This window comes from Ranitomeya variabilis, chromosome 1 (assembly GCF_051348905.1).
Source record: "Ranitomeya variabilis isolate aRanVar5 chromosome 1, aRanVar5.hap1, whole genome shotgun sequence".
In the NCBI taxonomy this organism is placed as follows: domain Eukaryota; kingdom Metazoa; phylum Chordata; class Amphibia; order Anura; family Dendrobatidae; genus Ranitomeya; species Ranitomeya variabilis.
Window position 1 is genome coordinate 912,803,896 of NC_135232.1, and position 144,179 is coordinate 912,948,074.

Genomic DNA, 144,179 nt, shown 5'->3' on the forward strand with positions numbered 1-144,179 from the left:
TGTGATATTGTCCTGTCCTCTGATGTGAACAGCGGATACGAAAGGATGTTTTCCTCTGCCAGGCTGAAAATCCTCTTGGCAACCTGCATTAGTGAACGAGAAAGTGTGCATCCCTGATGATTCAGGTATGCGATCGTGACCTGGTTGTCCGAAAGAATCTTTACATGGTGGCCTTGTAGAAAAGGTAGGAGACTGTGTAATGACTTGTCTACTGCCAGAAGCTCCCACATGTTTGAGAAGCCTTCCTTTGCCATCACTGACCATGTTCCCTGGCCCAGATGGTTGTCCAGATGAGCTCCCCACCTCCTGGGATTGGAATCTGTGATGACTAGCCTGGTGACGTTAGAAAACCAAGGAACCCCCTACCAAAAAGGGATTCTATTTTTAACCACCAGTGGTGTGACTATTACTTCCCGAGGCAGTGTCAATGTACCTTCCAGATAACCCTGTAAGAAACATTGGCTTTCCAACATGTACCACTGCAACCCCCTTGAGTGGACCTGAGCCCATTTTACCACCGGGATACAGGAGGCGAGGGACCCTAGTAGTGACATAGCATTTCTGAGGGACATTACCAGATCCTGTATAGATCTGGAGAGGTGACAGGATAACTTTTCATTCTTTTGATCGGGTAGGCGACACCCTTGCTGGCAAGAGTAGAGTAAGAGCCCCAGAAAGATCTGTGTCCTTTTTGGGTGTAACCTTGATTTTTCTAGGTTTCAAGACCAACCTAAGTCTTTCAAGATGGTGGCTAGCTCTCTCACTTGACTCTGGCAGTGACTGAACAACCGACCCACTATTAGGAAGTTGTCCAAGTATGGGATGACCACTCTCTTTCCTGAGGTGGGCCAAAACCTCCGCTATTAGCCTCTTGAACATGCGAGGAGCTACTGCCAGGCCAAAGGAGAGGTCCTTGCACTGGATGTGCCTTGTGGTACCCCTACTGGTACTGTTACCATGAGGAACCTCTGAAATGCTGTGTCTATTGGCACATAATACGTGTCCTTCAGGTCCAGGACGGCCATTCAGCAACCAGGAAAGAGCAGTTGTATTGCTGACATTATTGGCTCCATCTTGAACTTGGGAATCTTTAATAACTTGTTCAGGCCTTTCAGGCTTAAAATTATTCTGTATGAGACGTTTGGCTTTATCAGAAAAGGGGGAGAATAGAAGCCTTTCTCTTCCTCGCCCGCTGGAACATCCAGCAGAATGTTTTTCTCTAGAAGGCTTAGTACCTCTGATTCTAGTGCTACTTGCTCTGAGATAGATGCTCATGTGGCAGTCACAATAACCCTGTCTGGTGGATCTCAGGAACTCCAGCTTTAACCCTGATCTTACCAGGCTGAGAAACCAGGTACTGGAGGATATTTTCTCCCACTGGAAGGAAAAAGAAAAGTCTTCCTCCCACCTGGGGTAGGGAGTCATTTGGAGGGCTTCCTACCAGCTTGGGAAGGATTACCGAATAGGTACCCCTTGCCTTGCCGTGGTTGATCCTCCCATCTACCGTGTTCGGTGGTCGGTCTCTTTATGCTGAATTTCTTTCTCCGAAAGGACGAGCAAGGAGGCTTTGGGAACTTTTTTTTTTTTATACCTAATTTTTTTTTTTTTACATTTGAGAAATACAATAACATACCAGATTGTATAGAAAAAAATATATGCCCGTAAGCAGACAATGCAGACTTAAGCGAGTTAGGCTGGCATGAAATAAAACATAAATAGTTATTAGTTTAAGGTTTTCTAAGTAAGTGAATTAGCTGGCATTAAACTTATTTAGACACCATCATTAAAAGACTCTTACATTGTATTTAAATTCTACATCTATACCTGGACATATCCTCCCTAACTTCAAATCAGCCATGGTAACCCCAGGTTGTTTTTGAGATCCTCCAGTATGTACCAAAGAGCAACAATTCACAAATTGTTTCCATTTCATAAGAAACTTTCCTACTTGCGTTTCTTTATTACGCAAGTCATCTTTGTTCCACCTTCATAAAATGCTTCAGGCTTGTGCTATTAATTCTACAATTGGAGGGTGTAGTCTGGATCAAGCCAATATTTAAGTAGTAATTTTTTCGCCAATATAAGCACAGTATGCATTAGTATAGGAGAACCACCCATCTTCTTGCCAAGATTATCCGTGCCATTCCAGAAATGTAATAAGGCTAAAAAGGATACAGGGTGTACCCCAAACCCCATTAACCAAGTTTGAAACTAGTCCTCATAATGAAACGGATAAAGGGCAAGCCCAAAGGCCTTGCATGAGATCAGAATTAGTAAGGTGACATTTAGGACATGTTGTTAGTCTATTTGAAAGAGGATTTTTTTTGGATATATTGAAAGCATAGATGGCCCCATGCATAATTTTATATTGCGTTTTTCTCCACACCATTTATAATGTGCTTCCTGAAAACGCTCCACTTTGCCCCGATTTTACTATGAATCTCCACATCGTCCAAATGTTTCCAATACTTAAAAAAAAAAAAAGTCCAGGTGGACCCCCAATAAATTGGACCTCAATACAGAACCAATTCATCCAACTCATTCAGGGCAACTTCAAAAGGTAACGTCCCTCAAGCTGACCATAATGGAGAGCGATTTGTTCAAACTGAAAATAATGTTGGAGAGGTAGATTATATTTCTCCAGCTACTCTGTGCATGTCAGCCATGTCTGCTCAGCTGGGTGAAGAAGGTACAAAATGTTATCAACCCCGGCCTGCTGCCATTTCAAGAAAAATGTATTTTCCCTACCTTGAGGGAATTCATGATTATGCCACAGAGGAAGGCGTTTTGAGACTTAAAAGATAAAATAAAATTTTTATTTTCAAGTGGAGATAGTATCCCTAAGAATAACGGATCTTTTAATTCCTGGGAGTAACGAGGCAAACAGAGAATGGAGAAGGGCTATTAAATAAAATGGATAGGTATAGTCATATTCCAGCATGTAATCAGAGTATGTATGCATGTCTCTTGTGAAGACATACACAGTTTCTTGGGCCATGTACTAGCTAGACCCTGACAGGACAGAGCACAGGCACGGTACTTTGATTTCCCTGTGCTTATTCTAGAGGAAGCTTACCAGAAAAGCAAGAGGACAGAGAAGGTGAGAGACTCACATTATTAAAATGACATTCTCATAGCTCACTCACCCCTCAGAGGAAATTGAAGGGTACCAGAACAGGAGGCAGAATGTCATCCAAAAGGTCTCCTTTAGAGACCGCAGAATCTTCCAATTTGAGAGCTGTGCTACTTGTCCTAAAATTTCTGGACCTGCATGCCCCACTGGAGCAACCGATGCCCTTATCCTGGTGTGGTCGCTTCTGATGCCGGGGTCGTTGTGGCTGCTCAAGCTCCAAATGCTGCTGATGTGGAGAGGGCTGCTGTGTATCCATCGCTACACTGGTGCCCCTGACTGGCAGGCAATCCACCCTTAAGTACTGTGCTGTAGGGCATCTGCCAACCAGCGCGCTCCTGCAGCTTCAGGTACCCACCCCCGGAAGTGCTCCGGGTGAAAGGTCCCACACGTGTCAGAGCACGACTTTCGGTTTCCGGCAACACTCTGTGACGGCAGCGGGACGCAAGGCTGCTTGCTAACCATGCGGTGATGGCACCACACTCTCGCACGACAGATGAGACCCCATCGCACCCCCCAAGGCGCTTCCAGCACCAGCCGCAACAGAGACGTTGCCCTGAGCCAACAGACCAGCCCAGGTCTGGGAACTTGTCTTTCTTCCTTTCTTCTGCCGCTGTGCCAGCAGCTCCTGCTGCTGACGACTGAAGGTTCCTCCATCAAGGACAGGAAACCACTGATGTGGAGAGAGGAACCGCCTTGAAGGGCAGATCCCCTCTCTCATTGGTGCTGTGATGGGTGACTGGAAAAACATGCCACAAGGATCACAGTTATGGATAGATCCTAGGAACATGATCCCAGGAGGAGCAAGGAAAAAAAAACAACACCACAGTCTCCAGGTCTTAAATGGCTTGTCTACTTTTACAAATAACTAAGCCTGCCTGTTAAAAAATAAATAAGGCAAGCTAGATCTTACTCACCCTCCCTGCTTACAGCGCTGCCTCTCCGGTACAAGACCCCTTTGATCATGTTGACAGTGTTACAGCCAAATCACTAAACTCAGCTGGTGCAGACAGCACGAAGCACAATATGCCTTTAAAATTGCTGCAGATGGGATTGTCAAACAATGTGCTACTAGGTGGATGTCTACAATAAAATGGCTATTACTTTAAATGTGCAACTATTTTAGGCAGATATAGAACGAATGTAAAATATGAATGCTTTCAAAAGCATTAAGCTACTTACCGGTAGCAGCGTTTTTCGGAGGCCCATGACAGCACCACGATAGAGGGGATCCACCCTTCAGGAACAGGAAACCTACAGATACAAAAGGGCGGCACCTTTCCTACGTATCAGTTGTATTCCAGAGATTGAGAGGACCTACCGCGGTTAGTAGCGCGTGTGTGTGTGTGTGTGTGTGTGTGTGTGTGTGTGTGTGTGTGTGTGTGTGTATACACACACACACACACACATACATACATACATATACACACACATATACATATACACACACACATAATCATGTCAACTCATAATTAGCCCACCAGATATCACACGTGAAAAAAACTATATTAATATTATTTCTTATAATTATTTAAGGAAGTGCAACCCCCACGTGAGTAGGGAGGGAACTAAGGGTGCTGTCATGGGCCTCCGAAAAACGCTGCTACCAGTAAGTAGTTTAATGCTTTATTCGGACTCCCGTGACAGCACCATGAGAGATTTACAGAGATGTAAGCTACCTTAGGGAGGGACTATAGCCTGCAGCACCCTTAACCTGAAGGTGAGATCTGAGGAGCACCCAAACTCCAACCGATAGTGTTTGAAAAAGGTGGAAGGGGATGACCATGTGGCCGCCTTACATATCTGGTCGATTGATACTCCAGATCTCTCCGCCCAGGATGATGCCATGGCCCGGGTTGAATGCGCCCTCAAGATTCTGCGGAGCCGGACACCCACCTGCTGTATAAGCCAGAGAGATGGCCTCCCTAATCCATCCAGTGTGCATTTCGATACCCTATACCCTTTCCAAGGACCGTGAAAGGATAAGAATAGTGCATTATCTTTCTTCCAAGTATCAGTGACAGATATAATGCAGAAGACATCTTCTGACACCTAAGGTATGGAGACTCTCTTTAGAGTTAGAAGGATTAGGGAGAAATGATGGTAGAACTATTTCCTGAGCCCTGTGGAAATGTGATGCTACTTTTGGCAAGTAAGCCAGATCCGGCCTGAGGATTACCTTATCCTGCAAGAATTCAGTATAAGGGGGAAGCCTGGACAGTGCTTGGATATCTCCTACCCTACGTGCAGATGTTATCGCTACCAGAAAAGCTGTTTTGAGGGATAGTAGTTTTATTGAGGCTGATTGTAGGGGTTCGAAGGGCTCTTTTGTCAAAAGATGAAAGGACTAGATTAAGATCCCACGGAACCGACATACTCCTATGTATGGGCCTAGCTCTACCCACGGCCTTAATAAACCTCGAAACCCAATAATTGTTGGCAATATTACAAGAAAATAGGGCCCCCAGGGCTGAGATTTGTACTTTTAGTGTACTCGTGGAAAGATTTAATTCCAATCCCTTCTGGAAAAATTCTAGAATTTGGCGTATTGGCAAGCCCTTTTTTATATCGAAGTCTGATATGGTTAGGAACTTTTTCCAAGTTCTAGAGTAGCTTTTAGTTGTAACCTGCTTCCTACTCTTAAGAAGAGTATCTACTAAATTCAGGGAGAAGCCCCTGTCCTTTAACAACGACCGTCCTTTAACAACGACCGCTCAAACTCCATGCCGTTAAATGGAGTCCCTTCACTTGTGGATGGCTGATCGGACCTTGGCAAAGCAAGTCCGGAATGTCTGGAAGCACCCAAGGATCGTCCACCGACATTGTCCTGAGCCAGGTCCTCCTGAGCCAGAACGGGGCAATAAGTATAACTTTTGCCCCATCCTCCCTGATTTTCCTCACCACTAGAGGCAACAGGTTCAATGGTGGGAAAGCGTAGGGCAACTGAAAATCCCATTTTATCAGGAAGGTGTCCACTGCCAGAGGATTCTCCCTGGGATTCAAGGAACAAAATGTTCTCACTTTTCTGTTGCATTTGGTGGCAAAGAGGTCTACCTCTGGTTGACCCCATTTGCGGACAATCAGATTGAAGATGTCCCTGTTTAAAGACCATTCGCCTTGCCTTAGGGTATTGCGGCTGAGAAAGTCTGCCTTTATATTTTCGTTTCCTCTGATGTGGAGCGCAGTTAAAGATAGAAAATGTGTCTCTGCTGTCTGGAAAAGGCGATTTGCCACCTGCATCAGAGCCTCAGAACGTGTCCCACCTTGATGGTTTATATAGGCCACCGCCACCTGGTTGTCCGAAAGGATCCTGACGTGGTGACCCTGTAGGTATATGAGGAGTTTTTTAACCGATAATTCAATGGCCATTAACTCCCTTTTGTTGGATGAAGTCGTAAGGGAGTCCCATTGTCCCTGAACCACGATGTCACCCATGTGAGCCCCCCACCCCGAGGGGCTAGCATCAGTGGTTATCACTCGAGTTATATCTACTACCCAAGGAACACCTACAACTAATTTATCCTTGTCTAGCCACCATCTAAGCGACCTAAGGGTTAATGGGTTCAATGTTATTTTTTCATCTAAGGACCCTCCTACGGCCCTATCATTCCTCAAAACATCTTTTTGAAGAGGTCTAGTGTGAAGCTGAGCCCACATGACAGCCGGAACACAAGATGTCAGGGACCCTAAAAGGGACATGGCCTGTCTAAGGGTCATGGTGGGTTTATCAATTGCTTTTAACACCAGATGCTGAATCTGAATTGACATATCCGGGGGAAGACAGCACTGCTGGGTATCTGAATCCAACAGCAGACCTAGGAACTTTTGAACTTTTAGGGGCTGTAACCGGGATTTAGCATAATTTATTATCCAGCCTAGATGTTCTAGTTTTCTCCTAGCCACCTCCCATTGCGATAGGCAATGATCTGCTGAATTCCCCACTATGAGAAAGTCATCTAAGTATGGGACAATGAGAATATTGGATTCTCGTAAATGTGCCATAACCTCCGCAACTATTTTTGTAAATACTCTGGGGGCAGTCGATAACCCAAAGAGAAGTGCCGTATATTGAAAGTGGCGAACTATTCCCCCGATAAAAACCGCCACCCTTAAGAATTGTTGGAAATCCGTATGAATAGGTACATGATAGTAAGCATCTTTTAAATCCACTACTACCATGAAGCAGTCTTTAACCCCTTAATCCCATATGACGTACTATCCCGTCAAGGTGACCTGGGACTTAATTCCCAGTGACGGGATAGTACGTCATAGTGTTTAATGCGACATCGCGACTTAAGTCGCGGTGATCGCATTAAATTTCCGGCGCCATCTCACCTGCAGGATGATGGCGTCGGCATCCCAGGGCCTGGCTCCGCCCCCCCAGGCCTCAGGATTGCTGTGATTGGCTGTTTAATTCTGAAAAGCCAATCACAGCGTTTCTCATTGTTTCAGCCAATCGGAGCGGCTGAAACAATGAAGTCCCAGGCTAGGATCGAGTACCAATCGAATACCAGGCACCGGCAAAAGACCCCCGGATTGGCGCGATCGCCAATCGAATCGATTGCGCCAATCGCTGGGCCCGGCAGCGGTATTACCGCGCTGTGCCCTACTGTACTCGGCCCTCCCCAGCTCTCCCCTGCTGCATCGGCCTGGATCGGTGCTTCAATCGCACCGATCGCAGGCCAGAGACTAGTGCAGGCCCAGCAGGGCCTGCAGGAGGTGATTGGCACGATCGATGCTATCGACGATCGCGCCAATCACAGGGCACAGCGGTGGTCACGTTGTGACCGCTGTGTGCCCTGGTGACCTGCCTAGAATCCTAGGCAGTTGCCATGGTCACCAGGGCCTGCAGGGATTGGTGGGATCGATGTTATCATTCGATCCCACCAATGACAGCTCACAGCAGCGGTGTGACCGCTCTGTGACCTGTCTGTCACCTGCAGGTGACCTGTCTGACCGCTCTGCAGGGGTCCTCACTCTAGCTGAGGACTCCTGCAGAGCGGTCACACAGCCAGATTTTGTCTTGCTGGGCCTTGTGGTGCTACAGAAGCCTGTAACACCACAATCCCCTGCGTTTGAAAACAGCGAAAGAAAGAAGAAAGAAAAAACGAAGAAAGAAAACCGAAGAAAGAGAGTCTACAAGCGTAAGTGTTAACAGCCCCTACCCGATCTCTCTTCACCCCCCCATCCCCCTTCCCCCCCCCTTTTTTAACCCCCTCTGTCCCCCTTTGCGCCACCTCCGTGCGCACGTTCAGCAGCCGCCGAGGTTTGATTGGTGACGCAGTTCACCAATCAACACTCGTGCTCGCTTTTTTTTTTCATCAGCCCCCTTTGCCCAATTCCGTACACCCAGCCCGCAGCCGCCAAACTTTGATAAGTGACTCAGTTCACTTATCAGAGCTTGTGCCTGCCGTTTTCCTTTTTTTTTTTTTTTCACAACACCTGTGCGCACACCCAGCAGCCGCTGAACTTTGATTAGTGACGCGGTTCACTTATCAAAGCTCTCGTGCCTGCCGTTTTCTTTTTTTTCCCCCATTTCCGTGCGCTCACCCAGCCGCAGCGTCTAACCCGCGCCTTTCTTTTTTTTTTTTTTTACATCTCTGTGCGCTAACACAGCCGCCGCGTCTAACCCGTGCCTTCCTTTTCTTTTTTTTTCCCCCATTTCCGTGCGCTCACCCAGCCGCCGCGTCTAACCCGCGCTTTTTTTTTACATCTCCGTGCGCTAACACAGCCGCCGCGTCTAACCCGTGCCTTCCTTTTCTTTTTCCCCATTTCCGTGCGCTCACCCAGCCGCCGCGTCTAACCCGCGCCTTTCTTTTTTATTTTTACATCTCCGTGCGCTAACAGAGCCGCCGCGTCTAACCCGTGCCTTCCTTTTCTTTTTTTTTTCCCCATTTCCGTGCGCTCACCCAGCCGCCGCGTCTAACCCGTGCCTTTTTTTTTTTTAAATCTCCGTGCGCTCACAGCCGCCGCGTCTAACCCGTGCCTTCCTTTTCTTTCCCCATTTCCGTGCGCTCACCCAGCCGCCGCGTCTAACCCGCGCCTTTTTTTTTTTTACCATCTCCGTGCACTAACCCAGCCGCCGCGTCTAACCCGTGCCTTCCTTTTCTTTCTTTTTTTCACATCTCCGTTCACACACCCAGCAGCGGCAGAACTTTGATAAGTGACGTGGTTCACTTATCAGAGCTCTCGTGCCTGCCGGTTTTTTTTTTTCACATCCTTGTCGCACACCCAGCAGCCGCTGAACTTTGATAAGTGACGCGGTTCACTTAGAGCTAGGGCCTCACAGAACTAGACTTTTTCAAAGTCTTTTTCTCTGAGGCTTTCGTTAACCTAATGGTGGAGCAAACTAATCTGTATGCTCGGCAATTTTTGGACCAAAACTCTGGTTCATCATATTCTAACTGGTCTCCTGTAGACGCAGTTGAAATGATGCAGTTTTGGGGCCTGGTCCTCCACATGAGGATCCTAAAGAAGCCTGAACTTCGGAATACTGGAGTGTTATATAAAATATCTTTACTCCAGTATTGCCGAACGGTCATGAGCCGGACGCGTTTTGAGGCCATCCATAAGTTCCTGCATTACAACGATAATGCACGGTGTCCCGCACGAGATGACCCCAACTTTGACCGTCTGTTCAAAGTTCGGCCGGTCATCGAACACTTCAACCAAAAGTTTGCTGAAGTGTACGTGCCTCAAAGGGACATCTCCGTGGATGAGTCCTTAATTCATTTTAAGGGGCGGCTCAAATTCCGTCAATACCTGCCCAGCAAAAGGGCCAGGTACGGAATCAAACTCTACAAGCTGTGTGAGTGTACCTCAGGGTACACCCACAGCTTTAGAGTTTACGAAGGGAAGGACACCAGGATTGAGCCGCCTGAGTGTCCTTCTATCCTGGGAGTGAGTGGGAAAATTGTGTGGGATTTGGTGCACCCACTGCTGGATAAAGGTTATCACCTCTATACGGATAACTTTTACACCAGCATCCCACTCTACAAATCTCTCTCTGCGTGAGGTACCGCAGCCTGCGGTACTGTCCACAAAAATCAGAGAGGCCTCCCGAAGACGCTACTTGGGCAGACTCTCAGAAAAGGTGAGAGCAAAGCCCTATGTAGCGACCACCTGCTGGTGGTCAAGTACAAGGACAAAAGGGATGTCCTTCTACTGACCACCACACATGGTGATGGCAGCGCCCTCAGCACTGTAAGGGGTACCTCTACAGAGGTCAGCAAACCGACCTGTGTACTGGGGTACAACAAAAACATGGGGGGCGTTGATCTCTCTGATCTACTCCTCCAACCGTACAGTGCTTTGAGAAAGGCCAGGGTGTGGTACAAAAAGCTGTCCGTGCACATTGTACAAATGGCAATGCTCAACGCCTTCCTGCTGTCACGATGTGCACACAACACCGATACGTCGTACCTTCATTTCCAGGAGGTAGTGGTTAAGGCCCTGATGTTTGGCACGAGGGAAGGAGCGGGCCCCAGTACTTCTGGAACTGAAGGTACACGTATCGTACCAGGTCAGCATTTTCCAGGGGTGGTCCCGCCAACTGGAAGAAAAGGTAAGCCGCAAAAGAGGTGCAGAGTGTGCTACAAAAGAGGAATACGGAAGGACACCATCTATCAATGCGACACCTGCCCCGAAAATCCTGGCCTGTGTATGAAGGATTGCTTTAAATTGTACCACACCTCCATGCACTATTAATTTACAGGAAACAGATTTATTCCAAAGGAGGCACATCTACGTAAGTTCTTTGGGGACCTACTTTCCAAAATGTTGTCACTTGTGGGTTTTTTTTTCCTGTTTAGGCACATCAGGGGCTCTGCAAACGGAACATGACGCCCGCAGACGATTCCATCAAAGTCTGCATTTCAAAACTTCAGTACTTCCCTTTCGAGCCCCAACGTGTGCCTAAACAGTTTTTTCCCCACATGTGGGGTACCAGCGTACTCAGGACAAATTGGACAACAACTTTTGAGGTCCAATTTCTCCTGTTACCCTTGGGAAATTAAAAAATTGGGGACTAAAAGAATTTTGTGGGCAAAAAATAGGATTTTTTATTTTCACACCCGGGCGTTATAAACTTTAGTGAAACACTTGGGGGTTCAAAGTTCTCACCACACATCTAGACAAGTTCCTTAGGGGGTCTAGTTTCCAAATTGGGGTCACTTGTGGGGGGTTTCCACTGTTAAGGCACATCAAGGGCTCATCAAATGGAACGTGACGGCCGCAGACGATTCCATCAAAGCCTGCATTCCAAAACGTCACTACTTCTCTTCCAAGCCCTGACGTGTGCCCAAACAGTAGTTTTCTCCCACATGTAGGGTACCAGCCTACTCAGAACGAATTGGACAACAACTTTTGAGGTCCAATTTCTCCTGTTACCCTTGTGAAAATAAAAAATTGGGGACTAAATGATCATGTTTGTGGGAAAAATAGGATTTTTTATTTTCACACACGGGTGGTATAAACTTCTGTGAAGCACTTGGGGGATAAAAGTGCTCACCACATATCTAGATAAGTTCCTTAGGGGGTCTAGTTTCCAAAATGGGGTCACTTGTGGGGGGTTTCCACTGTTTAGGCACATCAGGGGCTCACCAAAGGCGACATGGCGTCCAATCTCAATTCCAGCTAATTTTAGCTTGAAAAAGTCTTATGGCGCTCCTTCCCTTCTGAGCCCTGCCATGCGCCTAAACAGTGGTTCTCCCCCACATATGGGGTATTGGCGTACTCAGGACAAATTGGACAACAACTTTTGCAGTCCAATTTCTCCTGTTACCTTTGGGAAAATAAAAAATTGTTGCTAAAATATCATTTTCATGACTAAAGTTAAATTTTCATTTTTTCCTTCAACATTGCTTTAGCTCTCATGAAGCACCAGAAGGGTTAATAAACTTCTTGAATGTGGTTTTGATCAGCTTCAGGGGTGCAGTTTTTAGAATGGTGTCACTTTTGGGTATTTTTTGCTATATAGACCCCTAAATGTGACTTAAAATTTACAAAACCTTTTTTTTTAGGGACCACCTCACATTTGGTTGTAAAAATGAGAAATTGCTGGTCAACTTAACCCTTATAACTCCCTAACAAAAAAAAAAAAATTTGTTTCCAAAATTGTGCTGATGTAAAGTAGACATGTGGGAAACGTTACTTATTAAGTATTTTGCGTGACATCTCTCTGTGATTTAAGGGCATAAAAATTCAAAGTTGGAAAATTTCCATTTTTTTTCACAAATAAACGCAGGTAATATCAAAGAAATGTTACCACTATCATGAAGTACAATATGTCACGAGAAAACAATGTCAGAATCACCAAGATCTGTTGAAGCGTTCCAGAGTTATAACCTCATAAAGGGACAGTGGTCAGAATTGTAAAAATTGGCCCGTCATTAACGTGCAAACCACCCCCGGGGCTTAAGGGGTTAAACAGCATCTTTATTGTTGAACTAAGATTCCATTTTAAAGGTATGTTTGACCAAAACACTATTAAGGGACCTAAGATTTATAATGGTCCTAAAAGTTTTATCGGGTTTCTGGATAAGAAACAGAGGAGAGTAAAATCCTCTACCTCTTTCAGAATCTGGGATTTCTATCAGTACATTTTTCAGACAAAGATGTGACTTCCGATTCTAACGCCGACTGTTCAATGGGAGAAGCACGCAGGGGAGTAAGTTTAAAGCTATAACCTGGGATATGATTAAACTCAAGTTTGAGTCCCTGAGATATAACGCATCGCACCCAGTTACTATTAGTGATTTCTGACCATACTGCAGAAAAGGCCAACAACCTCCCCCCTACTGGCAACGCTAGTCATTGGTCTGGCTTCCTCCTTTCCCTCGAGGAACGACAGAACATAAATCCCGTACCTCTTCTACGCCTTTCTTCCCCTCTAAATGTGGTTCCCAGTGGGTGAAAATGTACGTTTTCTTCCCCGACCAAATCTTTTCTTGTTGAAGGAAAGACGATAAGACGTGTATAGATTAGGGAACTTCTTATCATCGCTAGCATTCTCTAGTAATTCATCCAATGCTGGACCGAATAAATACTCTCCTTTGCATGGAATGGCGCAGAGCTTTGATCTCGCCTGAATGTCCCCTGACCAGCATTTCAACCATAGGGCTCTTCTTGCAGTATTAGATAGACCTGCCGCTCTAGCCGCCATCTTCACAGAGTCGACAGAATTATCTGATAAGAAGGCAGCGGCCTTCTGGATGACTGGTAGAGCATTTAACATAACATCTCTAGAAGCACCTACCTTTAACTGGGATTCCGACTGGTCCAGCCAGACCATCATTGATCTTGCTGTACAGTTTGATGCTACTGCAGGCCTTAAGGAACCAGCCGCCATTTCCCAGGCTCCCTTCAGGAAGGAATCTGCCTTCCTGTTAAGTGTACCCTAAGATCCCAAATCTTCAAAAGGCAGCGAAGATCGTTTTGAGACTTTGGCCACCGCTGCATCTAGCTTAGGGGTCTTGTCCCAAGTATTGACTGCCGGATTGTCAAAAGGATATCTACGCTTTAGAGCTGGTGGCAGGGAACCTTTCTTCTCAGGCTTCTTCCATTCTTTAACCCTAGAACGCGTACCTGGGGCCTCGCAGGCCTGCTAGGTTACTTGTTTTCTATTATCTGTAAAACTACATTAGTTAGAATTTTGAAACTCAAGGTAATCCTCAGGTATATAGTTGTTAGTAATATCCAGTTCATATATTTTTATGTTATAGGCATCTCGTATAGCAACGCTTTTTTTGTGACTACCCCAGATTCACGTACCTGGGGCCTTTGAGGCCTGCTTTGGTTTACATGTACTCCTCAGTCTTTTTGTCTGTACTGTTGTTGGGGAAAAACTTATGACTCAGTCTTTATGACTATTGGTCGATGGCTGTTGCTGGGAAGAGTGTGGATTCTGCCTGACATGGTAATGTGATCCTGGAAGGGAGTTTCCCCTCACAAAGTAACGTGATTATGATGTCAGTACAGGTCCTTTAGTCCTAAATCCTAGTTGCTGGAGAGACTTTGGAGGAAGAAGTCAGCTTTCTTTGGTCTGTAACAAAGAACCTTTCTGAGCTCCAAAACCAGAGGCTTCTACTGCACTTACAAGAAAGTGATCTGTTGAAGGTAAGAGTAGGGGGGCTGTACTTTACCCTAAGCACACAAACACTAACAAAGTCTTAGCACACACAGTGTATAGTGCACAAGCCTGATTGTAATCTTTATTTTTTACTTTTCATTTTAGTTTACTCACATCTAAGATTACAATGGCACAGTCTACATCAAGGGGATTGACTGTCCAAGAAATTGAGGTGATTATTTTCAATAGTGATGAAGACAGTGACATTTCTTTGTCGGATGAAGAGTATATTCCACCAGCTAATGTATCAACTTCATCGTCCAGCGATTCCTCAGATGATGAAGAAGTAATGGATCCAGCAGAATGTGCAAGTAGAACATCTAAAACAAATGTTTTTTGGAACAGTACTGCTGTGGCTCATGCACGCACCCCATCACATAACATTATTAGAGTTCCTCAAGGAGCTGTCGGAATTTCCCAATTCATGTCCAAAAAAGATGTTTTCGGAGCGTTTCTGTTCTACTTGCGGACAAAATGTATGCAGGGAACATTCTGAAGAAAAAATAATATGCAAGAATTGTCGGGGGAATATGTAAAGTGGAAAATAAATATTCCTGCACCAAGTTTGCTACAGACTTTATGTAAAAACTTTTTATAAGAAAAAATGTATCCATCATAAAAAATTGTACTGTGAATATATTGGGCGTGCCCGTTTAGTTACATTTTTGTTGTTTTATGTACATAATTTTTTTTTGGAATTATACACATCTTAGGCTATGTTCCAAGTAGCGCTGGGGTTCACCAGAATGGGATCCATAATGGATCTGACCTCCTGGTAACTCCAGCTAAGGCTGATGGAATGCCGGGATTCCACCAGCCTTAGCTGAGGTCACCAGGAGGTCAGATCCATTACGGATCCCCTCCTGGTGGACCCCAGCGCTAGTGGGAATGCATCCTTACTTTGCAAATTTAAAATAAACTTTGAAAAGTATTTTTATTTGAGTTATTCCATGTTATTTGCACACAGGCCTAAAAGGCCCCAGGTACGTGAATATGGGGTAGTCACAAAAAAAGCGTTGCTATACGAAATGCCTATAACATAAAAATATACGAACAACTGGAAATTACTAACAACTATATAGCTGAGGAATACCTAGAGTTTCAAAATTGTAACTAAAGTAGTTTTACAGAAAATAATAAAAAAGTAACCTGACAGGCCTGCGAGGCCCCAGGTATGCGTTCTACCAGCCTTAGCCGGGGTCACCAGGAGGTCAGATCCATTACGAAATCCCGTCCAGGCGGACCCCAGAGCTAGTGGGAATGCATGCTTACTTTCAAATAACTTTGAAATACTCAAGCTACTTACCAGGTAGCGGTGTTTTTCAGGAGTCCATGACAGCACTAACGAGAGAGGGGATCCGCCCTTCAGGGACAGGAAACCTACAGAGATAAAAGGGCGGCACCTCTCTCCCGCATCAGTTGGATTACAGAGCATGAGAGGACCTCCATTGATTAGTAACACATAAATATCTAACACAATTCACCTTGTGACTAATTTTTAGAAAATTAATATATATGAGAATATATTCATCGTGATAAAAGCCATACCAGTAGAAAGGGAGGGAATATAGGAGTGCTGTCATGGACTCCTGAAAAACACCGCTACCTGGTAAGTAGCTTGAGTATTTATTCAGTCGTCATGACAGCACTAACGAGAGAATTACAGAGAAAAGAGTATTAGGGCGGGACTACTGCTTCCAGAACCCTTCTACCAAATGTGAGATCGCTGGAGCCACCAAGATCTAATCTATAATGATTAAAGAAAGTAGACGGAGATGACCATGTGGCCGCCTTACATATATCCTCAATCGACACCTCCGACCTCTCCGCCCAGGAAGTCGCCATGGCACGGGTGGAATGAGCTCTTACGCCTTCCGGGACTTCTAGGCCACCTGCTGAATAAGCCAAAGAAATTGCCTCCCTAATCCATCTACCTAAGGTGTTCTTGGATACTCTAAACCCTTTCCTGACTCCCTGATAGGATATAAACAAGGAATTATCTTTTTTCCAGGGATCTGTTAAAGAAATATATTTAAGAAGGCATCTTTTGACATCTAATGTATGGAGCTTGAGTTCCTTTGGGTTTTTAGGATTAGGACAAAAAGTGGGGAGATCTCCTGAAGCCTGTGGAACTTTGACGCTACCTTCGGAAGATAGGGTAGTATTAAGAACCGATCCCCTCTATCTTCTCTAATCTGCATATATGGAGTCAGTCTAGAGAGGGCCTGTAAATCACTAACTCTCCTAGCCGACGTAAGAGCAACCAAGAGAGCTGTTTTTAAGGACAGGATCTTTATAGAAGCAGACTCTAAAGGCTCAAAGGGGGGTTCCGTTAACGCTGAGAGGACCAGGTTTAAGTCCCACGGGGCTAGTCTTTTCTTAACGATGGGTCTTGATCTAGCCGCCGCTTTAATAAAACGAGCAATCCAATACTTTTTAGCTAATCCACAATTATACAATGCGCCTAAGGCTGAAACTTGGACTCTAAGGGTGCTTGTAGCTAGCCCCATCTCTAAGCCTCTCTGCAGGAACTCCAAGATTTTTGGAATATTAGCTTTCTGAGTCAAAACTGATCCTGAAACTGACAGGAATTTTCTCCAGATTCTAACATAAATATTTGTCATGGAATCTTTTCTACTTTTTAATAGGGTATTAATAAGTCCATCTGAAAATCCCTTTTTCTTTAGCAATGACCCTTCAAATCCCACGCCGTCAGATGTAAACTGGCCACTCGTGGATGGAAGATCGGACCCTGTGAGAGGAGGTCTGGGAGTTCTGGGAGAATCCACGGTTGAGAAATGGACATTTTCCTCAGCCAAGGAAACCACGGCCTCCTGGGCCAGAACGGCGCTATCAGAATTACATGAGCTCTGTCCTCCCGAATCTTCCTGAGAACAACCGGGATCAAGTTCAATGGGGGAAAGGCGTAAGCTATATCGAAGTGCCATGGAATTAGGAGGGCATCTACTGCATCCGGATTGTCTCTGGGGTTTAGGGAACAAAACCGATGACATTTTTTGTTTTCTTTGTTGGCGAAGAGGTCTATCTGTGGGTACCCCCAACGCTGGGTGATCTGATCGAAGATGACCCGATTGAGCACCCAATCTCCTTGCCCGAGCCTCCTGCGACTTAGAAAGTCGGCTACGACGTTGTGTTTCCCTTTTATATGCAGTGAAGTGAGCGACCGTAGATGATTTTCGGCTATCTGTAAGATACGACCCGATACCTCCATTAAAGATCTCGATCGGGTTCCCCCTTGGTGGTTAATGTAAGCTACAGTTACCTGATTGTCTGAGAATAGCCTGACGTGATGGCCCTGCAAGGATATAAGGAAATGGCTCAGAGCTCGCTCTACGGCTAATAATTCTTTAAGGTTAGATGACATATTCTGTTCGGAGTGTGACCAGACCCCCTGGACCCACAATTCGCCCATATGCGCCCCCCATCCCGTGGGACTAGCATCTGTGGTTATTACTCGCGATATGTGGTTTATCCAGGGAACCCCATTACGTAGGTTCGGAGTGTGTAACCACCAACGTAAGGACTGAATAGTGGAATCAGACAAGGAAAAAACTATCCAAGCGACCCCCGAACAGATGAGTGTTGTACAAAACCTCCCACTGTAGGACTCTGGTGTGGTACTGGGCCCAAAGTACTGCCGGGATACAAGACGTGAGTGAGCCTAGCAGTGACATTGCTCCCCTCAATGTTATTAACGGATTATGAATCACTCTAAGTATCTGTCGTTGGATTTTTTCCAACTTAACAACAGGTAGACGGCATTCCTGTAACTTTGAGTCCAATATGAGACCCAGGAATTCTTGAACCTCTAGAGGCTGCAACCGCGATTTTTTAAAATTAATTATCCACCCCAACCTTTGCAAGGCTGCAATTACTTTGTGTAGTTGGGACGTGCAGTGTGATTCAGAATTTCCTATTATCAATAGGTCATCCAGATACGGAACTATGAGAATATCTTGCTCATGAAGATGTACCATAACCTCTACCATTATCTTCGTGAACACCCGAGGGGCCACTGCAACACCAAAGGGAAGTGCTCTGTATTGGAAGTGTTTGACTGATTCCCCCAAAAGGACTGCAACTCTTAAATAACGCTGGTGGTCTACGTGTATGGGGATATGATAATATGCATCTTTAAGATCTAAGACGACCATAAAACACCTGTCAAACAACAACTTTATTGCGGTTTTGACCGACTCCATTTTAAATGACGGGATCCACAAAAACCTACTTAGGCCCTTAAGGTTTATGATTGTGCGAAAGGTATTATCCGGTTTTTTAATCAAAAAGAGGGGAGAATAGAACCCTTTACCCCTTCGTACTTCAGGAACCTCCACCAAAACGCCTTTCTGTTGGAGATCCTGGACCTCGGTCTCTAACGCCAGCTGTTCTGCGGGAGAAGAATGTATTGGTGTTATAAGAAATCTGTCCTTAGGCATGATCTGAAAGTCAAATTTTAGTCCAACTTTAACAATATTCAGGACCCACGGGCTATTGGAGATATTGCGCCACTCCGGATGGAAGGCTAGAAGCCTGCCTCCTACCCGGTCCGCCAGTCATTGTGGCTTCCTGTTGTCTCGAAAGGAATTAAACATATAGCCTCTACCTTTCTTTTTATTGGCGTCATATCTGGGTTTATCTCTATTTGATCTTGTTCGGTCAAACCACCTCCTATTAGTGCCACGCCTGTAAGAGGGTCTACCAAGGTAGGGAAAACGTTTCTTACTATCCCCCGCTTTTTCCAATAATTCGTCTAACACTGGACCGAATAAGTGCGCCCCTTCACACGGAATGTTGCATAATTTAGATCTGGCCTGCATGTCTCCTTGCCAACATTTCAGCCAGATTGCTCTATGGGCTGAATTAGAAAGAGCGGCCGACCTGGCTGCCAACTTGACCGAGTCCGCTGAAGCATCAGCCAGATACGCCGCAGCGCCCTGAATCATAGAGAGGGAGGATAACATTTCGTCTCTCGGGGTTTTGTTTTTCAGCTGATCCTCCAGGCTATCCAACCACACCATCATAGAGCGTGCTGTGCAGGTGGCAGCAATTGATGGTCTAAGAGCCCCTGCTGAAGTTTCCCAGAAGTTTTCCCTTGAGAAACATCTGCCCTCCTGTCCAGTGGGTCTTTTAAAGTCCCCAGATCCTCAAACGGTAGAGAGGATTTTTTGGAAGCCTTGGCTACAGCTGCATCGAGCTTCGGGGCTTTATCCCACGTCGCCGATGCGGACTCTTCGAAAGGATACTTCCGTTTAAAGGATGGAGGAAGAGAACCTTTCCTTTCCGGTTTTTTCCCATTCTCTGGAAATTAGGGCGCTAACTTTCTCTACCACCGGAAAGCATCGGCGGGATTTTCGGTCCAGACCTTTGAACATGACATCTTGCATGGATTTTTCTGGCGGCGTCTGTTCAATTCCAATTGTGTTATTTACAGCTTTTACGAGGCGGTCAATCCGGTCAAAAGAAAAACAAGAATGTCCGTACTCAGTGTCCGAGGAGGATACCGATGTGTGAGAAGCTTCTGACTTTAGATCTCCTAAGTCACTGTCCTCACGTGAACTTGGGGATCCAGGGTCTATTATTTTAGACCCCCTACTCTGAGATTGAGATCTTGAAGAACTTCTAATCTCTTGTCTAACAATTTGTCTTAGACTAGTAGCGAAATCTGGTGTCTCCTCCGCTATTAGACGCTGGATACACGGACCACATAGTTTTTTAACGTATTCGTCTGGGAGAGGAATACCACATTCTGCACATTCCTTGTGCTTGGACTTAGAGGACCGCTTTTTTCCCTGATGTGAAAAAAGGGAAATAAGGGGAGACACAAATCACTAAGTGAACTTTCACGAGGATCACTTACCCCTATAGTGTCTGAGTGGTACCGAAGATTGCGGGGGGACCCTCTCCACCGAAGCAATATCCATCCGGTTTGAGGACTTTCCGGCTTTAGAAGATTGATCAGCTCTACCTCCAGGACGACTACTGCCACTAGAACGTCGCTGGGTGTTTGCTGCATTGGGCTTCTCCAGGGGTTGACACTGTTGCTCAGAAGGCAACGGATCCTGCTCCTGAGACTCCATTGTAACAATGGATATGAAGCATGAGGAAGCCACCACTGAATCATTAAGTAGCCGGCCCCCTAAAGGTACCTCCCCCAGATGGGGGACAGCCGGCCAATCCTGGTGAACTGCCTGGTACAACACGGCATGTGGGAGGCCCCTCCTCCCCCCGAGACCCCCGCCAATGGCACTCACACTGTCAGCCAGGAAGCACCACCGCAATTTTCCAAACGAAAAAAACCCACGCAGTCTATTCAGGGGAGACCGACGGGCGCCGCCATGTTTTTTTCACTGGTGAGACGCACTGCGCCTGCGCCGGGCGTCATCGCATGCTGCCGCACTAAGCCCCGCCCCTTTACACGCGTCACCTCCGGTGCGTCGCTTCCGGGACGCCGAACGCAGCGCCTGTGCCACTTAGAACGCCGGTGCCAGAGGGGAAACGCTAGCCGACCGCAAGGGCACCGTTCTCTCTCATGTCGCTGAAGCGATGTGCCCGCCAAGGGGACCACCACCAGAGGAGTACCTAAATTACCGACGGCGTTCGCAGTTCAGGAGGGCCTCCCACATAGTACTTACCTGTACCTGGCGATGGGACACCGCTCAAGACAGCACTCCCCCTGAAGGCTGCTCCTGCCGTGCTGCTGCCTACTCCCACAGCCCTCTGTGGTGCGGCACTTCCAGCGTCGCAATCAACACCGGGGAAGGGTCATCCCGCCTCCAGGATCGGTGAGTCGGACCTGGGTCAAAACTTCCTTCTTCGCCTTTCTTCTAAAGGCCTCTGTAGAGTCCTCTGTCAGGGACAGGAAACCAACTGATGCGGGAGAGAGGTGCCGCCCTTTTATCTCTGTAGGTTTCCTGTCCCTGAAGGGCGGATCCCCTCTCTCGTTAGTGCTGTCATGACGACTGAATAAAAAAAAATTTTTTTGAGTTATTCCATGTTATTTGAAAACAGGCCTCAAAGGCCCCAGGTACGTAATAGTGTAGATTTCTATGGTCATGCATTCTAGGGTTAAGAATAAGTTCCTGAATTTTCTCATTTAATGGAAAAGACCTCTGTCTTTTCTGATCCAGTCCACGGAACATCATCTCTTCCTTGGATAACTGCGGCTTGGGATCTGCAATGCCCATTGTTCCCCTGACTGACTTGACTAATTTGTCAACTCTATCAAGATGCAAACAAAAGCGGCCCGAATCTTCTCCCGACGAGGAACCTGAATCGTAGGAGCCTTCATCTCCATCATCATTCCCTGAAGAATCAGACCCGGGAACCTTTGGATTTTGAAGGTCCGGCTTGAGATAGGGACTTAAGACTCTGCTTAACTTCTGCCCTAATCATTTCCTTCAGGCTTGTCGCCATATTGGAAGATTCTTCCGCTACTTGAGGGAGTATAGTAAGGCAATGTAGTCTTCCTAGACTTGGTGTCACTCCACCCTTCTCCTTTCCCTGAGACCTCACCGTCTGCTGGATACAGGGGCCACAATTTCTTCGGGCATGAATCTGGTAAGGGGACTCCATAGAGGGCGCATTCCTTGTGTTTAGCCTTACCAATACACTTCTTCCCCTAAAATAAATGATATGAGGAGGACTGCATCACTGAGTGCACTTTCTCGTAGATCACTTACCAGTGGCTGCAGAGAAAAAAAAAAATGATACCGGAATGCGAGGGGGGTCCTTTCTGAATGATGCGTCTGATCCTTGCTTGGAGGAGCTTTTACGACCGGAATTGTCACTTCTCCTGGCATGGTCCTTGGCTTTGGGCTTCTGAAGGAGTCTCCACCGGCAGCAGGCCCTGCTGCTCATGGTCACTCTCCATCCTGACGCTTAAGGCCAGAAGCAAGGGTCCGACCTGGAGCCTGCTTATATCCCCCTCTTCCGGTTCAGCAGATTTGCCCGGCGCTGCCCCGATTCGCCGCCCCCCAGGTGCAGGTGACAGGCAGGACCTGCCTTGCGATTACTGGTGGGCGCCGCCATATTGGAGCCACCGCGCATGCGCGGCAACCCCGACCCCGGAAACACACGCCGACTCCGCGCCCCTAGACGTCACCGCAGCTCCCAGCGCTTCCTGTCGGCGCCGAGAGCAGCGCGGGACGTCCGGACAGACAGCGGTGTCCCGGACAGCCCCCCGGAATCGCATCCCCACACCCTGGGAACACAGCGAGGGGCACATACTTACCTGGCATTAGCTGGAGACAGAAAGACCGCTGGCCCACCGCTCCCTACATTAGCAAGGCATGTGACTAGTTTCTCAATACAGGACGAGTCTGGAAGCGGTCATCACCAACAAAAGTTGTTTTTTTACGAAGCATTACATTTCAGTAAGAATGTTCAATACTTTTTCCCGTGTTAATGTCTCATTATTACACAAATTAATTTTTGGACACCGATGGTTTAATTTTCTTTGCCTGTGTGGATTGGATGGGTTGTTACCGACATCTGGTGAGAATTTCATGTCACTAGAACCTTTATAAATATATTTACTTAGAAAATGTATGGTGTATGCATATATAAACACATACAGCAAAAAGTTTATAAATGTAAATAGTGTTATCTAAAAGGATATAAAAAACAAAAAAACATCTGATTTCACACTCCATAATCATCAAGGCTAATAAAATATTAAAATATTTTTCTGATCTGGTTTACACAAACTGGTTCAGTAAGAAGTGTTCCCTATATATATTTAAAAAAATAAAAACAAAAACAACAATCACACCGAATCTCACAATTATTTTAGGATATTTATTTCTCTTAATGGAAAAATACAAGTTTAGATGATTCCATGTGCATAAACGAGTCAGGCTGGGCTCGGGTTAGTGCAACATCTGTAACTATGTTCATGACCTAATACTGTGAAAAGCAGCAGAAAAGGTGAGATAACCAGAAAATCTACAGAACAGATTTTCATAGAGTGAAGTACATGTCTAATCTGAAATGGAAGGGTCTCAGGTGATGGGAAATGGCAGCTACTGGCTTCAATGCAACCGAGGACAAGACTAGAAGCCCAGTTACATTATATAAATATTAATGTCTGCTGTGACTGGAATGTATAAGCACCTCAACTATTACCCCAAACTGCAAATAATGCCGGGTTCACATAGTACAGGGCAGGCACATTTCAACATACATGTTACCCTCCATCCCCCATGACCCAGACACCCAACTGATCTACTGAAACACATCATGAAAGGATTTTACAGTAATCCTAGTTCAGGATAAAAGAAGGGTCTGGATGAAAGTGAACATGCAGCACTAGTCAAACCCAGAGACTATGGGACAATATGGTGGGCAACAATGACCTTAGCGATTAGATATAGTAAGTGTTCTCGTGTAATATACAGGCTTTACACATGGTTGCCTCTTGGGAACATTATTACTCATCGTCCCCACCACATACAAGAAGGAGAGTGTTCCTGTAGTCTCCAGATGTGTCACCCTGCAAGAAAGATATAATCCTCAATGAGTCACAGAAAAGAACATTTATCTTGCCTGCATCAAGTTCTTTGATGGGTATTGCACAACATTTTAGCAGTTAAAACATAGGAAAACGAGCATTATAGTTAATTTTTAAAACGGTACATTTCTCTTAAAATGTTTAAAATATCATGATCATATGTTGGGTCCAGAAATATTTTGAAAGTGACGCAAATTGACATTTTAGCCGTTTACCAAAACCTTCAAGATGTAGTTATTATTATGGGCTTAAAGTGCAGTCTCTCCCCTTTGATTCGAGGGTATTCACATCCTAGTTGGAATAAGGGTTTAGGAATTACAGCACTTTAATACTTCGCTACCTCAAAAAAAAAAAAAAAAAAAGGTAAATTGGACAATTCTCAAAAGCTCATTAATGAGTTTTATGGGCTGATGAGCCTGGACGTCCACAGTAAACAATTGGTGGAGGATTGCAGAATACTTTCCATGGTTAAAACACTCCTTCACAGAATCCACCCAAGTGAAGAATACCCTCTAGAAAGTAGGCGGTTTCAGTATCCAAGTCTACCATAAAGAGAAGACATCAAGGGAGCAGACACAGGGTTCACCAAAAGGTGCAAACCTTCAATCGGCCTTAAAATAGAAAGGTTAGATTAGACATTGGAAAAAAAAATAAAGAAAAACCAGCCCAGTTCTGGAAAAAACATTATTTGAACATATTAAGCTAAGATCAACCTGTACCAAAATGATGGGAAAAAGAAAGTAGGGAGGAAACTGGGAACTGCTCATGATCCACAGCACACCAAACCCTCTGTAAAACATGGTGGAGGCTTCCAATGGTACTGGGTCACTAGCATTTATTGATGATGTGACTGAAAACAGAAGTAGCCAGGTGAATTGTGAAGTGTACAGGGCGAGACTTTCTGCTCAGATTCGATCAAATGCAGCCCGTCTACACTTAAATTGCATCTCCGTTGTTTCATTTTTTTTAAAATATCGTGGTATGCAGAGCCCTGAACAAAAAGATTCGGTCACTGTCCACACATTTCTGGATCTAATAGTATAAGGTTGGATACACAGTCAAAGGGAATGTGTCATAAGAGCTTTGCTATGTAATTGACCCTACATTATGCTGCTCTTCAAAGACCCCGATTTCAGCGATGTGTCACTTACTGGGCTGCTTGTTGCAGTTTCAGTAAAATCACTGCTATCAGCAGAAGATTATCAGTACAGGACTAGTAAACCTGCTGCCATGTAGTCCTCCATATTCTTGAGCTGAGTAACTCTGCCCTTACCACTGATTGGCAGCTTTACGAGAACACTGTGTAGGCAGAAAGCTGCCAATCAGTGGTATGGGAGGTTACATAGAGTAATGGAGATCTAGCAGTCCTTTAAATGCTGAAGAAAACAGCAAGCAGACTAGAAAAGAATCAAGGTCTCAGACCCTACATCGTGATGCCCTCAGATTACATACCGAAAACCTGCTGACAGATTCCCTTTAATATACGATATCAATATTTTTTTTTATATATAACTTGTAGTTTTTAGTGACGGACAAAATGCAGGACAATTCTATTTAAGCTGGTAGCAGAGAGAATGAAAAGAAACTATCCAAGAATTGTGAATTATAATTGTTCTTTTAATGCTGTCTGTACTGCATCAAAATACAGAACGTTTGCAAATAATTGTAATATTATTTACCCTAATTGCCTGGTGCAGAGATTTCCCAAAATTCTTTCGGTACTCCTTCCTGATGTCAAGCAAATCTATTTCGCTCCTGGAAACCATAACTCTAACCAGAGTGGAATCGTCAGTGCCAGCTCCCTGCATAGGGAGAAATGGAGACCAACATGAATATTGTCATGAAAACATGGAGAGCACATTCATGCATTCATATCCACCTTTGAGCACCTCAATATTTATTAAAAAAAAAAAAAAAAAAAATGATCAGAATTTGTAATTTTGATCACCACCACTAGGGGGTGCTCAATGTACAGTTTGGAACTAAGGTCTGTAGTCTGTCTAATAAAAGAGGTCATTCATTCTTTCCTGTGCAGCTCCCTCCACATTTGGCTTTTGGGCCATTGACAGATCCTGTACGGAGATATAATTTGTATCCTTCCCCAATTCACCCGATATGTAACAATACAAAAGACCTTGTCCATCATACGGACAGCCTTTTCCAAGCAATGCTAAAGACAATTCAGGGTTTGGGCTCCGTTAACCGAAATGATGATACTTGATCCAATAATATAAAAAAGCACAATGCATTTCCCCGCTGGACTGGCGTCTTTCTCAAGGCGAAAAACCAACTGACCACTTGAGAATGATGCCAGTCCGGCGTGGAAACGCGTTGTGGCACGAGAACCACGACTTTATATCATTGGATTAAGGATCTTTATTTCGGTTAACGGATTAATTAGTTCCCCCCACCTTCAAGCTTCCTAGTGGAGGTCATCCCCAGCCTCGGGGCAGCAGCATGCGTTAGGGAGCGTTCCCAGGACTTGTGAATACACACAGGTGAGCATAGAACAAGATATTAGATCCAGGTTATAACAGTATCACCTTATCGTCTGGTGCGCTCGATCCCTACAGTGTTTGTCCATATGATGGACAAGACATTACACATTTGTGTATGAATATTGTGACTGTGTATAGAAAGCAGAGACATTAAATCTCAACATAAACCAATTTTACAAAATGCCACAACTTCACTCACTGCTCTGCAATTACACACTAGTTTGTCTTACATAGAAAAACTTGGCGCAATATTGAATTCACATTTACAAAGAAAAGAACATTACGAGTTCAGTTTGGTTTTCTTATACGGTACTTGGTTATGTCACCAGATCTGCAAAACACAGTTACATGCTGATATTTCTTGTGGCCACTAGAAGGCACACATCTAGGGCACCCAACATGCCAGCACATGGTGAGATCATACATGTGCCCTTATTTTATCTGAAGTCTGGCTCCGGTATAAGGCTATGTGCACACGATGCGGATTTAGTGCAGATCCGCAGCGGATTTTTCCGTGCAGAAACGCTGCAGATCCGCACTGTGATTTACAGTACAATGTAAATCAATGTGAAAAAAAAAAAAGCTGTGCTAATGGTGCGGAAAAATCCACGCGGAAACGCTGCAGATTTAAGAGAAGTGCATGTCACTTCTTTTGTGCGGATCTGCAGCATTTCTGCACCCTTCCATTATAGGAATCCGCAGTGGTAAAAACCGCAGAAAATCCGCACAAAATCTGCATCAATTCCGCACAAAATCCACGGCAAATCTGCACCTGCGGATTCTGCCAGGAGATGCGGATTTTGTGCAGAAAATTCTGCACCCCATTCCGCAACGTGTGCACATAGCCTAAGGCAGTCTGCAGCGTTACCTTGTATGTATAGGACAGCACAGTATACAGGGCCGTGCACACAGATAGGCAGACTATGGGGATGCTTTTCCTTCTACCCTGCATAGGTCTTATTAATCACCTCATTCCCCTTAGGGTATGTGCACACGTTGCGGATTTCTTGCAGAAATTTCCTGAAGAAAACCGGAAATTTTCTGCAAGAAATCCGCATTTTTTTTTTTGCGTTTTTTTTTCCGCTTTTTTCACGTTTTTTTAGCATTCTGCAAGCGTAATTAGCTTGCAGAATGCTAAAGTTTTCCAAGCGATCTGTAGCATCGCTTGGAAAACTGACTGACAGGTTGGTCACACTTGTCAAACATACTGTTTGACAAGTGTGACCAACTTTTTACTATAGATGCAGCTTATGCAGCATCTATAGTAGAAGATAGAATGTTTAAAAATAATACAAAAAATTAAAAAAGTGGTTATACTCACCCAGACATCTCCTCACCGGCGTCCGTTCCTCTTCCTATAGCTGGTGTGTGCGCACAGGACCTTCCGTGACGTCACGGTCACGTGAGCGGTCACATGACCGCTCACGACCAATCACAGGACAGTGACGTCATCGGCAGGTCCTTCACCGCACACCAGCTACAGGAACCGAAGCGACAGCGTGCAGTGGAGGCGGGAAGACATCGAGGGTGAGTATAGGACTGTTTTTTATTTTAATTCTTATTTTTTGACCACTTATATGGTGCCCAGTGCGTGGAGGAGAGTCTCCTCCACCCGTGCGGGAAGTAAGCAGATCAATGCACTCCTAGGTGTGCGGAATCCCCTGCAATTCCGCATTTTAATGAACATGTTGCTTTTTTTTCCGCGATGCGATTTTTTCGCGGAAAAAAAGGCTACATTGGCACAAAAAATGCGGAATACACTTAAAATAATAGGAGGCATATGTAAGCGTTTTTTTCGCGTTTTTATCAAGTTTTTATAGCGAAAAAAACGCGAAAAAAACGCGAAAAAAACGCGAAAAATACTTAACGTGTGCACATGGCCTTACTGTATATCAGGGTGGATAAAAATCAATGTTTTTTTAAAAAAATCAAAAAAATCGGATTTTTTTGATTTAAATCGGATTTTTTTCAATAAACTGCTTTTTGAGGAAAATATTTTACCATCCAAAGGTTCTTCCATCATGAGATAAAGCTGAGTTGTTTAACTCAGTAGAATAAAGGCTGTATATGTGTAACATTCACAATGCCATGCTCTTCCAGAGGTTTCTGTAGGATGCTGACTATCCAACAAGTTTGGGCATGTCAACTGAATGGAAAAAGAAACTAAACCAAAAGTGAAACCAAGCTAGAAGTGTGGAATTAAAGGGGCAGTATGAACAAAATGTGGAGGCTATTAATAGTTTATACAATTAAGACATGCTGCTTTTAAACACCTACCTATTGCCATATAGTAAAACAAAAAAGATTTTTACTTACTTTGGGGTCCCCCCCTCACCCTGGCGTTAGATCGTTGCCCCTAGTTTCGTCCGTGTAAATATGGGCGCACATGCGCACTGCTCTCACTTCTCATTTTAATCGTGATTTATATTAAAAAAAACCTTTTGATTTAAATCAGTGATTTAAATCATGATTAAAATCATGATTTAAATCGATCCGATTTAAATAGAAAAAAATCTTTTGATTTAAATCGTGATTTAAATCATGATTTAAATCGGCGTGATTTAAATCAATCCACCCTGCTGTATATAATAGCATATTATACACTAGTTAAAAAAAACAGTGGCTCAAAGAGGTGGTATAGAAAGTATCTAAGCTCCCTGTATATCCACTGACATTGAGATCCCAGAAGCATCACCCACACACAAAAAAAAGCGCACCTTGAAGCTGAAATAGACATCTACACAAGTACATGGCTGGAGCAGATTTAGTTCTCTGGCACATGGACAGCCCAAAAAAGGGGCACCAAATTTATTAAGAGACGTCAATAAAATTTGTCATGCTTTACTACCGCAAGCCATCAAGACTGGAGTTTCATACACCAGTCATTGTTCTATAAACTTAAAGGGGTGGTGCCACCATGTCTTTCTGCAGTGTAACAATATTGTATCTTACAGTTATTAGGTTCTTTAAAAGGACGTGATTCTGGGGATTTATTCTGATGGAATATAGGCTGAACTGGATGGACAAATGTCTTTTTTCGGCCTTGCTAACTATGTTACCATGCAACAAAGTAATGCTGTAGACCTGTACATTTGAAAAAAGTAAATACTTATTCAAAATTAAGCCCCATTTAAAAGCAATATACCTAGTACGGCGCCCCCTGGTGTTAGCACTACTGGCATCTGTGTCAGCCCATCAAACCCCCTCTTCTAGAGGCCAAGCATGCGCTGTTCCTTCTGCCTCAGGTAAGCAGGAGGATCCTCTGCCTCAGCCAGCCCATCTCTTCCGGCACAGCGTTGTCCTGCCGGCGATTCAGCGGCTTACACTGACATGCCGACAGCAGTGGCTTCTCTTCCGCACTGACAGTATTAATGCAGACATCATGCTGACTCACAGCCAGCTGCACACCGCCTAACCCCAGGAAGCCGGCTGGCAATCGGCATGACGCCAACAGTAGCATCTTATCAGCAGAACAACCCGGAAGAGGAAGAGCTGCTCTGACGTGGAGCAGATGAATCTGCAATGTGTAGACCCTGGCCTGGGAAAGGACTGACACATGGGAAAAGGAGTGTGAGGGATCCATATTTTAAGGGACTGTTGGGGGAGGCCACTATAAAGGCAGTGATTGGCAGCTGTGTTCCCATGGGCCTTCTTGTGATCACTCCCACAGTTTCTCCTATTCACTATGACATGAACAGAGCACAAGCAAACCAGAAAAACAGAAGGCATTTTTTATTCACGTTAATCAACTTTAAAACATTTTCTATTAACATTTATTCCTATTTAAAAGCTTTTAAAAACACCAAAATGTGTCATGGCACATCCCTTTTAGTTTAGGCAGCTTTAGTGTTGGCATCCATACCTAATGCCGATTCGGTCATTTATGAGTGCCATGCTGCGCAAATCATAATCGCTCCAATTCAGATACAGGGTTAAATACCGTGTAATAAGTTTTTTAGGTCGCGGTACCATACCTTCACAGCATTATGCAGAGTTTCTGCCAGATATGCAGGGACACTTCGGACACTCTTCACTGAAAACAAATACAAAGCAAAACATGTCATTGCCAAAAATTAATTTTTAAATATCACAAAGTTTATCATCTTCACTTAAGTGGAAATAGTGATCTTTTTCTGTTGTAAGTCATTTTTCTCTACACAGTGATCATTCACTCAAACTGCTCAAATCTGTCCACAGATCTGTCTTCATAGTCTTTTATAGGCACCATCAGTAATCTCAATGAAGGGGCCTAAAGTATACAAGCAAGGAAATTCCACCAGCTTCTGGTGCCTACAGCTTGCAAAGGGAAAAAAAAAAATCATGAAAAATGCATGATATCTATTGTCCAAAAGTGGTGTAATTACTCATTTATACACAACTTATTCTGAAAAGTCTCCTGAAACAGCTGCAGATATGTGTTCAAGCTAGTGTTCTAAAGAATTGTAATTTACTGAGATCATGACTTTTGGGTTTTCATTGGCTGTAAGCCATAATCATCAACATTAACAGAAATGAACACTTGAAGTAGATCACTCTGTGGGTAATGACTATATAATATAGGAGATTCACTTTTTGTAGTGAAGAAACTTTTTGATAATATTCTAGTTTTGGGAGAAGCACTTGTATCCTCATATACGATACAATGGACTTATGTCCACATGTCTGCACTATGGACCACAGATCCGGCTACTTAAACAACCTGAACTTATTAAAATAAAAAACATTTATTTCTATTAAGTACACCATTGGGAAAAAATAAATAAATAAATAAAAAATATGTAGACCTATATTTTATATTTCCCAGAAAGAAGAAAAACCATTTCCTAAGTTGATTTTACATTGGGACTTAAGAGTATTCCCCTCTCAAACATCCTAAGCTCCTCCAATGTTCTGCACATGGGGTAGGCGACATACCTCAACAGGAGAGCTATACTACATTTTTAATTAGAGACACTTGCAAATATTAGTATTATTACACCTACTACATATTGGGATAGGATCTAGGAGATGGAAATACCCCTTTAATGGCTTTACCTGTAGCTGCTGTATCATGTTAAGACAGCAGAAAGAGAAATTTAGAGACTAGATCCTTACCTATGGCAAGAAGAAGGTTTTCTAGGTTACCGCATGTCTCCCGGCAAATGCTCTCTTCAATCTGGTACCCAGAGATGGTCATGTACTTATCAAATGCTGAAACAGAAAAAAAAAACAAACAGTTAAATATTCTGACGTGACAGTTCTGTAGTCACAACATGTTGAGCCGGTTTCACACTTGCGTTTGGAGCAGCTGAGGTATCAGCGTACTCAGGACAAATTGGACAATAACTTTTGGGCTCCAATTTCATCTCTTACCCTTGGGAAAATAAAAAAATCGGGGGCGAAAAAAAATCATTTTTGTGAAAAAATATGATTTTTTATTTTTACGGCTCTGCATTATAAACTTCTGTGAATCACTTAATAGTTCAAAGTGCTCACCACACATCTAGATAAGTTCCTTAGGGGGGTCTACTTTCCAAAATGGTGTCACTTGTGGGGGGGGTTTCAATGTTTAGGCACATCAGGGGCTCTCCAAACGCAACATGGCGTCCCATCTCAATTCCAGTCAATTTTGCATTGAAAAGTCAAATGGCGCTCCTTCGCTTCCGAGCTCTGCCATGCGCCTAAACAGTGGTTTACCCCCACATATGGGGTATCGGCGTACTCAGGAGAAAATGGACCGCAAAAGTAGTTGTACAATTTGTCCTGTTACCCTTGGGAAAATAAAACAAATTGGAGCTGAAGTACATTTTGTGTGTAAAACAGTTAAATATTAATTTTTATTTAAACATTCCCAAAATTCCTGTGAAACACCTGAAGGGTTAATAAACTTCTTGAATGTGGTTTTGAGCACCTTGAGGGGTGCAGTTTTTAGAATGGTGTCACACTTGGGTATTTTCCATCATATAGACCCCTCAAAATGACTTCAAATGAGATGTGGTCCCTAAAAAAAAAAAGTGTTGTAAAAATGAGAAATTGCTGGTCAACTTTTCACCCTTATAACTCCCTAACAAAAAAAAATGTTGGTTCCAAAATTGTGCTGATGTAAAGTACACATGTGGGAAATGTTACTTATTAAGTATTCTGTGTGACATATCTATGAATTTTTATGCAATTAAACCACAAAGTTGGAAAATTGCGAAATTTTCAAAATGTTCACCAAATTTCCGTTTTTTTTCACAAATAAACGCAGGTAATATCAAAGAAATTTTACCACTAAAATGAAGTACAATATGTCACGAGAAAACAGTGTCAGAATCACCGGGATCCGTTGAAGCGTTTCAGAGTTATAACCTCAAAGGGACAGTGGTCAGAATTGTAAAAATTGGCCCGGTCATTAACGTGCAAACCACCCTTGGGGGTAAAGGGGTTAAATATCTCTCTATCCACTGATCATTGTGATTTGATCCTGATGAGGAGTCTTGAAAGTAAACCGCATTAGTGCTTCATCTTTGCGTGTGGTCATATCTTTGAACCACCGTATTCCTCATTTTAATAGCATCGCACCTCAGTTGTGGTCCGGAAGTAAAGGATTAGCTTATCAGAATAAAAAGTAATATACTGTATATACTCGAGTATAAGCCGAGAATTTCAGCCCGTTTTTAATTTTTTTTTTTTTTTTTTTTTTTAAGGCGGAAATTGCCCCTCTCGGCTTATACTCGAGTCATACCCAGGGGTCGGCAGGGGAGGGGGAGCGGAGCTGTGTAATCATACTCACCTGCTCCTGGCGCAGTCCCTGGTTCCCCGGCGCCAGCAGCTTCTTCCTGTAGTGAGCGGTCACATGGTACCGCTCATTACAGTAATGAATATGGACCCCACTCCATTCCCATAGGGGTGGAGCCGCATATTCATTACTGTAATGAGCGGTACCATGTGACCGCTCAATACAGGAAGAAGCTGCCGACGCCGGGGAACCAGGGATGTGCAGGGACCACGCCAGGAGCAGGTGAGTATAACGCAGTGCGAGATATTCACCTGCTCCCCATTCCACCGCCGCCGCATCTTCCCCGTCCTCTGCACTGACACTCAGGTCAGAGGGCGCGGTGCCGCGATTAGTGTGCACGCCGCCCTCTGCCTGAACAGTCAGTGTAGAGGAAGACGCAGCGGCGGCGGTGAAACAGGGAGCAGGTGAGTATAGCAAGTGCCGGGGGCCTGAGCGACGAGAGGTGAGTATTTGATTTTTTTTTTTTATCGCAGCAACAGCATATGGGGCAAATGTCTACATGGAGCATCTTATGGGGCCATAATCAGCATTTGTGCAGCATTATATGGGGCAAATGTCTGTATGGAGCATCTTATGGAGCCATAATCAGCATTTTATGGGGCATATTTTAATATGGAGCAACTTATGGGGCCCATCATAAACTTTATGGAGCATTATATGGGGCTCCTGATTCAATATGGATATTCAAAAACACTTAACCTACTGATGTCTCAATAATTTTACTTTTATTGGTATCTACTTGTATTTTTGACATTTACCGGTAGCTGCTGCATTTTCCACCCTAGGCTTATACTGGAGTCATTAAGTTTTCCCAGTTTGTGGCAAAATTAGTCTCTGCTTATACTCGAGTATATATGGTACTTTATTAAAAATCTTTTTAAAATTTCAAAACTAACTAAAGTGAATTAACTAAGTCACTACGGGACCCAGAGGATCATCAGTCCTCTATATCGTTAGTCACTGTGCTTTTTGGACACTAGCACAGTTACCCATCACTATTATGCCAGAACACCCCAGCTGTATTAATACCAAGGTGGGAAAGGAGATTTATTATTTATTTATTTATTTTATTTTTTTAAACACAGTTGTGTGTGAAATCAACCTAGGTACGGGTATAAGAACTATATAATCGCATACTCTTAATAAATTCACCAAATGTGGCTGTCGTTCATATCAAACCTTAGGCAATAAGTTCATATGTTCGTACCCCATTAGCAGAATGCAGAAGTTGCATAAGAAGTGGCTTACCACCGCAATCAAGACTCCATGCCTGTATGTAGACCCTGGATTAAGGCTGCAACCTACACCTTCATAGGTCACTGTGGTAAAAGTTATTTAAACCATTTTGTACTGTGACTTTTAGGGCGTAAAAATTTCCATGTCAAAACTTCATACACGAGTTATACCGGAGTAGATTTACCAATCATCATAAATTAGAATATGTCATGAACAAAAAAAACAAAAAAACCTCAAAGTCATTGGGATATGTAAAAGCATTCCAGAGTTATTACTACATAAAGTAACACCTCAGATTTAACCTTCGTCCGGCTGAGTAGGTACAATTGTAACTATTCCGTTTTAAAATTGCAATAACTTTTTTCAAAAAGCCGTAGAGGGCTAAAATTTCGTGACATCTCTGCAGTTTTGGTCCAGAATATATTGGCCAAATTTCAATAAGGAGGTATATATGAAGGTACAATTGTACCTCTGCAGCCTGTTAAAGTTGTAAAATTATGCAACCTGACGAAGGTTAAAAGAAATGGGGCCTGGCCAGGAAGGTGAAAATTTGCTTTGAAGGGAAGGGGTTAAACAAGTGACTGAATTAAGATACCGTATATACTCGAGTATAAGCCGAGATTTTCAGCCCAAATTTTTGGGCTGAAAGTGCCCCTCTCAGCTTATACTCGAGTCATGGTCGGCGGGTGAGGGGGAGAGGGCGCTGAGGCATACTTACCTGCTTCCGGCGCTCCCCCTGCCCGTTCCATGGTCTCCGGGTGCCGCAGCTCTTCCCCTGTTCAGCGGTCACGTGGGACCGCTCATTAGAGAAATGAATATGGACTCCACTCCCATAGGGGTGGAGCCGCATATTCATATCTCTAATGCGCGGTAACGGTGACCGCTGATAGAGGAAGAGACTGCGGCACCGAAGACCAGCTGTCCGGGGGAAGGAGCGGGACGCCGGGAGCAGGTAAGTATTACATATTCACCTGTCCGCGTTCCACATGCCGGGCGCCGCTGCATCTTCCCGGCGTCTCTCCGCACAGACTGTGCAGGTCAGAGGGCGCGATGACGCATATAGTGTGCGCGCCGCCGTCTGCCTGATCAGTCAGTGCAGAGAGACGGGACGCTGAGGAGCTGCAAGCAAGAGAGGCGAGTATGTGTTTTATTATTTTTATTGCAGCAGCAGCACAGCTTTCTATGGCACAGCTTTCTATGGCACATCTATGGGGCAATAATGAACGGTGCAGAGCACTATATGGCACAGCTATGGGGCAATTATGAACGGTGCAGAGCACTATATGGCACAGCTATGGGGCAATTATGAACGGTGCAGAGCACTATATGGCACAGCTATGGGGCAATAATGAACGGTGCAGAGCACTATATGGTACAGCTATGGGGCAATAATGAACGGTGCAGAGCACTATATGGCACAGCTATGGGGCAATAATGAACGGTGCAGAGCACTATATGGCACAGCTTTCTATGGTACAGCTATGGGGCAATAATGAACGGTGCAGAGCACTATATGGCACAGCTATGGGGCAATAATGAACGGTGCAGAGCACTATATGGTACAGCTATGGGGCAATAATGAACGGTGCAGAGCACTATATGGCACAGCTATGGGGCAATAATGAACGGTGCAGAGCACTATATGGCACAGCTATGGGGCAATAATGAACGGTGCAGAGCACTATATGGCACAGCTTTCTATGGTACAGCTATGGGGCAATAATGAATGGTGCAGAGCACTATATGGGACAGCTATGGGGCCATAATGAACGGTATGGAGCATCTATTTTTATTTTTGAAATTCACCGGTAGCTGCTGCATTTTCCAAGCTAGGCTTATACTCGAGTCAATAAGTTTTCCCAGTTTTTTGTGGCAAAATTAGGGGAGTCTGCTTATACTCAGGTCGGCTTATACTCGAGTATATACGGTATATATCTTTTTAAGAAAAAAATAAAATAAAATTAAAAAGACTCAGCCTCGCTGTGTAAAACTAGCATTTTTTATACATAGTCCAAACTTTTTTCTAACCACATGGAACAACTTGTTATACGGAAAACTAACGCCAGAGATATTTTAATCTTTTCCATCTGTGAAGCCACTAAGAATTTCCTAATACTGGAAACTTCCTGCTACGTTGGCTGGTCTCTGATAGTTCTGTGTTCATTTCTGGCATTAAATACCAAGTCAAGACTGAAATCCTGCACATTATACACAACCTCAGGGTTATAAGAGTTCAGTACAGAGTCACCAGTTATGTATGTATGTATGTATGTGTGTGTGTGTGTGTGTGTGTGTGTGTGTGTGTGTGTGTGTGTGTGTGTGTGTGTGTGTGTGTGTGTGTGTGTGTGTGTGTGTGTGTGTGTGTGTGTGTGTGTTCTAGGCAAATAAATTTGTAGCATAATAATCAAGATTTCAGCCAAAGGTTATCTCAATTGGTGCTTGCCATACCCAATGTTTTTCACATGCCAACACGCATGTTCACAATAGTTGCCTAGAAGCACTTGAACTCTCCACAAGTGAACACTTTAAAGGAAGTGTTCCCAACTCCAGTCCTCAAGAGCCACCAACAGATCTTGCTTTCAGGATTGGCTCTTGAAGACTGGAGTTGGAAACACTGCTTTAAATCAAGTGCAAGTTCACTTAAAGCTGGATATTTTACAAGTAAAATTAAATCTTTACATATATTTGAGAAGACAAGCTGGACCATACCAATTTGTAGTGGTAGACCTGATCATTTAATATCTCAGGGCCCCTCAGAAAATAAAAGGCCAGACTGATTTGGCTAAGATATTAAAACAAAGTTGAAAAAGAAAAAATTGAGTTACGGTATCTTGTAACAATCCGAGAGCTCTGTGACGGATGCGTCGTGTTTTGGCGGCTGCGACGCACAAAAAAAACGTTCAATGTAACTTTTTTGTCCGTCGGTTCTGCTTTTTCCGACGCATGCGTGGCCGAAATTCCGCCCCCTCCTCCCAGCTCATGACACTGGGCAGCGGATGCGTTGTAAAACTGCATATGCTGCCCACGTTGTGCTACATTTAGCACACTGTCCATCGGTACATCGGGCCGACGGTCCCATACCGACAGAAGTGTGAAAGTAGCCTTAGGCACACAAGTGCACCGGCGGCGTATTGGTGCACTTAGTCTTCTGTTTCCCATTTCCTTACTGACAGTGGAGACACAGGCTCTAATGCATGATGTCACCTCTCCACTGTAATTCAAGAAGTGGAGGGCGGCATTGATGAGAAGTGAAGAGGCGCCAAGGACACAGATATACAAAGCAGTAAACTTTATGTGATTGGCCTCTCATCACTTCTCACTCCGTGAAGCTCTCCACTTCTTGACTGAAACTGGGGAGAAAAGGTGACTTTCAACACAGCCTCTGTCTACTGTAAATCAACAACTGAAGGGTGAAGAAAAGCATAAAGGAGCTACAGACTGCAAGTGCAGAAATACACTCACCAGTACAGTGGAGTCTACTTTGCACGTTAAGAAAAAACACATTTTGGCATAAAGTGCCAGAGGGTGATGAAGGTATCCTTACAGAAGAAGTTTCATCCTGCACAACATTTGTTTGGGTAAAATCTTACTGACTGGTTCCTTTATAAAGAAGGCAATCAAAATTTAAGTACAATTAAACATGATAACACTTCCCAAGAACCAGTGGGGCAGTAATACAACACTGTTTAAACCGAATCACTTAACTTTTCATTAAGTGGCCTGCATAAGATAAACGTCTTTAAAAATAAAAAAAAATGCATTGAGATGCAAACCCCTACTGAAAGCACATCCAATGAAATATTATGAGATAATGAGATATAAATTATATATATATATATATATATATATATATATATATATATATATATATATATATATATATATATATATATATATATATATACACACACATACACGTGTGTGTATGTGTGTATGCGTGTGTGTATGTGTGTATGCGTGTGTGTATGTGTGTATGCGTGTGTGTATGTGTGTATGCGTGTGTGTATGCGTGTGTGTATGTGTATGCGTGTGTGTATGCGTGTGTGTATGTGTGTATGCGTGTGTATGTATGCGTGCGTGTGTGTATGTATGTATGTGTGTATGCGTGTGTGTATGCGTGTGTATGCGTGCGTGTATGCGTGTGTGCATGTGTGTGTGCATTTGTGTATGCGTGTGCGTATGCATGTGTGTATGTGTGTGCGTGAGTATATATTATATATATGTGCAGGGGCGTAACTACCGCGGTCGCAGCGGTCGCCATTGCGACCGGGCCCCGCAGGTCAGGGGCCCCGGGTTGGCAGGTCAGTGCAGGGCCGGACTGGCCATCGGGCACTTCTGGCAAATGCCAGAAGAGCCGGTGCCAGTAGTGGGCCGCTGCACTGTTCCCCCCCGCCCCCCGCCAGTGCCGCCGCCGCATTTAACTATACCGGCGTCTATGACACCGGTATAGTTCAATGCAGTGATGGAGGAGAGAGCGTCTGCTGACGCCCCCTCTCCCATCATTCCCCGCTCTGCCTCTGACAGTACACTGCGGGTGCGCGATGACGTCATATCGCGCACCTGCAGTGTCCTGGGCAGACTGCAGTCGCCGGGAGCAGCGCGGGCAAAAGGAAAGGTGAGGAGAGTTTGTTTTTTTTTTTTTCTTTTTAACTGGACTGTGGGGCCATTATCGGGGGGGGGAGGGGGGAGATGAGATGTGCGGGCTCTGCTGTATATATCCCTGTGCTGGATATACCACTGTGCGGGCTTGTGCTGGATATACCGCTGTGCTTGATATACCACTGTGCGGGCTGGAGGGCCCATTTGGAAGTTCGCACCGGGGCCCATAACTTTGTAGTTACGCCACTGTATATGTGTATCTATATATATATATCTATATATTTTACACACGTATATGTGTGTGTGTGCGCGCGCGCGTGTATATGTGTGCGCGTGTATGTATGTATGTATGTATGTATGTATGTATGTATGTATGTATGTATGTATGTATGTATGTATGTATGTATGTATATATATATATATATATATATATATATATATATATATATTATACACACACACACACAGTGTTAAGGCATTTGCTATAAATTTTTTATTTATTTAATAAAGACCTCAGTAGTTTACCTTTCTAGCTCCAATATCAGATAGTAAAAAATGATGTAGTGTGCTTCCAACATACGCACTGCAGTGTAGATTACAGGCATTTTATAAAGAATAATAGCAGTTCAGATTCGGCGCCCGCAGCTCTGCCGTTCTAAGCATTGAGAAACCCAACACTGCACAAAATATTACATTGTTCTTACTCAAGACACTGTCCCATCAGAAAGATGGTGCAGTCAATTAACGCGTACATTTTCAGATAGAGGCACATTGAATACTTAAACCGACCCTGAGGAAAGCCAAGTAGAATTCACAATGAAAGCACAAGGCTGCTGCATCTCAGCAGGAGAGCGATTATAACATGTGTATAAATACATCACACAGACACACAAGTAAAAACAGCACAAATGTCAATTTACTTTTCCTCAGGTGGGCAATGCTGCGTGTTCCCAGTATGGTGATGAACTTTTCTTCATCTGTACCCCATTTAAGTTCACCAGCTTGAAATAAATCCTGGCAGAAAGATGAAATTCATTGAGATATCAGATAGAAGCTCATGAACAAATATCTTCAGGGGACGAATGCAACACGTATTTTCATTCTCTCCTCAATAGAGAACTCACTGACCTGAGCGTCCTTCTCAACGAGAGCATCATTCACCTTGGAGTCAGGGTCCCTGTTTGCCTGAAGAGATACAGAACATTTATCTATGCTGATATGTAAGGATATACATAATGATGTCACTACAAAAACTTGTGAGAACACACTGCAAAGAAAAATTCAAGAAAGTAAATCAAAGAATTTGAATAAGGCTAGGTTCCCATTGCGTTAATGGGATAGCGCTAACGGACAGCGTTGCACGGCGAAAATGTCGCAATTAACGCCGTGCACCGCGTCCGTTAGCGCTCCCATTGCCGGCAATGATAGAGCGCATTGCTAGCGCGTGTCATTTTCGGCACGCGCTAGCGATGTGCCGGTCTTTTGTAGCGCGCCTCGGACGCTGCTTGCAGCGTCCGCGGCGCGCCAGAGGTCCGTTCCCCGCTCTCGCAGATCGGGGATCTGCGAGAGCGGGGACGTTAACGCGACCCCTGAACGCGGCCCCGAAAAAGACATTGCGTTAGCGCAATCCGCTAGCGCTCGCGCTAAACGGATTGCACTAACGCAATCTGAACCTAGCCTTAAACATTACACCTCCAAAAGAAGCCGTCATGGGACAATCTGAATGCATGAATAGATGAAACTTGGATGCCATAAAGCATTTCTTAGGTTTCTCCTCACTTGTAGTTCCCCACAGTAAGCCCGGACCGGATTTGTGTTCAGTAGCTAGTTACAGTATAGCAGCCTCCAAGATAATGATCTTACAGAGCATGGACCTCTTGTGGGCGTCCTGTGAGACAATGGCAGTGATCTAAAGACCTACATGGAATCTGCACGTCTCATCTCTCCATGCATTATACCTCAGGAAGGAGGTTCAGGGCCACAGATGCCATTTAATTATAGCTGGTATATTTTAATAATGTATGCTGTGTTCTGTTGCTTATTTGCAGAGGTGGGATTCAACCAGTTCTCACCGGTTCGGGGGAACTTGTTTTCAAATTGCAGCTGGTTTGTCATACCGGCAAGAAGCAGAGCCCCATTATTGAAGACAGGGGCCCACCAGTTTTAACTGAATGTGCGTCCGAGCAATGACGTCTGTGTCATCGACGTGCAGGAACAGAGCAGTGCTGGCAGTTAAGTTAATTTTTATCTATATATTTTAAGAGCGAGAGTCAGAAGAGCAAGCAATATGGGGGACATAGGGGCCCAAACTGAAGCATATAAAAGCCCTAGATGGGAGGGACAATTACAGTAAGGGCCAGAATGAGGAACATACACCGTATATTATTGGTTTATGGTGGCAAGTGGGGAACAATTACTGTAGGAACCAATCAGGAGACATTATTACTGCTATAATATTTTACTTTTGAGAATACGGTTTGCCATAAGGGACCAAAAGGAGTTCCTGTTACTGTGGAGGGCGGCATGGTCACTAATTCATCTGACGTAGTGTAGAGGTTGGGGAATAAAGTGGGGCATGTCCTCTAGAAGTGATCAGATATTAATAACTGTCTTATTTTCTGCAGAGACGAGTCCTGGCTGGAAGAAGTGATAGCATCCTGCACTGGATAAAGAAAAGTGTAGATGAATGACTTCACCTAGAGAAGTCATTGTATTACATGTATACCTCCACACATACATAAATATCTCTTGTGCGCGCTTCTCTCTAAATTCTTAGCAGCCACATGCCAAATTTAATGCACACCACTGCCAAACCACATATTACCACCACATAGTGGCCCAATAAAATCACATACAAGGGATAAACACTGCCACACTGATCATAACACATACTACCACCTTATAGTGACCGACTAGTACCTTTCTGATAATTAATAAAAACCACAATACTAATATTACCACTGGTGACCTTATACATAGTATATTATAGTAAACAGGAAATACAATGATCACCGATGACATATACAGTGCTGGTGAATCTCACGGTGATCTCACCGAGGTCAGCACAGTTCAGGGGCCCGCTCTCGCTGCAGCGAGTCATTTTCTCCTGCTCCTCAGCATTAGTGGTCGCCTCAGGCCACTGCTCACGCTGAAAAGCAAGTGTTGCACAGATGGATTATGGCGTGGGACACTTTGGATTCTTTCAGCTTCAAGCAGGTGAGAAATATTTTTTTTTTTACTGTTTATTTACAGGGGACAATGGCTTCAGGGGAGTAAGTTAGGGAGAGTATGTGTTATTTTATTCTTTATTTTACACTCGATAGAAAGTGGGGGCTGAATACAACTCAACATTATCCCATTCCCTGCTCATGCTGAACTCCGGGGACAATGATAAGTGCTGCCTCCAGCACTCAGTATCAGTGCAAATAGTACCGCTGAATCTCAGACGCCGGTAAGTGTCACACTGATGACATCCATGTGAACGTGTGCGGGACGTTTTAGATGGGAACAACAACTTGTCTAATCCCAACAGATTAGACCCACCACTATCTGCAAAGGAATCTCCTGAATGCTTCCCCTCGAATAGCTACATTCCCACAATGAGTATTTCCTGTTGCAGATTTTCTGTACCCATCAGCTAAATTAGGTCATTTACCTTTTGGTCACTGCAAATTTTATTTTATTTTTTCGCCCCATGCTCGTTTATCAGTTTCGTTTTTGCAGACACACACACACACACACACACACACACACACACCACCTTATAGTCATGTGCATTTTACACGCATTTAGTGCATTTCTGCAACAGAAATGCACTAAAACCCGCATCTGCATTTTTTTACCTGCAGATTTCCCACAGCAATTCTAATCAGTTTACTCACAAAAGGAGTTGTGGATTTCAAAACAAAATCACAGGGTTAGTTTATAAAGGGGAAAAAAAAAAAAAAAGCAGTGGGGCATGAGAGTTCCATAAACCCCATCCACTTTGGTGGAACTGTAACGCTATGTTCCCATGAACAGGAGGTAGCAGCATCAATAGTGTCCAAAGCGGTGCGTTCTAATCACACAGGTTCAGTGAACAATGTGGAGTTACCACATCCAATACATTATTGTGGAAATTTCTGTTGCCGAGACTATTGTCTCCACAACAGAAGTTGACATGCTACAGCTCGAGTTTACGCAGCACCAAATAGAAGCACCGTGGGCATAAGATTTCTATAAATCCCATCCACTATTCTTGTACTGTACAACATAGCGTATTAAACGCTTAGACGACGTGCTTTTTTGCATAGAAAAAGAAAAAAACAAAAAAAAAAAGTCAAAAAAAAAAAAAGCAAAGAATAAAAAAGCACAACACCTCACTAATTTAAATTAAGTCATTATCCGATGCAGGATACAGGCAAAAAGGATGTAGAGGGGAGTTACAGAAACATCACTCGTGGAAGTGAAGAGTTTCACATGCATTTGTCTTGCATCTCCAAGACATTACTGGCTTGTCAGAAATTCCCCCAAGATGGGCAGAAACTTGACAACCTCGTAATCCTGAGTTAGAAGAGTCCACCACAATAAAAGTCTTAAAGTCTAAAAATTAGGAAGCAATATATGACATTTAACATGACAAATTTTAAATTACTGTCAAAAGAAGAAAAGTTTTGTTGATGGAAGACTTTCCTATGTCAGAGCGGAAGTTTGACTTTTTTTTTTGCATAAAAAACAGGAAAATTAAGCTGTATAATAAAATGAAAAAAATATAAGTCTTAAAAAGACTAACCTGGACAAGGACAACCAGCATTCTCTGAAAGTAACCAGATGTATCTCCAGTGATGCTGTCCTCCAGTTCACGCTCATACTCTACAGCAATTAAAAAAATAAAAAATAAAATTATATACATTACTTAATATATTTTCCTGTAAGTGCTTTATGTAACAGCTATTCACTATATTACATGAATTAGATGCACTGTCCAGGCATAGGACAGCATATTCAAATAAAGCTACCTCAAAATGGATATTCATATGCAAATGAGGCCAAAAAAATTGTAGAGATTTTCATGCACTGTAATGTAATCACTGTATTCTAACTTTACTTGCCTTTCATAGTTACATAGTTATTAAGGTTGAAGGAAGACTTTAAGTCCATCTAGTTCAACCCATAGCCTAACATGCCCTAACATGTTGATCCAGGGGAAGGCAAAAAAAACCCATGTGGTAAGAGTAAGCTCCACCATGGGGAAAAAAATTCCTTCCCGACCCCACATACAGCAATCAGACTAGTTCCCTGGATCAACGCCTTATCAAGGAATCTAATATATATACCCTGTAACATTATACTTTTCCAGAAAGGTATCCAGTCCCCTCTTAAATTTAAGTAATGAATCACTCATTACATCATACGGCAGAGAGTTCTATAGTCTCACTGCTCTTACTGTAAAGAATCCGCCTCTGTTATTATGCTTAAACCTTTTTTCCCTCCAGACGTAGAGGATGCCCCCTTGTCCCTGTCACCGGTCTATAATTAAAAAGATAATCAGAAAGGTCTTTGTACTGTCCCCTCATATTTATACATTAACATAAGATCACCCCTTAGCCTTCGTTTTTCCAAACTAAATAGCCCCAAGTGTAATAACCTATCTTGGTATTGCAGACCCCCCAGTCCTCTAATAACCTTGGTCGCTCTTCTCTGCACCCGCTCTAGTTCAGCTATGTCTTTCTTATACACCAGAGACCAGAACTGTGCACAGTATTCTAAGTGTGGTCGAACTAGTGACTTGTATAGAGGTAAAATTATGTTCTCCTCATGAGCATCTCTATGCCTCTTTTAATGCATCCCATTATTTTAATTTGCCTTTGTAGCAGCTGCCTGACACTGGCCACTGAATATGAGTTTGTCATCCACCCACACACCCAGGTCTTTTTCATTGACGGTTTTGCCCAGAGTTTTAGAATTAAGCACATAGTTATACATCTTATTACTTCTACCCAAGTGCATGACCTTACATTTATCCCCATTAAAGCTCATTTGCCATTTATGAGCCCAAGCTTCTAGTTTACATAAATCATCCTGTAATATAAAATTGTCCTCCTCTGTATTGATTACCCTGCAGAGTTTAGTGTCATCTGCAAATATTGAAATTCTACTCTGAATGCCCCCTACAAGGTCATTAATAAATATGTTAAAAAGAAGAGGGCCCAATACTGACCCCTGTGGTACCCCACTATTAACCGAGACCCAGTCCGAGTGTGCTCCATTAATAACCACCCTTTGTTTCCTATCCCTGAGCCAGCTCTCAACCCACTTGCACATATTTTCCCCTATCCCCATTATTCTCATTTTATGTATCAACCTTTTGTGTGGCACCGTATCAAAAGCTTTTGAAAAGTCCATATACACTACATCTACTGGGTTCCCTTGGTCCAGTCCGGAACTTACCTCTTCATAGAAGCTGATGAAATTAGTCTGACATGATCGGTCCCTAGTAAACCCATGCTGATACTGGGTCATGAGGTTATTCCTCTTCAGATACTCCAGTATAGCATCCCTTAGAATGCCCTCCAGGATTTTACCCACAGTAGAGGTTAAGCTTACTGGCCTATAATTTCCGAGTTCAGTTTTTGTCCCCTTTTTGAATATTGGCACCACATTTGCTATACGCCAGTCCTGTGGTACAGACCATGTTAATTATGGACTCTTTAAAGATTAAAAATAATGGTCTATCAATGACTGTACTTAATTCCTGCAGTAATCGGGGGTGTATCCCATCCGGGCCCAGAGATTTGTCAATTTTTGTGATTTTTAGACGCCGCCGTACTTCCTGCTGTGTTAAGCAGGTAACATTTAATTGGGAATTTTTATCACTAGTCATATTGGCTGCCATGGGATTTTCTTTTGTAAATACTGATTAAAAAAAGTCATTTAGCATATTGGCTTTTTCCTCATCCACCATTTCACCCAGACTATTTTTAAGGGGGCCAACACTATCATTTTTTAGTTTCTTACTATTTATGTAGTTAAAGAATATTTTGGGATTATTTTTACTCTCTCTGGCAATGAGTCTCTCGGTCTCAATCTTTGCTGCCTTGATTTGCTTTTTACAGAATTTATTTAATTTTTTGTATTTATTTAATGCCTCCTCACTACCTACTTCCTTTAATTCTCTAAATGCTTTCTTTTTGTCACTTATTGCACCCCTTACAGCTTTATTTAGCCATATTGGTTTCCTCTTATTTCTAGTATGTTTATTCCCATACGGTATATACTGTGCACAGGTCCTATCCAGGATACTAATAAACGTCTCCCATTTTCTTTGTGTACTTTTATGTCTCAGGATATCGTCCCAGTTAATTGCACCAAGATCCGCTCATCCGTTGGAAATTTGCCCTCCTGAAGTTTAGTGTCATTGTCACCCCTCTACTACACATCTTATTAAAGGAGACATGAAAACTTATTTTGTGATCACTATTCCCCAAGTGACCCCCAACCCTTATATTTGATATGCGGTCTGGCCTGTTGGTTAATATTAGGTCTAGCAGTGCCCCCCTTCTTGTTGGGTCCTGAACCAGTTGTGAAAGGTAATTGTCTCTCATAGTACTGTTCAACACATTTAACTCCCTCCTCCGCCCACCACTGCCACCTCCAACTCCCCTCCGATGACTTTGCCACCTACTTCAAAAACAAGATCAACCAAACAAGGCAAACCCCAACTGTTCCACCACCCCAACCACTCCATATACCAGACCTCTGCCCTTCCCTAATAACCTCCCTCTCCAACATCACTGAAGGAGAGCTTACTCGCCTCTTTTCCAAATCACACCTCACCACCTGTGCACTTGACCCCATGCCTTCCCACCTGCTCCCCAACCTCACTAACACGCTTATTCCAGCCCTAACCCATCTCTTCAACCTATCGCTATCTTCTGGTACCTTCCCCTGCACCTTCAAACATGCCACCATCACACCCATCCTCAAAAAAAACTAACCTTGAACCAACTGCTATGCCCAGCTACCGCCACTTATCACTGCTTTCATTTGCTTCAAAACTCCTTGAGCAGCATGTCCATGCTCAAATTTCCTCCCACCTCATCTAACTCTCTTCTTGACAACCTCCAATCTGGCTTCCGCCCCCACCACTCCACAGAAGCTGCCCTGACAAAAATTACTAATGACTTACTCACAGCCAAAGCTAACAGACAGTTCTCCATCCTCCTCCTTGAGCTGTCTTCTGCTTTCGACACAGTCACTCACTGCCTACTGCTACAAATTCTTTCTTCCCTTGGCACAAAGACCTTGCCCTGTCCTGGATTGACTCATACCTTTCCGACCGCACATTTAGCGTTTCCCACTCCCACACTACCTCCTCATCCCGCCCTCTCTCTGTTGGAGTCCCTCAAGGCTCTGTCCTAGGGCCCCTACTTTTTTCCATCTATACCCTTGGCCTAGGGCAACTCAAAGTCCCATGGCTTCCAGTACCACCTGTATGCGGACGACACTCAGATCTACCTATCTGGGATTCTGGACAGAAGAGAGGCGACATCTGAGCCAGAGTGTCTGTCAGCCATATCCTCCTTCACCTCTCGCTACCTAAAACTCACTCAAAGTAGACAAAACGGAACTCATATTTCCCCCATCTCATGTAGCCCCCCTACCTTATCTATCTATTATGGTAAACTGCATCACGTTCTCTCCCGCACCTGAAATCTGCTGCCTCGGGGTAACTCTCGACTCTGCCTTGTCCTTCAAGCCGCACGTTCAAACTCTTGCCACCTCCAACTCAAAAATATTGCCAGAATCCGTCCCTTCCTCACCCCACAATCTACTAAGACTCTTGTGCATGCCCTTATCTCCTGCAACACCGTCCTCTGTGGCCTCCCCGCTAACTCTTGCACCACTCCAGTCTGTCCTCAACTCTGCTGCCCGGCTAATCCACCTCTCCTCGCTACTCCCCTGCTTCTCCCCTCTGCAAATCCCTCCTCTGGCTCCCAATTCCTGAACGAATCCAGTTCAAACTACCAACACTGATCTACAAAGCCATCCACAAACTGTCCCCTCCCTATATCTCTGAACTAATCTCCGATCCTCCCAAGACCTCCTACTCTCCTCCACACTTATTCGTTCCTCACACAACCGCCTCCAAGATTTCTCCCGAATATCCCCCATCCTCTGGAATTCCATGCCTCAACACGTCCGACTATCCACCACCCTCGGATCCTTCAGACGGAACTTGAAAACCCCATCTCTTCAAGAAAGCCTGCAATAACCATTCTGCCACCTTGCCATCGCCAGAGCCGCCGCCTCACCACCAGAGCTGCTACACCTCCAACCTTCTGTCTCTTCCCCATTATCCCATAGAATGTAAGTCCGCAAGGACAGGGTCCTCTCTCCCCTCTGTACCAGTCTGTCACTGTAAACTTGTTTACTGTAAACGATTTATAACCCTGTATGCAACCCCTTTCTCATGTACAGCACCATGGAATTAATGGAGCTAAAAAATAATAATAATAACAGTTTTTCACCCAAATAAATAAATAAAAGATCTATATAGATATATATTTCAATGTGCAAGAGCAGTTAGTCAGTACCTTCTCTATAAACTTTTTTGATATGACTGATTTCAGCTGGAGTTCTTGAAGCAAGAATTTCAATGAGCACTTTCTCATCAGTGCCAGCACCCTGGAAAACATGGAACATAATACAACATCTAATAATAATACACATTAGAACTTGTCCAAAATAAAAAAAGGTCTATAAAAATTAAAATTGCAGCTCTATCATATGCATATATGTGACTAATTGTTCCAATAGAAACACTAAAGATAGGGGATACATAACCAGATTTCAGTGCAAGGTTTCGAGGTTACTCAGGTCTCATCAGGCAAGTATAGTTACTAAGTCTTACAAAGTCCTGAGTGGTCTCAGAAGCTTGCCATTTGTTATACTTCCAGTTAGCCATTAAAAAAAAAAATAAAATAAATAAAAAAATAAATATGTCTGTCTGTCCTGGAAATCCTGCGTCTGATTGGTCGAGGCCGCCAGGCCTCGACCAATCAGAGACAGACACAGCATGGCGACGATGATGTCATAAAGGTTGCCTCGACCAATCAGCGATGGGCACAGTCTGCCGCCAGGCCTCAACCAATCAGCGACAGGCACAGTATCGACGTAGATGTCATAATGGTTGCCATGGTGACGATGATGTCATAAAGGTTGCCTCGACCAATCAGCGACGGGCACAGTCTGCCGTGAATTCTGGAATCATCATTGTCTATATACTACGGGGACATGATGCATATTCTAGAATACCCGATGCGTTAGAATCGGGCCACAATCTTGTATGTATGTATGTATGTATGTATGTATGTATGTATGTATGTATGTATGTATGTATGTATGTATGTATGTATGTATGTATGTATGTATGTATGTATGTATATACACACATACACACATCACTGAGGAATCTCAAATTTTAATATGTTTCTATCTACAGGTTAACAGCACAAAGATAGCAATAGTAATTTATTTTAAAAAAAGTATGACATTGAAGCAGTGGTGTACATCTAAATAGACTGAGCATTTCTATGCCATGGTGACTGTTCACTATGGCCATAGTTGCCAGTTTGACTGTATTTTCTTTTTTACGGACACATTGGAAATCCATAAATCATTGTGATTATAACTGATACATATCCAAATACCAAAATTCTGATATGAAGACATCAGCTGCATTCACTGAAAACTGTAAAATAATGATTAAATACCGCAATCTATACAAGTTCCTTTAGCAAACATGAATGAATGAATGAATGAATGAATGAATGAATGAATATAATTTTATTTATTTATTTATTTTTAAATACAGAGTGAAAAAAAGTACCTAATTTTTTATTTTACAGTCCTAAGATTTCTAGACAGATGGCAACCCTGACCATGGTATCTCCGGGGTTAAACTGCGGCAGTCAGATCTACTGGTAATGGAGCAGACTCTGTATGCGAGACTGTTACACACCAAATGAGTGGAGTTAGGCCCCCTTCCCACCCTACTACACATGATGAACTGCGGCGCACCATATGCCACAAACTTACTCGTCACCTTAATGACTTGTAGTTATATACAGTGGGTACAGAAAGTATTCAGACCCCTTTAAATTTTTTCACTGTTTCACTGCAGCCATTTGGTAAATTCAAAAAAGTTACTCATTAATGTACACTCTGCACCCCATCTTGACTAAAAAACAGAAATGTAGTAAATTTTTGCAAAATTAATAAAAAAAAAAAAAAAAAAGAGAAACTGAAATATCACATGGCCATAAGTATTCAGACCCTTTGCTCAGTATTGAGTAGAAGCACCCTTTTGAGCTAGTACAGCCATGAGTCTTCTTGGGAATGATGCAACAAGTTTTTCACACCTGGATTTGGGGATCCTCTGCCATTTATTCTTGCAGATCCTCTCCAGTTCCATCAGGTTGGATGGTGAACGTTGGTGGACAGCCATTTTCAGGTATCTTCAGAGATGCTCAATTAGGTTTAGGTCAGCGCTCTGGCTGGGCCAGTCAAGAATGGTCACAGTTGTTCTGATTTCACTCCTTTGTTATTTTAGCTGTGTGTCTTGTTAGAAGGTGAACCTTCGGCCAACTCTGAGGTCCAGAGCACTCTGGAAGGTTTTCATCCAGGATCTCTCTGTACTTGGCTGCATTCATGTTTCCTTCAATGACAACCATTTGTCCAGTCCATGCAGCTGAAAAACACCCCCATAGAATGATGCTGCCACAACCATGTTTCACTGTTGGGATTGTATTAGGCAGGTGATGAGCAGTGCCTGGTTTTCTCCACACATACCACTTAAAATTATCACCAAAAAGGTCTATCTTCGTCTCAAACCATAGAATCTTATTTCTCATAGTCTGGGAGCCCTTCATGTTTGTTTTTTTTTAGCAAACTATGCGGGCTTTCGTATGTCTTGCACTGAGGAGAGGCTTCAGTCAGGCTACTCTGCCATAAAGGCCTGACTGGTGGAGGGTCGCAGTGATAGTTGACTTTGTGGAACTTTCTCCCATCTCCCTACTGCATCTCTGGAGCTCAGCCAGTGATCTTGGGGTTCTTCTTTACCTCTCTCAGCAAGGCTCTTCTCCCACGATTGCTCAGCTTGTCTGGACGGCCAGGTCTAGGAAGACTTCTGGTGGTCCCAAACTTCTTCCATTTAAGGATTATGGAGACCACTGTGCTCTTAGGAACCTTGAGTACTGCAGAAATTCTGTTGTAAACTTGGCCAGATCTGTGCCTTGCCACAATTCTGTCTCTGAGCTCCTTGGCCAGTTCCTTTGACCTCATGATTCTCATTTGGTCTGACATGCACTGTGAGGTCTTATATAGACAGGTGTGTGCCTTTCCAAATCAAGTCCTATCACTTTAATTAAACACAGCTGGCCTCCAATGAAGGAGTTGTCAGGGAGACTAGGTGAGCGAGAGCTAATAACCCGGGCCCCTGCAATTTCCCTCAGACTAGGGAAATCCTGACTGACCCTCTACCTGGAGTTTACACTGATGGTGTGCATGTCCAGGCCTCGAACCTCACCCTGTTTCAACCCTAGGCTGAAACCTCTGCCCACCACCCAGTGAAGAGGTAATACACCAATACTCACGGTTAGCACAGACAAGGATAAAGGAAAATATACACCACGCCGCAGTCACTCAGGTATTCACTATAAATGTGAAGGGCAAAATAAATACAAATATAGGAAGGAGTAAATAAGACAAAGGAAAATACACCACAAGCAACGAATCTCCAACAACCAGCTCTCCACTCCAGACCGAGATAACAACGCACAAGACAGAAGCTATAATCGGCGACGCCCAATGATCAGGAGAACTATTTAAAGGCAATGGGCATGGCCCAGCTTCCAATCCGAGGATCAGGTAAATTAACCCCAGAACAGCTAGATAAAATCTAGCCGACGCCAATGAGCAAATAGTGGTCAAAAGCGGAATTACCGCTGTCTGTCGAACGACCTGGTCTGAACAGAGTCCGACATGACAGGAGTAGAACCATCTCAAGGAGGATAACAAGGAAATAGACAGCATGTGACTTAAATATGAGTGTCTGAGCAAAGGGTCTGAATACTTATGATCATGTGATATTTCAGTTCTTTAGTAAATTTGCAGACATTTCTACATTGTTTTGTTTTTTTTCAGTGAATATGGGGGGCAGAATGTTTATTAATGAGAAAAAAAATTTACTTTTTTTGAATTTACCAAATGGCTGCAATAAAACAAAGTGAAAAATTTAAATGGGTCTGAATACTTTCCGTACCCACTGTATACACACACAATATACGTCAAGAAGTTTCTTACAAAGAAAGTCTTCACTCAAAGAGGAAATCATAGTTTAGGGAGTCGTCGGACAAGTATCATACAATAATTTTCTAATCTTCATGGATTGATCACATTTTTAAAAGAAACATAGTACAAAAACAAATCCAAAACTGCACAAGAAAATTTTTTTGGATGGAATAATCCCTTAATGTACACCAGGACTGGTCACAACAAGCAATTCATTATTAGATTCAGAATGGTTTTATAACCCTGAAAAGGTACATTGTTAGGATTCTTTGCTTGTATTTGTGGCAGAAGTGAACAAAGGCGTGAAAGGTCATTCAACCTATAGACCTAAATTTTAACAAAAAAAAACACCATAAACTGACTGAATGTGTCATGTGTTGCAGTTTTTAGTGCATGTTCAGTTTTTCAACTGATCCGTTTCATAATGCACATAAACCTCAGACAAAGGAGCAGTCAGTCAAGCAGAAAGAAGCAGTGTCGGGCATAGAGCTGTAGTGACAGAGGCTTCAGATCTACCACAGTTCTTTAGCCTCATTTGCATATCAATTCAAAAGACGTTTTCTCAGTAACAGACTGGACATGTAAATGTATTGTTCAACTTTTTCTTTGAAAGAGCTACATCCACATATAAATAGTTTGGTGAAATCCCGCTGACAGATTCTTTAGTACAGGTAGGATAGATTAAAATCTGTAGTTGGTCTTCAGTGTTTAGTCTTGGAAATTTATAATCACAGATTATACTCTGTGCTGCAAGATTTTAAAATTGTCTGCCATAACAGATACAGTGATATAAAACTAGGGAGCAGAGAAAAGACCATCTGGGCTAACAATTAAAGATTAAAAAAGGTTATGCTAATCTGATAAAGTGGTGTTCACACAGTGTTAAGGCATAGTATCCCAGCTGCTGCAGGCCCACGGCTCCTTAGACCAGAAATTTCACATGAAAAGGGAGTTGTGGACATTCCATGCTGCTGGTGGGTAGATAGAATGGTAAATCCAGGTACACACAAATAGGTTTGTCTTTTTAATTTTGCCAACAAAACGTCGGAGTTTACACACTTATGCATCCGGATGGGTTTTTGTCCTCAAGAATAACAGATACAGTAACATTGTTTAGTGGTGTAGAAGGGAAGTGCTCCAAACTGTTTAGGTGAATGAATACACCACTGAGGGTGTAAGTTCCCTCTAAGGAGTAAGCTACGTACCTTGATAGCATGTCGGAGTTCATATGCATCATACAGATTGGATGGAGTCATTAGTGCAATTATCACATTCTCAAGTTTCCCAGTAAGTTCGGATTTTAGGTCGTCAACAAGATCCTGTTGCATTACAAATACAATATTGTTAAAAATATATCATATAATAAAATAGATTAAACAAAATGCACCTGCAGCAGTACTCTAGAAATTGTGCACACAGTCACAAATCCTTTTGAATACTATGGTTTTGCAAATAATGACAAATAAATAAACGCAACATCTGGTCTTTAGAAGGTCTTATAATGGAGTGGACAACACACTTAGGTCAGTATTTTACATCAGTATCTGTAAGCCAAAACTAGAAAGCCAATAGAAACATAGCACCACTTGTGCATTTGTAAGCCAAAATCAGGAGTGGGTGAACACAGAACGTGTGAATGTGGCCTTGCGGTTCTGCAACTGAACTTCGGGAACAGCCCAACCAATCTGATATTAAATCAATATAATAGTAGAAGACAAACCATTAAATGGTTATTAACCATTTAATAACTAGGCAAGCACAGCCTCATATGAGCAACATGACAAATTACTCTGCAACATTTTTAACAAACACTAGTCAAAATGCAGAAGTAGTCCAAGAAAAAGCAAGCACATCCTTATTACTTCCATTGAAATTAAGTTTATCAAGTGCCCTTGATTTTTTGTTTATCAGAAAAATTATGATCACTTCTACAAAAGCAAAAAGTCGTGTATCACACGGAGGTCTCCCAAGACTATATCCAACCCCATTCAAGTTAGTTAATGCAAATACATCCTTGGTAATGTGTAAGCAACCATAACCTATGTTGGAGTGTAAACTGATGGTAACCAGTATTTTTTTCTTCATCATTGCTGCGCTATCAACCACCATCTGTTGAATTTCTTTACGGATTTTTAGCCTTCTCTTCATCACTCTATAGCAGACCTGGGCAAAGTGCGGCCCTTGGGCCACATCCGTCCTTCTGGCTGCCTCATCCCAGCCCGCAGAAAAAGACAGCCGTGGGCCTGGAAAGCAGAGGTCCACAGGCCACACCGTGCCCACCCGCCAGCTAGCTCCACCTGCGCTGACTTCCTTGGTGGAGGAGGGGCCTCTGACCACTTCCTCCACCAATCAGCATGTGAAACAGCGGACGCAATTACATCATTTCATCGCGTCAGCTGTGTACTGTGGAGAGTCAGTGCACCTGAGGCAGGGAGAGCAGCAGAGCGCTGGGAAACAGGACCAAGGTGAGTATGTGGTGTTATTTTTTTTCCATATGTATGGGATGTTTGGGTGGGCATGAGGAGGCTATGGGGGCATCCCATGTGGGGGGTAGGGCGTAGGCTGTGTGGGGCTCTTACAGTATACTTGGGTTCAAATGATATATAGAGGGATGTCAGCATACTTAATTCAGCTCAATATTAAAGGGAACCTGTCACCCCGTTTTTTCCGTATGAGATAAAAATACTGTTAAATAGGGCCTGAGCTGTGCATTACAATAATGTATTTTGTGGACCCCGATTCCCCACCTATGCTGCCGAAATACGTTACCAAAGTAGCCGCTTTCGCTGAGCCCGACGCTAGTGTGAAAGTAGCCTAACCCTGCGTGCTGAGGTGAGGGCGATCAATAGTGAAGTTTTAAGAGATAGCATCTTTAATGGGACATCTGATAAAGGTTCAAAGGGAGATTTAGTCAGAGCTGTCAGGACTAGATTTAGATCCCACTGAGGGGTGCTGTGCAAGGCCAGAGGTCTTGACCTCCCTGCTGCTCTAACAAACCTGGAAGTCAAACGATTCCCTGCCAAGTCGTAATTGAATAGCGCCCCTAAAGCTGCTATATGGACTTTTAGGGTACTCGTGGCCAGACCTATCTCCAACCCCTTTTGCAGGAATTCTAGTAAGGCATTCAGGGGAACCTCTTCACCTATTATGGCGCCTGAGGATGACAGGAACTTTTTCCAGATTTTACCGTATTGTTTAGTTGTAATAGGTTTTCTACTTTGTAGTAGGGTAGATACCAGCCCTGGTGAAAATCCCCTATGTTCTAACAGCTGCCTTTCAAATTCCAGGCTGTCAAGTGTAAACTTGCAACCTGCGGATGTTGTACTGGCCCCTGGAAGAGGAGATCCAGAATATCCGTTAGTACCCAAGGGTCTGAGATGGACATCCTCCTCATCCAGGAAACCCATGCCTTTTTGGCCAGAATGGAGCTATTAAGACTATGCGAGCTCTGTCCTCCCGAATTTTCTTCAGAACTGCTACTAGAGCTATTGGGGGAAAAGCATAAGCCAGCTGGTGGTTCCAAGGAATCAGGAATGCGTCTAATGCTACTGGGTTCCCCAGTGGTGTTCTAGAGCAAAATGTGTCTACTTTTTTGTTCAGATCATTCGTCTATGTGTGGCTCTCCCCATCTCTCCGAGATTTGGTTGAATGGGCCGGGTTTAGTTCCCATTCCCCTTGTTTTAGGCGGGATCGACTCAAAGTCTGCTTTGCGATTGTCCACCCCTTTTATGTGAAGGCCTGTCAAAGACTGTAGGTTCTTTTCCGCTATCTGGAAGATTGATTTTGCCACCTCCATTAGGGATTGGGAACGGGTACCCCCCTGGTGATTCCGGTATGCCACCACCACTCTGTTGTCTGACATGATGTGAATGAAGTGGATCTATGAACTCTAAAAGTGCGAACTTGACTGCGAGAAGTTCCTTCATGTTGGAAGATACACCCTTTAGGCTGTCTGACCAGACCCCTTGCGCTATGAGATCGTCCAGATGGGCCCCCCCACCCACTGGGACTTGCATCTGTGGTCACTATTTTTGAGACCGAGGTTACCCAAGGGACACCACGGGACAGATTGTCCCATGACATCCACCAATCTAGGGAGAGTATTGTGTTTGGAGACAAACTGAACCGACCTAAAATTTCCTTCTAGAGAAACTTTTTCTGACAGAATTTGCCATTGAAGCTCCCTTGAATGAAGTTGAGCCCATTGGACTGCAGGGATGCAAGGCATCAGGGACCCCAGGAGGGACATTGCTTGACGTAGGGATATGGAAAGTAGATCCCTCATTCTGGACACGAGACCGGCCATCTTTTGCATTTTGGAAGGAAGGCGGCAACCCTGCCTGACAGAGTCCAATGTGACACCCAGATATTCTTGAACTTGGCATGGTATCAACTTGGACTTTGCCAAGTTCACCAGCCAGCGCATGACATTTTTTGTCTCTCGCAATGCTGAGAAGAGTTGCCAATTACCAGGAAATCGTCGAGATATGGCACAATTAGGGTGTTCTGCTCCCTTAGGTGGGCCATTACCTCTGCTACCAACTTGGTAAAAACCCAAGGAGCTAAGGCTAGACCAAAGGGGAGGGCTGCAAATTGGAAATGTCTTATCACCCACCCCGATGTGGACCGCAAATCTGAGGAATTTTTTGATCGTCTTTGTGAATGAGGACGTGGTAATATGCGTCCTTCAAGTTTAGGACTGCCATGAAACAGAGTGGAAACACCACTTTTATTGATGTTTTTACTGTTTCCATCTTGAACGGCTGCACATTTAGATATTTGTTTAGATTTTTCAAATTTATAATTGTCCTGTAGGACCAGTCTGGTTTCTTCCTCAAGTAGAGGGGGGACTAATATCCTTCTCTTTCTTGGAGGGGAACTTCCAGGAGAACTGCTTTGTCTGCCAGTCCCATTATCTCCTGTTCTAGCGCAAGCTGTTCCTCTGCTGACGATCTCAGATGTTGTCATGAAGGAGGGGTGAGGAATTTTGCGAAATCTTAGTTTTAGTCCCGATTTTATTATGTCCAGTATCCATGGACTGTTGGTGATTTTTTTCCCAGGCTGAGAGAAAGAAGGACAAGTCTTCCCCCGACCTGGGGCAAAAGTTCATTGGGCAGCTTTATTTGTTGTCAGTGGGGCTTTTGTTGAACATGAACCCCTTGTTTTTATTTTTCTTATCATCCCATCTATCCTGGTTTTTCCCCGGCTTCCTACGGATGAACTTCTTGTTCCGAAAGGGCCTCCTGTAGGAAGGATAAGTGAGGATGGGGAATGACTATCCCCCGCCTTATCCAAGATGTCATCTAAAGTGGGCCCAAATAAAAATTCTCCTTCGCAGGGGATGGTGCATAATTTGGATTTTGTCTAGGGAGGTCCCCTGGCCAACACTTTAGCCAAAGAGCGTGCCTAGCCGCGTTAGAAAAAGCTGCTGATCTAGCAGCTAGCCTGAGTAAGCGGAAGCATCCGTTAGGAACGTGGCAGCTCCCCGCATTACTGGCAAAGTGTTTAGTATAGGGTCCCAAGATGACCCATTTTTAAATCTGAATCTGTAATAATTATAGGGGATAACTCAGGAGACTCTTTGCGTTGAACAAGACAACTACAGGACACAGTTTTATAAGTGGTAAAGTCTATATTATCACACGGTGATTCCAACAGGTGCAGAGAGAAACTCAAGTCCACAACACTTGGTGCAAATAATAAACGCAGCTTAGCAGTCTATAGGAAACTTCAGAGGAAAATGCAATCAAGCAGATAGTCTATGAAGCACAGTTATTCTTGAGGATACTTCACACGAATAAATCCTTGTCTTAGTCCAGGCACAGATAGATATGCTTATTAGGCAGTTCAAATCATATCTTAGCTCAACCAGGGAGGCCTGGTTAATAGTCTCAGGTTATTGCAAAGCAGAAACAGCTTACATGTCCAGCAAATGCAGATGGAAGTAAACACGAACAGCAGATGAAGGAGGATTACTGGAAACTTGTGTATGCAGCAGAATCACCACACAGGTTCACAGGAGCAGGTGTATAGCCAGGGAGTAATCAGAGGTCAGGAGCTGGATGCAAGGCAGAATACTCTAGCACAGACTGAAGGCTGGGGTGCAGTTTTATAGCAGGAAGACACAGTGCACATGAGACCAAAGACGCCATCTTGGAAAAGGGCAGTAATGCACAAAAGGTAAAAAATGTTCAGAGTCCTGACAGAATCTCTAGTTGGTCAAGCCAGACCATTAGGGAACGGGATGTGCACGCTGCAGCCAGTGCCGGTTTTAGGCCATGTGCACACGCTGCAGATTCCATTGCGGAATTTTCCGCAGCGGTTTTGATAAATCCGCTGCGGTTTTTCCTGCGGATTTATCGCAGATTCCGCTGCGGGTTTTCACCTGCAGTTTTCTATAGGAGCAGGTGTAAACCCGCAGCGGAATCCGCACAAAGAATTGACATGCTGCGGAATGTTAGCCCCCCCGCGTAAACCTGAAAGAAATATAGCGGGGGTCTCATGGCCTCATGGACCCTGTCATTTAATATGACTTTCTGTCAGAAGAAAGGTCAAATAAAGGTCAGGTCAGTCATCTCTGAAAGTGTGACACTGGTTTTATCCAGTTTTTTCTGGTATGTTTGGCAGCTATTGTAACGGTTTTCTATTGGCTGTTAGCAGCTTTGCCGCTCTTTTTTTGAATATATAAACACCTGTTTTGTGGTATCTGGTCATTCTGTCAGAGGAAGAAGATAAAGAAGACCCCACCCTCCCTCCCCTGAATTCTTGTAATTTTACTGTCGTGTAGTTTAATTGTGGGAAAATCACCCATGTCTGGGTGGATTGGTTTATTGGAAAAGTTTGGTACTTTGGTTTTATAATTTATGGAGTTTATTTATTGGTGATTAATTAATTTATGTAACCCTAAATAAACTACACGGCCATTTTTATCCACAATTAAAGCGTTTTGTGTTTTTATTGTATGAATGGGTTCTATGAGGCCATGTAAACCGCTACATTTCCGCGCTTTTTTTCCGCAGCATGTGCACTGCGGATTTCGTTTCCCATAGGTTTACATCATACTGTAAACGCATGGGAAACCGCTGTGGACCCGCAGCTGCGGAAACGCTGCGGATCCGCAGCGTGTGCACATACCCTTAGCCCTCCCCCAGCTGCTTCCCATGAGCTTTTTAGGAATGTGTCCGCTTTCTTGTCCATGGGATCCTTCAGGACCCCCATATCCTCGAATGGAAGGGCATATTTTTTTGACGCTTTGGCGATCGCGACGTCTAGCTTGGGAGCTTCTTCCCAAAAAGATCAAGACTGGTCATCAAAGGGGTATTTCCTCTTTGGTATGCGTAGGGCTTTCCTTATGGGTTTTTTCCACTCTTTTTTAATCAAGGCCAGGATTTTTTCATTAAGCGGAAAGGCCCTCTTTTTTTGCTCAAGACCCCCGAACATAATGTCCTGTACTGATTTCTTGGGATGAGGGTCCATTAGCCCCATAGTGTTCCTAACTGCTTTGACAAGGCTATCCGTCTCTTCTATAGGAAAGCAGCTACGACCCCCGGTGGAAGATGAAGATGATGAAGAGGAAGAATTAGAAGTATCTGAGTCCCCCACTTCGCTATCCGTGTCATTGGACTCAGGTGTTGGGGATCTGTGCCTGGTTTTCCTTAGCTTTTTCCCCTCCTTGTAGGGATCTAAATGTTTCCTCTACCTGTTTTTTTTTTAATCAGGGTTTTGAGGTCTGCGGCGAACCCGGGAAGCCCCTCACACACCGTCTGCTGAACGCATGAACTGCACAGCCTCTTTTGCCAGGTGTGTGTGTGTGGGGGGGGGCACATACTTTGTGCTTAGTTTTGCCTAAGCTCTTCTTCTCCTAGGGAAAGAGACAAATATAGGCCCTTATTAATCTCTAACATTCACGAAGATCACTCACCACCTGGGGGACCCATAAGTACCGGCTGGGGATGGTCTTTACTGGCGTTGGCTTATCCCTTGTACGGGACGCTGTGCTGGACTGTTTGCTGTGCAGCGATCCTGAGCGTCCTTTACCGGTAGTTTCCTGGTGTCCTTTTTGAGGCGTCTGTTTTTGCTGCTGCTGCTGCTACAGCGGCTGCGGTGAAGACCTGGATAGGGGTGATCCCTCCAGATCGCTCATGATGGCAGGGGGACACTGGTCGAGCTCCATAGGAAGCGTTCGACCTGGGGCTGGCTTTCTTTAAGTAGCGGTAACTTGTCCCCCTCGCCCACGCTGTTTAAGTACCTGCGCAGTGCCTGGTTTCCCAGGTGTGCATTGCGTCACATCGCACGGGTTCTCACGCATGCACAGTGCCGCCGAGAACATAATTACGGAGGGACCGCCCACAAAATGGCGCCACACATGAAATGCTGGTTCCCGGAGCCCCCGGTCCATCCATATCTATTTTTTTTTTTTTTCTTCCTTCCTTACCTGGAGACGCGACGGCGTTCCTTCTTGCCACCTCTCCTCGCACACCCTTGAGGCTCGCTGACCCCAGCGGTGGCGCCTCGGGTCACCACACCAGCTGAGGCAGGGGGACCCCCGCTGCCTGAGTCGGACTGATTGCCCCGGAATTCCCACGATGAGGCATGTCTTCTGTAGGTCTCCCATCAAAGACAGGAAACCAAACTGATGAGGGAGAGAGGTACCGCCTTTTTATCTGTAGGTTTCCTGTCCTTGGTGGGCGGATCCCCTCTCTCCGTGGTGCAGTCATGGGGGGGACAGAGAAAATTAGTTGCTCACCCCTGCTCTATTGCCATGCTTTGAGCTGTCACAGGCTCCCATTATCCAGAGTCACCCCAAATGGCTACTACAGTCTGTGCCTGTTTTTGTACAAGTTATGGTCATCCTACAACGTGGAAAACTTTAAAGACCGATGTCAATCTGAGATTAGAAGGTAAATACATTTTGGACTGTCTATATAGCAGATACTATCTGTGGCAAGAGTGGCCATGTGATGAATTCAGCTACATGTATATATCATAGGACTTATTGTTTTGCACCTGCTTTAATCAGCACCAACTTTTTAGAAAATTGTTGAGTGGCAAAAAAGGGAAGGCTGTATTAGTCTTAAACTCTGGTTCAGGCCACATTTGCACATATTTTTCTTTCACATTACACCAGAAAACTAGAGTTGGGAGAAGGGAATGAAATCCAAAGACTTTCAGGGAGGAAACTTTTTGCACCTCATTGATTTTTGTCTTTAAAGAGAAACATGACTACTGGACTATGGTTCCTCCAATTAATGATCTGGGCCACAACTATAGAGACACATGCACCACACCGCAATGCTTTGTGCGCCTATAAAATGGGAGACATTTACTTATATACTGGAAGTATGCAGATAAAGTGTACAGTGTTACCCAATGTAGTGCCGCAGGTTGTGAAATATGGCCGAGTACACAGACTACGAAGGGAGAATGTTTGTACACAAGTCAGTGGGTAATTTGACAGGCACGACCACCAGTTGTAGTCATAAGTTGTGGAATAATACTGGTATAACTCCATTGATAAAGATAGCTCAACATTTATTATGGGACATATACAGTAGGCAATTTTAAATACAGCGTTCATTTTCTATGCACCATAATAATCTTACCCTGCCAAATAAAGTCTTAAAAGCAACACCAATTTGTTGACGCTGATCATTGCTTCTTGAGGTGAGGATTTTCATAATTGTGTCTTCATCAGTACCTTTGAGTTAATAGAAGCAAAAAATTATCATCGATTGATATGTGATAAGAGAATGGGGCTGGCTTGGCTGTTAAAATGAGCAGCCAACTGTCCCCCTTCAGACACTGCTCTGATCACATGCCACACAGGGACCAGACAAGGCAGTCAAAACTCGGAATGGTGCGACTAGCAGACAACAGCGTATTACTGCAAATAGAAACTCTGATTCTAACTACAGAGCTAAGATGGCAAAGTGTTATACTATATTAAAAAAGGGGTTATCGAGAGCCAATTTCTTTATTTTACTATGGGTTTAAGAACTAACAGTGAGGTAGTTGAAAGCAATCCGCTCCTGCCAGTGATTCTACGGCTTCCCCTGACGTCACATTAACAGAACAGCCACCTGTCTTCTCCGTTGACAGGGAGTGAGTGCTGACTGACCGTCGACAGTCACTCCCTATCAACAGAGCAGCCTGGAAGAGTAAGGCTATGTGCACATGTAAGAAAAGAGGTGCAGAATTTTATGCACAAAATACGCATCTCCTGGCAGAATCCGCAGCCGCGGATTTGCCGCAGTTTTTGCCACTGCGGAATTTTAACATGAAGGGGTGCAGAAACGCTGCAGATCCGCACAAAAGTAGTGACATGCACTTCTTTGAAATCTGCAGCAATTCCGCACAGCTTTTTTTTTCCCCCATTGAATAACATACTGTACATCACAGTGCGGATCTGCAGCGTTTCTGCGGGGAAAAATCCGCTGCGGATCCACAGCAAATCAGCATGGTGTGCACATAGCCTAAGAGCTGCTCTATTGATGTGAGCAGCAGAATCTCTGGCAGGAGCGGTCAATGACCACTCTAAGCCAGCAATTAGCAACTTCCTGCCTATTTTTGTGTGTTTTTTTTCCCACTAAGGGCCTAAAAACTAGTAGTTCATGAAACCCCCCTTTAAAGGGAACCTGTCACCCCCAAAATGGAAGGTGAGCTAAGCCCACCGCCATCAGGGGCTTATCTATAGCATTCTGTAATGCTGTACATAAGCCCCCAATGTATCCTGAAAGATAAGAAAAAGAGGTTAGATTATACTCACCCAGGGGTGGTTCCGCTGCGGTGGGCGTGGCGGTCCGGGGCCTCCCATCTTCTTACGATCACATCCTCTTGTCTTCACGCCGCAGGAGTACTTTGCTCTGCCCTCAACAGGGCAGGCAAAGTATGCCTGCGCCAGAGCGTGAAGACAAGAAGAGGACGTCATCTTATCAAGATAGGAGGCCCCCGACCGGACCGACGCCCACCAGACCGGACTGCAGCGGGAACGCCCCTGGGTGAGTACAATCTAACCTCTATTTCTCATCTTTCAGGATACATCGGGGGCTTAGCTCACCTTCCATTTTGGGGGTGACAGCTTCCCTTTAAATACAGTAGAACCTTATACAATGTATCACAGAAAGCTTACCCAATCCCTTCATAGCTTTGCGGAGAGCCTCTGCATCATCATTGGCTTTGAAACCAATGAAATCTTTTATGGTTCCTCTTGTGGACTAAAAGAGAAAGGAATAAATAAATAACCGGAATGCTAGTTTAAAAATACAAACATTACAAGTGATATGTTATTTATGGCCAGCAATTTTTTTTTTTTTTTTAAATAATGCTACGTGTTCTAAAAATAAAAAAAATAAGTGTACCCGCTCACCTCCTGCTTCTCCAGAGTGGTGGCCAGGTCCCCTTGCTTCCTCTTCTGGCAGAACAAGATGTTCTGAGACTGGCAATTAGCTGCAACAGTCACATGTCCGGAAGAGGAAGCAAGGAGCAGAGAACCTAGGCACTGTTAAAGAGTTACCTAGTTTTGAGCTGAAGGTATGGACAGGCTACTATGCCCAGACTGGACGGTGCCCTCACAGACCTGCAAACATTGATGATCAGTCTCATAAGCCTTATCCAGTAAAGTATTGTTCCTAAAATATTAAAGTGCCGTAATATGATAAATTCACTTCTACACACCTGTTACAGCTACCACTATTTCAGAGGTGACCAGTCTTCATTGACTGGTCTGCTGCTTTGATGCATTAACCATATGACCACTGAAGCCAATGACTGGACGCAGCAGTCACATGCTACCCTTATTTCTGAGGCCAGTGACCGCTTGTAGCAGTCACCTATACGTGGTTGGCGCATCATTCCTACAGAACAATTAGAACAGAATCAGAGTCGAGGCACCGAAGTGGCTGGGGATTTATAAGGTAATAGGTTATATTTATCACAAGCATTGCTTTATGGCCATGAAAAAAAAAAAAAATATATATATATATATATATATACACTCACCGGCCACTTTATTAGGTACACCATGCTAGTAACGGGTTGGACCCCCTTTTGCCTTCAGAACTGCCTCAATTCATTGTGGCATAGATTCAACAAGGTGCTGGAAGCATTCCTCAGAGATTTTGGTCCATATTGACATGATGGCATCACACAGTTGCCGCAGATTTGTCGGCTGCACATCCCAAAGATGCTCCATACAAGGCAGGATGGATCCATGCTTTCATGTTGTTTACGCCAAATTCTGACCCTACCATCCGAATGTCGCAGCAGAAATCGAGACTCATCAGACCAAGCAACGTTTTTCCAATCTTCTACTGTCCAATTTCGATGAGCTTGTACAAATTGTAGCCTCAGTTTCCTGTTCTTAGCTGAAAGGAGTGGTACCCGGTGTGGTCTTCTGCTGCTGTAGCCCATCTGCCTCAAAGTTCGACGCACTGTGCGTTCAGAGATGCTCTTAGGCCTACCTTGGTTGTAACGGGTGGCGATTTGAGTCACTGTTGCCTTTCTATCAGCTCGAACCAGTCTGCCCATTCTCCTCTGACCTCTGGCATCAACAAGGCATTTCCGCCCACAGAACTGCCGCTCACTGGATTTTTTTTCTTTTTCGGACCATTCTCTGTAAACCCTAGAGATGGTTGTGCGTGAAAATCCCAGTAGATCAGCAGTTTCTGAAATACTCAGACCAGCCCTTCTGGCACCAACAACCATGCCACGTTCAAAGGCACTCAAATCACCTTTCTTCCCCATACTGATGCTCGGTTTGAACTGCAGGAGATTGTCTTGACCATGTCTACATGCCTAAATGCACTGAGTTGCCGCCATGTGATTGGCTGATTAGAAATTAAGTGTTAACAAGAAGTTGGACAGGTGTACCTAATAAAGTGGCCAGTGAGTGTATATATATATATATATATACACACACACACACACATACATACATACATATACCAATATAAAAGGAAAACAATACATAAAGTACAATCATGAGAGTGATCCTAAGTTCCCAGTCATTTTAGTCACTTTTGAAACTGAACAGGATTAGTCTGAAAAGTCAGCTAATATGTAACTAAGGAGGTGCAGATACATAAATACATCAATTACTTCCAGGGCCATGAGACTGTTGGGAAAAAAAAATAAAAAAGTCCCCTGACGTGTCAGTAAACACTTGTGTTCCTTATGAATTAGAAATGTGATCACATGTACATGGGGTTTCATACAAGAGTAGCAACACCCAGTTGACAGTTTATTCATAGTTTTTTTGAGGGGGGGGGGGGGGAAGAAGAATGATGGCACAGCATAATGCAAAACATTGAGCATTTTTTTTTTTTTTTTTAAAGGGAATCTGTCACCCCCTGGGACATTTTTAAGTTATTAATATGGGCATATAGGTGATTGAACCATTGTAATAGGCCTCAATAGCCGCGGTATTGTTGAGAATTCATCGTTTAACCCTTTATGTTAACAATTTCTTCCAGTCTTTGGGGTGTGCCGTGCATGGCTGAAACCCCTGCCTCCAGTCTTAATCATCATACCCCCCTCCCATCAGTGTCATTGTGGCCTGTGGCGTGTACTGGTGACCCCAGGACCCCGCACCTGAGCCCTACAATAGCCTAATTCTACGCACCTCATCCGCCCCTCTATGGGAACGGGAGAGTCACTGCTACTTCAGAATAACTCATTCATATTAAAGGATTAAAAGAAGACCGGAAGAAGACCGCAGCTATGAGGTGTACAGGTTTGGATTATAACCTGTATGCCCATATTAATAGTGTTTAACTTAATTTAACGTTTTATTTTTTTTTTATTGTGGTGGTGGGGGTTGACAGATTCCCTGTAACAACATTGTAAAAAAAAAAAAAAAAAAAGCGAGCTTCAGTCTTCAATAACCATCATATTAAAGCTACAGTCACTACATTAAGAAGCAGACTCTTGCAGTCTATGTCCCAGATTCATCAAGAGCAGCAATTTTCATACCAGCCTCGAGGAGCTTTAGGAACGGCGCCATCCATCATAAATTTGATGATTGTGGGTTGCCCCGCCCCTCCATCTCCCAACTCTGCCCACTTTGCCAGGTAACATTTCAGGGCAGCCTTGCTTAGCAAAAATGTTGTGAATTTGTAATGCTTTCTACATACACCAGAATTCTGCCTGTGTTATAGCAGACTGCCAAATGAGGAGTGTGCAATGCAATTTCTCATGCGGCTGATCAGTCACACGACCCCATGTATGCAATTTGCATACAGTACAGACCAAAAGTTTGGACACCTTCTGATTTAAAGATTTTTATCTATTTTGAAAATGACTATGAAAATTGTACATTCACGCTGAAGGCATCAAAACTATGAACTAACACATGTGGAATTATTTACTTAAACTGTGAAACAACTGAAATTGTGTCTTATATTCTAGGTTCTTCAAAGTAGCCACCTTTTGCTTTGATGACTACTTTGCACACTCTTGGCATTCTCTTGATGAGCTTCCAGGAATGGTTTTCACTTCACTGGTGTGCCTTGTCAGATTTAATAAGTGGGATTTCTTGCCTTATAAATGGGGTTGGGACCATCAGTTGTGTTGTGCAGAAGTCTGGTGGATACACAGTCCTACTGAATAGACTGTTACAATTTGTATTATGGCAAGAAAAAAAAAAAACAGCTAAGTAAAGAAAAACGAGTGGCCATCATTACTTTAAGAAATGAAGGTCAGTCAGAAAAATTGGGCAAATTTTGAAAGTGTCCACAAGTGCTACAAAAAAAAAAAAAAAAAACTGGCTCACATGAGGACCGTCCCAGGAAAGGAAGACCAAGAGTCACCTCTGCTTCTGAGGATAAGTTTATCCGAGTCACCAGCCTCAGAAATCGCAGGTTAACAGCAGCTCAGATTAGAGACCAGGTCAATGCCACACAGAGTTCTAGCAGCAGACACATGTCTACAACAACTGTTAAGAGGAGACTTTGTGCAGCAGGCCTTCATGGTAAAATAGCTACTAGGAAACCACTGCTAAGGACAGGCAACAAGAAGAGGAGACTTGTTTGGGCTAAAGAACACAAGGAATGGACATTAGACCAGTGGAAATCTGTGCTTTGGTCTGGCGAGTCCAAATTTGAGATCTTTGGCTCCAACCACCGTGTCTTTGTGCGACGCAGAAAAGGTGAACGGATGGACTCTACATCCCCGGTAACCACCGTGAAGCATGGAGGAGGAAGTGTGATGGTGTGGGGGTGCTTTGCTGGGGACACTGTTGGGGATTTATTCAAAATTGAAGGCATACTGAACCAGCATGGCTACAACAGCATCTTGCAGCAGCATGCTATTCCATCTGTTTGCATTTAGTTGGACCATCATTTATTTTTCAACAGGACAATGACCCCAAACACACCTCCAGGCTGTGTAAGGGCTATTTGACCAAGAACGAGAGTGATGGGGTGCTACGGCCAGATGACCTGGCCTCCACATTCACCAGACCTGAAACCAGCAAATCAAGGCAGCAAAGATTGAGACAGAGAGACTCATTGCCAGAGAGAGTAAAAATAATCCCAAAATATTCTTTAACTATATAAATAGTAAGAAACTAAAAAATGACAGTGTTGGCCCCCTTAAAAATAGTCTGGGTGAAATGGTGGATGAGGATGAGGAAAAAGCCAATATGCTAAATGACTTTTTTTCATCAGTATTTACAAAAGAAAATCCCATGGCAGACAAAATGACTAGTGATAAAAATTCCCCATTAAATGTCACCTGCTTAACCCAGCAGGAAGTACAGCGGCGTCTAAAAATAACTAAAATTGATAAATCTCCGGGCCCGGATGGGATACACCCCCGAGTACTGCAGGAACTAAGTACAGTCATTGATAGACCATTATTTTTAATCTTTAAAGACTCCATAATAACAGGGTCTGTACCACAGGACTGGCGTATAGCAAATGTGGTGCCAATATTCAAAAAAGGGGCAAAAACTGAACTCGGTAATTATAGGCCAGTAAGCTTAACCTCTACTGTGGGTAAAATCCTGGAGGGCATTCTAAGGGATGCTATGCTGGAGTATCTGAAGAGGAATAACCTCATGACCCAGTATCAGGATGGGTTTACTAGGGACCGTTCATGTCAGACTAATTTCATCAGCTTCTATGAAGAGGTAAGTTCCGGACTGGACCAAGGGAACCCAGTGGACGTAGTATATATGGACTTTTCCAAAGCTTTTGATACGGTGCCACACAAAAGGTTGTTCCATAAAATGAGAGTAATGGGGATAGGGGAAAATATGTGTAAGTGGGTTGAGAGCTGGCTCAGGGATCGGAAACAAAGGGTGGTTATTAATGGAGCACACTCGGACTGGGTCACGGTTAGCAGTGGGGTACCACAGGGGTCAGTATTGGGCCCTCTTCTTTTTAACATATTTATTAATGACCTTGTAGGGGGCATTCAGAGTAGAATTTCAATATTTGCAGATGACACTAAACTCTGCAGGGTAATCAATACAGGGGAGGACAATTTTATATTACAGGATGATTTATGTAAACTAGAAGCTTGGGCTGATAAATGGCAAATGAGCTTTAATGGGGATAAATGTAAGGTCATGCACTTGGGTAGAAGTAATAAGATGTATAACTATGTGCTTAATTCTAAAACTCTGGGCAAAACCGTCAATGAAAAAGACCTGGGTGTATGGGTGGATGACAAACTCATATTCAGTGGCCAGTGTCAGGCAGCTGCTACAAAGGCAAATAAAATAATGGGATGTATTAAAAGAGGCATAGATGCTCATGAGGAGAACATAATTTTACCTCTATACAAGTCACTAGTTCGACCACACTTAGAATACTGTGCACAGTTCTGGTCTCCGGTGTATAATGTAGAGATCAGACTAAAAGAATCCATTGTGTCTTTTCTCCTGAGACATCTGGCTTCTTATCAGGAAACTTAAGTAAGGTTGACATTTCTTTTTATGGACGCATTCCTTCTTGACTGATGTAACCTCTTACCTAAATACCAGAAGCTGTGCCTTATCTCTAATATAGACTGTTTTTGTAAGTGAAATATGAGCGCTTGTGCGCATGTCTGTAAAATGTCTAACTTATTGCTATAAAGGAGGGGTGAGCGCCCAGTGAGGCAGAGATGTGCTCCTGGGCTTTCCCTGTATATGATCACACAACCTTTTGTGCTGCGTGTCATTTCTATGGGATTCCTACAGTTAGTAAGCCAGGGACTGAGAAGGACTTAACATTACTTTGGCGCACCGAACAGGGACCTGAGGTGAGAGTATTTGCTCGAGATTTACCTGCGGATACGGACAACGGAGATCTGGGATAATGGACGGCAAATGAACTGAAAAACCTGGCCAGGTAAGAGACATTATTAGTTCTCTTTTATCTGCCCTGTATTATCCGAAAGATCTCTATGAGCCGTGTCACGCTGGGTTAGTCTAGTAGTGAGTAGATACCTATAAAACTCGGGTTACCATATTGTATAGACTTATGAGTCCTGTCCCTGGCAGTGTGTGAACAGTGTGAAGGTTGTGGTATGTTGTGAAAGAAGAGCAAAAGTGCGTAGAAAAATAAGCCGAAATAGTTGGGGTATAAGCCTTATACATGGAAGTCAGCCTAACTGGGTCATGTTGTTGCGTCCTTCTGGGAGACCTCCGCCCATGCTTGATTCTCAATTAAGTGCTTAACCTCCTTCATTTCTGGATAAGGTTTGATAGAATGAGCCCAGGACGCGGTTTCATGAGCCTGGGACAAGTATGCTAACTGACACAGAAAGTTTTGTGATCTGTATGGTGTTGCTGGGTCTGTTTGCGTGCATAATAGCACTTAAGTACGTCCTGCATATTAGAAGAAACGGAGCAGACAAGCCCTTCAATATTTTAGCTCCGTAGGAGAGAAGGCAACGAGACATCACCATAGAGTAAGTGATTGTCCAAACGTCACCTAGGGTAGTCATAGCTAATATTGAAAAGAAAAATGGGAAATAAACAGACCAAAACTGTCTTAGGACAAGTGGAAGCAGCAGATATCATACAGGAAAGATGTGGAAAGACAGTCAGAAGGCAGATTAGAAGGGTAAGAGGAAAATTGGGAATTTCAGAAGCACTTATGTTTAGTACAGAATGGGAAAAACTGAGTAAAGAACGAGGTGGAATTATCAAAGACAATGGGTGGGAAGAAATCATACACTGTATGATAGAGGTCTCAAAAACAGCTAAAGAGGAGAATTGGAAGTACGATCCAGACACTTCCAAATGGATCATGGGGAAGGGAAAAAGTTGTGACATAATCCCGCCACCTTACCTAGATCCAAAAGCCCAATCATTTGTACCATCTGGAAGAGCAGAAGGAGGAAAACAATTTCCAGCCTTGTATCCCAATCTTGGTGGGGTAGGAGGATGGGAATGTTCACACTGTGGACAACAAAATCCAGATTGGAGAAATGATTGCCTAGCCTGTGGTACACCTAGATATGGCGCTGTACTTGCCCCTGTTAGGGTAGTACCAAGACCCTTTAGGGAACCTGGTGCTGACGGGGTAATGAACACCAGATATCACCAGACCAGACGATACTTTCCTTGGTCCCCTGCTGAGGGTATGTCCCTCCTGCATAATGCGCCTGATCCCACTCAATATCCTATCCGATTTGCGCAGTATATACAACAAATCATGCAGACTCATGCTGGGGTCTGGGCGGACGGGGAAGAATTATGTAGAATGAAAATGTCCCCCGGACTTTTTCAGGAATTATTGACACACCTACAGCCCAATAGACCAGTGGCAGAAGGGGGTGCCTTACAGACAGAAGCATCAGGTACCCAGTTCACAGAGGCATTAATAATTTTCATGAGAGGAAAACAGAGGGAAAGGGGGTCTACAGGTGTGATTATGCAGAAATTTGGGCAAAGTATTGAAGAATATAGTCAAGAACTAGAAAATAGCTTTAGGGATGAAGGATTGGATTTGACTGATGCTTCAGTAAGGAGACTTTTTACAAAACAATTAATAGAGGGGCTAGATCCGAAAATCAGAGAAAAATTTAAATCCTCTACTCCAGATTGGAGAACAATTGAACAACCAAATATTGTGAAACAACGATGTTTAGGAATAGTCATGGATATGAGAGAGAATCGTAAGCCTGTTCGAATAGCACAAGCTAATACAGGAGGAAGAGTGAGACACAATTTTCCTTGCCACTACTGTAAAAAGCCAGGTCATTTCCAAAGAGAGTGCAGGAAGAAGTTGGCAGATATAAAGTCAGGCAAATTTGTTCCCAGAAATAACCCTCCCCAAACGGACAACCAGCAGAAATCTACCATCATAGATGGTCCCATACCAGATTCAGATTGACTCGATGTGTTACAAACTTCCCTACCAGCTAGAAGACCTATGATACAGGTGAATGTGGGGGGGGGAGAGAGATTCCATTTTTGATAGATACAGGTGCAACTTCCTCAATTTTGAATCAAGATTTTCTTCCGAATCCGGAAGATATTTCAGAACAAACAACTTTTGCTGAGGGTTATGATGGGGTAATTCGAACACTGCCATATACTGTTCCCCTAGAGGTCTCATTAGGACCTAAATGTTTTGCATCCAGATTTTTGTATGCCAGAGGTGCCCCAACATGTCTGTTAGGAACTGATGTACTAAAGAAATTAGAAGCTAACATCAATTTTAGGGAAGATGGCACAGTTATGCTGACTATCCCTGATGATGCAGAAACATTAGAACAATATGTTAGAATTCAGGCTTTTGAGGATTATACTGAAGAAAAAGAGTACACCACAGATCTAGACCTCTCAATGATCCCAGAAACACTGTGGGCACAGGGTGACACTGATGTGGGATTATTGCATATTTCTCCTGTAAAATTATCTGTGCAACCAGGAACTGTTCTCCCACAGCTCAGACAATACCCTGTGAGTGCCCAGCAGGAATTAGCGATTACAAAACAGATAGAGGGATATAGAGAGAAAGGAGTTTTGGTAGAGATACAATCACCTGCTAACACTCCTCTGTATCCAGTCAAGAAGAGAACTCTTGATAAGGGTTCTATGCCCAAATATCGTATGGTACATGATCTAAGAGAAATAAACAAAGTTCTAGATCCAATCACCCCAGTTGTACCCAATCCTCATACGTTACTATCACAGATACCAGCCAGTTCTCAAGTGTTTACTGTAATAGATCTTTCAAATGCATTTTTCTTGGTTCCTTTACACCAAGATAGTTGGCATTTGTTTGCATTTACATTTAAGGGCAAACAGTTGGCGTGGACACGCCTTCCACAGGGAATGATACACTCCCCTACTCTTTATTCAAATGCCCTACAAACAGTCCTTCAGAGGTTTGAACCTGAACCACAGGTAGTAATTTTGCAGTATGTGGATGACCTACTACTTTGCTGCCCAGATCTAGAAACTGCAGAAAGGTCCACTGTGAGTTTACTATGTTTTCTAGAAAAAGAAGGGTGTAAAGTGAATAGACAAAAGCTACAAGTTTGTCAGATCAAAGTGGTCTTTCTAGGTCATTGCATTTCTCAAGGTAAAAAGCATCTTACACCTCAAAGAACTGAAGCAATAAGACAGATGAATGAGCCTAGAAATCATAAACAGCTACGAGCATTTTTAGGAATAGTGTCTCATTGTAGACAATGGATTATACATGCCAGTCAACTAATGCAACCACTGTATGACTGTGTAAAAAGTGAACCTTATTTGTTGACAAAAGGTGGTCAGATTTCGTTCCAACAATTAAAAGATGCCCTTGTTTCAGCTCCAGCGTTAGGGCTACCAGACTACACCAAACCATTTCAGCTTATGGCTGCAGAAGTTGATTCTCATGCTACAGGAGTTCTTACCCAGAAGCATGCAGGGAAACAAAGACCAATTGCATATCTTTCAGCAAGGTTAGATCCAGTAGCTAAAGCAGCGCCAACCTGTGTACGTGTAGTTGTTGCTGTCTCACTATTGTTGGACAAAGCATCAGAAATTGTCCTAGAGTATCCACTCACAGTTCAAACTACGCATGATGTTTATGGGATATTAAACCAGGTCCAACCAAAACACATTTCCATGGCCAGACATTTGCGGCTACAGTGTTCTTTGCTGCTCCCCTCTACTATCACATTTGCTAGGCTTCAGACTCTCAATTTAGCTACACTGCTACCTCTCGAGTCTGAAGGGGGGAATAAGGACACTGATCCACACGCAAATTTTTTCCCTACAGACACACATGATTGTACAGAGCTCATTTTACAAGAAACGGTAGGCTTACCCAATGTATCCGAAACACCACTTCAAAATCCAGATTTAGAGCTGTTTATAGACGGTAGTAGGTTTGCAGATGACACAGGTAACTTTCATACAGGGTATGCAGTTGTGTCAGAATCTGAAACTCTCAAAGCAGAACCACTTCCACCAAAACAGTCTGCACAAGAAGCAGAACTAACAGCATTGATCGAAGCGCTAAAAATAGCTGAGAATCAGACAGCTAATATATACACTGATTCTAGGTATGCACATGGTATTGTGTTTGACTTTGGAGTAATCTGGAGAGCTAGAGGTTACATGACAGCATCAGGCCAACCTGTAAAACATGCTTCTCTGATCAAACAGATCTTAGAGGCTGCACAAGAAACAAAAGAAGTAGCAGTAATTAAGGTAGCTGCACATGTGAGACTCGACACTAGGGAATCTAGGGGAAATGATAGGGCTGATAAAGCAGCCAAAGCAGCAGCAGTCAAACCCTTACAGCAGGTTCATACTGTAAACCCCACAGAAAATACTGAAGATAGACTGAGACAAGCACAGGAAGATGCAGGAGAAGAGGAGAGGGACAGGTGGAAAAAGGAAGGGGCAGAAGAACAAGCAGGAATTTGGAAGAAAGATGGACTAATATGTCTACCTAGAGCCTGGTACCCGATTGTAGTTGGTGGACTACACCACCCTACTCATGTGTCTGCAAATGCAATGACACTACTGGCAAAGCAAGTCTGGTTGGCTCCAGGTTTTGGCAACTACGCAAGAGACTATTGTGCTGCATGCGTTATATGCCTGGCACATAATCCCGGACAGACGACAAAGACCCCTATGAAGCACCACGTCCGACCTCTCTATCCGTTTCAGCGATTACAAATAGACTTTATCCAGCTGCCAAAAAGTAATGGGTATGAGTATGTGTTGGTGTGTGTGGACATGTTCTCAGGGTGGCCAGAGGCCTATCCAGTTCGGAAGGCTTCAGCTAAAAACACTGCTGTAAAGCTAGTTGCCGAACTGATACCCCGTTACGGTCTCCCTGAAGTGATCGAGTCAGATAGGGGTACTCATTTCACTGGAGAAATATTTCAAAATGTACTGAAAATGTTGGGTGTTGAAAGTCAGTTACACACTCCATACCATCCTCAAAGTTCTGGTAAGGTGGAACGCATGAATGGAACTTTAAAATTAAAAATACAGAAAGCCATGGCTGAAACAGGAAAGCCTTGGACAGAATGCCTTCCACTGGCCCTTTACTCAATACGCAATACCCCAAGGGGTAAGACTAAACTGTCTCCATATGAAATTTTGTTTGGCAGGACTGCCAATTTAGGATGTTATTTTCCACAACAACTTGTGTTAAATATTGAGTCATTGACTTCTTATGTGCAAAATCTTCAGAAACAAATTAACTAAGGTGCATGCACAAGTTTTTGCTTCCCTTCCAGATCCTGACAACATTGAAGGAAGTCACAAGTTGGAACCAGGTGATCAAGTCTATGTAAAAAGACACACCAGAAAGGCTCTTGAACCAAGATTTGACGGACCCTTCCAAGTCCTGTTGACAACACCTACATCAGTCAAGCTTGAAGGAAAGGCATCATGGATACATGCAAGCCACTGCAAAAAAGCAGTACAAAACTCATGATATTGATGTTAATAGTATTAACCACGACAAAGGCATGGGAAAGACTAAATTCTCTAACCCCTTTGAACAATAGATTCGTACAACATCATAGAAAATTAGTGCATGACTTGTTAAATAATACACAACCCCTGGCAGATTGTTGGATCTGTACCCATTCACCGGTATCAGCCACAAGTATACCTTTTCTAGCAGTTCCCGTATCAGCAGAAGAAATATTCGCTTGGCCTAATTGTTCAGACAACCTGGCCAACAACCAAACTGGTAATGCTAGGCTGTGGAATACTACAATCGCCATACCAATTGTGGGATGGGTAGAATTTCTTTGGTGGCAGGGTAATCTCTCAGGGAGTAATACACATCTACAATATTTAGCATTCAGGGGAGGAAAATGGGTACCTAGGAATAAGACTGGATTAACTGATCTAGGACAGGTCCCCACTGAAAATCTACAGCTCAGTTTCAGTACAACCGTCCCTTCCTCTGATGCCTTCAAACCTGTAGTATTGGAAAGATACATACACAATAGAAATTGGGAACATTCTGAGTTGTTCCCTCAAGGTAATGCAAGCGATTGTACAAGCAAACCGGGGAACCTGGTTTGTAATGAATCTGATGAGTATGACATTTAAATTAAAGGACGTACAACGACTCAGAGATCAGTATGACAAAGATAATGACCAGAATAAGGATAACTGGTAGTCAGATACCTTTTCTTTTCTTAACCCAGCCAACTGGTTCAGAGGAATCGGTGGGTGGGTTGCTGGGATTATGCAGAGCATAATACATATAGTTATGATTATTGTAGTCATATACGTACTATTCCAGATTGTGCTCAAGGGTATCTCAGTATGCACAGATAAACTTTGTGTAATAGATGCAAGAGTATAAAGTTTTTTTTTCCTTTATTCTTATGTTATCCTCTAGTGATTCTAATTATTACTGTACTAATTTTTGTTTTTATATTTTAGTATACTGCTAAAGAAGAAAATAATTTGCGATAGAAGAATTAATACTAGATTTGATTCTCTTATTAATAATATAAGTGTGTACATGTGTAATACCAAAAATAAAGGCTTTGTCTTTGGCCCTATGGTAATAAAAAAAGAATATGTCAAAGGGGGGAATTGTAGAGATCAGACTGAAAGAATCCATTGTGTCTTTTCTCCTGAGACATCTGGCTTCTTATCAGGAAACTTAAGTAAGGTTGACATTTCTTTTTATGGACGCATTCCTTCTTGACTGATGTAACCTCTTACCTAAATACCAGAAGCTGTGCCTTATCTCTAATATAGACTGTTTTTGTAAGTGAAATATGAGCGCTTGTGCGCATGTCTGTAAAATGTCTAACTTATTGCTATAAAGGAGGGGTGAGCGCCCAGTGAGGCAGAGATGTGCTCCTGGGCTTTCCCTGTATATGATCACACAACCTTTTGTGCTGCGTGTCATTTCTATGGGATTCCTACAGTTAGTAAGCCAGGGACTGAGAAGGACTTAACAATAAGAAAGACATAGCTGAACTGGAGCGGGTGCAGAGAAGAGCGACCAAGGTTATTAGAGGACTGGGGGGTCTGCAATACCAAGATAGGTTATTACACTTGGGGCTATTTAGTTTGGAAAAACGAAGACTAAGGGGTGATCTTATTTTAATGTATAAATATATGAGGGGACAGTACAAAGACCTTTCTGGTGATCTTTTTAATCATAGACCTGAGACAGGGACAAGGGGGCATCCTCTACGTCTGGAGGAAAGAAGGTTTAAGCATAATAACAGACGCGGATTCTTTACTGTAAGAGCAGTGAGACTATGGAACTCTCTGCCGTATGATGTTGTAATGAGTGATTCATTAATTAAATTTAAGAGGGGACTGGATACCTTTCTGGAAAAGTATAATGTTACAGGGTATATACACTAGATTCCTTGATAAGGCGTTGATCCAGGGAACTAGTCTGATTGCCGTATGTGGAGTCGGGAAGGAATTTTTTTCCCCATGGTGGAGTTACTCTTTGCCACATGGGGTTTTTTTGCCTTCCCCTGGATCAACATGTTAGGGCATGTTAGGTTAGGCTATGGGTTGAACTAGATGGACTTACAGTCTTCCTTCAACCTTAATAACTATGTAACTATGTAACCAATAGAGATGGTTTGGGGTGAGCCGGACCGCAGAGTGAAGGCAAAAGGGCCAACAAGTGCTAAGCATCTTTGGGAACTCCTTCAAGATTGTTGGAAGACCATTCCCGGTGACTACCTCTTGAAGCTCATCAAGAGAATGCCAAAAGTGCGCAAAGCAGTCAAAGCAAAAGGTGGCTACTTTAAAGAACCTAGAATATAAGACATATTTTCAGTTGTTTCACACTTTTTTGTTAAGTATATAATTCCACATTTGTTAATTCATAGTTTTGATGCCTTCAGCGTGAATGTACAATTTTCATAGTCATGAAAATACAGAAGAAAAAAAATCTTTAAATGAGAAGGTGTGTCCAAACTTTTGGTCTGTACTTTATATGTGGTCACATGCTGACAAGTCTCATCTGGCTTCTCCCACTAGTAGAGAAGTGTAGGGGTCTAGTCAGTATGGAAGTCACATGACTGCCCACTCGTACAGGTCATATAGGGGAATCGTCACAGTGGGAGCATTGCACAGTACAATTCCACAGGCTCACAGTAACTACAGAATTTACTTTAGAGTGGACATCCCCTTTAACACGGGGATGTGGGCACATAGTGATTTCAGCACACAGGTTCTCCTGCTTCCGCCTCAGGGATCCTAAGTACAGTAAACATTTTACAGTTTATTGCATCACCAGTATCCTCTCTGAGGAACTGAAATAAGCAGCTGCAGGCTCATTAGAGCCGTGAAGGCAGCCATTAGGAAATATTACAGAACAAGGTCACTTTCATGGGTGGGACCCAAATATGACCATTATGGAGAAGAATACATACATTTTAGAATCTTGGTAGCACAAAGCTTTGAGAACGACGAGCTCGGTAACAAGGATTGCAGTTCTTTCAGGGAGCATGATGAAACCACAGAAATAATCATTAGCGCATGCGGTTGCTAATGTCTCAGAATAAACACATCAGGAACTGTCAGCAGAGATGTCCTAATGGAAGCTACAAACTCAGCCTCCCAACAACATCAGTGTCTGTCACTAATTAGTCCGATTACTTATCGTATTTGTGATCCATGTCAGACCAGTCCCCATTAAAGTTTATAGATGCAGATAAAAATATACACAATACTGTGTGCCATAAGGAAGCATGCACCAGTGGGACCACACCGATTACTATGGGGTCCATCTGGAGTCCGCTCACTTCCTCTTGATGTATGATACGTCCGAAAGCGGGAAAGTGAATCTGGTGCAGGGCTCGTGTGACAATCTCACACAAGCACTGGGAGAGAGCGTGCCGACACTGCTGGAACAGCACTGACTGAGCAGAAGTGTTATTTTAGGCCACTTTCACACTTCCGTCGGTACGGGGCCGTCGCCATGCGTCGGCCCGACGTACTGACGGACGTTGTGAAATAAATGCACAACGGGGGCAGCGGATGCAGTTTTTCAACGCATCCGCTGCCCATTCTGCAGTCCGGAGAGGAGGGGGCGGAGTTCCGGCCGCGCATGCACGGTCGAAAATGGTGGACGCGACGCACAAAAAAGTTACATGGAACGTTTTTTTGTGCCGACGGTCCGCCAAAACACGACGCATGTGGCAATCCGTCACTAATACAAGTGTACGGGGAAAAAAAAACCGAATCTTGCAAGCACATTTGCAGGATCCGTTTTTTTCCCAAAACGACGGATTGCGAAGGAGGCCCCACGACGGAAGTGTGAATGTAGCCTTACTGGTGTAAACACTGATTGAGACTGGATGGTCCAAGTAGTGGACAACCCCTTCAAAAGGGACTATCAGCACAGAATGACGGTTCAAACCAAGCCCAGGAGGTCAGTGCTTCTTGGTGAGGGCAGTCAGTCAGTATATGCACCTTCCCACCTCTCTACCTTTCTCTGGCCGTATGAAGGCAGAGATATCAAATGAGACGGTGGTGGAGATAAAAGGGACAAGAAGCAGGTGGGAAGGTGTATTTAAATGGTTGGACCCGCCCTTAAATACCGAGCAGTGTGGCTTAGTTTGAACAGTCATTCTGTGCTGACAGTCCCATTAGTAGATACTTATATGTAGTAATCCAAGAATGAAGAAAAAAAAAAAAAAAAGCAGCAGCGCTACGCTTTGTCATAAAAACCTTAGTTAGTCCTTTATTTACGAATACTTTCCATGGACAAGGTGTATAAGGGCAAGACAAATGGGTGCATGCAGGCAAAAGAACTTGACTACAGCCGCTTCACATATAACACGCTTCCAAGGGTCCAGATGAAAGTGTTATACGCAAGACGGCTGTAGTCCTGTTCTTTTGCCTGCATGCCCGCATTTGTCCTGCCCTTATACACCTTGTCCATGGAAAGTATTCGTAAATAAAGGACTAAGGTTTTTATGACACGATAAAGAGAGTGTTCCTTTTTTTTTTTTCTTCATTCTTGGATTACTACATGTGTGTTTCTTCAAACAAGCACCTTCATCACCGTGATCTCACCCAGTAAGGTGTCGCTGACTCAAGAGTCCACCTACTCCACCAGTAAGTAGACTGTTTCTTAGTGCCATTCTACTTTTCTCTTATGATTTACCAGTAGATGCGTATATCTTTGTGCATAAATGCTGAGGTGGTTGGCAGTGCATTGGGCCAGACAGATGCATGGCACAAGACTGATTAATCCCCACTTTCTGCCAACCTTGCCCACCAAACAGCTCCGCATTGTGCTGCGTGAAGCCCATGAAATTATGGAAGTTTTCCCCAAGTCACTTTTCAATGATTAAGTGAAGTACACAACATACTCCAGTGATTACCATAGTTCCTCATTATCAAAATAAATTGTGAGGATCTGGACAATTATAGCCCAAAATAGCAACATGTTACTTTTACAGAAACACCCATAGTGAAAAATGCGTGTCATAATGGCTTTTCTACCATGAACCTGCCATAGAAATACCATCTTTTTTGGTCAAATACAGAAACAGAAGTGTCACAACAGGCAAAAACTGCCATTTATAGATGCGGACATTGTCAAGAGCTTAAACAAGGCTCAACAGGAGCGTACCACCTGTAGTTAATGGGATTGCTATAAAACACACACCTCAACCAGTGTGATAACTGACTAGGTTAAAAAAAAAAAGGGAGTACAATATCCCAAGTCAGATTCCATTAAAATTACATAGGGTTAACAACAAAGCCACTCATCTAGAAATGAGACAAATACACAGTAATCCGATCAACCTTGCTTCTTTAGTACAAATGATTATATTGCCATTACCTTATGGCAGCTGGTACACTGAAAGTCTGGCTGCCCGATTATTTTGAGTTCCACACGGCAGCCTTCAGCTTTCAGTCATAGGGGTGCACAGGTTCAGTCACCTACTTCTACAGAGCGAGTGGCAGCTGTAACCACAGCACCAACTGACAGCCGGCTCAGGCTTCTTTCACACTTCCGTCTTCCAAATCTGCACAGGATCCGCCAAGACGTTGAAATGACGGATCCTGTGCAGATTGTGGAAAACGTGTGCACTGGGCCAGTCTTTGACAGACCCATCGAGCCTACGTGCACCTGTTGTGTATGCGTCTTCGCAGTGGTTTTCCGCTGCGAAAACGCATACACAACTCAAACCAGGTTAAAAAAAAAATTAATTAAGAAAAAAAAAAAAAAAAAAAAAAAAAAAGTGACTTCTCGCAATGTAGTACTAGGAACGCTAGCTGCCGGGAGCATCGGTGACGCTGCGCGGGAACGCCGGTAGGTGAGAATATTGCGATTTTTTATTTATTTATTTTTTTATTATTATTATTATAATATCTTGTTACTATTGATGCTGCATAGGCAGCATCAATAGTAAAAAGAGAAAGCGAGTAAGAGAATTTCCCTGACAGAAATTCTTCCAGGCGTGCTCAGTTTGAAAAGGCGGGACCCGTCGCTGGATTCTTGGTTTTCAGAGTCAGCGACGCATCCTGCGCCCATAGGCTTCCATTGTAGCCAGTGACTGGCAGCGCAGGATGCGTCAAGGACCGATTTTCCGACGTGCAGAAAAAAAGCTTTACTCGACGGACCGTTATTTTTATGCAGGATCCAGTGCACGACGGATGAAAACGGATGGCTATCCGTTGCTAATACAAGTCTAAGAGCAAATGCAAAATCCTGCAAATTTTTTTTGCAGGATCCTGTATTCTCAAAGATCGACGGATTGTGACGGGAGCTGAAAGACGAAGTGTGAAAGAGGCCTAATCGATGCACTGCTGAGTCAGCTGACAGTCAGTGTCGTGGCTATAGCTGACTCCGTACACAGTGACTGAAGCCGTGTCTCTATAACTGAAAGCCAAAAGGTTGGTGGGACTATTAAAGTTAATTTCCTCTCGGCAGCCACACGACTTTAGAATGCTATTAACCCCATATCTGCAGGTTAAAAGCAATTTTTTTTTATTGCAGCGCTTAGTGGTGTTACAAATCTAAGTTCCCTGCCTCTACTCTCATACTTGCCTGTCATCAGCGCCACTCCTGTCGGTCTCCAACAGTTTGTGACCTACCAGATCTCTACAGTGTTTTATGGAGTGAGGCGGAGGTCACTTATCTAGGCAAGTCTGACAGCCTCCTTCAGGCCTCATTGTGGCTCTCAGACTTCCATTGAGAGCTTGTGACTTCTGTTAAGTCAGACCTTGCGGTCACAAAATGGTGCCTTTGGACCAGAGCAAGAAGAGCTGAAGACAGCGAGTGGCAAGTACTACACTACTAGGTGCAGTGATCTTGCATTAGTAACACCACTCCAGCGCTGAAACAAACAAAAAAAAGCTTAAGTGGCGCTTTACATATTGATAGTGCTTCAAATATTTATATGCACTTGAATTTTGAGAAACCAGGAAAGATTTCTTGCCACAACCTATAGCAGTTGAATGGAGTTATTACAGTGTGGTAATTCGTGTGCACTAGTCGAGGTCTTACGTGTTCCCAAAAGTTTTTCTGACTGGATTAATGAGGCTGAGCTGCGGTGCCAGACACAGCCCAAGGAAAGGCGGGGTGTACTTTCTCAAAATTCCAGCTTTCAGTTTTATTTGCTTTGACCTACATGCTAGAGAACTATAAACTGTTCCACTAAAACCGTTCCGATGGTAAAGTCAGACAGTATGTTATTAGGAACTTGGACAAGTACATTTCCCAGAGCATTATTTGCACAGATAATTCTGAAAGCGCAGCTGGTGTATGGTTTCTATACTACAGCACTGATGGGGTTAGTGGTCACACTGAGCATTGCCCTAGTAATGGAGCTCAGCCGCTTTTCTATTGGGTGGGTTCACATTGCAGAATTATTTTGCTAAGAGAATGAACTGAAGACGTCAACATGAGCAGATCTCAGCAGAGCTCTGAGGAAATAACATGGCGGTTAACATTAAAAAAAAAAAAAATAAATAAGAAATATGGATCCGGCGAGTGATGCCGCCGGATCCGTTTTTTTTCCTCTTAGACTTGTATTAGCGACGGAGTGCGATGGATGACCTCACGTTTCATCAGTCGTTCGCCAGATCTGTTGAAAATTGTTTATCCGGCGAAAAGTGTTTGTCCAGCGGTAACGGACAAAGAAACGTTTTTTGTGTAAGTCGAAAAAACGGACAGCAACGGATCCGTCGCCGTCCATCGTTTGCTCGAATGAAAGCCTATGGGCGCCGCATCCGTCAAGTGACTGAATCCTGGGATGGATTCCATTTTTTAAACTGATTATTCTCTTATTTTTTTTTTTTTTTTTTTAAGGATCCAATTAGCCAGATCAGTTAGTCGGATCCGGTGAAAAAAAAAACCGGATCTGTTGCATCAGTTTTTCACAATCTGCGATGGATCCAACAGATTGTGACTGACGGCAAAAAAAACAAAAACTGATGGGTGAAAGTGGCCTTACACACCGTCCTAAAGAGTATTTAATTTAAAGTCAATATTTGATTCAATTTCTTGTTAAAACATGACCAACAAGACCTACAGCAGAAAAAGCGATAAGCCATTTCTACAAATACGGAATATAAATTATGTACTTTTGGGATGTGAGAGCGCAGTGTGAGAATCGGCCCAGTTACTCTGTGCTCCCTCGACACAGATGTTCCCTGGATGAGCCCATGACCACCACACTTCTAGTGCACAGTGAGCTGGCCGGTTTTGCTTTTCTCATATTTTATGCTTTCTAGATACGAGTCCAGAAAAAGTGAATTACAACCAATATGGAAATTTATGTGTCAGCCATCCACTGAACACAAGCTTGATATAGTAAGTTTCAGAGATTTAGGCACCAAACAGCTGAATAAGTGCTTTGCCTAAAGACTCGGTGGTGCATGCACACAGAAGGTATTCGTATAATTCACAGACAAGAGGCAAAGAAATGCAGCACTCACCCGGTCCTTGTTGTTACATTTTCTTTTAATTCATATTAAGAGGACATCCACATCTTGATAAAGTGCGGTGTGCAGGTGAAAAGAACCCGACAGACTACAGCCGTTTCACACACCGCACTTTATGAAGATGTGGATGTCCTCTTAATATGAATTAAAAGGAAAAAAAACACAAAAAAAAAAACACAAGAAAAAAAAATTAACAAGGACCAGGTTTGTGCTCCATTTCTTTGCCTCTTGATTGTGAATTACAAGCTCGACAGACAGCTTTATTACGTCTCCTTTAGGCCTCAGTCACACTTCATATTTAAACACGTAGGTGAAATATTATTCTTCTTCTTCAAGGATGGATCACTTATAAAAAGCCTCAATATTTTGCAGTGTTAAATACAGATGGAACATGGATGCCATCCGTAGTTTTTCAAAACCTACTTGTAATCAGAGCAGTCGGGAGAAAAAAAAAAAAATCCAAGCAGACATGACGTCTCTATCAGTTTTGCCCAGACAGTGAAAAGCACCATATATTATAATGAGTACAAGTTCTATCTGTAAAAAGAAACTGATAGGACACGTCAAACACGGATGTGTGTGAATGAGATCTTAAGGTACCGTCACATTTAGCGACGCTGCAGCGATCCAGACAACGATCCCGATCGCTGCAGCGTCGCTGTGTGGTCGCTGGAGAGCTGTCACACAGACAGCTCTCCAGCGACCAACGATGCCGAAGTCCCCAGGTAACCAGGGTAAACATCGGGTTACTAAGCGTAGGGCCGCGCTTAGTAACCCGATGTTTACCCTGGTTACCAGCGTAAAAGTTTAAAAAAAACAAACACTACATACTTACCTTCCGCTGTCTGTCCCCCGGCGTTCTGCTTCTCTGCACTGTGTAAGCACAGCGGCCGGAAAGCAGAGCGGTGACGTCACCGCTGTGCCGTCACCGCTGTGCCCTGCTTTCCGGCTGGCACTTACACAGTGCAGAGAAGCACAGCGCCGGGGGACAGACAGCGGAAGGTAAGTATGTAGTGTTTGTTTTTTTTACTTACGCTGGTAACCAAGGTAAATATCGGGTTACTAAGCGTGGCCCTGCGCTTAGTAACCCGATGTTTACCCTGGTTACCAGTGAAGACATCGCTGGATCGGTGTCACACACACCGATCCAGCGATGTCTGCGGGAGATCCAGCGACGAAATAAGGTGCTGGCCTCCTAGCTCCGACCAGCGACATCACAGCAGGATCCAGATCGCTGCTGCGTGTCAAACACAACGATATCGCTATCCAGGACGCTGCAACGTCACGGATCGCTAGCGATATCGTTGTTAAGTTGTTTAGTGTGAAGGTACCTTTAGGGTACTGTCACACAGTGCCATTTTGATCGCTACGACGGCACGATCCGTGACGTCGCAGCGATCGTATGATTATCGCTCCAGCGTCGTAGACTGCGGTCACACGTTGCAATCACGGCGCTGGAGCGATGCCGAAGTCCCCGGGTAACCAGGGTAAACATCGGGTTACTAAGCGCAGGGCTGCGCTTAGTAACCCGATGTTTACCCTGGTTACCAGCGTAAACGTAAAAAAAAACAAACAGTACATACTTACATTCCGGTGTCTGTCCTCCGGCGTCTCAGCTTCTCTGCACTATGTAAGCACAGCGGCCGGAAAGCACAGCGGTGACGTCAGACGTCACCGCTGTGCTCGCTTTCTGGCTGGCCGGCGCTCACAGTGCAGAGAAGCTGAGACGCCGGAGGACAGACACCGGAATGTGAGTATGTACTGTTTGTTTTTTTTACGTTTACGCTGGTAACCACGGTAAACATCGGGTTACTAAGCGCGGCCCTGCGCTTAGTTACCCGATGTTTACCCTGGTTACAAGCGAACACATCGCTGGATCGCTGTCACACACAACGATCCAGCGATGTCAGCGGGTGATCAAGCGACGAAAGAAAGTTCCATACGATCTGCTACGACGTACGATTCTCAGCAGGGTCCCTGATCGCTGCTGCGTGTCAGACACTGCGATATCGTAACGATATCGCTAGAACGTCACGAATCGTACCGTCGTAGCGATGAAAATGGCACTGTGTGACAGTACCCTTAGGGTGGGTTTACACTGCAGCGGAACAATGGTTGAGATGTGACATTTTCCAGCAAAAACTGTGCAGACATGTAATTGTTCGTTTGTTTGTTTTTTTAAAAAGGGACTGCAGCTAAATCTAGTTTCATTGTTGTTCAAAACAAAAAAAGGCACCAGGGCTGTAGTTTGGTCATGACATGGTAAATAGTCACAGTTTCAGCAAACTGCATAAATCAATAGTATAAGCAAACAAGGTAAGATTACGAAGTTTCTTTCTTCATGTATAAGCCTCTGACCCCTTCCCCTGTATGCATCATTCACTGAAAAACAGCTAAAAAAAAAATATATATATATATATATCCTGCTCAAGACCAGACAGACTACCACCTCACAGAGGAATTGTCTTCCGCTGCCTAATGAAGTCTATGGCAATACGGAAAGGGCAGGGAAGGAGGAGCAGAACACGCTTCAGGTTTTTAGTAAAGAGGTTGTTCAGTCCTAAACTACAAGTCTGCAGTCACATTGTACACTGTGAGGATTGTCCGATGCCAGCAATCACGTGAGCACAAGTATGTGATATGCATACTCCCGGCCACGTTCAAATTAGACTGTTTTCAACCTCGCTCAACACACTTGTATTGAGCGAGGCTGTGCCCATTAGTCAAAAATGTGTCCAGAAGTATGTACATCGCACACTTGCACTCACACGACAGCCAGCACTGGAGGACAAAGCGTGCGATGTGAGAACTCAAGTCTGCAGTCACATAGTGACTGCAGATTTGTAGTTTAGGACCAGACAACCCCTATGGCTGAATTCACAGCTACACTGCTTAGTCCTGCTGTAGGATCTACTCTAGGCTGCTGTTAGAGACAGGAGGCTGGATTCACTCTTGTCTATGTTTAGTGGATATATAAAAAAAAAACCCTAATATCTCAGAAACTGAAAACCAGACATAGAATATGAAAGGGAAGAGAATATACGATTCAAGGAATAATGGCCAGAAAGTGTTAACATACACGCTTATCCTGAAGCTACAGGTATATTTTAATCCTGCCTAAATTGTTCAATATTGTACAAAACCAAATTATAAAACACACACAGCCATATATAGGGAACTATTGAACCTTGATTTACCCTTGACTTTACACGACGAAGGCGGAAGCCGAAGCGCACGTCAGGGTGGACGCCACTTGGATGAAGGAGCTAGACTTAAGTGTAGTACTGATTAGTTCTCTTATAATACTTTCTACACTACTAGGTGACACACCGTACATGGGCGCACGATGAGTGTTTCTTTGCAATATATATATAGTTGTATCTTGTTTCACTATTTATGAATATGTAAAATAGAGGAGTGCACTGACACTATACCCTTTTCTTTCTGTCCTCGTATAATGAAAACTCCTTATCGTGTTGCTTGTTTTTCTTGGACACTGTTAGTATTACATATATTATATGCTTATTTTGTCACCTTCCTTCCTACATTCCCATATCCCATGAGGGCGTCCCTGTCTTTTAGTTGTTTTTTTAATGTCATTGTGCTGATACCCCTGCTGCTGCTACTATAAATATATTGGTATGTCACATTGAATTTGGGACTTTATTGGTCGGGCTTTTTCCCCCCTTTGCTGACAGATCCCATATAAACAGATGTATATTATATTTTCTGAGCTTTATAGGTGGGGAATGAACATGAAATTTATGTAGCTAATAGGGGAATGAACACATATCCCACATAAACAGGTGTAGATTATATTCCCGTGTTTGATAGGTGGGGAATGAACATGAAATATACTGTATATTTCATGTTCATTCCCACCTATAAAGCTCAGGGAATGTAATATACACCTGTTTATATGGGACTAGATGGTGGTCCGATTCTAACGCATCGGGTATTCTAGAATATGCGCGTCCACGGAGTATATTGCACGCGTCCACGGAGTATATTGCACGCGTCCACGGAGTATATTGCACGCGTCCACGGAGTATATTGCACGCGTCCACGGAGTATATTGCACGCGTCCACGGAGTATATTGCACGCGTCCACGGAGTATATTGCACGCGTCCACGGAGTATATTGCACGCATCCACGGAGTATATTGCACGCGTCCACGGAGTATATTGCACGCATCCACGGAGTATATTGCACACAGCCACGTAGGCCCACGTAGGATATAGCAATGTGGCCACTATATGCGTGGTTAAAAAAGACTTAAAATAAAAAAACATATACTCACCTTCCGAAGGCCCCTTGAAGTCCTGGCGCCTGTGTGCGGTGTACACGGCAGCTTCCGGTCCCAGGGTTGGTATGAGCGCAGGACCTGTGATGACGTCGCGGTCACATGACCGTGACGTCATGGCAGGTCCTTCTCGCATAGCATCCTTGGCACCGGAACCTGCCGCTTACACTGCCGAGGACAGCGTGCCACGTCGGAGGGTGAGAATAACGCTTTATTATTATTATTTTTAACATTAGATCTTTTTACTATTAATGCTGCATACGCAGCATCAATAGTAAAAAGTTGGTCACACAGGGTTAATAGCTGCGTTAACGGAGTGCGTTACACCGCGGTCCATGAACGCTAGCATTAACCCTGTGTGAGCGCTCAGCGCTGACTGCAGGGCAGTAAAGCAGCGGCCATTTCGCTGCCAGACTATGGCCGTCCCTGATTGGTCATGAGCGTTTTGCCATGACCAATCAGCGACCTGGTTTCCATGACAGACAGAGGCCGCGACCAATGAATATCCGCGACAGACGGAAGTGACCCTTAGACAATTATATAGTAGGATATGTGATCATTCTCCTATTATCTACATGTATTTCATGTTCATTCCCCACCTATCAAGCACAGGGAATATAATATACACCACCCGTTTATATGAAATATGTGTTCATTCTCCTATTATCTACATATATTTCATGTTCATTTCCCACCTATAAAGGTCAGGGAATGTAATATACACCCGTTTATAAGGGATCTGTGTTGATTTCCTAATTGTCTACATATAAATCATGCTCATTTCATATCCAAGATGCATAAGAAATCTATAATACCTCTTCATCTCTTTGGACCTATAAGTTATGTTCATTCTATTTAGTACGTCCCACACATGTGCATGAAAATGAAGCTCAGGAAATAAAATCAAAAGTCTTTATTTGAACGAGTTAAAAAATAAGCTGCTTGACAAACCGGTGCATACCGAAGGAAGGGATGTCTTTAGTAACTAGACGTGTTTCGAACACGTATAGTGTTCTTAGTCCTCAGTTTCACCAACTGAGGTTGAAACTGAGGACTTAGAAGACTATATGTGTTCGAAATGCGTCCAGTTACTCAAGGCATCCCTTCCTTCGGTATGCACTGGTTTGTCAAACAGCTTATTTTTTTTTTAAACTTGTTCAAATAAAGACTTTTGATTTTATTTCCTGAGCAGGATACCTTCATTTTCATGCACAAGTACCTGGCGTCAAGCAGAGACGTTTCCGTGCTCGGATTAAAATTCTCATGGGCTGTGAGAATACCATCATAAGGGTGAGCTGAATTATTTCCTTTTTTCAGTATAAATACATACACCATTTGATTTGGCAATAATAAATGAAGGGCAGCTCACCTTCGCCATTTTGCTTCTGATGTGCTTCTGGGGCTGTAGAAGGAAGAACAGTAAAGTTTAGAGGAAAAGCTGCTATGGCTATTGTCTTCAATCAAGGTCTTTGGAGAAAAGCCTACATTTCTGTCATGTAATCAGCTGTGAGACAATACATGAAATATGCAGCGTTGCTTATTAACAGGAAGCTCCCCAGGAGAATGACAGGAAAGTCAAAGATACATTAAAGGGAACCCATCACCAGGTTTTCCCCAAATAATGAATGACCTGCATCTTTCAGTCCTCTTTGCATACTGGAATGTTTTATACAGTATATGTCCCCCAGGCATAAATATGATAGCTTTTACTATACTTCCAGACAGCGCAGTCTGGTGGGCATCTCAGTCGCCTTCTTTGTACGATCAGGGTATGTTCACACGGTGAGTAAACGCTGCGTGTTGGATGCTGCATACAAACCGCAGCGGCCAGATGTTACAGCATAGTGGATGGGATTTCAAGAAATCCCACCTCCACTCTGTGTGCCGAGACGCCTCCGGCTTCCCTGTGGAGACGGACATGTGGCGCGTCTTTCCAGACCGCAGCATGTCAATTTATGTAGTGGAGATGCTCAGTCTCCACCACGTAAATAACCCATATACTTCCATTAGATGCGTTAAAACCACATTATCTTCCTAGTCACATTCGTATTGAGAGCGGGAACGCAGCTTACAACACGTGTACTAATTTAAATAATGGTGTACACTGTTTTAGCCAGAAGTACATGTACACGGTAGTTCTCGCGATCAGTTGAACTGCAGTGCACGTGACCGCCGGGGACCGAGTTATCTTCAGTCATCATCTCCAAGCTCAGCTGTGTTCTGGATGTCAGGCTGCATGGTGGTATAATGCCACCGTTCAGCCAAAGGCATTCAAATGTAGTAGGACAGTATGTATATCTTAGGTAAGAATATTGTTGCTTTTTTATTTTAATTCTCTTCCAGGAGACAAGGGCGTCGGTGGAATAGGCGATGCAATAAGTATGGTTTAATTTAGATCTATTTAAAGGAGTCCGTCATTATTTCAATTAAAATACTCAGAATAAAGTGTCAGTGTATTTACCATATAACTATAAGATTAGTAACGGATAGGTGTCTTATAGACGCCTCTCCATTACTAAGCCGTGGGCTTGATGTCACCTGACAATACAAAAGGTGACATCAACCCCACTTGCCATCGCTACAGGGCAAGTGGGAAGAGCAGGGTAAAGTGCCACAATTGGCACATCTTTGGATGTGCCAATTATGGGGCAGCTGCGGGCTGCTATTTTTAGGCTGGTGAGGGCCAAAATCCATGGGACTCTGCTTACCTTTTGAACGACATCATTGGTTTTACCATGTCATGTACTGGAAAACGGGAAAAAAATTCCAAGTGCGGTGAAATTGCAAAAAAAGTGCAATGCCACACTTGTTTTTTGTTTGGCCTTTTTGCTAGGTTCACTAAATGCTAAAACTGACCTGCGATTATGATTCTCCACGTCATTACGAGTTTATAGACACCAAACATGTCTAGGTTCTTTTTTATCTGTGGTGAAAAAAAATTCCAGACTTTAAAAAAAAAAAAATAATAATAATAATAGCGTCATTTTCCGATACCCGTAGCGTCTCCATTTTTCGTGATCTCGGGTCGGGTGAGGGCTTATTTTGTTTGTGCCGAGCTGATGTTTTTAATTATACTATTTTTGTGCAGATACATTCTTTTGATCGCCCGTTATTGCATTTTCATGCAATGTCGCGGTTACCAAAAAAAAAAAAAAACCACATTTCTGGCATTTCTAATTTTTTTTCTCGCTTCGCCATTTAGCGATCAGGTTAATCTTTTTTTTTATTATTTTTATTTTTTTTATTTTTAACTTTTTCCATGCCTCAGTAGCCTCCACTGGCTAGAAGCTGGCATAACTCGATCGGCTCAGCTACATAGCAGCGATCATCAGATCGCTCCTATGTAGCTGAAATCATGCATTGCTAGGAGCGCCGACCACAGGGTGGCACTCATAGCAATCCGGCATCAGCAACCATAGAGGTCTCAAGGACCCTTATGGTTACTATGCAGATGCATCGCTGAGCCCCGATCAGGTGACGGGGGTTGGCGATGCGCTCATTTCCGGCCTAATGGCTGGAAGCGCCGGTAAAATGCCGCTGTCAGCGTTTGACAGCGGCATTTAAGTAGTTAATAGCGGCGGGTGGATCGTGATTCCACCCGTTCCTAATGCGGGCTTATGTCAGCTTTACAAAACAACTGACATGTCCCGGCTTTGATGCGGCTCACCGCCGGAGCCCGCATCAAAGCGTGGGTTCTGACCTCGGACGTACTACCCCATCCGGAGGTCAGAAAGGGGTTAAAGTACTTTGATCGCCAGGACAGAGAGAAGTACACTTGTGCGGGAGTGGGATGTAGGACGCGTGATCTACATGAAGCAGATCAAGACCGAAGATGCCAGTCAGACTGGACTGAGCCACCTGGAAGTACAATAAAAGCTATTCTTTGTGCTGACTGGCGACATTATACAGCATTCTAGAATGATGTAACAGAGGGCTGAAAGACACTGCCTGCACTTTATATGGGGAAAAACCTGGTGGCAGGATCCCTTTACTAATAAGCAGAGAAGTCGTGGGCCCCAGCAGAGAGTACATTACAGAAACCATTATTTCTGCCTGGTATCCTGCTCAGGTGTAACTTACAGTAATACGACTCCTACATGGAGAGCAGGCACACAACCTGCTTTTCTAGACAGAAGGCCGCCCTACAATATGCTGAGCGCAGGTTCTGCTGAACGAGTGCCCAATAAATCCCCAATATCGGAATGGGCCCAAAGTGTGTGCTCAATGTAGATTCCACTCCTGGTTCCGGCTTAATACAGATCTAAATAATGCCATGTAAAAGTAGCTTTAATCTGATGCTAAATGCATAAAATACCAGAAAAGCAGGAACCTCCCCATTCTGATACACGCAACTAACTTTATCTGAATAATAATAATTATAAAAACAATTTCAGCCACAACTTTGTAAAAACACCTTTTAAAGGGGCTGATGACCGGTCAAACAGTAAGAACATTGTTTGCCACCAGCGAATCACCTCGTGTATACAGGGATGTGCTGTGGACAACATTGAAAGTGTACGGACTCCCGATCACTCCATCACATATAGCGGCGATGATTGCTCCATAAAGGAAGGTAAACGAGCGCCAATAAATGCTTGTTTCAGGAAGAACATGCACTTGTGTACATACACGGTTTCTTGTGGATCATTCACTCATAGATAGATAGAACAGAACATGGACACATTCAAATGTTCACACCTACATTTTTTTTTGTGGACTGATGGTGGAAAAAAAAAAGTGCATATTTTATTTTTTTTTTCAGATTTGTTTATGTATCAAAGTCACACATTCATGCGAGTGAGGGCATGAAAGAAAAAAAAAAAACCTGTCAATGATCGCACTCACATGCAGTTTTTCACCTAGTAGCAGATAGAAGAGACCCCCCTCCCTGTAACTGAGAACAGAGGTGTCTGGATTTTATAAAAAACAAGGACCAAAAACATCCAGCTAATCAACCTAAAAAATAAATAAAATAAAAACACCTCTACACAGACACGTATGTGAGCAACAAGGCATGTGAACGAGGCCATATAGGAGCCTAATTTCAGAAACCACAATGGGACTAGACTGGGGGGCTACACAAACTTTGGTCACAATGCCATCATACAACTAGAGTTTGCCATGCTGCACAATAATTAGGACCCAGAGGATACGGTGACTGCAACAAGCAAGTCACAAGAAGTTTAGCAACGTTGGACGGTTCACAACTTGCTTATGACAGCTGTAGCACCCTCGGGGGTCACAGTGTCACCCCATTCCTTGTATGTAGCAGCCACACCTAGCAGACCTGTGTTCCAGCCAATGTGAGCGGAGCTCCAGCCTAAGTGTGAGTACACCATCATCTGTGGATGTGGGAAAGCTCCAAAAACCAACAGGGCCCCTGCCTGGATGCGGAGATTGGGACCACAAGGTAGAGCGCAAGCAAGGCTACATTGGAGGCAGCAGAGGAGCAATGTGAAGCTCATGGGCCCCAATACAAAGTCTCCACTATGGACCCCACCTAGAACAGGGCTGGAGTAGCTTTGTCTTCATATATGGGGCACAGAAGGGCTCTCTAAACTCCAGTGCGGCTCTATCCCTTGCACCCACTAGATTTATGCTCCATGAGGAGAGACATAGATACAAAAAAGTTGAGAACCTGCACAGTGGCCAAGTTGTACAATCAGCTGTTGAGCTCTGCTCCTTCCTCAGACACTAGGAGCCCAGCACTGCTGCTTGCTCAGGCCCCAAGCCATGGTGCTGCCTCCTCAGCCCAGCACACTCTGCTTCCTGAAATCAAGACAATAAGTGTAGAAGGAAACTTACTGTAGTTTATGGCCAGAAATAAGCGAGGAGATGCTCCTGAGGACCGAGCAGCAGAAAGAAGAGGCAGACACAGCCCAGTGCGCAGCTAGAAGTGCTCCCGCCCTGCCGGCCACACCCTGATCACCAGCACTGCCCTGCCTGCCCTGCTCGCATCGCCAGCCCTGTTTAACCATTTCAGTAACGTTTGTCAGGTTGGGTAGAAGAGGCTGCTCCGTTATGTCATGGAGTCATTTGTGGGACTGTGGCAGCAGGCGGCTGTTTCCTGACGAGTGAGCTCACACTGGGCACTCATATATCCAGGCACATGACACTTTGTGTTATTATAGTCATTTTTTTTTAAAGCCGCTCAAAAATGAGACATTTTCCTGGTCTGTTTCCGGTACACCCGTGTACTTGCATCCTGTGTGTACAACACTCTGAATACGTGCGTTATATACAGAGTTAGGCTGCCGTCACACTATCAGTATTTGGTCAGGATTTTTCATCAGTATTTGTAAGCCAAAACCAGGAGAGGGTGATAAATGCAGAAGTGGTGCATATGTTTCTATTATACTTTTCCTTTACTCCACTCCTGGTTTTGGCTTAGGCTACTTTCACACTAGCCTCGTGCACTGCACGTCGCTATGCGTCGTTTTGGAGAAAAAACGCATCCTGCAAAAGTGCTTGCAGGATGTTTTTTCTCCACATACTTTTATTAGCGAAAAATTGCGACGCAGTGCCACACGTAGCATCCGTCGTGCAACGGCTGCGTCGTGTTTTGGCGCACCGCCGCCACAAAAAACGTTACATGTAACTTTTTTTGTGCGTCGAGACCGCCATTTTCGACCGCGCATGTGCGGCCAAAACTCCGCCCCCTCCTCCCCGGACCTTGCAATGGGGCAGCGGAAGCGTCCTAAGACTGCTTCCGCTGCCCACGTCGGGCATGTTTTTCACAGTATGCGTCGGTACGTCGGGCCGACGCAGCGCGATGGCCCCGTACCAACGCTAGTGTGAAAGCAGCCTTACAAATACTGATGTAAAATACTGACCAAACACTGCTAGTGCATACCTCCCAACCGTCCCGATTTCAGCGGGACAGTCCCGCTTTGGCACCGGGGTCCCGCTGTCCCGCTTCGGGCATTTAAAATCCCGAATTTGCGGCCGCCGGTGAAGCCCCGCCCACTTCCGGGACGTAGAGACGATTAGGACTAGTCCCGCACTCCGGGCGGGGTCAGTGACGTAAGCGGCCGGCATGATCACACTCTGCAGCCTTTGTTTAGTAAATCTGGGCCAGGAGATCGGGGAAGGAGGGACCAGCTGCGTGCGCGGCGCCGACTCCAGCCTGGTGTCTCCCCCACCACGCACCGCAACGCGCATGCGCGGGAATCTGTGGTACCCGATGCTGAGGCGCAGAGTCTGGCCCTTGTGTCACTCGGAGGCGGCAGCGGCGTGTGAGGGGGAGGGAGGCGGTCATCATTACCGGCACACACCGGCATGCATTGTGTATGGCGGATAAGGGGCGGCAGGGAGAAGCCTGCAAACCAGATAGTGCAGTGTGTCCATGCACCTCTCCATCCACAGGTAGCACTGTAACACCTCTAACAGTGCCAGCCAGCACCCTCCTAGTGCCAACCTGGCTGTGGGTGTGTGTGTGTGATGGCTGGGTGTGTGTGTGATGGCTGGGTGTGTGTGTGTGATGGCTGCGTGTGTGTGTGTGTGTGTGTGTGTGATGGCTGCGTGTGTGTGATGGCTGGGTGTGTGTGTGTGATGGCTGCGTGTGTGTGTGTGATGGCTGCGTGTGTGTGTGTGTGTGATGGCTGCGTGTGTGTGTGTGATGACTGCGTGTGTGTGTGTGATGACTGCGTGTGTGTGTGATGGGTGTGTGTGTGAAGGCTGCGTATGTGATGCATTTGTGTCAAAGCTGCATGTGTTTGTGAGCTGCGTTTGTGATGCTGCGTGTGTATGTGTGATACTGTGTGTGTGATGCTGCATGTGTGTGAGCTGCGTGCGTGTGTGAGCTGTGTGTGTGCTGCGTGTGTGTGGGCCGTGTGTGTGAGCTGTGTGCGTGTGCATGTGTGTGAGCGTGTGTGTGTGAGCTGCGTGCCTGTATGTCATTATACAGTATGGAGAACTGTGGCCATTATACAGTATGGAGCATCATGTGCGGTCATTATACAGTATGGAGCATCATGTGCGGCCATTATACAGTATAGAGCATCATGTGCAGTCATTATACAATATGGAGCATCATGTGCAGCCAGTATACAGTATGCAGCATCATGTGCGGTCAATATACAATACGGAGCATCATGTGCGGTCATTATACAGTATGGAGCATCATGTGCGGCCATTATACAGTATGGAGCATCATGTGCGGCCATTATACAGTATGGAGCATCATGTGCGGCCATTATACAGTATGGAGCATCATGTGCAGTCATTATACAATATGGAGCATCATGTGCAGCCAGTATACAGTATGCAGCATCATGTGCGGTCATTATACAGTATGGAGCATCATGTGCGGTCATTATACAGTATGGAGCATCATGTGCGGTCATTATACAGTATGGAGCGTCATGTGCGGCCATTATACAGTATGGAGCGTCATGTGTGGCCATTATACAGTATGGAGCGTCATGTGTGGCCATTATACAGTATGGAGCGTCATGTGTGGCCATTATACAGTATGGAGCGTCATGTGCGGTCATTATACAGTATGGAGCACTGTGTGGCCATATTTTTTTGTTTATAATTATTGTATATGAAACAGTGTGATCAGCAGTGCTAAATGGGTGTAGTTGGGACGTGGATATGGGTGTGACTAATTATGAATGGGTGTGGTCAGAGGCGTGGCCTAAAATTTGCCGCGGCGCGCTTCGCGCGCCGCTAACTTTGTCCCTCTTTCCCATCTTCAAAAGTTGGGAGGTATGTGCTAGTGTGATGGCAGCCATACACAGCACATGGTGAAATAATGTTACACATGACGCCCTGCAGCCGGACACAAGGTAGTTACTGCACAGGACCAGAGTGGGGCAGTGTTTGCCCATTACCTACCTTTTCTTGGTAGCTGCTCCCTGTTGCTAGCAGAATGTTTGACTATGAAGGGGTCACACGGCCTTCGATTCTCTCATGCAGGCAGACCATGCAAATACTTCTCAGCTCCGACTCAGTCAGCGTTTCATCCGAGTGTCAGTGCACTGTGAAACAAATTTCTCCATTGTCTCTGCAGTAATCGCACTTTGATGACATCCAAGTGCAGTCCAATGTTTCACACAATCCCATTGACTTGTATGCACATGTGAGACGAGTCTCATGACCACTTGCAGAATGCTTCGATTGTTTTCTCATGGCGAATTGGCATGAAAAAAACTAAATCACAGATCTGAGCTGCTTCATGAAACGACACTGGTCTGAGTGCTATCCGATAAGAAATGAATACATTGCAGAGCACTCGGCCATGTGAGTGAACCTAAGGGTACTTTCACACTAGCGTTAACTGCAAACCGTCACAAATCGTCGTTTTGCCGAAAAAACGGATGCGTCAAAAAAAGTGAAAAACGTATGGAACGCATACAGCATTTCGACGGATCCGTCGCAAATCCGCTAAACGGTTCCGTCGAAATACTGGATGCGTTGCATCCGTTGCATCCGTTTTTACCATCCGTTGCATCCGTTTTTACGACGGATCCATTTTTAAAATGGGAGGCTCCCAAATTTGATTGGCTACTGGAAAATATGGAAAACTATATAGTGACTGTTTTTACAGCCCATCTTTGAGGGTTTTAGTTTTGTGGCAGAGATGGAAGGTGTTCTTGTGAGGATTGCTAGTTTGGTTACTGACGTGATATTTGAGACGAATCGCCTGGATATCATAATGCGGGAGAAGGAAGCGGCAGCGGAAAGACGGAGGATGCTTCTGCAGCAACGGAGACGGAGACGACTCTGGATACATCTGATCAATGAACTGTGGATGACCCGGGGTGTCCAGTCCACTCTGTACCTGGAGTTGCGGCACAACCCAGACAAATTCTTCAATTACGTACGGATGAGGATGGAACATTTTGACTATTTGCTTGAAAAACTAGGGGATGTCATCCAAATGCAGGACACAAGGATGAGGCTTGCCATCACACCGGCGGAGCGGCTGATGGTGACCCTGCGGTAAGCCTCTTTTTTTTATGTCATTGCTCATATTGAATGTCATATAACATACTGCAGAAAATACTGCGCTGAAACATTGCGTTGCATTTTCTGCAGAATGTTTTTTTTTTTTTTTAAACTAAGTAATGGCACTGGCGCTTACCACCGTGGAAAGAAAGGAGAAAAGAAGTCCAGGAGCAGCTGGCGATTAGTACAGGTTCTGTGCGGGTACCTGTTAGAAAGCAGGAAAACTTATAATAAAGTGGAGTAAACGCCGCACTAGCTGGACTGTATGAACGTATAGCAAGGTGATTAATTATTAATGATGATAATAGTGGTATTTGGATACTCACTTATAGGCTAGAAAGTGGTCTGGTATGCGTGGATCGATTTACAGGATCCTGTTTGTTGGTGTAGCTGATAAAAGAACTGAAATAGTAGTTTAGGATGATTACCAATGAATGGCCGATTACATATGGTGTAAACGGAATATAAGGAGGTACTAATATAAGGAGGTACTTACAAGTGCTAGCTAGTGCACTACATATAAGGACCCATAGAGAGAATGTTTGATAAGTTGCCGTTGGTATGAGGACCAATAATGCTGTTGTGAGATAAGCACATGTATGGTAAAGTGATAAGGATACCTAGGAAAATAATCTTAGAATCGTAAGGAGGAAGGCACACTTACTTGCGGATTTGTAGGCAAAAAAGAGGGTTGCGAGGAACCCACCAGGAAGTAGTAGTGACTAAGCTGCAGAGCGGAGCTCTGGAGTAGATCCTGGGAGCAGGAATGGTAAGCGCGCGCGGCGCTATGGCTGAGGCCTCAGGAATAGGTAGAAGGCGCTCGCTGCCCGCGTGCTCCGGCCGTGAGCAACGCTGGGATGTGGCGCGCGAAGGGGGCGGGGCTAAAATGTGACGTCACAGATGAGCGGGGACGGAGGCTCGGATGGGGCAATAAACCAACGCGTTTCAAGAGGTATCTCCTCTCTTCATCAGGGTCGCAACCCTCCTTTTTGCCTACAAATCCGCAAGTAAGTGTGCCTTCCTCCTTACGATTCTAAGATTATTTTCCTAGGTATCCTTATCACTTTACCATATATGTGCTTATCTCACAACAGCATTATTGGTCCTCATTAGGGTTGAGCGACTTTCATTTTTTTAAGATCGAGTAGGGTTTTGGGAAACCCGATTTTGTCCAGAGTCGAGTCGAGTGCAGTCGGCCGATTATCGCTAAAAGTCGGGGATCGACCGAAACACGAAACCCAATGCAAGTCAATGGGGAAGCATAGTCGGCAGTGAGTGGAGGCCAGGAAAACACCTACAGTGCCCATTTTAATGCCAAAAACATCCATTCTTGTTTCTGAAGCTTGCCAATCTTAATTAACTGTATAATAATAGTTGGGCATAGGGAATTGGGGGAAAGTTGTGGGGGGAGTAGGGCTGGCTCAAGTTTTTCGTGGGCCCAGGAAATGCGGACTACGTCACGGCGGTGTTGCAGGGAAAGGTAAGTATTTAAAAGTTGCAAGTGCTGTGATCCTGAGCAAGCAGGGGGGGGCCCACTCGTTCGCATTGCCACTGGCACAGGGCCCCTCAAAGTACGGCGGTGTGTTTGCATGGCGGGGGCGCCTCCCACCAGCAGCGACACTTTTGCGTACTCTGAGGGGCCCTGTGCCAGTGACGTCGCCAACGAGTATGCCCCCCCACCTGATGAAGGAACCTGCACTTTCATCTGCACCTTCCTCTTTGTCCCAGTGTAAGGTGGTATAACATGCGGGAAGGGGAACCTTACTTTCAGCAGGGACAGATTCTGGCTGTGTAGAGTACAAGGGGAATGTAGTGGTCTAGGTCAATGTACCAGCAGACTCATTTAGCAGTGGCTGGGCAATGGGCAGGATGAGGAGGAAACAGATATAGGGCCAAAGAATAAAGTAGGCTACATGCAGTTCAAAATTGGTAACAGGACTAAACAGGCGGCATTGCTTTGTTCAGTGGAGTAGCAAACCCAAGAGCAGCAGACACTGTTTCAAGGGCCTAACCACACTAGTAGGCCAAATGCAGTTTAATATCTGATAGTATAGGGCGAAAGCCAGAATGTGGAAGCTCAGCTTTGTTCAGTTGAGGACAACACCAGGGAGGGGCAGACACCTTTAGTAGGCCGGAAAAGCCTATTGCATTTTTTAAAATGGTAATTTGGAGCAGAAGGTTGAAGCTCAGCTTTATTTAGTTGAGGGCAACACCAGGGAGGGGCAGAAGCCGTTAGTAGGCCCTAACCACCATTTTTTTTTTTTTTAAAACCACTTAATGAGAGCCGGAAGGTTGAAGCTCAGCTTTATTTAGTTGAGGACAACACCAGGGAGGGGCAGAAGCCGTTAGTAGGCCCTAACCACCATTTTTTTTTTAAAAACACATAATGAGAGCCGGAAGGTTGAAGCTCAGCTTTATTTAGTTGAGGACAACACCAGGGAGGGGCAGAAGCCGTTAGTAGGCCCTAACCACCATTTTTTTTTAAAAACCACTTAATGAGAGCCGGAAGGTTGAAGCTCAGCTTTATTTAGTTGAGGACAACACCAGGGAGGGGCAGAAGCCGTTAGTAGGCCCTAACCACCATTTTTTTTTTTTTAAAACCACATAATGAGAGCCGGAAGGTTGAAGCTCAGCTTTATTTAGTTGAGGACAACACCAGGGAGGGGCAGAAGCCGTTAGTAGGCCCTAACCACCATTTTTTTTTAAAAACCACTTAATGAGAGCCGGAAGGTTGAAGCTCAGCTTTATTTAGTTGAGGACAACACCAGGGAGGGGCAGAAGCCGTTAGTAGGCCCTAACCACCATTTTTTTTTTTTAAACCACATAATGAGAGCCGGAAGGTTGAAGCTCAGCTTTATTTAGTTGAGGACAACACCAGGGAGGGGCAGAAGCCGTTAGTAGGCCCTAACCACCAATTTTTTTTTTTTTAAAACCACTTAATGAGAGCCGGAAGGTTGAAGCTCAGCTTTATTTAGTTGAGGACAACACCAGGGAGGGGCAGAAGCCGTTAGTAGGCCCTAACCACCATTTTTTTTTTAAAACCACTTAATGAGAGCCGGAAGGTTGAAGCTCAGCTTTATTTAGTTGAGGACAACACCAGGGAGGGGCAGAAGCCGTTAGTAGGCCCTAACCACCATTTTTTTTTAAAAACCACTTAATGAGAGCCGGAAGGTTGAAGCTCAGCTTTATTTAGTTGAGGACAACACCAGGGAGGGGCAGAAGCCGTTAGTAGGCCCTAACCACCATTTTTTTTTTAAAAACACATAATGAGAGCCGGAAGGTTGAAGCTCAGCTTTATTTAGTTGAGGACAACACCAGGGAGGGGCAGAAGCCGTTAGTAGGCCCTAACCACCAATTTTTTTTTTTTTAAAACCACTTAATGAGAGCCGGAAGGTTGAAGCTCAGCTTTATTTAGTTGAGGACAACACCAGGGAGGGGCAGAAGCCGTTAGTAGGCCCTAACCACCATTTTTTTTTAAAAACCACTTAATGAGAGCCGGAAGGTTGAAGCTCAGCTTTATTTAGTTGAGGACAACACCAGGGAGGGGCAGAAGCCGTTAGTAGGCCCTAACCACCATTTTTTTTTTAAAAACACATAATGAGAGCCGGAAGGTTGAAGCTCAGCTTTATTTAGTTGAGGACAACACCAGGGAGGGGCAGAAGCCGTTAGTAGGCCCTAACCACCAATTTTTTTTTTTTTAAAACCACTTAATGAGAGCCGGAAGGTTGAAGCTCAGCTTTATTTAGTTGAGGACAACACCAGGGAGGGGCAGAAGCCGTTAGTAGGCCCTAACCACCATTTTTTTTTAAAAACCACTTAATGAGAGCCGGAAGGTTGAAGCTCAGCTTTATTTAGTTGAGGACAACACCAGGGAGGGGCAGAAGCCGTTAGTAGGCCCTAACCACCATTTTTTTTTTAAAAACACATAATGAGAGCCGGAAGGTTGAAGCTCAGCTTTATTTAGTTGAGGACAACACCAGGGAGGGGCAGAAGCCGTTAGTAGGCCCTAACCACCAATTTTTTTTTTTTTAAAACCACTTAATGAGAGCCGGAAGGTTGAAGCTCAGCTTTATTTAGTTGAGGACAACACCAGGGAGGGGCAGAAGCCGTTAGTAGGCCCTAACCACCATTTTTTTTTAAAAACCACTTAATGAGAGCCGGAAGGTTGAAGCTCAGCTTTATTTAGTTGAGGACAACACCAGGGAGGGGCAGAAGCCGTTAGTAGGCCCTAACCACCATTTTTTTTTTTTAAACCACATAATGAGAGCCGGAAGGTTGAAGCTCAGCTTTATTTAGTTGAGGGCAACACCAGGGAGGGGCAGAAGCCGTTAGTAGGCCCTAACCAAAGTTGAAGGCCAAATGCAGTTTAATTTCTGATACTATAGGCCGAAAGCCAGAAGGTGGAAGTTCCGATTTAGACAGTGGAGGACAATTTGAATTAGGGACTGCAGACAGACTTAGTAGGCTGTCCCCTGTGGACCATGCATCCACCACATTAACCCATTGCGCCGTAATGGACACGTAATCTTCCGTGGCCATGCCTACAGGTCCATGCGTCTGTTGTCAGGTGCACCTTTGTACTCACAGATTGCCAGAGTGCATGGACAATGCGGTCTTCTACATGCTGGTGGAGGGTTGGGATGGCTTTTCTCGCAAAAGAAGTGTCGACTGGTTAGCTTGTAGCGTGGTACAGCGTAGTCCATCATGGCCTTATTAATAGTAAATAAAATATATAACTAGGCTCTATGAACTTTTAAATAGGTTCCAGGGGTACACGGGCAGCATTGGTGTGGTCAGTGGAGGAGTATTGCAAGTAGGGGCTGCAGACAGGCTATCAAAGGCCTAAAATAACAAACAGTAGGCAGTCATGGCAGTTTTACATCGGTTACATGGATACACAGGCAGGCACTCCAGGCAGCATTGTGCTCAGTGGAGGAGTATTGCAAGTAGGGGCCGCAGACAGGCTATCAAAGGCCTAAAATAACAAACAGTAGGCAGTCATGGCAGTTTTACATCGGTTACATGGATACACAGGCAGGCACTCCAGGCAGCATTGTGCTCAGTGGAGGAGTATTGCAAGTAGGGGCCGCAGACAGGCTATCAAAGGCCTAAAATAACAAACAGTAGGCAGTCATGGCAGTTTTACATCGGTTACATGGATACACAGGCAGGCACTCCAGGCAGCATTGTGCTCAGTGGAGGAGTATTGCAAGTAGGGGCCGCAGACAGGCTATCAAAGGCCTAAAATAACAAACAGTAGGCAGTCATGGCAGTTTTACATCGGTTACATGGATACACAGGCAGGCACTCCAGGCAGCATTGTGGTCAGTGGAGGAGTATTGCAAGTAGGGGCCGCAGACAGGCTATCAAAGGCCTAAAATAACAAACAGTAGGCAGTCATGGCAGTTTTACATCGGTTACATGGATACACAGGCAGCTAGGTGGTGAGTGGAGGAGTATTTAAAGTAAGGACCGCAGACAGGCTATCAAAGGCCTAACATAACAAACAATAGGCTCATGGCAGTTTTACAGCGGTTACATGGATACACGGGCAGGCAGCTTGGTGGTCAGTGGAGGAGTATTTAAAGTAGGGACCGCAGACAGGCTATCAAAGGCCTAAAATAACAAACAATAGGCTCATGGCAGTTTTACAGCGGTTACATGGATACACGGGCAGGCAGCTGGTGATGAGTGGAGGAGTATTTAAAGTAGGGACCGCAGACAGGCTATCAAAGGCCTAAAATAACAAACAATAGGCTCATGGCAGTTTTACAGCGGTTACATGGATACACGGGCAGGCAGCTTGGTGGTGAGTGGAGGAGTATTTAAAGTAGGGACCGCAGACAGGCTATCAAAGGCCTAAAATAACAAACAATAGGCTCATGGCAGTTTCACAGCGGTTACATGGATACACGGGCAGGCAGCTTGGTGGTGGTGAGTGGAGGAGTATTTAAAGTAGGGACCGCAGACAGGCTATCAAAGGCCTAACATAACAAACAATAGGCTCATGGCAGTTTTACAGCGGTTACATGGATACACGGGCAGGCAGCTTGGTGCTGAGTGGAGGAGTATTTAAAGTATGGACCGCAGACAGGCTTCGAAGGCCTAACACAATAAAATGGGCTGACTGTAGGCACTTTAAAATTGGTTCCAGGGGTACACGGGCAGCAGTGGTCTGGTCAGTGGAGGACTAGTGGAAGTATGGACCGCAGACAGGCTTCGAAGGCCTAACACAATAAAATGGGCTGGCTGTAGGCACTTTAAAATTGGTTCCAGGGGTACACGGGCAGCAGTGGTCTGGTCAGTGGAGGCCTAGTGGAAGGAGGGACCGCAGACAGGCTTCGAAGGCCTAACACAATAAAATGGGCTGGCTGTAGGCACTTTAAAATTGGTTCCAGGGGTACACGGGCAGCAGTGGTCTGGTCAGTGGAGGACTAGTGGAAGGAGGGAGCGCAGAAAGGCTTCAAAGGCCTAAAATAACAAACAATAGGCTCATGGCAGTTTTACAGCGGTTACATGGATACACGGGCAGGCAGCTTGGTGGTCAGTGGAGGAGTAGGGACCGCAGACAGGCTATCAAAGGCCTAAAATAACAAACAATAGGCTCATGGCAGTTTTACAGCGGTTACATGGATACACGGGCAGGCAGCTTGGTGCTGAGTGGAGGAGTAGTGCAAGGAGTGTCTGTCCCAGTACTCCCAAAATATAAATAGATGTTAATGTCTCGCAAAACAACCAAAACAAAAAAAAAGATGGCATACTTAGGTACAGGGGTGGGCTCATCTGCTGTGTTTCTGACATAGTAATTTGGCAGTAACTATTTAATGGTGCCAATATAGGACACAGACACAGACTACTTTAAGTTGCATCATAGATGTCTACAAATTTGTATTGTCAGTGCCAGACATTGAATGATGTCAGCGAATAGACTAAAGATTGGTGGAGCTGTGCGACATAATTTTGCACGTAGTAGAGCCCAGTTTGAGCTGGGGTAGGGGGGAACTCTCTTGAGGCCGGCGGGACCGCCCCAGGGCCACTCATGTTACAACGGTGTGTCTGACGTTGGGTGCGCACCACCACCGCCAGAGACACTACATTGTACTATGAGGGACCCAGTAGCAATGCCGTCAACCAAAAGCGAGCACACCCACCTCTTCAGACAAACAGCAGTCTCACGGGTGCTTGCGCCAAGTCGCGATACCACGGCCCCGTGTGGGGAGTTTGGCCATTTAGGGAGGTGTAAACATGTCGTATGCTGTACAATCTGCAGCAGCAAATTAGACATTAGAAAAGTAATTCACAGGCAAGAGCTTTTCATAGGAAAGCTAGGTGTCGGCCGGGCAAGGTGGGGCAAAAGATTTTGAAATCCAGTTGTGGTTCATTTTAATGAATGTTAGATCGTCAACATTTTGGGTAGCCAGACGAGTCCTTTTTTCGGTTAATATTGACCCTGCAGCACTGAATACTCTTTCTGATAGGACACTTGCTGCCGGGCAAGCAAGCTCCTGCAATGCATATTCTGCCAATTCTGGCCAGGTGTCTAATTTGGAGGCCCAGTAATCAAATGGGAATGACGGTTGAGGGCGAACATCGATAAGGGATGAAAAATAGTTAGTAACCATACTGGACAAATGTTGTCTCCTGTCACTTTCAATTGATGCAGCAGTACCTGTCCTGTCTGCGGTCATAGCAAAATCACTCCACAACCTGGTCAGAAAACCCCTCTGTCCAACGCCACTTCTGATGTGTGCACCCCTAACACTCCTAGTCTGCTGCCCCCTGGAGCTCGTGTGAGAACGATCACGTGCGCTGTGTGCTGGGAATGCCTGAAGCAAACGGTCAACAAGAGTTGATTGTTTGGTTGCTAATATTAGTTCCAAGTTCTCATGTGGCATAATATTTTGCAATTTGCCTTTATAGCGTGGATCAAGGAGGCAGGCCAACCAGTAATCGTCATCGTTCATCATTTTCGTAATGCGTGTGTCCCTTTGTAGGATACGTAAGGCATAATCCGCCATGTGGGCCAAAGTTCCACTTGTCAAATCTCCGGTTGTGATTGGTTGAGGGGCAGTTGCAGGCAAATCTACGTCACTTGTGTCCCTCAAAAAACCAGAACCCGGCCGTGACACGCAACCAATTTCCTGTGCCCCCGTGAAAGTTTCCGCATTAAAAATATACTCATCCCCATCATCCTCCTCGTCCTCCACCTCCTCTTCGCCCGCTACCTCGTCCTGTACACTGCCCTGACCAGACAATGGCTGACTGTCATCAAGGCTTCCCTCTTCCTCTGGTGCAGACGCCTGCTCCTTTATGTGCGTCAAACTTTGCATCAGCAGACGCATTAGGGGGATGCTCATGCTTATTACGGCGTTGTCTGCACTAACCAGCCGTGTGCATTCCTCAAAACACTGAAGGACTTGACACATGTCTTGTATCTTCGACCACTGCACACCTGACAACTCCATGTCTGCCATCCTACTGCCTGCCCGTGTATCCTCCCACAAATAAATAACAGCACGCCTCTGTTCGCACAGTCTCTGAAGCATGTGCAGTGTTGAGTTCCACCTTGTTGCAACGTCTATGATTAGGCGATGCTGGGGAAGGTTCAAAGACCGCTGATAGGTCTGCATACGGCTGGCGTGTACAGGCGAACGTCGGATATGTGAGCAAAGTGCACGCACTTTGAGGAGCAGGTCGGAGAACCCAGGATAAGTTTTCAATAAGCACTGCACCACCAGGTTTAAGGTGTGAGCCAGGCAAGGAATGTGTTTCAGTTGGGAAAGGGAGATGGCAGCCATGAAATTCCTTCCGTTATCACTCACTACCTTGCCTGCCTCAAGATCTACTGTGCCCAGCCACGACTGCGTTTCTTGTTGCAAGAACTCGGACAGAACTTCCGCGGTGTGTCTGTTGTCGCCCAAACACTTCATAGCCAATACAGCCTGCTGACGCTTGGCAGTAGCTGGCCCATAATGGGACAACTGGTGTGCAACAGTGTCATCTGCCGATGGAGTGGTTGGCCGACTGCGTTCTGTGGAAGAGCTGTAGCTTCTGCAGGAGGACGAGGAGGAGGAGGAGGGGGTGCGAACGCCTACAGCCAACTGTTTCCTAGACCGTGGGCTAGGCACAACTGTCCCTAAATTGATGTCGCCTGTGGACCCTGCATCCACCACATTCACCCAGTGTGCCGTGATGGACACATAACGTCCCTGGCCATGCCTACTGGTCCATGCATCTGTAGTCAGGTGCACCTTTGTACTCACAGATTGCCTGAGTGCATGGACGATGCGCTGTTTAACATGCTGGTGCAGGGCTGGGATGGCTTTTCTGGAAAAAAAGTGTCGACTGGGTAGCTCGTATCGTGGTTCAGCGTACTCCATCAGGGCTTTGAAAGCTTCGCTTTCAACTAACCGGTAGGGCATCATCTCTAACGAGATTAGTCTAGCTATGTGGGCGTTAAAACCCTGTGTACGCGGATGCGAGGATAAGTACTTCCTTTTTCTAACCAGAGTCTCATGTAGGGTGAGCTGGACTGGAGAGCTGTAGATCGTGGAACTTTCGGGTGTGCCGGTGGACATGGCAGACTGAGAGACGGTTGGAGACGGTATTGTTTCCGCCGGTGCCCTACATGCAATATTTCCTCCTACAAAACTGGTGATTCCCTGACCCTGACTGCTTTTGGCTGGCAAAGAAACCTGCACAGATACTGCCGGTGGTGCGGAAAATGGTGGCCTTACAGTGACGGAAGGGATGTTGCGTTGCTGACTAGCTTCATTGGCCGAGGGTGCTACAACCTTGAGGGACGTTTGGTAGTTAGTCCAGGCTTGAGAATGCATGGTGGTTAAGTGTCTATGCATGCAACTAGTATTTAGACTTTTCAGATTCTGACCTCTGCTTAAGCTAGTTGAACATTTTTGACAGATGACTTTGCGCTGATCAGTTGGATGTTGTTTAAAAAAATGCCAGACTGCACTCTTCCTAGACTCTGATCCCTTTTCAGGGATTGCAGACTGAGCTTTAACCGGATGGCAACGCTGTGCTCCAACAGGTTTTGGCTTTGACACGCGTTTTGGTCCAGATACGGGCCCGGCAGATGGAACCTGTTGCGATGTTGATGCCTGCTGCGGCCCCTCCTCCACCTCCGCTTCTGAACTACTGCCGCCTGCACCCTGTTCCCCCAATGGCTGCCAATCGGGGTCAATAACTGGGTCATCTATTACCTCCTCTTCGAGCTCGTGTGCAACTTCGTCTGTGTCACTGTGTCGGTCGGTGGTATAGCGTTCGTGGCGGGGCAACATAGTCTCATCAGGGTCTGATTGTGGATCTGTACCCTGAGAGGGCAATGTGGTGGTCTGAGTCAAAGGAGCAGCATAGTACTCTGGCTGTGGCTGTGCATCAGTGCACTCCATGTCAGAATATACTTGTAATGGGCATGGCCTGTTAAATGTTTCACTTTCTAAGCCAGGGACGGTATGTGTAAAGAGCTCCATGGAGTGACCCGTTGTGTCGCCTGCTGCATCCTTCTCTCTTGTTGTAGTTTTTGCTGAGGAGGACAAGGAAGCGACTTGTCCCTGACCGTGAACATCCACAAGCGACGCGCTGCTTTTACATTTACCAGTTTCGGAAGAGGAGGCAAAAGAGCTAGAGGCTGAGTCTGCAATGTAAGCCAAAACTTGCTGTTGCTGCTCCGCCTTTAAAAGCGGTTTTCCTACTCCCAGAAAAGAGAGCGTTCGAGGCCTTGTGTAGCCTGACGACGAAACTGGCTCCACAGCTCCAGACTTAGGTGGAATATTTTTATCCCCACGACCACCTGATGCTCCACTACCACTACCATCATTACCAGCTGACAATGAACGCCCACGACGACCTCTTGCACCAGACTTCCTCATTGTTTTAAAATCTTAACCAAAGTAACTTTATTTGTTGCTATCAAACAACTTACACGGTGAGCTATAACTTCAGTATGATTTCAATATCCCTTAACAGGTTGGTGAGACCACAAGGAAAATCAGGCACAATGTTACACACTCTGTTTTCTGTGGCACAAAATCACAGAGATGACACACACGCAGGACTGTCACTCAAGCACTAATGTCAATATTAATCTCCCACCTAATTTATTTATTTTTTTTTCTCAGGGAGACTTTAGAAACCAAATAATATTAAAAAAAAAAAAAAAAAAGGCTTTCTATGGCCCACAATTAGAGAGAGAGAGGTGGCACAACCAGGAGTCAAGACTGGCGCACAAGCTGAAAGGGCAATATTACTCTCCCACTGTTTTTTATGTTTTTTTTGTTTTTTTCAGGGAGACTTTAGAAACCAAATAATATTAAAAAAACCAAAAAAAAAAAAAATATAGGCTTGCTATAGCCCACTGAATGAGAGATAGCGCACACACAGCAGTGGCACACAAGCCCTGACTGAGGCCAATATTTTTCTCCCACTGATTGATGTAGTGTTTCTGTGTTGAGGTAGATTTTAGAACACAAATCACGGAAAAAATAAATAGGCTTTCTATGGCCCACTCAGTGAGAGATGGCACACACAGGGATGGCACTGTAGCAGAAATGCCAATCTTAATCTCCCCCAAAAAAAAAACAAAAAAAAAAAAAAAACTGTCCTACAATTACTATCTCCCTGCAGTAATGTAAGCCAGGTATGGCAGGCAGCAATAGGAGTGGACTGATGCACAAATTAAATAAAAAGTGTGGACAAACAAAAAAGATAGCTGTGCAGAAAGGAAGGAACAAGAGGATATGTGCTTTGAAAAAAGCAGTTGGTTTCCACAGTGGCGTACACACAGCAATACAGCTATCACGGAGCCTTCTAGGGCAGCCCAATGAGCTACAGCGCTGAGGGGAAAAAAAAAAAAAAATAGCTTCCACTGTTCCTGCACACCGAAGGTGGTGTTGGACAGTGGAAATCGCTGCAGCACAAGCGGTTTGGTGGTTAGTGGACCCTGCCTAACGCTCTCCCTGCTTCTGATGAAGCGGCAGCAACCTGTCCCTAAGCTCAGATCAGCAGCAGTAAGATGGCGGTCGGCGGGAACGCCCCTTTATAGCCCCTGTGACGCCGCAGACAGCAAGCCAATCACTGCAATGCCCTTCTCTAAGATGGTGGGGACCAGGATCTATGTCATCACGCTGCCCACACTCTGCGTTCACCTTCATTGGCTGAGAAATGGCGCTTTTCGCGTCATTGAAACGCGACTTTGGCGCGAAAGTCGCGTACCGCATGGCCGACAAGCACAGGGGTCGGATCGGGTTTCATGAGACGCCGACTTAGCCAAAAGTCGGCGACTTTTGAAAATGATCGACCCGTTTCGCTCAACCCTAGTCCTCATACCAACGGCAACTTATCAAACATTCTCTCTATGGGTCCTTATATGTAGTGCACTAGCTAGCACTTGTAAGTACCTCCTTATATTAGTACCTCCTTATATTAGTACCTCCTTATATTCCGTTTACACCATATGTAATCGGCCATTCATTGGTAATCATCCTAAACTACTATTTCAGTTCTTTTATCAGCTACACCAACAAACAGGATCCTGTAAATCGATCCACGCATACCAGACCACTTTCTAGCCTATAAGTGAGTATCCAAATACCACTATTATCATCATTAATAATTAATCACCTTGCTATTAGTGTTGAGCGATACCGTCCGATACTTGAAAGTATCGGTATCGGAAAGTATCGGCCGATACCGGCAAAGTATCGGATCCAATCCGATACCGATACCCGATACCAATACAAGTCAATGGGACTCAAGTATCGGACGGTATTCCTGATGGTTCCCAGGGTCTGAAGGAGAGGAAACTCTCCTTCAGGCCCTGGGATCCATATAAATGTGTAAAAGAAAGAATTAAAATAAAAAATATCGCTATACTCACCTGTCCGACGCAGCCTGGACCTCAGCGAGGGAACCGGCAGCGTTGTTTGTTTAAAATTCGCGCTTTTACTTGGTTACGTGAAGTCCCGGCTTGTGATTGGTCAGGGCGGCCATGTTGCCGGGACGCGGACCAATCACAGCAAGCCGTGACGAAATTACGTCACGGCTTGCTGTGATTGGTCCGCGTCCCGGCAACATGGCCGCCATTAACCAATCACAAGCCGTGACGTCACGGGAGGCTGGACACGCGCGCTTTTTAAAAAGCGCGCGTGTCCAGCCTCCAGTGACGTCCCGGCTTATGATTGGTCACGGCGCCATGTTGCCGGGACGCGGACCAATCACAGCAAGCCGTGACGAAATTACGTCACGGCTTGCTGTGATTGGTCCGCGTCCCGGCAACATGGCCGCCATTAACCAATCACAAGCCGTGACGTCACGGGAGGCTGGACACGCGCGCTTTTTAAAATGGGCGCGTGTCCAGCCTCCCGTGACGTCCCGGCTTGTGATTGGTTGCGCCGCGGTCAACCAATCACAAGCCGGGAGGCTGGACACGCGCGCATTTTAAAATTTTAAAATGCGCGCGTGTCCAGCCTCCCGGCTTGTGATTGGTTGATCGCGGCGCAACCAATCACAAGCCGGGACGTCACGGGAGGCTGGACACGCGCCCATTTTAAAATGCGCGCGTGTCCAGCCTCCCGTGACGTCACGGCTTGTGATTGGTTGCGTCTCCCATGTGACTGCGACGCAACCAATCACAAAGCCGGGACGTAATTTTAAAATCCTTAAGGACCTGAAATTACGTCACGGCTTGCTGTGATTGGTTGCGTCGCCCATGTGACTGCGACGCAACCAATCACAATGCCGGAACGTAATTTTAAAATCCTGAAGGACCTGAAATTACGTCACGGCTTGCTGTGATTGGTTGCGTCCCGGTCACATGGGCGGCACGCAACCAATCACAAGCCAGGACTCACGTAAAGGAAAGAAAAGCGCGAATTTTAAACAAAGAACGCTGCCGCTTCCCTCGGTAAGGTGCAGGCTGCGTCGGAGAGGTGAGTATAGCAATATTTTTTATTTTAATTCTCTCTTTTACACATTTTTACATTAATGTTGTTTCGATACCGATACCCGATATCACAAAAATATCGGATCTCGGTATCGGAATTCCGATACAGCAAGTATCGGCCGATACCCGATACTTGCAGTATCGGAATGCTCAACACTACTTGCTATACGTTCATACAGTCCAGCTAGCGCGGCGTTTACTCCACTTTATTATATTTTTTTTTTTTTGTTTGTGGACATTCCACTGTTTTTTCTTTTATGTCATTGCTCATATTTAATGTCATATTACATGCTGCAGACAATACTGCGCTGACACATTGCGTACCATTTTATGCAGCATGTAATTTTTTTTATTGTTTGAGGCCATTCCACTATTTTACACCTGTTTCATGCAGGTTTTCTTGTGCGTCCCGTCATAAAAAAAAAATTTCACAGTGCCATTTATTGAAACTTTACCATGAAACCAAAAATTTAAAATGTTGTTGGTCTGTGCAATTTTTTCTAACTTTTTTTTTTTCTACAGCTTCCTTGCTACGGGTGAATCTCTGACTTCGCTCCATTATCAATTCCGGCTTGGCATTTCCACAATTTCCGGGATAGTGAAAGAGACCTGTCAGGCTATCTGGAATACTTTACAGATGGAGTATATCCCCCAACCATCAATGGACATCTGGTTGAGAAGTGCAGAACAGTTTGAGCAAATTTGCCATTTCCCAAATTGTGTTGGTGCCGTCGACGGGAAACACATAAGGATTGCTAAACCGGCAGGAACAGGCTCTGAGTACTACAACTACAAGAAATACTTCTCCATTATACTCATGGCTATAGCAGACGCCAACTGCAAGTTCCTTGCTGTGGACATAGGAGCCTATGGCCGGTCCAACGATTCTCAAGTTTTTAAAAACTCTCCAATGGGCCGTTGCCTGTATGGAGAGACCTACGATTTCCCGCCAGCCAGACCACTCCCAGGAACAAGTGAACCAGCCATGCAATATGTTTGTGTAGGTGATGAAGCGTTTCAACTCTCGCCGCACCTACTTAAACCATATAGTAGCCGTGACTTAAACCGTACCAAACGGGTATTTAATTACCGCCTTACTCGAGCAAGAAGAGTAGTAGAGTGTTCTTTGGTATATTGACGGCAAAGTGGAGAGTTCTGCTGACGGCAATCAAACTGCAAACCACAACTGTAGACGAGGTTGTTAAGGCATGTGTGGTGCTCCATAACTTTGTCCTTTCAAAGGAGCCCGTTTCCTTGGATGACGAAGAATTGGAGACAACCTTGTGGGATTACCGCAGCAGCTCTGTTCACTCCACAGGTTCTGTTACCAGGATGAGGGACCAGTTTGCGGATTATTTTGTGTCACCTGTCGGGCGGATTCCATGGCAAGACATCATTGTGTGACATGTTTTTCATGAATTTTGATTGTAAAAATTGTGTTACTCAAAAAAAAAAAAAGTTACAAAAGCGTGGTTTTCCTGGTAATAAACCCAATATGTTATACCGTTAAAGCGTGGTGTTTAATTTTATTTTACCCTTTTAATTATTAACCATACCTTACTGAATGCACACACACAGAGTTAAATTTAAATCAAAACAAATTTTATTTTAACTCTTTTTTTTCTTTTCAAAAAAAAGATATATTTTTTTTTTAAATAACTTTTCAACTTTTTTTTTAATAAAAATAAACAAAATTTAACATTTTAATAAGATCACAAATCTTCAAAATGTGGGGTGGAGATACGAGCGGAGGAGGGGCTGGAAGGTTGGACCACGTCGATAGGTGGGGAAACCCTACTTGGTTGGGGTGCAGTGGAAGGGGGGGTAAAAGCAGGAGGCTGACCAGAGTGGGGTGGTGTTGGGGTAGGGGGAATACTTAATGGGGAAGAAAAGCTGGGCAAGGAAGAAAACATTGGTGAAGAAATTTGGTTTGGGGGCCGGGATGGGTATTGGGACTGGGTTGGGTATTGGGACTGGGTTGGGTATTGGGACTGGGTTGGGTATTGGGGCTGGGTTTGGTAATGGGGGGCATCGTGTGGAAATGGGGCCTGGGGTGGGGCCTGGGCTGGAAATGGGGCCTGGGGTGTAAATGTAGTGGATGTGTGGGGGTAGATTGGGGTTCGTGAAGGGCCTTAAGTAGAGCATTATGGCAGGTATTCATTACCCGCATCTGTTGCTCAAAAGAAAGCTTTTCCATGCTCCTGAGCATGGATTGGAAAAAAAGATTGGCCGGAGATTGACTTACATCTGAATGCAGCCTATCCAAGCGACTGCTGGTTTCATGGCTGGTTTCACTGATGCGTGATTGCACCATGTTGAAACCAGCAGTCACTTGCTCTCCCAAAATTTTGAAAGAGCTTTGGAAGGATGCATTCAGATGTAAGAACTCAGGAGCATAGCTCCTTTCCTGACCCCTCTGTCGCTGCCGCCACGAACCTAATGGTGGTCTAGAGGTGGCAGGATCAGAGGGATGGGGTAAAGGGAACGCTAACAGTTGAGCATCAGATTCGAGTAAGGAAGGCTGCAATAATGCTCCAGTGCTTGGGGCGGATGAAGTGGAGGGGACAGGGGTCAGAGGTGTGGGGCCTACCAACGTGGCCCTCGGTGGCGGACTCAGGAGGGATCGCTCCAGAGGGCGCAGAGGAAGATGCAGGCGCCCGGTGGCTGGAGAAGGTGCTGTGAAAGAAAAAACAAAAACAATTAATATATTGTTATGAAAAAGCCCTGACTGAAACCAAACTAAGTTAGACAGGTTAACATGGTTATTAGTGGGCTGTAGAATACTTACACTCTACTCAGCATGGTTCGCCTCAGGAAGGAGAGGGCAGGGCCGTGTTTATATTTGCTCCTCTTCCTTCCTGCTGAGCCACTCGGGGCCTGCATCTCCTCGTTAAATTCCCTCTTAAAGCGATCCCTCAGTGACCGCCACCGCTTCCTAACCTTTCCATGTGTGAAGACAAGAATGAAAAGTAAAAAGAAAAATTGTTAAATGCAATACATTACATTCAGCTCCAAACATCACTGAAAAGTGAATACTTACATAGTTTGCTCTGCTGCTGTGGAAGAAGGTCCTCCCACCTTGGAAAGATGTTCTGGCATACTTCCTCCCAGAGCCGACGGGTGACACTGGTATCGGCATGCCTGCGGTCAGCCATGTTCCACAGCGGCTCCCGCTCGCGAACCTCCTCGATGAGACAGTCAACATCAATGTCATCGAAGTCTTCGGCGGGAGCACGCTGTGAAGCCTGTGAAACAAAGAATAAGAAAAACAAAAAAATTAGTACACTGAAACACAAAAGTACCAATAGAATCCCCCCAAAAAACCAACTCACTGATGGCCGACCGCGGCGACGATTCCGCCGACTCTGGGAGCGGCTGGGAGAACCTTCACGGTTTGCTGAATGGTCAGCAGCAGCAGCAGCAGGAGACTGAAATAAAGGAAAAAAATTATCTTTAATGTAGGCATATGTTTTCTGTGTTAAGTTATATATGAAAATCTGTTTTGTGTATGGTGCAGTGTGATGTGTGAAGCAACTGTTTCGCCACTACTTACACTTGGTTCCTCCTCCACTTGCATCTCTCCACCCGTCTCGGCCCCTTCTGACAGCTCCTCATCTGATTCAGCTTCCTGTTTAAACATAATTTATGCATGTAGTGATTAACAAAAATGTAAATTAACAAAAAAAAAATTTACTATTTTTTGGTTAACTTACCGATACACGCTGTTGCTGTGGAGGAGGGCTGTCAGAAGAGGATATTGTGGTGGTGGGAAGGCCGGTGGCTGTGGTCCTGGTGTGTCTGTAAGTTAAAAGACACTTGCAATCTGCTCTACACATTGAAGTAGCAGATTTGGGGTCTTCAAAACTTACTTTTAAAGATGTAAAGATGTGGTCCTGGTGGGCTGGTCAGTGGATGTGGTCCTGGTAGGAAAGCCGGTGACTGTGGTCCTGGTGTGTCTGTAAGTTAAAAGACACTTGCAATCTGCTCTACACATTGAAGTAGCAGATTTGGGGTCTTCAAAACTTACTTTTAAAGATGTGAAGATGTGGTCCTGGTGGGCTGGTCAGTGGATGTGGTCCTGGTAGGAAGGCCGGTGGCTGTGGTCCTGGTGTGTCTGTAAGTTAAAAGACACTTGCAATCTGCTCTACACATTGAAGTAGCAGATTTGGGGTCTTCAAAACTTACTTTTAAAGATGTGAAGATGTGGTCCTGGTGGGCTGGTCAGTGGATGTGGTCTTGGTAGGAAGGGCGGTGGCTGTGGTCCTGGTGTGTCTGTAAGTTAAAAGACACTTGCAATCTGCTCTACACAATGAAGTAGCAGATTTGGGGTCTTCAAAACTTACTTTTAAAGATGTGAAGATGTGGTCCTGGTGGGCTGGTCAGTGGATGTGGTCCTGGTAGGAAGGCCGGTGGCTGTGGTCCTGGTGTGTCTGTAAGATAAAAGACACTTGCAATCTGCTCTACACATTGAAGTAGCAGATTTGGGGTCTTCAAAACTTACTTTTAAAGATGTGAAGATGTGGTCCTGGTGGGCTGGTCAGTGGATGTGGTCCTGGTGGGAAGGCCGGTGGCTGTGGTCCTGGTGTGTCTGTAAGTTAAAAGACACTTGCAATCTGCTCTACACATTGAAGTAGCAGATTTGGGGTCTTCAAAACTTACTTTTAAAGATGTGAAGATGTGGTCCTGGTGGGCTGGTCAGTGGATGTGGTCCTGGTAGGAAGGCCGGTGGCTGTGGTCCTGGTGTGTCTGTAAGTTAAAAGACACTTGCAATCTGCTCTACACATTGAAGTAGCAGATTTGGGGTCTTCAAAACTTACTTTTAAAGATGTGAAGATGTGGTCCTGGTGGGCTGGTCAGTGGATGTGGTCCTGGTAGGAAGACCGGTGGCTGTGGTCCTGGTGTGTCTGTAAGTTAAAAGACACTTGCAATCTGCTCTACACATTGAAGTAGCAGATTTGGGGTCTTCAAAACTTACTTTTAAAGATGTGAAGATGTGGTCCTGGTGGGCTGGTCAGTGGATGTGGTCCTGGTAGGAAGGCCGGTGGCTGTGGTCCTGGTGTGTCTGTAAGTTAAAAGACACTTGCAATCTGCTCTACACATTGAAGTAGCAGATTTGGGGTCTTCAAAACTTACTTTTAAAGATGTGAAGATGTGGTCCTGGTGGGCTGGTCAGTGGATGTGGTCCTGGTAGGAAGGCCGGTGGCTGTGGTCCTGGTGTGTCTGTAAGTTAAAAGACACTTGCAATCTGCTCTACACATTGAAGTAGCAGATTTGGGGTCTTCAAAACTTACTTTTAAAGATGTGCAGATGTGGTCCTGGTGGGCTGGTCAGTGGATGTGGTCCCTGGTGTATCTGTAATAAGTATAATGGATTTATAGTTAGACCACCCCCCGAACTAGGTAATGTTTAACGATAAACACCCTGCTAAAATGATGTGAGAAATGTTCATCAAGGTGAACACCAAAACCCCAAAACAGGTGCACCTAACCATTCATTTCCATGTCCAAAAAAATAATAATAATTTGAAATGTGAACCCACCATGTAAAAATATATTTACCACATTTTATTTTCAAAAATCACCTCCCCAAAAAAACCTTTAAAGTAGAACCTTTATTAAAAAATGAGCCCTCAACCAACTCTGTATTGCATGTGTAACCATTGGTACATACACCAGTTTTAAATTTACCTTTCTGAAATGATACTACGGACAATTTTTTAATAAACATTTTATTATTTTCTTTTTTTTTTTTTTTTACATCACAATTAGGAGCAGAAATGCTCTTTATTTTAAATACAAGTACATCAACTGGGAATGGTTTCAACAGTAATTAAAAAATCAACACTTTAAAATAGAAAAAAAAACAAAAACGCACGCTCACACATTCAAACCACAAGCTGCAGACCACTAGACTTGGTAAAAATACATCCGATTTAAAAAAAAAAACAAAAAACACATTTAAGGGCTGTCCCACACGTCCAGATAATTCCGGTACCGGAAAATTCGGTACCGGAGTTATCCGTGTCCGTGTGCCCGTGAGCTCACGTAGGCCATACGTGCGGCACACGTGTGCCGCCCGTGTGGCGAGTGGGTACCACACGGAGCGTGCAGGAGACAGCGCTAAAGTTTAGCGCTGTCCCCTGCATCGTGCTGAAGCCGCGATACATATCTTCTGTGCAGCAGCGTTTGCTGCATAGAAGATATGAATAATAGTGTTTAAATGAAAGATCTACCTGTCCGCTGCCCCCCCACCCCCTGTGCGCCCCCCCGCTGTTCAGAAAATACTCACCCGCTCCCACGTTGGCTGTCGCTCCTTCCTGGTCTGGCCGCGGCTTGTACTGTATGCGGTCACGTGGGGCCGCTCATTTACAGTCATGAATAGGCGGCTCCACCTCCCATAGGGGCGTCCTGACGAAGGAAATAGTCCGAAACGCGCTTTGGGGCGCGGCACCACAGGACACAGCCATCCCAAGGTATACATCCGCATATTTTATATACAAGGTCCCTTCCGGTTCTTTTGCACATTGTTGCACTTTAAATATGGAAGGTAGCTGCCTGAGTGCAGCTTTTGTATACTAGCACATTGCACTTTTAGTGTTTTCTTTGCACTTTTAGCAATTGTAGTGGATTACAGTTGTAGCATATTGCACGGTGTCTTATTAATTTTATGATATATATTTTTTAAGCACCTTTTTACACTTTGAGTTTTATTAATGCATTGTTTACACAGTTCTATAGGAGCAAGAGGCTCAATATAGCCTGTTCCTGGTAGGGACCCCTTTATGCATTAGTGGGGTGGCCGTTATATTATACATTATATAATATCATTTGTCCTGTGCTGCGTACAGTTATTGTTTTTATTATACAATTGTATTAAACTAATGTATTGTTGTTGCCGCATATGGTAAATAAATATATTGCAATATAATTCCTTGCTGTAGTTACTCTTTGGGGATCTGTAGGCAACGGAAAACTAAGCAAGATCTGGGGGAAGACACCACGCCCTTTTGACCAGACCAGCCTGATTGACAGGCGAAAACGGCTACTTTGGTAACGTATTTTGGCAGCATAGGTGGGGAATCGGGGTCCACAAAATACACTGTTGTAATGCACAGCTCAGGCCCTATTTAACAGTATTTTTATCTCATACTGAAAAAACGAGGTGACAGGTGCCCTTTAAAGCTGCCAAAAGGAAACAAAGAAGCACATTGCTAAGGAGAGTAAAACTAATCCCAAACTGTTCTTCAACTATATAAATAGTGAAAGAATCAAAAGTGAAAGTGTAGGACCATTAAAAAATTGTGAGGAAAAAATGGTTGTAGATGATGAGGAAAAAGCTAATATATTAAACACCTTCTTCTCCACGGTATTCACAGTGGAAAATAAAATGCTAGGTGAAATGCCGAGAGACAAAGAAAACCCTATATTAAGGGTCACCAATCTAACCCAAGAAGAGGTGCGAAACCAGCTAAATATATTAAAATAGATAAATCTCTGGGTCCGGATGGCATACACCCATGAGTACTAAGAGAACTAAGTAATGTAATAGACAAAGCATTATTTCTTATATTTAGGGACTCTATAGCGACAAGTTCTCGTCCACAGGACTGGCACATAGCAAATGTGGTACCAATATTCAAAAAGGGCTCTAAAAGTAAACCTGAAAATTATAGACCAATAAGTCTAACCTCTATTGTTGGGAAAATATTTGAAGGGTTTCTGAGGGATGTTATTCTGGATTATCTCAATGAAAATAACTGTTTAACTCCATATCAGCATGGGTTTATGAGAAATCGCTCCTGTCAAGAGAATCAGTTTTTATGAAGAGGTAATCTATAGACTGGACCAAGATGAGTCATTGGACGTGGTGTATCTTGATTTTTCCAAAGCGTTTGATACCGTGCCACACAAGAGGTTGGAACACAAAATGAGAATGCTGGATCTGGGGGAAAATGTGTGTAAATGGGCAAATAACTGGCTTAGTGATAGAAAGCAGAGGGTGGTTATAAATGGTATATGGTGCTGGGACCTATTCTCTTCAACATATTTATTAACGATCTGGTAGAAGGTTTACACAATAAAACATCAATATTTGCAGATGATACAAAAGTATGTAAAGCAGTCAATACAAGAGAAGCTACCGTAGTATTCTGCTACAGATGGATCTGGATAAGTTGGAAACTTGGGCCGTAAGGTGGCAGATGTGGTTTAACAATGATAAATGTAAGGTTATACACATGGGAAGAAAGTATCAATATCACCATTACACACTGAACGGGAAACCACTGGGTAAATCTGACATGGAGAAGGACTTGGGGATTCTAGTTAATGATATACTTACCTTGAGCAGCCAGTGCCAGGCAGCGGATGCCAAGGGAAACAGGATCATGGGGTGCTTTAAAAGAGGGCTGGATACACATGATGAGTGCATTATACTGCCTCTATACAAATCCCTGGTTAGACCGCAAATGGAGTACTATGTAGAGTTTTAGGCACCGGTGATCAGGAAGGATATAATGGAACTAAAGCAAGTACAAAGGAGGGCAACAAAATTAATAAAGGGGATGGGGGAACTACAATACCCAGAGAGATTAGCAAAATTAGGATTATTTAGTCTAGAAAAAAAGATGACTGAGGGGCGATCTAAAAACCATGTATAAGTATATACGGGGACAATACAAATATCTCTCCGAGGATCTGTTTATACCAAGGAAGGTGATGGTCACAAGGGGGGATTCTCTGGGTCTGGAGGAGAGAAGAGTTTTCCACCAACATAGAAGAGGATTCTTTACTGTTAGGGCAGTGAGAATCTGGAATTCCTTGCCTGAGAAGGTGGTGATGGCGAACTCAGTCGAGGGGTTCAAGAGAGGCCTGGATATCTTCCTGGAGCGTAACAATATTGTATCTTACAGTTATTAGGTTCTTTAGAGGGGATTTATGGGGATTTATTCTGATGGAATATAGGCTGAACTGGATGGACAAATGTCTTTTTTCGGCCTTGCTAACTATGTTACCACAATATGTTGATGGCCCCGGGCGGATTTCACTATGGGGCCTAACAGATCCATTGCTATCCGTTCAAATGCTACCTCTATGATGGGCAGAGGTACCAATGCACTCCGGTAGTTTGCGGTGAGTAAGGATAGTTGGCACTATGGACACGTCTCACAGTACCTCTGGACCTCCGCGTAGACCCAAGGCCAAAAAAAATGCTGCAGAATGTGCTTCTGCGTCTTTCTGGTCCCCAAGTGCCCTCCTAGCATGTGGGTGTGAGCCATGTCAAGCACCACCCGAAGATAGGATTGGGGCACCACCTCATCCCGGACTTTATCTACCCAGTATAAAAACTGTCTCAGCACCTGGTTGCTGAGCTACTCCATTCATTTCAATCACCCTTTCTCGTGCCCGGACCAGGATGGGAACCTGGAGCTGAGCTGTCCTGAACTTACCAGGGGACACTTTCAGCTTGGGGATTGGTGGGGTCTCCTCGACCTCTCCTGCCAATACTTCTAGGGGGAGCCTATCGGGGTTACACTCTGTCCCTATGTTGGCAACCCCCTACGGCAGGTATCTCCAACTCGGGATCTCCGGGTTCCGAGCCCAGACCAACATTTACCTTGGGAGGGTTGACCCGGGTCTCCCACAAGGACCAGAACAGAGGCAAGTCTTTTCCCAACACAGTCCCATATGGAAGTGTCTTCACCACTCCAACCACGTTTGATTTCTCTACACGATGTGGAAAAAGTAACCACCGTGGTTTGGTACTCACATTTCCCCATGGATACACACCACCCCCACTTTCCGTTCATTAAGGTTGTCTCCAGCAACAAGGGACCCATGAAACAGAGTCAGTAAGCTCCCCGAGTGCAAGAGAGCCTCCGTCTGGTACCCATTGACGAGTACCTGGCACAGTTGAGGCTTGCTGCCGGCGTTGCCTGTAGTTGCGGTGCAGACGGGGTGGGCGTACATAGACACTCGGCGAGTATACCCGCAGTCCATGGATTCAGCTGTCAGGGGGAAGTTGGCAGCCACTTTTCTGAGCGCTTAGCACCGCCAACACTTAATAACTGTAGCACAAGTGGACCTTGGGGCCAATTTAGGGGACACGGGTCGGTTGTCACTCTCCCTTCGGGATACTCTCTCAGTATGGGCTCGGTCCTGTTTGGCCCCAGTGGTGGGCCGTGGACTTTTCCCAACTCCTGGGCTGGCAGGGCCTTGCGTGACAGCCGAAGTGGAGCAGTGTCCTGTATAAAGTCCTGAGTGGCTGTATTCCGCTCAACCAGTCCAACCACTTGGTCCAGAGTGTCCGGGTCCCCTTGCCTCACCCAACTGTTATGGACCTGGTGGTTAGGAGCACCCGGAATGACCTGATGAGTAAACTAGAAATCGGAACAAGCTCTGGGAAAGAGGGAACTCTGCTGACCGCAAACACTACTCCTATCACACACACTAGAAATAGCCGTGGAGCGTACCTAACTTTCCCTAGACGCCTCTTCACAGCCTAAGAGCTAACTACCCCTAAAGATAGAAATCGAAGCCTAACCTTGCCTCAGAGAAATTCCCCAAAGGTAAAAGGCAGCCCCCCACATGTATTGACTGTGAGTTAAGAGGAAAGTCACAAACACAGGAATGAAACAGGTTTTAGCAAAGGAGGCCAGACTTAACTACTTAGTCAGAGGATAGAAAAGTGAACTGTGCGGTCAGCACAAAAGACTACAAAAAACAATGCAGAGTAAGCAAAAAGACTCCCCACACCGACTCACGGTGTGGAGGTGCCACTCTGCACCCCAGAGCTTCCAGCTAGCAAGGGAATATCATGATAGCAAGCTGGACTAGAAATAGCAGTACTAAGAAATATATTCAGGAAGCAGTAACAACAAATGAACTAGCAAAGACTTAGCTTCTGCTGGAGTAGACAGGTCCTCAGAGAAGTCCAAGAGAGATCTGAACCAATACTGAACCATTGAACAGCTGGCATGAAGTAACGATCTAAGTGGAGTTAAATAGGGAAGCTAGCATAGCAATAAACGAGAGCAGCTGACAAAGCCAACCTCAGTGACCAGCAGTTCCGCTCAAAGCCACCAGAGGGAGTCCAAGAGCAGAACTAACCAAAGTACCATTCATGACCACAGGAGAGAGTCCGAGAACGGAATTCACAACACCCAACGCTGTATGGCTGCTGGCAGAGCCCTCACCAGCTGGTCGACCACCGCCCTCTCTACCATCTGGAAAGGAGTTAAGGTCTCAGGTTGGAGCCACTTTTTTTACTAGCTGCAGCAAGTCATATGCCTGAGACCTGGTGGGACGTGACTCCACAAAAGACCACTGGAATATCCGTTGTGCATGTACATATGTGTTAACCCCCAGTCAGGCAAGGATCTCACCTCTCAGCTTCTCATAGTCCAGTGCATCGTCCCAACTGAGGTCCTGGTAGGCCTTCTGGGCATCTCCCATCAGGAAGGGGGCCACCACTTCAGCCCACTGGGTGACCGGCAAGCTCTCACGCTTTGCAGTGCACTCAGAGACGCTGAGGAAAGCCTCCATGTCATCCTCAGGACATCTTCCTCAGCGCTGACCGGACTTTGTACAGGGCCTCTGAACAGAACATGGTCACTGGTGTGGATGTCTCTTGTAAAGCCACGATCTTCTGCATCAACAGGTTAGTTGTCTTCTGCTGTCACTGATTGTGTAGCTCCTGCTGCCGTTGCTGATGCTCCAGCTGCTGCCGCTGCAACTGCAGTGCCTCTTGCTGCTGCTGATGCTCCTGCTGCTGCCACTGCAGCGTCCGCATTCTCCACCATATGTAGTACAGCGGGGTTGGTGCAGTGTTACAGACAGGCGGTGACTCAGGAAAGTTCAAAAACAAAGTCTCTTTTAATGGTCAGCATACTCACAAACAGAAAAGTAAATAGGATCCTCCGGATCGCAGCCAGGAAACAAGATAGTCTGGGACCGGTTACCATGGGCGACTGCACCGTCGTGTACGCTGAGTGAAGGTGCCAGGACTTTTGGCTCTGCTTTTGGCTCTGTGTTGCTTCACACAGGCTGACGCTATGGCAGAGCCTTCTGCTCTGCACTCTTGCAAAAACCAAACTGACACACCCAACAATCTGCTGCAGGGGTCTTTACAAGGATCCTGTGGCTGTAGGCCACATGGAAAACCCGGACGGAGAGGAAACGGACCACCCCACTACCTTCCTGTAGTCAGTTTAAAAAATAAAAGCCCATGGCAGGTTTTCCTAAATCTGCATTGGACAAATAGCTTGCCCAAGACCAACACTCACTTTTATTCTGCATTGCAATCTCAGCTATGCCTGTAACTGCAATGCACACCCATGGCCTCAATATGCATGTGTGCACACCTGGGGGACACATAGCGACCCTTACATATGACCCCGGTCACTGCCTTACAGAAAAAAATAAATATATATATATATATAGATACAAAAAAAGATGAAAACAGCACAAGCTCACCGACGGGTGCCAAGCCTTCCAGGCAGGACAGTCCACTCATCCACCCAAGTATCATAGAGATTAGAAAAAGGAAGGCAGCACTCCAATATTTGCAAAGGTGAAAAAAGCTGTGATGTTTATTTCAGACCCACATCTTCATACGACGTTTCGGCTCACACTGAGCCTTTCTCAAGCCTTGAGAAAGGCTCAGTGTGAGCCGAAACGTCGTATGAAGATGTGGGTCTGAAATAAACGTCACAGCTTTTTTCACCTTTGCAAATATTGGAGTGCTGCCTTCCTTTTTCTAATCTCTATATATATATATATATATATATATATATATATATATATATATTTACACTCTCCATAGCTACCGCTGGTGACAGCAATAGGAATTGCGAGAAAAGTATTTATTCTTTTATATTTTTATTATTTTTTTTACTTTTTTTTAAGTAGGTTCATCCACAATTAACTAATTTTGAAGTCAAAGGAGAAAATGTGACTCTGACTCACTTGCCGTGACTCATGACTCCATTGGAGTTCCTCTATTGTAAGGGTGTGCCTTGCCTTTATGTATAATCTGAGCAAAAGTAGAAATAAGGAAATTCCAAAGTAGTTCATAATTTGCTATGGATCCTTACTTGGATCTAAGCATTCTTTTGACCTTCTCCACCCATGGAATATGTGACTTACATGCATATTTTTAGGAAAAACAGCAAGAACTATGATTATTTAATGTGTAAAATCGTATAAGAGTGTAGAAAAAATAGAAAAACGTAATTCTTAAGTCTCTTTACATTAGTAAATAAATCGCCCATAACGATCACCGTTCTTCAATCTAGCTAATCTATCTATATGCTTCAATAAAGCTAAATTCACATAACTTCTAGGACATGTGTCCTAGAAGTGTGAAGATTACTGTAGATTTAAAACCAGACTTGAACCAGAAAGGAACTGAAGGTAACTGGACACAGTCACTGTAAACAATGTCTCTGTTTGTTTTCACGCTCACCCCTATAATCCTTCACTTTCTGCAAACTCCCCTAATCCCTACACCTAGTAAGGGTACTGTCTCACAGTGGCACTTTTGTCGCTACGACGGTACGATCCGTGACGTTCCAGCAATATCCATATGATATCGCTGTGTCTGACACGCAGCAGCGATCAGGGACCCTGCTGAGAATCGTACGTCGTAGCAGATCGTTTGGAACTTTCTTTCGTCGCTGGATCTCCCGCTGTCATCGTTGGATCGGTGTGTGTGACACCGATCCAACGATGCGTTTGCTTGTAACCAGGGTAAACATCGGGTTACTAAGCGCAGGGCCGCGCTTAGTAACCCGATGTTTACCCTGGTTACCATCGTAAAAGTAAAAAAAAACAAACAGTACATACTCACATTTCGATGTCCGTCAGGGTCCCTCGCAGTCTGCTTCCCGCTCTGACTGACTGCCGGCCGGAAAGTAAGCAGAGCACAGCGGTGACGTCACCGCTGTGATCTGCTTTCACTTTACGGCGGGGCCTTCGGCATCGTTGGTCGCTGGAGAGCTGTCTGTGTGACAGCTCTCCAGCGACCACACAACGACTTTCCAACGATCACGGCCAGGTCGTATCGCTGGTCGTGATCGTTGGAAAGTTGCAGAGTGTGACAGTACCCTAAGGAACTGTTCATCTCTTCTTCAATCCTCCCCATCCATCTCACCTCCTCATCTGAACTGTTCCTCAACATACAATCCTCTGTCTCCAAACACAGACAGTCACCTCATGCCCTCTCCTGCTCCTACCTGCTAACACTTTCTCTGCTCCTTCTCACTGCTGGTGATATCTCTCCAAATCCTGGCTCTCCTCACCACATCCCCACAGTCATTTCTACCTCCCATACACGCTCTATCACAAACTTCCGTAACCTCTCTAACCTTATACCCATTCGCCCAGCTCCCGCTTCCCCAGTCCCACTAACAGGAGCTCTGTGGAACTTTCGCTCTGTCTGCAACAAGCTTTCCTACATCCATGATCTTTTTGTTACTACCAAACTTTCCTTCCTTGCCACCGAAACCTGGCTCACCCCTTCTGACACAGCCTTTCCTGCTGCACTTTCGTATGGCGGCTTCCACCTTTCTCACACACCCCGTTCCAGCAACAAGCATGGCGGAGGAGTTGATTTTCTCCTGTCAGATAACTGCTCCTTCACCCCAATCCCACTGCCACCCTGTTACCCTCTCTTCCTTTGAGGTGCCCTCTGTGCGCATCTACTCCCCCTCCAACCTCCAACTAGCTGTCATTTACCGCCCCCCAGGGCCAGTCACCACCTTCTTTGACCACTTCACCACCTGGCTACTTAATTTCCTTTCCGCGGACATCCCCACTATCATCATGGGCGACGTCAACATCCCCATTGACACTTCCCTCTCAGCTGCCACTAAAATTCTATCTCTCACTTCCTCCTTCGGCCTCACTCAACGGTCTTCTACAGCCACCCACAAAGATGATCACACACTGGACCTCATCTTCACCAGCCTCTGCTCCCTATCTAACCTCTTCCTCTTTCTGACCACAACTTACTCACATTCTCTTCCCTCTCCACTCCATGTCTACAATCCCCACCCCACAAACTCTCACACCCTCGCAGAAATCTTAAAACACCTTGATCTACACTCACTCTCTGAATCCCTCCTTCCTCTCACAGACATAAGTTCCCTACACAATGCGGATGATGCTGCCGCTCTATATAACACAATAGCTGTAGCTTTGGAATCTGCTCCCCCTCTTACACATACCAAAGCTCGTAAAATCAACAGACAGCCCTGGCACACCAGCCTGACCAAAGAACTGAGGCGAGACTCCAGGGCTGCTGAGCGGAGATGGAAAAGATCCCACTCCAACTAGCACTTCATCGCATTCAAACAGTCCCTCACTACTTTCAAGGCCACACTCACCACAGCTAAACAAACCTACTTCTCATCTCTCATATCCTCCCTGTCTCACAACCCTAAACAGTAATTCAACACCTTCAATTCTCTCCTCCGTCCCCCAGCACCTCCTCCCTCCCCACTTATCTCAGCTGAAGACCTTGCCTCATTTTTCAAGCATAAGATTGATAATATCAGAGACAGTTTTGGTCAACAACCCCCAGAGCCCTTCCTCCCAACTTCCTAGCCCTCCACCTCCAAAACCAACTTCTCCACCATTACAGAAGATCGACTCTCCACTCTACTCTCAAGATCGCATCTGACCACCTGTGCACTTGATCCGATCCCATCCCACTTCATCCCAAACCTCGCCACAGTCTTCATCCCAACCCTAACCCATCTCTTCAACCTATCACTAGCAACCGGTGTTTTCCCCTCAAGCTTTAAACATACCTCAATCACACCTATCCTCAAAAAGCCCTCTCTTGACCCATCCTCTGTATCTATCTATCGTCCTATATCACTTCTCCCCTATGCCTCCAAACTACTGGAACAACACGTCTATCTTGAACTGTCCTCCCATCTCTCTTCTTGCTCCCTCTTCGACCACTTACAATCTGGCTTCCGGTCACACCACTTCACTGAAACTGCCCTAACTAAAGTCACCAATGACCTATTAACTGCCAAGAGCAAGTGACACTACTCTGTCCTCCTCCTCCTGGACCTGTCCTCTGCCTTTGACACAGTGGACCATTCCCTATTACTACAGACCCTCTCATCCCTTGGCATCACAGACTTGGCCCTATCCTGAAACTCGTCATACCTAACAGACCGGACATTCAGTCCCACTCACAATCCACCTCCTCACCTCGCCCCCTATCTGTCGGAGTCCCGCAAGGTTCAGTCCTAGGGCCCCTGCTCTTCTCCATTTACACCTTTGGCCTGGGACAGCTCATAGAATCTCATGGCTTTCAGTATCACATCTATGCTGATGACACACAGATATACATCTCTGGACCAGATATCACCTCCCTACTAACCAGAATCCCTCAATGTCTGTCCACTATTTCATCCTTCTTCTCCACTAGATTTCTGAAACTTAACATGGACAAAACAGAATTCATCATCTTTCCCCCATCTCATGCGACCCCCCCCCCCAATGAACCTATCCATTACAGTAAACGGCTGCCCACTCTCCCCAGTCGCACAAGCTCGTTGCCTCGGGGTAATCCTTGACACTGATCTCTCCTTCAAACCACATATCCAAGCCCTTTCCACTTCCTGACGACTTCACTCAAAACGGATCCGTACATCCCTCAACCAAGAATCTGGAAAAACCCTAGTCCATGCCATCATCTCTCGCCTTGACTACTGCAACCTCCTACTCTGTGGCCTCCGCTCAAACACTCTCGCACGCACCCCTCAAATCTATTCTAAACTCTGCTGCCTGATTAATCCACCTGTCCCCCTGCTATTCCCTGGCCTCTCCCCTCTGTCAATCCCTTCTGTCAATCCCTTCAGTGGCTCCCCATTTCCCAGAGACTCCAGTACAAAACCCTAACCATGACATACAAAGCCATCCACAACCTGTCTCCTCCATACATCTGTGACCTCGTCTCCCGGTACTTACCTGCACGCAACCTCCGATCCTCACAAGATCTCCTTCTCTACTCCCCTCTTATCTCCTCTTCCCACAATCGCATACAAGATTTCTCTCGCGCATCACCCTTTCTCTGGAACTCTCTATCACAACATATTAGACTCTCGCCTACCATCGAAACCTTCAAAAAGAACCTGAAGACCCACCTCTTCCAACAAGCCTACAACCTGCAGTAACCACCGATCGACCAAACCGGTGCACGACCAGCTCTACCCTCGCCTACTGTATTCTCACCCATCCCTTGAAGACTGTGAGCCCTCACGGGCAGGGTCCTCTTTCCTCATGTACCAGTCAGAACTTGTATAAGTTTTATTGTACTGTTTTAATTATGTATACCCCTCCACACATGTAAAGCGCCATGGAATAAATGGCGCTATAATGATAAATAAAATTATAATTACTCGGACAAACGACCACCTCCGATGCATTTCTTCCCTCACTGGGATTCATCAGGGGATCCAGTAGTCTGGAAGGGGGGTCCATACCCTCACTTCTTGTATAAGACCTAGTTTCCCGGCTCCTTTTAAACTGTAATGGAGTGCCCAACTCCCAGATGCGATGGACGTCATTTCTGTCAGTGACAGCCCTGCAGCACCAGAGACAGCCCTGCAGCACCGGAGCCCCCCTGCAGCACCGTAGACCCCCTGCAGCACCGGAGCCCCCTGCAGACCCCCTCATCCCTGCCTGCAGCACAGGAGCCCCCCTGCAGCACCGGAGCCCCCCTGCAGACCCCCTCATCCCAGCCTGCAGCAATGCTCCACTCCTGCCTCCAGCAACGACCCTGGGACCCTGATCCACTGCAGCCACAACCCCTGGTAATTAATAAGATGCATGGATTATAAGAAGCCCCCCCAATTTATTAAAAAAAAGTTTTTTCCTATTTTTCTCCTCAAAATTTGGGGTGTGTCTTATAATCTGGAGCGTCTTACAAAGCAAAAAATACGGTATATGGATACACCTAAATCAAATGGGAATGGTGACAGTTTTCTTGCGTAGGGTGTCTTGCATTGAAATCTGCTGCAGTGACCCGGGTACTGCATTCACCAGACATCAGCACAATTTCTATCTGCTCCTCACGTGTTAACCTCTGTGACATGTCAATGGCTGTAAACAAAGAGAAACTTGTAAATAACTTATGAAAGAATAAAGATACGTTAAAACCAAGCACCCCATTGTCTTGTGAAATTCTCAACAAGTTTGATGTGTCACATGACCCTCTTCCCATTGGAAAAAATAAAGTTGGATCCAAAATGGCTGACTTCAAAATGGCCGCCATGGTCACCACCCATCTTGAAAAGTTTTCCCCCTCCTATACAGTAATGTGCCACAAACAGGAAGTTGATATCACCAACCATTCCCATTTTATTTAGGTGTATCCATATATATGGCCCTCCCTGTAGAAGTGATGTGTGTCCTATGTAATATATTATGGTGATCTACAGCATGTGAAGTGTTAATGCATAATGTGAGTATAGGATAAGCTTAGGATAACATAAGACATAGGATAATAGGTTTAGCATAAGACGTAGTAAGTAGTTAGTAATAGAACTAGCCCAGTGGGGGGAACTACTGCTAAAAAAGGGGTGGGGGAAACTTCCTGGTTAGAGAGAGTCAGAGAGCGCTAGTGAAGTATACAGTGAAGGCCAAGTTCAGGTGTGGTGGGTTGCTAGGAGCAGCATGTGTTATTTGTTTTAGGCAGTGGGAGGCATTACTGGGATCCCGAAAGGTCGCTCCTGTCATGTTCAGAGCTTAAGATCAGGCATAATGGCTGCCTCTGAAGTAGAGAAGATGGATAGGGACCCTCGTAGACTGAAGGTGATGACTGGTCCCAGGTGCACTGCAGAGGTGGATGAGAAATCCCTGAGACTGACAGAATGAGTAGGCCTGGGGGTAGTCCAGGATGAGCAAGTGACAAGACTAAAGAGGAGTAGTGCTAAGGAGGAGAAAAATGTGAATTTATGTGCCCTATACCATGAACTTGAACTGTTAAGTAAACGTTTGACTGAGATGGGATGAGATCAAGTACGCAATTGGTGAGGTGTCATTTGGCGAGGAGATGCTTAAGCTCCCCTTTAGTGATCTTGGAGAGGAAGGTTATGGGGGGGGAGGGCATTGGCCTGGTATACAAAGGGGTTGTAGTGTTTGAACAATAAAATCGTGCCATGTTTGGTCAATCTTATTTTTTAAGTATGTGACAAAGTCCTCAGCAGAGATGAGGGAGGTGGGAGGGAGCAGTGGTGGGCGGAGGAGGGAGCTAAAGGGAACCTGTCACCCCCAAAATCGAGGGTGAGCTAAGCCCACCAGCATCAGGGGCTTATCTAGAGCATTCTGCAATGCTGTAGATAAGCCCCCGATGTATCCTAAAAGATGAGAAAAAGAGGTTAAATTATACTCACCCAGGGGCGGTCCTGGTCCGGTCCGATGGGTGTCACGGTCTGGTCCTATCTTCATCAGATGACGTCCTCTTCTTGTCTTCACGCTGCGGCTCCTGCGCAGGCGTACTTTGTCTGCCGGCGCCGGGAAAGGTCAGAGAAGCCCGGCGCCTGCGCACTGCAGTACTTTGCTCTGCCCTCACCAGGGCAGACAAAGTACGCCTGCGCCGGAGCCGCAGCGTGAAGACAAGAAGAGGACGTCATCATAAGTAGATGGGAGGCCCCGGACCGCGACGCCCATCGTACTGGGACCGCCCCTGGGTGAGTGTAATCTAACCTCTTTTCCTCTTTTAGGATACATCGGGGGCTTATCTACAGCATTACAGAATGCTGTAGATAAGCCCCTGATGCTGGTGGGCTTAGCTCACCTTCTATTTTAGGGGTGACAGGTTCCCTTTAAAAGTGATGAATAACTGATTGGGGTTGTAGAATTAGGAAGATACGAGGGTTGTGAAGGCTTATTTATCAGGTGAGGGCAGATTTCAAAGCGAGCGTTCCTTGTTAGAATGCAGTGAAATCAACATATACTGATCTTCCGCATTGGTGCCGTTCCAGTGTTGTCAGCACAGTTTGCATAGCATTATTATGCCACTTGAGTCCTGCAACCAATCAGCGGCCTCTATTGGGCTGCATACTGTCTGATATTCACATTTATAGCAAGCTTGTAAGATGCAGAAGCAATATACCTCTTTGTGAATATGTTCTTGCACTCACTGGTGCATTACATGAATGTTAACATAGTTAGCAAGGCAGAAAAAAGACCTTTGTCCATCCAGTTCAGCCTATATTCTGTCAGAATAAATCCACAGACCTACATCCTTCTAAAGAACCTAATAACTGTAAAATACAATATTTAACTTTGGAATACCGTTTTAAAATCAACTATTTTTTTTTTTATTTGAAAGAAGCAAAAATTGTGAGAAGTCTAAATGATAAAAGTTATTTAAAAAAATGTTGTACACATAGTAAACATGTATAAAATAACCCTATGTTGGTAGTGTTGCCAAGTAAATCCCCAATAAAATGTTGTAAGATTGTTATAGAGAAGGGTCAATTAATCAAGCATACCAAATGCAAAGGTCTCCCCCATCTGTGAGAAATTTGGAAATGGAAATTTCCTCATATACTAAGGTGGATGGATGAGAGTTTTGGGGAGGATATTGGTTCATTATGGAGGAAAGCCACTCCTCTTTCCCAAAGAATTTTCTTGCACAACCAGTAGATTAATGGGGACAATTTTAAGGTCTTTCACCACTGGATGATGGAGTATTATACTTACATCAATGGATGAGAACTTTCCATATACAGTAGTATGATTGATTGTTCTCTATAATAAGCCTACAAAATTTTGCTGGATATTTGCGGTACATGGGAATGCTACTCTTATAGGGTTACTAGATGGTGGCCTGATTCTAACGCATTGGGTATTCTAGAATATGTATGTACAGTACAGACCAATAGTTTGGACACACCTTTTCCTTTAAAGATTTTTCTGTATTTTCATGACTATGAAAATTGTAAATTCACACTGAAGGCATCAAAACTATGAACACATGTGGAATTATATACTTAACAAAAAAGTGTGAAACAACTGAAAATATGTCTTATATTCTAGGTTCTTCAAAGTAGCCACCTTTTGCTTTGATGACTGCTTTGCACACTCTTGGCATTCTCTTGATGAGCTTCAAGAGGTAGTCAGCGGAAATGGTTTTCACTTCACTGGTGTGCCCTGTCAGGTTTAATAAGTGGGATTTCTTGCCTTATAAATGGGGCTGGGACCATCAGTTGTGTTGAGCAGAAGTCTTGTGGATACACAGCTGATAGTCCTACTGAATAGACAGTTAGAATTTGTATTATGGCAAGAAAAAAGCAGCTAAGTAAAGAAAAATGAGTGGCCGTCATTACTTTAAGAAATGAAGGTCAGTCAGTCCAAAAAATTGGGAAAACTTTGAAAGTGTCCTCAAGTGCAGTTGCAAAAACCATCAAACGCTACAAAGAAATTGGCTCACATGAGGACCGCCCCAGGAAGACCAAGAGTCACCTCTGCTTCTGAGGATAAGTTTATCCGAGTTACCAGCCTCAGAAATCACAGGTTAACAGCAGCTCAGATTAGAGACCAGGTCAATGCCACACAGAGTTCTAGCAGCAGACACATGTCTACAACAACTGTTAAGAGGAGACTTTGTGCAGCAGGCCTTCATGGTAAAATAACTGCTAGAAAACCACTGCTAAGGAAAGGCAACAAGCAGAAGAGACTTGTTTGGACTAAAGAACACAAATAATGGACATTATACCAGTGGAAATCTGTGCTTTGGTCTGATGAGTCCAAATTTTAGATCTTTGGTTCCAACCACCATGTCTTTGTGCGACGCAGAAAAGGTGAACGTATGGACTCTACATGCCTGGTTCCCACCGTGAAGCATGGAGGAGGAGGTGTGATGATGTGGGGGTGCTTTGCTGGTGACACTGTTGGGGATTTATTCAAAATTGAAGGCATACTGAACTAGCATGGCTACCACAGCATCTTGCAGCGGCATGCTATTCCATCTGTTTTGCGTTTAGTTGGACAATCATTTAGTTTTCAACAGGACAATGACCCCAAACACACCTCCAGGCTGTGTAAGGGCTATTTGACCAAGAAGGAGAGTCATGGGGTGCTACGCCAGATGGCCTGGCCCCCACAGTCACCAGACCTGAACCCAATCAAGATGGTTTAGGGTGAGCTGGACCGCAGAGTGAAGGCAAAAGGGCCAACAACTACTATGCATCTCTGGGAACTCTTTCAAGATTGTTGGAAGACCATTTCCGGTGACTACCTCTTGAAGCTCACCAAGAGAATGCCAAGAGTGTGCAAACGGGCAGCATGGTGGTGCAGCAAAGAGTTTGTATGTTCTCTCCGCATTTGCGTGGGTTTCCTCCAGGTTCTCCGGTTTCCTCCCACATTCCAAAGACATACTGATAGGGAATTTAGATTGTGAGCCCCAACGGGGACAGCGATGATTGTTATGATACCAGTGGTAGAGGATCTCTGATATTCCGGCAAGATAGCAAAAACATAAATACTGCTCTAGGGAGGTGGAAACTGGGCTAACCGCATACCTGATCCTAACACACACAACTAGAAGCAGCCGGTGAACGTGCCTACGTTGGTTCTAGACATTTCGAGCCAGCCGGAAAACTGACTACCCCTAGAGGGAAAATAAGACCTCACTTGCCTCCAGAGAAATTGAACCCCAAAGATAAAGAAAGCCCCCAACAAATAATATCGGTGAGGCAAGAGGAAAACACAAACGTAGAGATGAACTAGATTCAGCAAAGTGAGGCCCACTAGTCTAGATAGGCAGAAAATAAATAGTGGACTATGCGGTCAGCAGAAAACCCTACAAAAACATCCACGCTGAACATTCAAGAACCCCCACACCGACTGACGGTGCGGAGGGAGAATATCAGCCCCCTAGAGCTTCCAGCGAGCCAGAAAATCCAATATTAAGCAAGCTGGACAAAAACACAGAAAAATGCAAACGATCCAAATTATTCAAAACGGACTTAGCTTTTCTTGCATGAGACAGACTGAAAGGAATCCGGGGGAGACCATATAGGTCTGGATACAACGATGCCAGGCAAGAGACTGAGTCCAGAGGAGACTTAAATAGGGAACACCCGCTGCTTAACGACACAGCTGGAGCTCAGGCCTGCAACAAGACATGCCTAACACAATACCGTTAGTGACCACCAGAGGGAGCTCAGAAACACAGTTCACAACAGATGATAATGTGTGCAACCTGTAAAGCGCTGCCGAATATGTTAGCGCTATATAAAAATAAAGATTATTATTATTAGATTATTAAAGCAGTCATCAAAGCTAAAGGTTGCTACTTTGAAGAACCTAGAATATAAGACATATTTTCAGTTGTTTCACACTTTTTTGTTAAGTATATAATTCCACAAGTGTTTATCCATAGTTTTGATGTCTTCAGTGTGAATTTACAATTTTCATAGTCATGAAAATACAGAAAAATCTTTAAATGAGAAGATGTGTCCAAACTTTTGGTCTGTACTGTATTTATATGTATAGCAGCCACATAGCATATAGCAAAGGCCACGTAACACAGACAGCCACGTAGTATATAGCACAGCCATGTAGTATATAGGAGCCACGTAGTATATAACACAGCTACGCAGTATATAACACAGCCCACGCAGTATATAACACTGCGCACGTAGTATATAACACTGCCCACATAGTATATAACACAGCCCACATAGTATATAACACAGCCCACATAGTATATAACACTGCCCACGTAGTATATTACACTGCCCACGTAGTATATAACACTGCCCACGTAGTATATAACACTGCCACGTAGTATATAACACAGTCCACATAGTATATAACACAGCCCACGTAGTATATAACACTGCCCACGTTGTATATAACACTGCCCACATAGTATATAACACTGCCCACGTAGTACATAACACTGCCTACATAAATAATAATAATAATTTTTATTTATATAGTATAGTATATAACACTGCCCACGCAGTATATAACACTGCCCACGTAGTACATAACACTGCCCACATAGTACATAACACTGCCCACATAGTATATAACACAGCCCACGTAGTATATAACACTGTGCACGTAGTATATAACACTACCCACATAGTATATAACACTGCCCACGTAGTATATAACACAGTCCACGTAATATATAGCATCCACGCAGTATATAACACAGCCCACGTAGTATATAACACTGCCCACGTAGTATATAACACAGCCTATGTAGTATATAACACTGCGCACATAGTATATAGCACTGTGCACGTAGTATAACACAGCCCACGTAGTATATAACACTGCCCACGCAGAATATAACACTGTCCACGCAGTATATAACACTGCCCACACAGTATATAACACTGCCCACGCAGTATATAACACTGCCCACTAGTATATAACACTGCCCACGTAGTATATAACACTGCCACGTAGTATATAACACAGCCCACAAAATATATAGCATCCACGCAGTATATAACACAGCCCACGTAGTATATAACACTGCCCACGTAGTATATAATACTGCCCACGCAGTATATAACACTGCCCACGTTGTTATGGTTCTGGTGGTAAGAACACATGAACTGACCTGATAGGTAAACCAAAAAATTGGACAAGCTCTGGGAATGTGGGAACTTTACTGACCGCAATCCTGATCCTATCAACACACACTATAGGCAGCCGTGGAGCGTTCCTAACTCGGCCTAGACGCCTCTGCACAGCCTGAGAAACTAGCTACCCCTAGAGAGAAACAAAGCCTCACTTGCCTCAGAGAAATTTTCCCCAAAGTGAGAGCAGCCCCCACAAATAATGACGGTGAGTTAAGAGGAAAACACAAACATAGAAATGAAAATAGGTTTTAGCAAATGAGGCCCGCTAATAACTAAATAGTCAGAGGATAGCAAGGAATCTGTGCGGTCAGTATAAAATACTACAAAAATTATCCACGCAGAGAATACAAAAAGACCCCCACACCGACTCACGATGTGAGGGGCGCAACTCCGCACCCCAGAGCTTCCAGCTAGCAATCAAATAGCATATAAGCAAGCTGGACTGAACACATCATATACTGAGAAACATTTTCAAATAGCAATGAGCAAAAATAGACTAGCATGAACTTAGCTTCTCGACGAGGAGACAGGTCACAAGGGAAGTCCCAGAGAGATCTGAACCAGTACTGAATACAACGACAGCAGGCAACAAGTAAAGGTCCAGGTGGAGTTAAATAGACAGCAAGCCTAGCAGGAAACGAGGCAGCTGGAGTCCAGCTACAGACCAGCCATAACACTCAAAGCCACCAGAGGGAGCCCAAGAACAGAACTCACAAAGTACCACTCATGACCACAGGAGGGAGCCCAAGAACGGAATTCACAACAGTACCCCCCCCTTGAGGAGGGGTCACCGAACCCTCACCAGAGCCCCCAGGCCAATCAGGACGAGCCAAATGAAAGGCACGAACCAAATCAGCAGCATGGACATCAGAGGCAACAACCCAGGAATTATCCTCCTGACCATAGCCCTTCCATTTAACCAAGTACTGAAGCTTCCGTCTCGAAATACGAGAATCCAAGATCTTCTCCACCACATACTCCAATTCTCCCTCGACCAACACCGGAGCAGGAGGATCAACAGAAGGAACCACAGGCACCACATACCTCCGCAACAATGACCTATGGAACACATTATGAACGGCAAAAGATGCTGGGAGGTCCAAACGAAATGACACAGGATTGAGGATTTCTGAAATCTTATAAGGACCGATGAAACGAGGTTTAAACTTAGGAGAGGAAACCTTCATAGGAATGTAACGAGATGACAACCATACCAAATCCCCCACACGAAGTCGGGGACCCACACAGCGACGGCGATTAGCAAAGCGCTGAGCCTTCTCCTGTGACAACGTCAAATTGTCCACTACGTGGTTCCAAATCTGCTGCAACCTATCCACCACAGAATCCACCCCAGGACAGTCAGAATGCTCAACCTGACCTGAGGAAAAATGAGGATGAAAACCAGAATTACAAAAAAAAGGCGAAACCAAAGTAGCAGAACTAGCCCGATTATTGAGGGCGAACTCAGCCAATGGCAAAAAAGTCACCCAATGATCCTGATCAGCAGAAACAAAACATCTCAGATAAGCCTCCAAGGTCTGATTAGTTCGTTCAGTTTGGCCATTTGTCTGAGGATGGAAGGCAGAAGAAAAAGACAAATCAATGCCCATCTTAGCACAAAAGGACCGCCAAAATCTGGACACAAACTGGGATCCTCTGTCAGACACAATATTCTCCGGAATACCATGCAAACTAACCACATTCTGAAAAAACAGCGGAACCAAATCAGAGGAGGAGGGCAACTTAGGCAAGGGCACCAAATGGACTATTTTAGAAAAATGATCACAAACCACCCAGATGACAGACATCCTCTGAGAGACTGGAAGATCCGAAATAAAATCCATGGAAATATGCGTCCAAGGCCTCTTCGGGACAGGCAAAGGCAAAAGCAAACCACTAGCACGAGAACAGCAAGGCTTGGCCCGAGCACAAATCCCAAAGGACTGCACAAAGGAACGCACATCCCGCGACAAGTAAGGCCACCAAAAGGATCTGGCCACCAGATCCCTGGTACCAAAAATCCAGGATGACCCGCCAACACCGAAGAATGAACCTCGGAAATAACTCTACTGGTCCATCTATCCGGGACAAACAGTCTCTCCGGTGGACAACGGTCAGGTCTATCGGCCTGAAACACCCGCAGCACCCACCGCAAATCAGGGGAGATGGCAGACAAAATCACCCCCTCTCTGAGGATACCAGCCGGCTCAGAAACTCCCGGAGAGTCAGGCACAAAACTCCTAGAAAGGGCATCCGCCTTCACATTCTTTGAGCCCGGAAGGTACGAATCCACGAAATCAAAACGGGAGAAAAACAGCGACCAACGAGCTTGTCTAGGATTTAACCGCTTGGCAGACTCGAGGTAAATCAAATTCTTGTGATCCGTCAAGACCACCACGCGATGCTTGGCTCCCTCAAGCCAATGTCGCCACTCCTCGAATGCCCACTTCATTGCCAACAACTCCCGATTACCAACATAATTCCGCTCGGCAGGCGAAAACTTTCTAGAAAAGAAAGCACATGGTCTCATCACCGAGCCATCAGAGCTTCTCTGTGACAAGACAGCCCCTGCTCCAATCTCAGAAGCATCAACCTCAACCTGAAATGGAAGAGAGACATCAGGCTGACGCAAGACAGGAGCCGAAGAAAACCAACGTTTCAGCTCCTGAAAGGCCTCAACGGCCGCAGAAGACCAATTCGTCACATCAGCACCCTTTCTAGTCAAATCCGTCAAAGGTTTAACCACACTAGAAAAATTAGTGATGAAGCGACGGTAAAAATTAGCAAAGCCCAAGAACTTCTGAAGACTCTTCACCGATGTAGGTTGAGTCCAGTCATAGATGGCCTGGACTTTAACTGGATCCATCTCGATAGTAGAAGGGGAAAAAATGAAGCCCAAAAAGGAAACTTTCTGGACTCCAAAGAGACATTTAGAGCCCTTCACAAACAATGCATTGGCACGCAGGACCTGAAATACCATCCTGACCTGCTTCACATGAGACTCCCAATCATCAGAAAAGACCAAAATATCATCCAGGTACACAATCATAAATCTATCCAGATACTCTTGGAAGATGTCATGCATGAAGGACTGAAACACGGAAGGGGCATTAGAAAGCCCAAAAGGCATCACCAAGTACTCAAAATGAGCTTCGGGCGTATTAAATGCTGTTTTCCATTCATCGCCCTGCTTTATACGCACAAGATTATAAGCTCCTTGAAGATCTATCTTGGTGAACCAACTAGCCCCCCTAATCCGAGCAAACAGATCGGACAGCAGAGGCAAAGGGTACTGAAATTTGACCGTGATTTTATTTAGAAGGCGATAATCTATACAGGGTCTCAGAGAACCATCCTTCTTGGCCACAAAAAAGAACCCTGCACCCAAGGGTGACAAGGACGGACGAATATGCCCTTTCTCCAAAGACTCCTTTATATAAGTCCGCATAGCGGTATGTTCTGGTACAGATAAATTAAAAAGTCGACCCTTAGGGAACTTACTACCAGGAATCAAATTTATAGCACAATCACAATCCCTATGAAGAGGTAGGGCACTGGATTTGGGCTCATCAAATACATCCTGGTAATCCGACAAAAATTCAGGGACTTCAGAAGGAGTAGAAGAAGCAATTGACACCAAAGGAACATCGCCATGTACCCCTTGACAACCCCAACTTGACACAGACATTGCTTTCCAATCCAGGACTGGATTATGAACCTGCAGCCATGGCAGACCCAACACGACAACATCATGCAAATTATGTAACACCAGAAAGCGAATAACCTCCTGATGTGCAGGAGTCATGCAAATAGTCCCTTGAGTCCAGTACTGAGGCTTATTCTTGGCCAATGGCGTAGCATCAATTCCCTTTAGTGGAATAGGGAATTGCAATGGCTCCAAGATAAAACCACAGCGCCTGGTGTTATGATCCTTAGTGGCTGAGGATCACAGAATGAACTAGCTAAGTTACTGAACATAGAACGAGCTCTAGGGAGGTGGTAACTGGACTGACCGCAAATCTGATCCTAACCAAACACACTGAAGGTAGCCGGTGAACGTGCCTAAATTCCTGGACGTCTCGACGCAGCCTGAGAAACTTGCTACCCCTATAGAGAAAGTAAGACCTCACTTGCCTCAGAGAAATGACCCCAAAGATATAGGAAGCCCCCAACAAATAATAACGGTGAGGTAAGGGGAAAATACAAAACGTAGAAATGAAAACAGATTCCACAAATGAGGCCCACTAATACTAGATAGCAGAAGACAGGCAGGGAACTGTGCGGTCAGTAAAAAACCCTATACAAAATATCCACGCTGAGAATTCAAGAACCCCCACACCAACTAACGGTGTGAGGGGAGAAACTCAGCCCCCTAGAGCTACCAGCAAGCAAGGAAATCACATATTAGCAAGCTGGACAAGGACAAATAAATAACCAAGGAACATATTGAACACTGATGATCAAAAAATGAACAAACAGAAAACTTAGCTTCTCTTGGAGAGACTGGTAACAAAGGTAGGCAGGAGAGATCAAAATAGCACTGAATACATTGACAGCAGGCAACAACTGATAGTCCAGGTGAGCTAAATAGGAAACCAGCTAACATAACGAGACAGCTGATCCAGCCTCAGACCTGCAGAATGACACAAAGAGCCACCAGAGGGAGCCCAAAGACAGCACTCACACAGTACCACTTGTGACCACAAGAGGGAGCCCAAAAACAGAGTTCACAACAGCCTGGCAAATGACAAATCCATCAAATTCAGGGCAGCGCCTGAATCCACAAAAGCCATAACAGAGTAGGATGACAGAGAGCAAATCAAAGTAACAGACAAAATTAATTTAGGCTGTACAGTACCAATGGTGACAGACTTAGCGGACCTTTTTGTGCGCTTAGAACAGTCAGAGATAACATGAGTGGAGTCACCACAGTAAAAGCACAACCCATTCTGACGTCTGTGATTTTGCTGTTCAATTCTGGTCAGAATCCTGTCACATTGCATAGACTCAGGCTTCTGTTCAGAAAACACCGCCAGATGGTGCACAGGTTTGCGCTCCCGCAAACGCCGATCAATCTGAATGGCCAAAGACATTGACTCATTCAGACCCGCAGGCGTGGGGAACCCCACCATAACATCCTTAAGGGCTTCAGAAAGACCCTTTCTGAAAATCGCTGCCAGGGCACACTCATTCCACTGAGTGAGCACAGACCACTTCCTAAACTTCTGACAGTAAACCTCCGCTTCATCCTGACCCTAAGAGACAGCCAGCAAAATCTTTTCTGCCTGGTCCACTAGATTAGGTTCCTCATAAAGCAATCCAAGTGCCAGAAAAAACGCATCCACATTTTTCAATGCAGGATCTCCTGGCGCCAGGGAGAATGCCCAATCTTGAGGGTCACCACGTAACAAAGAAATAATAATTTTAACTTGCTGAGCAGGGTCACCAGAGGAACGAGGTCTCAGAGAAAGAAACAATTTGCAATTATTTTTGAAATTCAAAAACCTAGACCTATCTCCAGAGAACAGCTCAGGTATTGGTATTTTAGGTTCTGACATAGGACTGTGAATTACATAATCCTGAATGCTTTGTATCCTTGTAGCGAGCTGATCCACACAAGAGGACAGACCTTGAATGTCCATATCTGCAGCTGAGTCCTGAACCACCCAGAGATTAAGGGGAGGAGAGAGGCTAAACACACTGCAGAGGAAAAAAAAAACTCCCCTCTTTTGCGATGCATTAACACTTTATAGGCCTGCTGTACTGTTATGGTTCTGGTGGTAAGAACACATGAACTGACCTGATAGGTAAACCAAAAAATAGGACAAGCTCTGGGGATGTGGGAACTTTACTGACCGCAATCCTGATCCTATCAACACACTATAGGCAGCCGTGGAGCGTTCCTAACTCGGCCTAGACGCCTCTGCACAGCCTGAGAAACTAGCTACCCCTAGAGAGAAACAAAGCCTCACTTGCCTCAGAGAAATTTTCCCCAAAGTGAGAGCAGCCCCCACAAATAATGACGGTGAGTTAAGAGGAAAACACAAACATAGAAATGAAAATAGGTTTTAGCAAATGAGGCCCGCTAATAACTAAATAGTCAGAGGATAGCAAGGAATCTGTGCGGTCAGTATAAAATACTACAAAAATTATCCACGCAGAGAATACAAAAAGACCCCCACACCGACTCACGATGTGAGGGGCGCAACTCCGCACCCCAGAGCTTCCAGCTAGCAATCAAATAGCATATAAGCAAGCTGGACTGAACACATCATATACTGAGAAACATTTTCAAATAGCAATGAGCAAAAATAGACTAGCATGAACTTAGCTTCTCGACGAGGAGACAGGTCACAAGGGAAGTCCCAGAGAGATCTGAACCAGTACTGAATACAACGACAGCAGGCAACAAGTAAAGGTCCAGGTGGAGTTAAATAGGCAGCAAGCATAGCAGGAAACGAGGCAGCTGGAGTCCAGCTACAGACCAGCCGTAACACTCAAAGCCACCAGAGGGAGCCCAAGAACAGAACTCACAACACCACGTAGTATATAACACTGCCCACGTAGTATATAATACTGCCCACGCAGTATATAACACTGCCCACATAGTATATAACACAGTCCACGTAGTATATAACACTGTGCACGTAGTATATAACACAGCCTACGTAGTAAATAACACTGCGCACATAGTATATAGCACTGTGCACGTAGTATAACACAGCCCACGCAGTATATAACACAGCCCACGCAGAATATAACAATGCCCACGCAGTATATAACACTGCCCACGCAGTGTATAACACTGCCCACGCAGTATATATCACTGCCCACTAGTATATAACACTGCCCACGTAGTATATAACACTGCCACATAGTATATAACACAGCCCACGTAATATATAGCATCCACGCAGTATATAACACAGCCCACGTAGTATTTAACATTGCCCAAGTAGTATAAAATTGCCCACGTAGAATATAACACAGCCCACGCAGTATATAACACAGGCCAAACAGTATATAACACTGCCCACATAGTGTATAGCAGCCTCGCAGTATATAACACAGCCCAAGTACTATATAGCACAGTGGGCACCATATCCCTGTTAGAAAAAGAATGAAAATAAAAAATAGTTATATACTCACCCTCCGGCCTCCAGCGTAGCTGTCCCTATGCGCGCGATGCAGCCGCCAGCTTCCGTTCCCAGCGATGCATTGCTAAGTTACCCAGATGACTTAGCGGTCTCGCGAGACCGCTACGTCATCATCTCGCGAGACATGGCCCGGAGCGTCGCGATAAGGGGGAAAGGCACCGGAAGGTGAGTATATAATAATTTTTTATTTTTTTTCTTATTTTTAACATTAGATCTTTTTACTATTGATGCTGCATAGGCCTGCTGGCCGCAGCCAATCAGCAACGCGGGATTTCTGTGACAGACAAACAGACAGACAAACAACCGGAAGTGCCCCTTAGACGATTATATATATAGATTTTATAAATTTTGCCTACGTGTACGACTGTTTTTATAAGTAAAAGTTACGTTTTTGATGCCTATTTTGACTGTTTCTAGTATTTCTATTGGTGTGTCACAAATTTTGACCCTTCCCTTTTTGAGATAGAAGTGATTGTTCTATGCTCGCAAATGCCAATTTTTTTTTTGTAATAGATATTTGCTGCAGGTAAGTTTAAAAAAAAATCAGTTTGCAAACAATGGACTCAAAATAGGTAAATTAAAAAGTTTCATTGAAATA

The 144,179-nt window shown here is 44.6% G+C and overlaps 1 protein-coding gene across 1 annotated transcript; it reads right to left on the reverse strand.

Moving 5' to 3' along the window:
• Positions 1-23,058: 23,058 nt before the first annotated feature.
• Positions 23,059-94,087, reverse strand: ANXA5 (annexin A5). Its single transcript, XM_077279034.1, has 13 exons — positions 93,682-94,087; positions 89,246-89,278; positions 63,344-63,428; positions 61,818-61,912; positions 53,421-53,534; positions 48,459-48,549; positions 43,655-43,734; positions 40,012-40,068; positions 39,804-39,897; positions 31,383-31,478; positions 30,263-30,321; positions 25,470-25,592; positions 23,059-23,772 (listed from the first exon to the last, which is right to left on the reverse strand). Exons 2-13 carry the CDS (start codon positions 89,252-89,254, stop codon positions 23,710-23,712), a joined length of 966 nt encoding a protein of 321 aa, XP_077135149.1. The 5' UTR covers positions 89,255-89,278; positions 93,682-94,087; the 3' UTR covers positions 23,059-23,709.
• Between the last annotated feature and the right edge of the window lie 50,092 nt (positions 94,088-144,179).

Coding starts and splice junctions, on each gene's coding strand:
- ANXA5 (XM_077279034.1), bottom strand. Junction 48,550..53,420: donor AACTCCGACATGCTATCAAG/GTACGTAGCTTA, acceptor CATGTTTTCCAG/GGTGCTGGCACTGATGAGAA. Junction 31,479..39,803: donor CATTGCCCACCTGAGGAAAA/GTAAATTGACAT, acceptor TTTCTGTTTCAG/CATTTGATAAGTACATGACC.